The sequence below is a fragment of the Aricia agestis genome, chromosome Z, assembly GCF_905147365.1.
Source record: "Aricia agestis chromosome Z, ilAriAges1.1, whole genome shotgun sequence".
NCBI lineage: Eukaryota > Metazoa > Arthropoda > Insecta > Lepidoptera > Lycaenidae > Aricia > Aricia agestis.
This window is the reverse complement of record NC_056428.1, coordinates 22,669,143-22,775,891: the sequence shown is the minus strand read 5'-3', so window position 1 is coordinate 22,775,891 and position 106,749 is coordinate 22,669,143. Positions and strand designations below refer to the sequence as shown.

At 36.2% G+C, this 106,749-nt stretch overlaps 1 protein-coding gene across 1 annotated transcript; it reads left to right on the top strand.

The window, feature by feature from the left end:
* The first annotated feature begins 3,757 nt into the window (after positions 1 to 3,757).
* Positions 3,758 to 85,122, top strand: LOC121738406 (SCY1-like protein 2). The gene is made up of 16 exons (XM_042130432.1): positions 3,758 to 3,787; positions 4,262 to 4,486; positions 15,357 to 15,524; positions 32,738 to 32,862; positions 47,781 to 47,872; positions 49,201 to 49,346; positions 52,869 to 52,999; positions 53,232 to 53,355; positions 54,607 to 54,752; positions 55,318 to 55,471; positions 60,654 to 60,903; positions 62,206 to 62,342; positions 79,589 to 79,853; positions 82,326 to 82,585; positions 82,693 to 82,761; positions 84,544 to 85,122. The coding sequence occupies exons 1-16, from the start codon at positions 3,758 to 3,760 to the stop codon at positions 84,838 to 84,840; spliced, it is 2,619 nt and encodes an 872-aa protein (XP_041986366.1). The 3' UTR covers positions 84,841 to 85,122.
* Positions 85,123 to 106,749: the final 21,627 nt, after the last annotated feature.

Below are 106,749 nucleotides of genomic sequence, written 5' to 3'. Positions count from 1 at the left end.
CATAAACCTATAATGCTAGTATATATTAAGTCTATGGACTCGACATTTTGTAATTTCATCATACCGAGATTGCATCGAAGCCATGTCCAAACTGTTATATGAAAAGCTGTATTTAAATGAGAAATGTATCAAAAATAAGTTGTTAATCACGAATTCGACCTTGACATTACCAAGGGTTTCATACAAAACACCATAAAGGTACCGAAATTATGAAACGAAATTTCTAGAACTTGAATCCATATAAATACTAAATTTGTATAAAAAAAAACAACAAAGCAATGGCTTTGTAATTTTTATACAAAACTTGTATTCAACATTTCCTTTTCAAATTATTCGTGTAGGTTGAACCGTAGCCTAAACATTGTTGAGTGTAATTTGTCAAAAACATGTTTTATTTTTATTAACCGACTTCTTTTATTACTAGCAGTTGCCCGCGACTTCGTCCGCGCCAACGTAATGTAATATCTAATAACAAAGATGGATAATGTTCCCCTTTTCACGGTAAAAACCCTATTACAGAGAGATCCAGGTTGAATCACAATAACCACGCTTGCTAGACAATTGACATATTTACCACTTTGAAAGAGTCTCTCTCGCAAACTTTTCAGGTTATAAAAAAAATGATATTAGAAACATCAATACGATTTTTGAAGACCTATTCATAGATTAGATGAAAAAAGATGTTTGTTCCAGTTGTACCTAAAATTTTTAATCATTTTTCCATTTTTGTATCAAAATCTTAATGCGGTTCACATACTAAGTACATCTACTTGCCAAGTTTGAATAGTATGGCTCTTATAGTTTCGGAGACAGAGAAGTGGCTGTGACATACGGATATAATTTGATTGTCTCGATTCGGTTCGCTGTGACATGACCCTTAAACTATAATGTTATGAGAAATCAAACATCTACATTAGCGGTCCCCCGACACACCTTCACAACAATAATTATGGACTAAAATATAACTTTACACTTAGGAATTATTTAAACATAAAGTCAGGAAATATTATTTCATTACTTTTTAAAGCTTTTTGGCCGTTTTTTTTTATTTATTTATTTTATTTTATTTTATTTCATGCTTTTTAAACTTGTGTTGGTTATAGTGCAGAATTATTTCTATCAACATGATCATATCCCAATAAATACCATCTATGAATGTCTTCTTGGATGAGGCCGTCAAACAAGAAACATGAAACCATTGCTCTAAGTTGGTGAGGAGTTGGGTATCCTATTGATTACCAGGTGATGCTGCAGCACCAGGTCAACTTTCCATTAATAATGTGTATATATTCATAAATGTCACGAACTAGAATGCAAAAAAATATAAAGCCCACCAAACGACTGTAAGTTGCTAATCAAGGCCCTTCACGAACCAGATGAACCGCGATGTTCCAGCACGGAGCAGGCTGATGATGATGAACTATAGCTAAGAACACTCTCGATCATAACAGCTTTCAAACAAAAAAACTAGATCAAAACTGACCACTCGTTTGGACGCTACGATGCCAAGGACAGACACACACACAGACAGACAGACACGTCAAACTTATAACACCCCTCTTTTTTGTCGGGGGTTAAAAAATAAAAACTGATGAGATATTATAATATTATTCTTTTGTAATATAATATTAATACAATAACAATAACCATCAACATGTTGTGTGTCATATAATACATTGAGGAGAACATCAAAGATATTGTATAATATAATAGTATAATATAATAGTACTGATACATAAGCTTGTACGTAATATGAGTATTATAATACACAGAGGAATTATAGTACAAAGCTGAACCAGTAAGCTTTAGTGACGTTGAGGAATACAATCTTCGCCCAGTAAAGCCTATCTAGTAAATACTCTAGAAGTCTAGACTTGTAGGCATGAAATTTTTATGTTAGGTATTGGCTATTAATAGTCCTATAAACGTGAAGAGGTAGGGGCTTGTCTAACTTAAAAAGGACGCGCCCCTCCCTCATATTCACAGTACACAATTTTTCATTTATATCAACTAGTGAAGTGGTGATGCGCGTCATTTCAAATTAGACAAGCTGTAAAAGAAGTACAGTCAAAGAGACACATTTTTGGATTCATAATATTGCTAAAGATAACATAGCAATTGCTATGTGTAGCAATATAATATGTAAAAAAACTATTAAGTTTTTAACCAAGGCTGATTTTAGGAGTCTCGCTGACCGCTCGCTGACCGTCGGCGCCGATACCGAAATGTATGAAATATCAGCGCAGACCGCTACGCGTTATACGCTCGTACAATTTCATTCATCTCGGGCCATCAGCGCCGACGGTACGCGCCCAGTCTCTAAAATATGACGTGTGACTCTAAAATCAGCCTAGCGGTTGATTCAGACCGCAACGCGACGAGGCGAGGCGAGGCGCGGCGCGGCATAAATTTGTATGGATTTGACAGATTACAATTGCATGAGACGTCTTGCGAATCTGTCAAATCCATTAAGAAATGCATCTACGCGTCGCGTTGCGGTCTGAATTGACCCTAAGATACCAATTTATGAACTGTATACAATCCATAGAAACTTTTCTATTTCAGACGCGTATTAGGTAGGTACGAGTAAAAGCCTGTTATTAAAGTAATCTTATTGACTCGATAACTGTCTATATCAGCCATTCTAAAAGTGGGGCTCCGCGAAGGCCTTGTAGGGGCTCCGCAAGCGAAATCTAAATTGTTTTTAGGGTTCCGTACCCAAAGGTTAAAAACGGGACCCTATTACTGAGACTTCGATGTCTGTCCGTCTGTCCGTCTGTCTGTCTCCAGGCTGTAACTCAAGAACCGCTATATCTAGACTTGTGAATTTTTTACAGATTGTGTATTTATGTTGCCGGTATAACATAATATACTAAAAACAAAATAAAATATTTTTTTAATACAAACTAGGCCTTTACATCCGTTGTGGATGATCTATACAGTATTTTTCAGAGCGAAGTAACCACTCCTCAAATACTGTAGTGCCTGGGACAAGATTTTTAAATGTCCGTATGGTTGCCCAAGCGCATACGGCATTCTCGCATCATAGTCGGCCTAGTCCAGAGGAAAGGACTAGTCAATACGTCTGGGACCAACTACGTGCGGGTTTCCTCACGATGTTTTCCTTCACCGTACGAGCGTCCGTATTATGTACTTGAGATCACAAAATATCTCATTGGTACACGCCTCCACCCGGGTTCGAACCTGCACCCTCTAGGAGTGCGAACGGAAGGTCTACCCATTAGGCCACGGACGCTCTTTAATTTAATACAACAAACGTGATATTTTTGGCCTTTTTTTGCTCGTCATCAATAAGGGTAGGGTAGCAACTTGAAATACTCACAATGTTTTTAATTATATTTGTGCTTTTATAATTAATAATAAAATTAAAACTGTTTAAGGGCTCCATACAAAAAACACATTTTTTTGCCAACTTTCTCTCAATAACGGTACGGAACCCTTCGTGCGCGAGTCTAGGGTTCCTCCACCAAAAAGAACCGCTGGTCTGCAAACACCGGAGTTGATTGAAAGAAAAATGGCATTATACTTTAATCGTTGTATTTACCTTCGTTTTGGATTTATTATAACCAAGATTTCTAACGTTATTAAAGGCGAGAATATTTGTACCCACCGGTACAAATAATAAGAATAAATACTACTCGTAGTATTTTTATAGAATCTCCCAAGTACCCAACTTACTGAACATGTAATTTAGCGACAAACGTCTATTGGAGCTCATGAAAGATGCATACGCGTCATGATTTTCACCTCAAACAAACTTGCCTCGGTTTGATACAGAATAACATTGGCCAGGAAATTTGAAATTTGGCTGAGGTAGACTTTTTGTTCTTTCAGAAATATTATAAGATACTAGGCGTTCAGTGCAGCTTTATACTTGTGAATAAGGAATTTCCAGAGAACCGTGCATTTAAAAAAAAAATTGCAAGAAAAGGCTCTACCCTTCCCCGTGGTCTATAATTGTGCAAAATCATATTTAAGTCGGTCCAGTATGCAGTAGTTTTTACGATTAGCATATTTTAAAATATGGAAAATATCGCCCTATAGGATATTCGCATATATTTAAACACAAAATAATATAAAATGATATATTATTTTGTATATATTATAATATGATATAATTTATGATATCAGAGCATGTTAGAGTCATAAGTATAATTTATACTAAAGCCAACTCATCTTACAATAATTAAATTTTCAATTTTTTTTTCTAGTGCCTAATAAAAACCTTTTTCTTTCGCAGGAGTGTTCGGTATTCGTATTCGACAAACGAATCGCGGAAAAGCTTTACAAGCCGAAGAGGAAGGAGAGTATGCTGGATAGGATCCGGGCCAGCATCAGACAGATGGATAAGATGCGGCATCCTAGGATGCTGCAGGTCATCCATGGGCTGGAGGAAGGTCATCACACCCTGGCCTTCGCGTCTGAGGCGGTTATGGCGAGCCTGCATAACATCTTAGCGTGGCATGTAAGTATAATAATATAATATAATAGTACTATTCTCAAATCGCGGAATTCTGTATGTAGAGGTCATTGACTCCCTGTCAAAAAACTTGTCATATTTCGTCGTTTTCTATTACAAACCGCGATTGACAATGAAGTGACAGATGTTTTTCGTGTATTAAACACGATGTGATCTGGATATTTTGAATTATATCACTTCAAACTCATGAATAATTGGAGATTATCATACGAAGAGTTACCTAATAAGACGTTTTCCGATGAAACTATTAGCAGAAACCAGCCATATATTTATTACTCTATGCTATTAGAATGGTCTGTTTCCTTACAAGAATTCAATTTTATTTTTAAGTTAATAGAATGCAGTGCGAGTATTTTTCACATAGCTCCTAGACTAGAAAGATCAATGCGACAGTTACCTGGCACGCCGCCGTCGTCACGCCCAAACCGCTAAACAGATTTTACTGTTTGGTATGGAGAGGCTTACTAGTAAAAACAACAAAAGTTTTCAGTAAAATCCACAGCCATTTAGATAAAATAAATGTTTTCTGAGGAAACAAGGTGTAAAGATAAGAATAATAAAACGCTGCAAAGTATTAGGCGCTAAGCAAAAACAACAGTAGATAACTTTACACGCAACTTTTAGTGGTCTCATGACAGGTTTAATAAAGTGTGTATCTCTGTTACCTCTCACGCTGAAACCGCTGAACCGATTTTGCTGAAATTCGTACTGAAGATAATTTGAGTCCTGGGAAGTGACATTATTATTAGGATATTTTTAGTCCGGATAAATAATGTACAGATTCCGCGCGATAAAATAATTTTCGCGCAGCGGAGTTGCAAGCGTCATCTAGCAAAGTATATTTTAATGACATGTATTTAAATCAATATCTGTATATTCCCTTTTCTCGATCAAAATATTTGAAAGTTTCACCAAAAATACTAACTTGCACACAAATTATGCACCCTAAATATTGCGAATTTAAAGTTATTTGCGAAACTGTTTTACTGAACTAATAACTATTATTAAAATAGTATATCTAACAATTCCTTAGTTCAACAAACATACTACAACTTTTTAAAGGAAAACCATCACTTAAATTACTTTAAGGAACATCATTTATTCTAAATAAAACCCAATTTAATCTGCTATGTTCATATAATTAAGAACACATAAAAATCATCAAGTGCTAACTTAACATGGACTAAACTTTGGCACAGTGAGTGGTAACTCAGTTTATAAACAATAATAATAAACAATCGGCAAAGAGCGAGTCGGAATTCGCGCACAAAGGGTTCCTTACCGATATATTGCAAAATTATTAAGCCTCCGGCTTAGGAATTGCACTCTAGGGGTTGACAAGCTACTAAAGAAAAAAAAGGAAAAAACAACTGGCTTCAATTATGAGTCGACGACGACTACTTCTGGCTAAGGCGGTAGCTACGCTCCCGCCTTAGCCATCTAACCTAACCCAATCAAGTCGTATTGGGCCAAAATTGTAATTAATTATTTAAGAATCATTAATAAATTTATTAACCCATACAATTACAATGAATTTTGAAAATTTTTCTTAATTTTTAACCCCCGACAAAAAAGAGGGGTCTTATAAGTTTGACGTGTCTGTCTGTCTGTCTGTTTGTCTGTATGTGTATCTGTCCGTGGCATCGTAGCAACCAAACGGGTGGACCGATTTTGATCTAGTTTTTTTTTTGTTTGAAAGCTGACATGATCGAGAGTGTTCTTAGCTATAATTCATCATCATCAGCCTGCTCAGTCCTGGACAATCAGGGTTTATCTGGCTCATGAAAGGCCGTTAGCAACTTGTAGTCGTTTGATGGGTTTTATATTTCATTCTAGTTCGTGATATTTGTGAATATACAATATACGTATACACATAATAATGGAAAGTTGACCTAGTGCTGCAGCATCACCTGGTAATCAATAGGATATCCAACTCCTCGCCAACTAAGAGCAGAGGTTTCGTGTTTGGGCTCATTTTAATTGTGACAACAAGTAAGAAGTAGATAAAGTATAAACGGTAAATATTTTCATGCTGCTGCTGCAGCATCACCTGGATTCTATAGGAACCGAGCTTCGTATGAACCCAAAGTGGAGGTTTCATGTTTGAGCTCATTTTAACGGTCTCATCGAAAAGGACATTGATAGATGGTAATCATGAGAATATGATTCTGTAGATAGGAATTATTCTGCACTATAACCAACACAAGTTTAAAAAGTATGAAATAAAATTAAATTAAGAAATTTAAAAAACCCCCGCCAAAACAACTTTAAAAAGTAATGAAATAATATTTACTGCCTTTAAGTTCAAATAATTCCTAACTTGTGTAAAGTAATATTTTAGTCCATAATTGTTGTCAAGGTGTGTCGGGGGACCGCTAATGTAGATGTTTAATTTCACTTAACAAGTTTAAGGATCAATTCACAGCGATCTGAATCGAGATAGGTAATCAGCGACTTGGCGGTTGTAGGTTGTAGTTTACTTGGCGGTCCCCCGACACACAGTGATAACAATTATGGACTAAAATATAACTTTACACAAGTTAGGAATTATTTGAACTTAAAGGCAGTAAATATTATTTCATTACTTTTTAAAGTTGTTTTGGCGGGGGTTTCTTAAATTTCTTAATTATCAAGAAACCTTGAATTATATAGTTTTAGAATGATAAAATCTTTCACCATATCTCATAATAATTACCAAAAATCTTTGTCGCTAACACAGAAATAGATCAAGATATATCTGTGGTCGCTAAAGAGTAAAGAGCGAGCGCAAAGGAGTGGGTGCGGCGTTAGATGAGGAGGCCCCAACATGTTTTTCAGTAAAACAGAGAAACAAAAAGAAAATAAAATTAGAGTAAAAATATTTTAGTTGCACGATTTGTCAATTTGTAGACTTATTTTGATAATAGAAATTGATTTTATTGTGGTGCACCTTTCGATATCGTTTTTAGAAATTCCGTTGTAAGATTGTCCAATTTAGAGTGCAAGTTAGTATTTTTGATAAACAATTTAAATTTTAGTTTTACAAATAATATATCCAATGTACGAACCATATTTTTGGTGTGAATTCGGTTATAAAGGTCGTCTCGTTCTGTATGATGTTTAAGTTTTTTTTGAAGGACATGTTCAGTTAATCAATTGTTTTTTTTTTTGATCAGCATTAGTTTTTCTGGTATGCATTCAGTTAATTAGCGGAGTTAAGGTAGTGTGCTGAAAAATTATTCTGATGTGCATTTAATAATATCCCTATTTTAATCTTTTATATACTTACTTATAAAATTCTCGTTTCACAATGTTGGATAGCGTACTCCTCCGAAACGGCTTTACTGATTTATACCAAATTTTATATGTATATTCAGTAGGTCTGAGAATCGCTACTGGCTACTTTTTATATTGATAAGTGCATTTGTTGAATAAATAATAGTAAATTGTTACAACTCGAGACTGACGGCGACCATTGTTTGTGCGACGGGATATCGATGGATGTTGCCATGGTGACATACTTATTTAGTGACTTCAATAAAATATGGGCGAAATACTTTATATGGCAAAATAACGTTTGCCGGGACAGCTAGTATTAGTATAAAGGAGTATGGGTACATTTGGGCTATCGGCGGCCACTGATGGAATTAGTGTCAAATGAAAGAACTGATATTTAGGAACAACTTTTTCTTTGGACGTATTAATGTTTAATTTAGTTTAGAACATAATTAATGCGAAATAATGTGATCGCATAGAACAATATTGCTTAATAATTATTTATGATTTATGTTTACCTAAATGCTAATGCATCATTCTAAACTTCCAAACCAATCAATACAATGAAACCAATTTGTGCTGCTGCGCACACTTAATGTAGTCTGAAGTCTGATATCTCGCTTGGGTTAGGTTAGGTTTAGGTTAGGTTAGGTTAAAAAAAAAAAGGTTTAGGTTAGGTTAGGTTAGGTTTAGGTTTGGTTAGGTTACCAGCAGCGGAATTAAGTGCTATTTTTGAACAGGAGTAAGTACTAATAACGATGGTGCTGTTTATAAAAACCTTCCACATTACCTTCCCTTTTGCTCTACACATAAGCTAATATAAGTATTTAATAATGCATAATATCATCTTGAAAAATAAAAATGTGTTTTATCCACTTTACTTTTATATTTATATTTTGGCGATTTTTACTTGTATATTTCACTTTACTTTTATATTTTGGCGATGAGATTTCTACACTGTAATTGTAGGACTTCTAAGTATAAAATATATATGTTAGAATTGTTGGAGCCCACGCTCCATACAAATTTGCCCATACTCCTTTAATGCAAATAAATCAACTTTTCGTCTTTATAATGAGTATAGCTATAGTTAGCACTTTATAGGCTGTGGCACATGAATCAATAATTTTTCATATGCCATTGAACATATAATTCTATTTTGTTTAAAAGTTTCATCTAAGTATTTGAATATAATATTGTTTCAAGTAATTTTCAAATATTGATTTTTAATAGCATGTAATAATAAAACTCCCACATCGGTTTTAGTGACGGTGGCGAGGCCAGTTATGCAGGAGTACTTTTAAAATGCCCAAGTATGTGAGCAGTACACAAGAACACTCTCTATTCCCTTACTCTTAAGGGGGCGACTAACCCTAAAGTGTCGATTTTATAATTCATTTTCATACTTGAAAATAAGCCCCGAATTGTTTCATTTTCTAAAATTAGATTCAACATTATATTTCCGAGAATTCGATCTGAGCAAAAACACGATATCTAAAACTTTCTCGATAGAAAAAAATGCATCTAATTTTCACGAATTTTTCATTTATTGCTATAACCGTGCATCGAACTAAGTTAATATTTTAACACATTGTATAAAATTCTATCATTGAGAGATCGACCTAGCGGATTTTCAAAATGTTGTATACTTATCGAGTTATTGAGAAAAACCTAATTTGGCGATGAATCTGCGTCGTTCTCTTTCACCTGGCATATAAAAGACGGGCATGAATGTGAAGAGAGAAGGATGATGTTTGATTTTTGGGGTTAGTCGCCCTCTTAAAACCCAGTGGGACGGAAGACCGATACAACTGGCGAGAGATCAGGCGCAGGACCGAATTTTTACATGCCATGCCATGCAGGTGATCAGCCTGCAATGTCCTAACTAATGGAATAACATATTGTTTCCAATGCTGGAATCGAACCCACGACCTTGGACCACGGAGGCGTTTCTAAAATATAGCATGTAGATTCAAGTAGATGTGCCATCAAAAACCAATATAATTACAAGGCTCGACTAAACATATTTTAGGAAAATAATACGTTGTTGAAAATTCACCACCCCACCCCTGTGCCTTACAAGCTACTGTGCCCTACGCCATTGGCCAACACGTTTTCTTAATCGCATCTTTATAGAATCGCCGATCATGAATTGACTTATCGATAAAATAAAGTCGACGTTCGACTCATGTCATGTCAACTCCATACATTTGATCGGTGATTCCATAAAGAGCGATACAGAAAACGTGTTGGCTAGGGGCTCTGATTAGTATAAAGGTATATCCAGCCGCCGCAAGGCGCGGCTTACTCGAGCGAACGCGACCGGGTAAAGCGATACATGAATTTATAATACACTGGATCTGGGTGTAATTGAAGACATAAGTGGAAGAATTGGGTAACTAACAATTCCAAAACTGTCGCTTTATGCATAAATTATTTTATTTTATTTATTTATTTACTTAAACGAAACAAATTTACATTACACAATAACATGGATAACAAATATAGGTTAATTACAATAAAATAACAATAAGTCACCGGTAGCTACAAAAGTGTAAAACTGCAGCGCTACCAATGCCTCTTACAGTTGTAACAAAAACAGTATCTTAAAATTAATATAATGTATTATATAACAAGGCTAGGATAATTACGGCTTAAAAAATAATTTATAATAAATATGATTGTCGTATTATTGAGATGATAATATGTATGTGTTTAGGGGTTGGGGGATTGTGGCCTAAGATGGCGTTGAAAATTTTAAATGGACGCTTTGGGACCGGGAAAATGATTAGAAATCCAGAAAATGTGGATTCTTTGTATGGCTAGTTTAGTTATATTAGCTAGATGATAAAGTAGGTAAGTTACAGAGTTTGTTCAAATTATTAGGAGGAAAAAATGAGTAAATGCTTTTGTTGTAAAATTTTTGTTACCCACTTCGTCCACTCGTGTCTTCAATATTGTAGGCTTATAATTATATACAGGGTGTGTTTAATATATTAAGGTACAGTTACACATGTCACCAGCATGAAAGCATGCCACTATGGAGCAGTTGCTATTTACTATCCAGAAGCACGTCTGTCGAAACGTCGTCGACAATAAAAATTCAAATAAAATACAACTTTATAACCTAGGCTGTACGTTTGTTCTCTACGCCACTACAGGGCAGTGGGGGCATAGATAGACCAATTTCGGTAGAAAATAAAACCTATAGCCTAGGTCATAAAGTAGCATTTTCTTTGATTTTTTGTCGGTGATGTCCGGGTGACGGCGGCAGTGTATTAACTGCCTTATAATGAGCATGCTCATTGCTCATTTCGATTTTGCTCAAACATTGACAGTTGAGTGATTTTAGGGCATACTACTTGATACGCGGTTTTTAGCGTCTATGAACAGATTTGCATATTAAAATGCTGGTATCGATACGTGTATAAATTAACAAAAAATATTCTTTTGAAACAAAAAGAAACCGAACTCCGATCTGGGAACAATAATAATATTTATTCTTAAATGAACATTAAAATATTAAAGAATTTTTTTTCTATACTAGAAGTCCCGCGCGGCTTCGCCCGCGTAAATTAGAAATTTTACGGAAACCGTACATTTTCCCATAAAAAATAGCTGTAAGTATACTTCCTTCACGTGGTCTACTCTAATTGCCATAAAAATTGCTCCAGTAGTTCGTGAGAAAAACCCTTTCTAATATTTCCCCCGTTTTTCCTACATTGTCCTGAGTTTCTTCGGTCGTATTAGTCTTAGCTTAATAATATATAGCTATAGCCTTAATATATGAGCTATCTAACACTGAAATAAGTTTTAAAATCGGACCTGTAGTTCCTGAGATTAGCGCGTTCAAGCAAACATACTCTTCAGGTTTATAATATTAAAGTATAGATTTTTTTGTTAGTTAAATTATCACTTGTCAAACTCGAGTCTCGATCTAAAAGACTATGAAAAGTACCAATAACAGGGTCATAATAGGCTCATAATCATGGGATGACGCATGGTATAATATGGTAGTTATGATGATGATGATGAATGTAATTTGCATAGTAGCATATGCTTTCCATTCTGAAAACATCGCCGAAACTCCCAAACTTGTATCTAAAAAGAATCAGGAGATCTCTCAGCACCTTCCGAACCACGGTATACCAGATATATATCGGTGCAAAATCTTACTTGTTGGTAGCATATGCTTAGAATACTTCTCACGAAACGGAAGTCACCACATGTTTCCCTATAAATTTTGAGGAGTTCCCTCAATTACTTATGGATCCTTAATACCAAATTGGGATGATACCCTATATGCAAAAGAAAAATTTTGAAAATCGGTCAACAAACGGCGGAGTAATCGTTGAACATAAAAAAACGAACATAACACCTCCTCCAATTTGAAAGTCGGTTAAAATTGTAGCCTATGTATTCTGATGTATAAGCTGTATTATTGTAAAGTTTCATTAAAATCCGTTCAGTAGTTTTTGCGTGAAAGAGTAACAAACATCCATACATCCAAACAAACTTTCGCCTTTATAATATTAGTAGGATTAATGGGCACTATTATAAAAAAAAAATTAGTATTCGCCTAAAGCTCTACTATTTCTGTACACAATCTTCAAAATTGTGAAGTCTTTACCAACTACCAGCTAACATAATCGCGAAAATATGACATGCTATAATATGAAAATTGAAATGCTTGGGACAGGTACCTTAAAAATTACTTAATAATAATGAAGAGTTTGTTCATAACAGAAATAGTTGAGGTTTAGGCGAATTCAGAAAAAGGCAATATTAAAGAGTTAGGGTACAAATTATTTAATACGTTTTAGTTTATTTAAGATTAATCATATTACTATTGAGTATGATTTATATTAATTCTGAACCTACCGGCCAATAATATAATATGTAACAAGTCTTCAGTAAGAATCATGTCTGATTATTATTTGATCCCCTTTGCTGACATGTTAGTATGTTAATAAATAGTTTAATCAAGTTAGATCAAGCTGCGGACGGCTAGCTTACTTCGGCTTAGCCGGTTGTAAATAAAGATAGGAGCGGTTATTAAGTAAACACCGTTATAGTAGTACACGTACAGCTAGTAAGCTGACCCGGCAAACGTTGTTTTGCCTTTAAATTATTTCTAGTGTCAATATAAAAAGTAGATAAAAATGTACTGTATACAATTATATTACAATAAAATCGAAAACTCCTCTAAAAAGTTGAGCATTTTAGAGGAGTTTGCGCACAAAAACTGTGACACGAGAATTTTATATGAGTACATAGAATTTAGATAGATTAGAAGAAAGACTAGATGGCATCCGCGACTCCATTTCGTAGAAATTCGTTTATAGCGTGAGATTGTTCATTTTTCTAATGTATCCTAAGTCCTTTCCCGGGGCCTTAAATATTTTCGTATGAGAAAATGATTTTGGTATTACGTATGTATGAGAATTCCGATGGCTCCCGCCCCTTTAAGGCTCTGAAACTGCTGGGCCAAGTTGTGTCGGAGCTTTAAAGATATTTTATAATAAAGGCCTATTTTCATTAAAGCCATAGACATAGAATAGAATTTTGGTAAAGAAACAGGCTACTTTTTGTAACTCGTAGATAGCAATAAAGACCGGACACCATACGTAATAGCGGCGCTTGAATCACTATCGGGGTCATCTATGACAGGCGTAGGTACTCTAATTCAGATTGGTCCAAACCACATCACACATTTAATCCCTCTTGTACTGTAACTGAAACTGTAATGCAAAGTATAGTCCGTGCAATTCATGAAGTGTTCATTCAGTGAGCATTTTTCCCTTTAACCGTGATGCTTTTTCTTAATTGGTATATTTATTGTAGTGTGAGCGTCATCATAGGTAATTAGTGTGTACCGATAACACTCAAATATTGTCGAAAGCTTGCACACATACCAGTACTATAAACGATTAGGAGGAGTAGTGGGGCGCGTCTTCGTGAATTGCGCGGACTATAATACTGATATACGGTTTTGCTCGATCGAGCAATAACGTCGAGCAAAACCCGCGGCTCGGGCTTTCGTCCACACATTCAGCATTGCTCGATAGTTTTATTTTAAATCAATATATTTAATTCCATCGAGCCGGCTCGATGCGAGCCTTCGAGCTGTGAGTTTTGCGATCCACACAGTAATTATTACTCGATTTGGAGTAAAACTATCGAGTAAAACCGTATGTTAGTACTTAGCATTAGACGACGTTTTTAGTTTTTACTACAGACGAGGCACAAAATTGTTATGTTTCATATAACAGCTGCCTTTGCAAAACATGAAGTATCAAATACGTTTTATTTAATTCTAAATCGGGATGATTAGCGTGAACTTCCATTAGACAAACAGGCAGACTAGCTGTTGCCCGCGACTTCGCCCGCGCCAAAGTAAAATATATATCCTCCTTCTTTTTGGACGTCGGTTAAAAAGTTGCCTAATTTACTCCTTACTGCATCAGTTATCTACCAAAAAAGTCCCTTCAAAATAGCTCCAGCCGTTTCAGAGATTAGTCGGAACAAACAGACAGATAAACAGACAAAATTTGTAAAAAAAATGTTATTTTGGTGTATGTAGCGTATTACTATTATATGTTAGTAGGTATATATGTATAATAGATAAACGCATAGATTTCACTTTTTCTCTACTCTATTTTATTATTAAAAATAATCGTAATGCTTGAGATGCGTAATGCTTAAATGCGTGAGATCCGAAGAATTTTGGATCTCACGTATTATCAAGTAGTTAGTTTAAATCACTCATAGCAAGATGTACACAAATCACAAGAAGAAGTACCTATACACACTACACAGCCAGAAGAACTAAAAACCCTTTTATATTCCCACTTCCTAACAAAGATTAGACTATAAAAACTTTTCGGTTTTTTACCTACGCGTGTTTCGATTGGTCCAAACTTTTACGTCGGGAATAAATTCCGATTTTATTTTCCAGTAACAATATGTGGTGCGATGAAAGGGCGTTTGTTTTATCTGCTAGGTCCCGAAGTAGATAAAACATAGGGCTATACAATATTATATACAAAAGCCTATATATTTTTTATGTCTCAATTATCTAGTTCTAATCACACATTTTCATAATATAGAATGTGTAGTAATGTAGTCGATCCGGAAAAGGAAGGGAGGTCCAATGGCTGATACTAATCATTTGGAAATTGGATCCTTTGTTATACTCGTATATCCTAATAAGTACCTATCCTAGATTCGATGGAATTCTCCATATTTTTATTTGAAATGGATAAGCGCACATATAAATGGCTCTTCACAAAATCATTGTCAATCGAATAGTTTTTTATTCGGATCATATAAAGACATCAAGAGTTATTTAGGGCCTTATTATTTTGAATATAGTGTTTTAGATTAAACAGTTCACCCACGGTAGATATAATGTAAGGACGTACATTATTGCACGATACACCTCAGTATACCTTTCCATAGAAATCGTCAGAAGACCACACACAACAGCTATAATATTATGTAAGCTATAATATATACTCTTTAATCCCGGGATGTAATGTACATTAATATAGGATTGTCTTCTCCCACCTACAATAGTAACACCGTTCCATCTTCACAGGAATCATCACCGATACCAACTGGGGGGCTCATGCCGGTTCTGCCCCACCCGATCTCCATCACGCCGCCCACCGCGCCCATGATCAACCACAATCCGCCCGCCCAGCGCCCGCCCTTCGCCAAGGACTACAGCTTCATAGACTTGGAACTCCGATTCGGGATACTGCAGGTGAGAATCACAAGACTCAAATTATCTTTAAAGCAAATTTCATCCAAAAAATCGGCCAAGTGCGAGTCGGACTCGCGCACGAAGGGTTCCGTACTGTTATAGGGCAAACATAGACCAAAAATTGTGTTTATGTATGGGAGGCCCCTTAATTTTTTATTTTATTTTAATGAGGAGGAAGAGCGGTATAAAAATCTCGCACGGGGACATAATATTTTCTACATTGTCCACTGTTTCTTTTGGAGAAAAAAAAAATATTATGTGCCATTTATGCGAAAATTATGAGTCAACGCAGGTAACAATTGGCTATCCAAAATATCATTATAATAATCGAAGTGAAATTAAGTGAACTGACGCATATTATCCAACCTAATACTAATACGATCGAACCTAATAGACTGTCTACGAGTTAATCTGTATACTAGTTTCTATTAGCCGCGTAAATTCACACTAATATCATTGTAATTCGATCATTAGTGCGTAATTAACTTGGCTTTGTTGTATCCAACAGAGATAGATTTTAGTAATTTAGGATCTGGTCATACGCAGAGGTACAGTGCTTTTCCGGCGCTCCCCCTACGGAGATGCCGTATTTAATTGTTTTTAGAGCCTTATGTAACTCTTAATTTAAAAGCTACAAAATTATAATAAAAATACAGCAACAATCTTCAGTATATGAGCATTCCTTTCCCCGTAATAAATTTCCATTTTTGTTTTTTATACTCATGATATCAGCTTTCAAAGTAATACCAATTTATTAAAATTGAAGCATACATTCAGTATCTCCCTATATTTACAAATTACTTTTATTTGAAACACACGCCAATAGATCGACAATTTCATCAACTACATATTCTTCGTTTGATTTTTTAGGTCAATTTTGAACTAAGATAATTAAAAAAATAGGATTTTGGTGCGATCTCGGCAACGCGCCAAATGTATGGTCAAGGTCGTTTGCTCGGACGATGCGTCAGCGCAACTTGTGCAACAGCGCACCAGAGCAACGTGTGTAACCAACAGCCTGGAGACAGACAGACAGACAACGAAGTCTTACTAATAGGGTACGGAACCCTAAAAATGCACTTGCAAGGTTAATCCGTATGCATAGTATTGGTCAGTGTAAATAATGACGAGCGTGTATCGAGCTCCGTGTACCGTGTGATTTAAATTATTGTTTGGTCTTACACAAACAAATGATGCTCTCGAACAAATATTTCAAGATCCTTCTATAGACATTGTTTAGTCGTTTTAACGGTGCAAATGTTTACCGACAATTTATAAGAAGCTGTTTATATATTCCAATATCGAAATGTTTCATGAGACCCATACTTCCATACTAATACTATAAACGCCAAAGTGCCTGTCGGTTACCTCTTCACGCCCAAACCGCTGAATCGATTCATCTGTTTGATATGACGATACTTTGAGTCCCGAGAAAAAACATACTAATTTACATCCCGAAAAATGTACAGTTCCTGAGCGATGAGCGAACCATGGCGCAATGAAGTTGCAGGCGTCATGTAGTATCTCATATTTTATATTCTCAAACTTTATACTACGACCCCAGGAAGTGAAGCAACGTAAGCAAAAGGGGTCCTTTTCGTGCAAAATTAATTGTTTTTTTTAGCCGTTCAATGTTTTTTACAAGTTAAAGTTCTTGTTATCTGTATTATTACAAAGTATTTATACAACGAGAAAAGAAATTGCACAGATTTATTTTGCTATTCCGACATACAGACGACTAGCTATTTCTGAGAAACTGAGCTCTAAAATTCATAAATTTATTCCAACGCTGAAATGAAATTTGTTGTCTTCTTAATTGAGTCATAGGACAATGCATGTCTTCATTGATGCGGCTGCGAAGTCTGGTACCATAATACATAAATTGTGTAGATCCTCTGCAAGATATGTGAAATCAAACGACAAACATCTACATTAGCGGTCTCCCGACACAACAATAATTATGGAGTATGGACTAAAATATTACTTTACACTTAGGAATTATTTAAACGTTAGTAATTATAAATGCGAAAGTATGACTGTCTGTTTGTTATTGAGATATTTTGAATACTGAGAAAGGACATAAGACAGTTTTTATTCCGGAAAATGTACGGTTCCCGCGCGATTAACGAATTTTGGCGCAAAGGAGTTGTGGGCGTTATCTACTTATATATATTTAAAAAAAATGAAGGCGCGATCACGCCGCTATTGAAATAAATCGTTACAAACAACCGCGCGGATGCATATTAATCGCGCCTAAAAAATATATCGCTCATTTATATATTAAACTAGCTGTTGCCCGCGACTTCGTCCGCAACCCTGCGCAGCACACCCCCCCTTCCAAGTAGGGGGCTCGGGGATGAAGCCCCCCGCATAATAATCAAATGACACTCGAAAACTGTGTGTTAATAATTTCGTTATGGTATTCACTTTTAATTAATAACTCAGTATGTTCTTAGGAAAGGAGAATTTAAACGCAACACTAACGCCGCGACACCGTTTTGTTTTAAACAACATTTCTTGGAGGGGGAAGGGGGGGGGGGGGGCGCAATACTAGAGATCGACCAAATTGGGATAGTACTCTATACAGTATACATCAAAAGAAAAAAATAGAAAATCGGTTCACAAACGGGGGACTAATCGTTGAACTTAATTATTATTTTTAACAAAAATTTAAAACCGAATAACTCTTACTCTATATTTTTATTATTATTATAGTAATCAAATGACACTGTGAAAGATGTGTCTTTAGTTTAGGTTAGAATAATTTCGTTATGGTATTCACTTTTAATTTATGACTTAGTATGTTCTTAGGAAAGGAGAATTAAAAACGCAACACTAACGACGCGACACCGTTTTGTTTTAAGCAACATTTCTTGGAGGGGGAAGGGGGGGGGGCGCAATACTAGAGATCGGCCAAATTAGGATAGTACTCTATACAGTATACTTAAAAGAAAAAAATAGAAAATCGGTTCACAAACGGGGGACTAATCGTTGAACTTAATTATTATTTTGAACAAAAAATTAAAGCCGAATAACTCTTACTCTATAATAGTGCCTTTTTCAGAATTCGTCTAAATCTCAACTATTTCTGTACATACTACAGTCTTCATTACTTTGAAGTCGGTACCAGTCCCAAAAGCTTCAGATATTCTGACATTGACTGAACTCACGAGAAAATTAGCTGGTACCGACTTCAAATAATGAAGACTGTAGTATGTACAGAAATAGTTGAGATTTAGACGAATTCTAAAAAAGGCACTATTATAGAGTAAGTGTTATTTAATATTTTTTAGTTCATATTATTATTGTTTTTGCCTTGGAAGTCGGTTCACACCTTCGTATGAACTTTCTCTTATTCGTAACATATGTTTAAGTTACTAGAAACAACATTTTAACCTCTGTGAGTCTTTTGATAAATTTCAAGGATTTCCCTCGATTCCTTATAGATCCCATCATCAGCTCACCACTTTCCTAATTATTATACAAAATCAAGATTATACCCTATACAACAACATAAGAATTTTGAAAATCGGTCCACAAACAGCGAAATAATCATCAAAAACATCTGCTTCCATGCAAAATATCACGAAAAGCATCAATAATTGGGTCATAATGTGATGACCCATGGCATAATTATGATTTTGATGATGATAATCAGATAAATTTATGTGTTGGCTTATGCTTTCAGTTGTTTAAACAACGCCGAAATCTCCGAACCTGTATCTATAAAGATTTAAAAGTTCTGTTGGGTACCTTCGGATCCAGGGTATAACCTGGTGCGAAATCTTACTTTTTGGTAGCATTTACCTCAAATGCTTCAGAAAAATTGAAATCATTATATGTTTCCATACAAATTTCAAGGAGTCCCCTCGATTCCTCCAGGATCCCATCATCAGATCACCACTTTTGTGAATATGGTACCAAATTCGAGTTAATACTTATACAACACAAAAATAATTTTGAAAATCGGATCACAAACGGCTGAATTATCGTTGAACATACAAAAAAAAGATACATACAGCCGAACGTATAACCTTCTCCTTTTTGGAAGTCGGTAAAATTTCTTAATCGAATATAACATCTCCTTCATTTTTGAAGTCGGTTCAAAATGTAGCTTAAGTATTAATCCAGGATTTCAGCTAACTCCTTGCAAAATTTTGTCGAAATTAGTTCACAAACGGCGGAGTAATCGTTGAACATAAAAAAATTAAAAAACCAACATTACACCTCCATTTTGGAAGTCGGTTAAAAATGTAGCCTATGTGTTAATCCAGGATCTCAGCTAACTCCTTGTAAAATTTTGTCGAAATCGCTCTAGCCGTTTAAGCGAGAAGAAGTAACAAACATACAAACTCACAAACTTTTGCATTTATAATAATTATTAATAAATAAAATATTAGTAGAATGAGTGTTCTCGTTATATTTAACTTACTCTCAAGACCTCTCAGGCGCTCAAGTGTACATTGTCTATAATAATATAAGCTTTCAATAATTACAAAGATCCCAAGCCGATTCACTTCTTTTGTTTTATTGTTTAATCTTCTATATAGTAATTACCAGCAGTTAACTGATTTTATCTTTGAATAAGAATTCTCTTCCATAATAATTATAATTTTTTTATACTTGATTTAATGCTAAAGGTGGCTTACCGATTTTTGCCGACCGCCATCGACAAAAATTCAAACAAAATACCACTTTACTGTAAATTCCAAAGTGTGTACACACTTTAGAATTTACAGTAAAGTGGTATTCTTATTCAAAGATAAAATCAATTAAGTGCTGGTAATTACCTACTATACAGAAGATTCGTCTGTCTGTTACCTCTTCACGCCCAAACGGCTGAACCAGTTATGCTGAAATTTGCTATGGAGATACTTTGAGTACCCGGGAAAGGACATATTGTGATACTTTTATCCCGGAAAATGTATGGTTACTGCGCGATAATCGAATTTTGGCGCAACGGAGTTGCGGGCGTCATCTAGTCTTCAATAAGATCGGATTCGAAGGTAGATGGCTCCATAAAAAATACAACAGTGGTAACTAATTTCGAATTTATCTTCCATGTTCAGAAATCTGAATGCATGGAATCAGTATATTGTAGAAAATACATTTACAGGCGCACACGTTCGCTTTTTTTCGAACGGAACGTTAGCGCTATTCTCACGAAAACGAATTCGGGAATCGAATGTAGAAAACGTGTGTATACGGCCAGACCACATCAACGCGTCGCGTTGCGGTCTAACGGCCATTCCCAATATTTGATCTATCTCTGGTTTTGCCTTACTAGAGATAGGAATAGCTCACATTAGACATTAGAGACATATATTTTATGTCAATTGTGAGTTATTCCTATCTCTAGTAGGGCAAAACTAGAGATTATATATTGGGATCAAATATTGGGAACGGCCGTTAATTAAGAGGATACACCAGGGGCGAGAGAAATTGAAAATAGGTATTTGAAAATGTATTGCTGTCTCACGAATCTCGAGTCTCCCACCGCAGAGCGCGATAGAGACAACACGACAAAAGTTCTAATAAAAGAACAGAAAATCTTCGATTCGTTGTCCGCTGATTCCTTCTCCAAAACTTAACCGATTTAAGTACTTTTTTCATTAAGAATTAAAGGAAGGCTTGATCTGTGTTCCTATGTTTTATTTTTTTTTTGTATATTTTAGACAGTTTTGTTTTCTGGGTGTTTGAACCCAGAGGAAAATCTGGCCATTTTTTGGGTTTTTGGACGTTCCTTTCTTTTTTGATAATAAAATTATGAAAAAAGGAAAACATAGGGACATGCTAACAGTGGCCATAGATATTCAGGAAAAAAATCATAACTCTACCGGCATTATCCAGGGAGGAAACAGGGGACAACGTTTGTATGGAAAAACGGTGGTGTGGAATCCTCTTAACTCTAAGGCTTAGTTCACACGGCACAATCCTGCACGTTTTTTTGCAGTATACCTCTTAACGAATAAATAGTGGCGCATACAATGTATATTAAAGAACCATTCACACGTCGATTGTACTGCAAGAAATCGTGTAGCAACAAATCCACTACTAGCCATCGTCAAACGAATACAAAAAAAATCGGCCAAGCGCGAGTTGGACTCGCCCATGAAGCGTTCCGCAGCAGCAATAAGGTCTATTTTATACAATTTAACGGTTTTTGATTTAATTTTTATACGTCAGTTGATTTAATGAAAGTTAAATTAGCACCTCTATCGTGGGTATCGCAGATACAATAGGTTAACGCTTAACCAATTTTCGTTGGTAGTTTTTATATACAACTAGCTGTCCCGGCAAACGTTTCTTTGTTAAATAAAGTATTTCGCCCATATTATTTTATTGAAGTGACGAAATAAGTATGTCACCATGGCAACGTCCATCGCTATCCCGTCGCACAAACAATGGTCGCCGTCAGTCTCGAGTTGTAATAATTTACTAGTATTTATTCAACAAATGCGCTTATCAATATAAAAAGTATCCAGTAGCCGATTCTCAGACCCACTGAATATGTTGGTTAAAATCAGTAAAGCCGTTTCGGAGGAGCACGCGGCCTAACATTGTGACAACGAGAGTGAGAATTTTATATATAACATGTTTGTTAGTTTTTATATACAATGTAGTAGTGTTTTTATATGCAATGTACATCATATATTTTTTAGACTTATCATGATCAACTAGAAACTTAGAGGTAACTTATAATGCAGGGGGCATTATAAGTTACCTCTAAGTTTCTAGTTACACACTTTACCACATTTTACCACTTTAGAAGAGTCTCTCTTGCAAACTATTCAGGTTAAATAAAAATGATATTAGAAATCTCAATATGATTTTGAAGACCTATCTATAGATAACCTACAGGCATAGGTTAGATGATTTTTTTTTGTTTCAGTTGTACCTATGGGGACCCCTAAAATTCTAATAATGTTTCTATTTTTGTATCAAAAGCTTTATGTGGTTTACAGACTACATCTACTTACCAATTTTCAATAGTATAGCTCTTATAGTTTCGGAGAAAAGTGGCTGTGACATACGGGCGGACAGAAGTACAGACATGACTACTATAAGGTTTCCGTTTTTTGCCATTTGGCTACGGAACCCTAAAAATATGCAGGACAATGCCGTGTGAACCTGGTCTTAGGCTACAAATATAGATAATAATTAATAATTGACATTTTATTAAGTATTTGAAATAGCCTTTAAATAATATCAGCCAGATATAGAATTCGCTTATTACCCTAACCATTACATTGTGCCATTACCCTAACCATTTTTGTGTAATCTGAGACAATTTACCAATGCATTTTTGTAAGCATAATAATAATAATAATAGCTCCCACACCGGTTTCGGTGACGGTGGCCGGTTTCATCGAAACCAGGCCAGCTACGCAGGAGTAATTTTATAGTGCCCAAGTGTGTGCGCAGTACACAAGAGCACTCTCTATTCCTTTACTCTCATAACCCAGTGGGACGGAAGACCGACACGACCGGCGAGAGATCAGGCGCAGGGCCGGCTTTTTACATGCCCATCCGACGCATGGATCGTCTTACTTGTCAGACAATCAGGTGATCAGCCTGCATTGTCCTAACCAAACTTGGAAATAACATGTTTCCAACGCGGGAATCGAACCCACAACCTCCTAGTCAAGAGCCGCGCTCTGTACGACTAGACCACGGAGGCGTTACGTTACGTTTATAAGCATACAATACAGGTAAATCTTCAAAGATTATGTAGAATGAATATTCTTGCACTATGTCAGTAACTGCAGAGACTAGACATAGTAACTGTTTTGTTGCTTTGTTATAAATACATGTTTTATGTAGGAATGTTTTTGTTATACAAGGTGCAAAACAGACAACACTTTACGGTTTGAATTGAATGTGAAATGAATCATTGATAATAATCAACTGCGCTGAAAGATTATTTTTTTAATCATTCTACGGCAAACATGACGTTGCGCGTCCGGACTCTTGTCATAAAAACATAATATTATACTCACAAAAAGTAGCTCATTAAGCTTAGGCTGAATTTATATGCGTCCGCACTAACGAGCGGCTAGGCCGCTACACGGCGAGATCACAGCTAGCAATCATAGTATGTAATGATTTATTTTATAGCGACGCGGTCACGCTATCATTTACATACAATAATTGCTTGTGATATCGCGGTGTAACGACCGCGCGTCTGGGCGGACGCGTATAAATCAAGTCTCATCGGCGTACACTTCAAGCTGAAATAACCTAATTACGTTTGGACCACTGACCGAAATAGTGTTAGGATAGCAGTGAAATCTGTTATAATGTAATTCCAAGCGGCCCGAAACGAAGATTGTCCCTGGACCCTTCACACGACCTGTGTAAATGGTCCAGACAGCTCGGACAAGACACTGGACATAAATAAACCTACCTTAATTAAGACGCTGATAACTGTGAATGACCTTGAGGATTCGCATTTCTCGCATCACTGTTGATTTTCATGCGAGAGAGAGGATAGATGTAAAATGTTCACTGCGTGGATACATTTTTCGTTTGTTAGAGGAAAAAATAAATATTATGGCAAATCTAGATGTCGGAACCGAAAATTAAATCTTACAAGCTTTATGTATTGGATTTTTGTAAAAGATATCAAAATTTAATAAACAATTTTTTAAAGCAAAGCACAAACAAAACAGTTCTAACTAAAATAAAGATTTTACTTTTTAGTTACAACTGTTTAAAGTTCCTGGAAGATGTGACTTTGGTATTTTTTTTTTCATCTAGTTTCATTTTATTATCTCAAGCCTCAAGCCCCAAGCGGTCACCGGCGACCGCGGTAACAATTAAATTTTGTGTCTGGTTTTCCCACGATCGAGGTATTAAAATAAAGAAGCTTTACCAAATATAATCAAAAATCAGATATGTTTTTGTGCCAGTCAATGAAATACGTATACGTCTAGACTCTAGAATACTGCACAAAGATAATTGGCAGCTGTCTTCGCCTTAAGTTTCCACACTAACATTTCTCTATTTGAATTTTGATGAAAGTTTTGTAACTCAGTCACATTATCTATTACTTCTTATATTTCACCTGTCATTGGAAGTCATCTCACCAATAAGTAACCATTGTTTGCCTTTTATTTTAATGTACCTACTAGATGATTTCCTTTGGATGAATCGTAATAAAACAATAAATACACGCGAAGACGTTTTAATGATGATTAATCTTCAATTTAATGAAGAGTTTGACAGAATATACCTAATGACATGGGGCTTATGTCAAAATCTTCATTTAATTAGGTAAATAGTAATGTTCAAGTGCGGCACTTGAAGATTTAAAACAGTTGTTAAGATTAATTTCTTGATATTCATTCATATTTAATTGATAGACAGATGGCGGAGCAACGTAATTTGATCGAGGTATGTCAAACTTAGCCGATAGATCACGATTCACGAGTAACATTTATTTGTCATTTTTGAAGTGGAAACTTCTTTAGCGGCGTTTAGCACTTTTGTGGGATGGGTAAAAACCACGTAAAAACTGTGAAACTCGCGTCAGATTCTCGTGCTGATCGAAAAACCGTAAGACGTTTGGAGAGTAGTGTTGTTACATCGAAATCGATTAATCGAACAATCGATTGTTTTTTTTCGATTGTCGATAAACACGTCACCTGATGGAAAGCAACTACCGTCGCCCATGGACACTCGCAATATCAGAAGAGCTGCAGGTGCGTTGCCGGCCTTTTAAGAGGGAATACGCTCTCTTCTTGAAGTTTTGCAGGTCGTATTGGTCCGGAAATACTGCTGGTGACAGTTCGTTCCAGAATTTTACATTGCGCGGCAGAATGTTACGTGAGAAACGCACGGTGGAAGACTGCGATTGCATTTAAATATAGTTTAAAAATAATATCGTTATTTCTCTTAAATATAAAATTCTCGTGTCACAAATCACAATGTTAGTTACCGTACTCCTCCGAAACGACTTACTAATTTCTACTAAATTTTCTATGCATATTCAGTAGGTCTGAGAATCGGCTACTGGCTACTTTTTATTGATTAGTGCATTTGTTGAATAAATAATAGTAAATTATTACAACTCGAGACTGACGGCGTTGCCAATTGCCATGGCACAATAGACATAACTACCAGTAGTTCGACTGCAAAGAGACGGACAGGTTTCCATATCTGTCAAATTCGTCGGGAACGGAATGTGCCTCGCGCTGGCTGATATAATTTATTTTTAAATATTTAAAATAAAGATTTCAAAATTGGATTCTGACAATTTTAATCACATGTGCCAAAACACAAACAACAATACGACCAAAGAGGAACACGTCCAGCGAATATATAGTTTTAAATTCGTAGGTAACAAGTTAACAGCCCTAGCGACGATTTTCGTCATAATAAGTCAAATTTAAAAATTTCAAAATCAGTACTAAGTCGGCATACTCTATAATTCTGTCTACTCTGACAATGGTGCCATACTTATTAAGTCACTTCAATAAAACGATATTGACGAAATACTTTATATGGCAAAACAATGTTTGCCAGGACAGCTAGTAATATTATAAAATAATGTGTTTCATAACACGTTTTAAAGAGACGCAAAACCGTTTCCAACAATATTTATAAATTAAAATAAATGTGAATATTTGTTAAATAACGTCAAAGTGAAGTAAACTAGGTCACTTATTGTCCGGGTAAGTTCCCAGAAAGCTGAATATCATTAATCCGTTTCAGGATTTATTTATTAACTACGTATTTTCCTAGATTTTGTACCGGTCATTTAGCCAAAAGCTTTTCGTTACGCATCGCTTTGTTTAAGAATCGCCGATCAAAATGTTTGGAATTGACATAAGCGTTCGTTAATATGACGTTGACGTTCGACTCGTCTAATGTCAATGCGATACATTTTAATCTGCGATTCCATAAAGAAGCGATAAAGAAAAGATTTTGGCTCATCCCCCCGGGAAATTCGTTTTTGTTCCCCATAGAACTCGTTCTCCTCTATGCCTAATCTTTGATTTAATACTTTTATATAGAATCTAGTACTAGATGACGCCCTCAACTTCGATGCGTTCCGTTCTGTACCGTTCCGTTCGTTTAAATCGCGCGGCAACCATACTTCTTTCCGGGATAAAAAGTATCCTATGTCCGGGCCTCACAGTGGAAGTGGGGCGTGAAGAGGTAACAGATATAAAGATTTATAAACAGTTATAATATTATTATAATTACAAATATTACAAATGTAATATTTATGTAAGTATGTATGTGTCCCTTATAGAGAGTTTACTGTAAAAGTAGCAGCGCTAAAAGAGCAAAAATTTTTTGTGGCGCGGTACCATGAATTTGCCCATTCGAAAGTTTAAAAAAGTTACTTTTTCAGCGCTGCTATTATGAAAGTGCACTCTAGTATACACTATACAGGGGACTCTTATTACATAACCTCACACTACACCGGAATGTCAGTAGCGAGGCGAGCACTTTCAGTGTCATATGATTTTAAACTTTATCTTATTATTGTAATACACAGTATCGCTTGAAAAATCTACGACCGCCCGTGGCCGCTCTGGCCGCTGGCGGCCGCGATTATTTTAAATTATTAATTTTACAATAATGAAGATAAAGTTTAAAATCATGACACCGAAAATCCTCGCCTCGCCGCTGCCATTCCGGTGTAGCGCGGCCCTTAGTTTTGTTACACCCTGTATATAGCGCAACGCAACCAAACAAACAATAGACTAGGGACTCTCCATAAAGCTATCTACATTTTGTTGGTAGCTTTATTATATTATAGACCTCAAAGAAGTCCTCATCCAGCCGAAAATTCCTATTTTTCAACCCTATCGCTCAATTATTTTTAATTAGTGTCGTTAAAATTCACCGAGCTAAAAGGTTTCTGCAAAACATCGTTCTTTATGACCATGCCTTTCGCTTAATTAGGGTCACGGAGGCTCGCAACATAATATTGTCAAAACTACAATATTACCCCAGCTTTAACGCCTCCGTGGTCCAGTGGTTTAGAGCGTGGCTCTTGACTCGGAGGTCGTGGGTTCGATTCCCGCGTTTGAACCGTGTTATTTCCAAGTTTGGTTAGGACAATTCAGGCTGATCACATGATAGTCTAACAAGTAAGATGATCCATGCGATGAGCATGTAGGTAAGGTATGCCCTGCGCCTGATCTCTCGCCAGTCGTGTCGGTCGTCCTACTGGATTATGAGAGTATCCCTATTCCTTTGAAAAGGGAGTACTCTTGTGTATTGCGCTCACGCTTGGGCACTATAAAATTATTCCTGCATAACTGACCTGGAGGCCTACTACGAAACCGTTTTGAGACTCAAACAACCAAACGAAAATGATGCGTCCTGCTCTAAGTTCTAACAACTTCAATTAACGTTTATTAGAGTAGGACGCAGCATTCTCGTTCGATTGTTTGTGTCTCAAAACGGTTTCGTGGTACGGCCACTGATTTCAATGAAGCCGGCCACCGTCACCGAAACCGGTGTGGGAGTTATTATTATTACCCTAGTTTATGTCACTTTTAAAATATTCAGATGTACTCCAAGACAAAGTTCACTTTTATTTGTCAACGCGAGCGTAGCTAAAACTCTCCCATCCATCTAAAGTAATACTCATTTTAGTGTCCCGAGAATAATGTTGTAGTACCTGGATGACCGAGCTTTGCTCGGTACCGTATAGCAAATACTCATTGACTTCGTGTTACTTAATAACGCCATCTGCTGGTCGTTAAAACAATTAGTTGCTGACAAAATACTATTATTATTCGCCAATAGATGTCAGGAAGAGTCACATTTTTCAGTCTAATGATTATCGATAAAACACGAATAAAAAGACATTTTCTGAAAATGATTCCTAGCTAGATCGATTTATCGCCCCCGAAACCCCCTATATACTAAATTTCATATATACAAGAATTGCTCGTTTAAAGATATAAGATATTTTACCCCCTTAATCTCAATGTGTTTTTAGCAACCGATGCTTGATGGCACTATATTGTGGCTCATCGGTCACCAGCGACAGAATAGACAGAGTGCCAGCGACATAAAACATTTTCTTGTCAAAAAAACAACTTTTCAAAACGATTTTTCGCTGTGAAAATATTTACACATGTACATCAATTACTTACAGTAAAGAGTCTGGGAAAGTTCGACTTTCAAAGCAGATTAGATACGCAAAAACCGACCAAGTGTGAATTAGACGCGCTCTTAGTGGATTCCGTATAAAAACACGATGTGCGGAAAATATTTATATTAAGTAGAGCTCTATATTTAAAGGTGTAACAAAACTAAGTGAAAATACTTTAGGGTGTGTACGTGTTCCTTGTAGGGGTTTGTAGGGTTGGTAGGGGATTGGGCTTGCGGTAAACTTACTCGGCGAAACACAGCGCAAGCGATGTTTTCTGTGACCCCGTGGTATTTCTCCAGTCGAGCTAGACTATTCGTGCCGAAGCATGGCTCTCCTACGACCCACGGTAAAATATATTTCGACGTTGGTACGGAATCCCAAAAAGCTTCGTAGATAAACTTCTATAACATTCACTTTTGTACCGTATTAAGTATATTCAACGTAGTTTTAAAAGTTTCTGAACTTTTCAGATGGTTATTATAGAATGTGATATTCGTTGCCTGCGCTAACTTTTAACAACATGATATACGAAACGATTATAATATTATGTTTAATATTTATTAACTTCTCACTTTATACTTTGAATTTCTTTCCTTCAATATCGAATGATATTTTATAAGACTTACTCTAGAATATAATAATACTTTGTTATTGTAACTAAACGTTACTCGCAACTTCGTTGCGCAGTTTGTTTGTCGCGCGGGTAACGGGTCACGTTAATCGTTACAATGTAAACTGACCCTTAGAGTCAATTCAGCCCGCAACGTGACGCGTAGATGCATTTCTAAATTTGTATGGATTTGACAGTTTTTCATGGCGTCTCACGCGATTGAAGTCTGTCAAATCCATACAAATTTAGAAAAGCATCCATGCGTCGCGTTGCTGTCTGAATCAACCCTTAGGTATGGAGGGGAGGAGAACTATCTTATATGGGGGATATTTGAAAAAGTGTCCAGCTGCAGGTACGCAGTAAATAACAGTTGAAAAATCCTCCAACAGTGGCGCTAGCTGCAGCAAAGGGTATGGAATGAATGTCGCCGTTGGTGACAAAATATAAATTGAAGTATATTAAAATATAACCTAAAATAGCTGAAATAAAAGCTGCTAAATGATTTAAAATTTACCCTGATGCTACTGTAGCGCCACCCTAATTTAAGGCATTTCAGCGTTACGACACTTTTTACATACAGAGATAGTTCTCCTCCATCTACACTCCATACCCTTAGGGTTGATTCAGACCGCAACGCGACGAGGCGAGGCGAGGCGCGGCACGGCATAAATATTTTGTATGGATTTGACAGTTTTCGATTGCGCGAGACGTCTTGCGAATCTGTCAAATCCATATAAATTATATTATACGCGCCGCGTTGCGGTCTGAATCAACCTTTAGAAATGCATCTACAGCTCGCCCCGCGCAGTTCGGCGGCTACGCCGCGAGTTACGAAGTACGCATAATCGAGCTTGAGTACAATATTTTTAGATACAACTAAAAATTCTTTCCATACCGTAAAAATACTAATAGAATTTTCTGTAAAATACATCAAAAAATTCAAAGGCACAAAGTGATCCACTTGTTCATGCAAATGTGAAATAGAACGGAAGTAGATAAGAGTTATGTTTGTTTGATCCCCAATATGAAATGCCCCAGGTATAAATACTTTTTATTGCTTAAAACAGACAATAACGGTTATTGTCGAAATAAAAACTTGATTTCATCGCTTCTCTGTTTAAATTAACGTTAACAAAGGTTCCATGTAATCGTTTTGTTTTTCAGCACAAAGTCGATACTATTTATATAATAATTATTATATATCTAGTTTATTCTGATTGTTACATCGTCTTATTCTTTCTTCTATAGTCTTGTTAGGTGGTTCTTGAAATTTTACGAAACCACTTTTTAGGGTTCCGTAGCCAAATGGCAAAAAACGGACCCCTTCATGTCTGTCTGTCTGTCTATCTGTCTGTTCGTCCGTATGTCACAGCCACTTTTCTCCGAAACTAAGAGCTATACTATTGAAACTTGATAAGTAGGTGTAGTCTGTGAACCGCATTAAGATTTTGATACACAAAAATGGAAAAATTATTAAAAATTTTAGGGGTCCCCATATGTACAACTGAAATAAAAAAAAAAATTCATCTAAGCTATGCGTGTGGCATATCTATGGATAGGTCTTCAAAAATCATATTGAAGTTTCAAACATAATTTTTTTCTAACCTGAATAGTTTGCGAGAGAGACTCTTTCAAAGTGGTAAAATTTGTCCCCCCCCCCCCCCTCTAACTTCTAAAGTATATATAAAAAAAAATTATAATATACATTACTATAAAAACTCTAACGAAAATTGGTTTGAACGAGATCTAGCTGGTAGTTTTTTTATACGTCATAAATGGTAAACTTTAAATTAACTTTCATTAAATCAACTGAAACATAAAAAATAATCAAAAACCTTTTAATTTCATAAAAAATAAACCTTATTGTTGCTGCGGACCCTTCATGGGCGAGTCCAACTCGCACTTGGCCGGTTTTTTTTTTGTCAGGGAGCCCTAGAACAAAAGATAAGAATAACCTTGTCCTACAAATAAAACAATCCATATTTTAGGACCATCAAATCAAAGTATGAAACAGAGATACTGTTAGTTACCACTTTCGAGATTTTTCGAAAGTAAAAATGTTTTTCGTCTTATCAAAATGCAGCTACTCACAAAAAATTAGGTTGTTAGGTGTTAGTAATCTCAAAAAAAATTGTTCTAGGGCTACCTGACTATTACTCCTCTCCAAAGTTATAAATCATCCCGACTACGGCTAGTCGAGGTCTACCGTAAGCAGACTATTATGACTAGCGTTTTTATTTCTTGTAAAATGTGTAATTCAGCACATTTGCAAAGATGATCACAGTTTTAATTTCAAAAACGGATGTATGAACATATTGATCTATTTTTGATGTACCGACCAACGAATCCACCGTTGACGGGTAGTCAATGCAATACCCTGATATAATTCCACTCTATGACCTTGGTCTTAGGCTATGGGTTTCATTTTGCTCTACGCCACAACAAAGCAGCGGCAGCATCAGTAGCTAGACTAATATTGGTAGAAAATAAAACCTAAAACCTAGGTCATAAAGTGGCATTGAACGCCTCCGTGGTCAAGTGGTATAGAGCGCGGCTCTTGACTCGGACGTCGTAGGTTCGATTCCCGCGTTGGAAACATGTTGCTGATCACCTGATTGTCTGTCTAGTAGGATGATCCATGCGTAGGATGGGCATGTAAAAAGTTGGTCCTGCGCCAGTCCTGTCGGTCTTCCGTCCCACTGGGTTATGAGAGTAAAGGAATAGAGAGTGCTCTTGTGTACTGCGCACACACTTGGGTACTATAAAATTACTCCTGCATAGCTGGCCTGATTTCAATGAAATCGGCCACCTTCACCGAAACCGGTGTGGGAGCTATTATTATTAAAGTGGCATTTAATTTGAATTGTTGTCGACCACGTCCCAGTGACGGTGGAAAAACGCCCTCAGATTTCAGAAAGCCAATCTCATCTGGCAATGATGTTGATAATCTTCAATCATTCATACCTGAGAAGCTAGCATTGTTCAAAGACAGTGTGTCACATTGTCTATCGGCATTGTTCTAAAAATAAAGTACTAAAACATTCACGTCAAAGATTTGTTCACTCGCGAACAAACATATTATTTTATAAACACTTTTCGACTTGTTTTTGTTGCTTCAATGACTTTGCACAACGTTTTTCGTGTTCGGCGAAGTGATAACTTTAAATAGGTATTTGAGGTTTTCAATTAATTTAAACATAATTCTGTATAATAATATAATTATATTAATAATTTTGTATTATTTTTTTAAATATATTGTTTTAAATACAGCCACGTCCGAGCGGGCAACTTTAGAGTGCCTTCACATTAAGTCGCCAGCTGTAGTGCGACAACAGCGCTGTTGCCGCATTACTCGCGACTTAATTTAATGAAGGCAGCCTAACAGGGGGTTTGTGCCAAGTCTGTATATATGTGACCATTGCAGACGGGCAAATCCATGGCCAGTATATTATTGATATATATATATATTGTCTTCCACAGATAATCGAGGCTCTCCACTTCCTGCACTACACCGCCCGCCAGGTCCACCGTAACGTGTGCCCGGAGACCATCATCGTCACTAAGCGCGGCACCTGGAAACTTTTCGGCCTGGAGTTTGTAGGCGAGTTGTAGTGCTTATACGCTTAGACCCAGTTTCATCAAGCAATGTTAAATAAATAATGGCTTGTTAAATCAGTTAATGGCCTGTTAGAGCTATCGAGCGTTCCACTAGGCGGGACCTATTTGGAAAATTAAATCTATTTAATTTTCCAAGGTCCGTTAAGTAATGCCTTGTTAGGATTTAACAAACAGAGGTTGGTGAAAGTGGGTCTTAGACCTTAATAACAGACTGTTAAAATACTTATGTCCCACAGTAAAAATTTAACAGCGGATTAGTAAATGCAATGTTAAGTGAACAATGAGTGAACAACTATCAATTCGTTCATTCTTGTTATAAGGCGACGAAATTGCAATGTACAAGATTAATACGACATGTTTGCTGCAATGTGTCACTTTCTTCCATAGTAGTATAATAGTAGATAATGCGACAAAATTAAAATATTTCTTCTTCTTCTTAATTTACCAGGTTAATAATTATTATCTGTCAAAGCTGAAAACATGAATCATAATACAAACTTTTATTTACATATTTCGGTTTGGTAATTTTGATACAAGTCAGTATATTTGCAATGTCAAGGAAAATCCGAAGGCTGAATTTTTGGCAAAGTGAAAATAAATAATTATTTATAACTATGAAAATAATTAATAATAAGGACGTAGCGGAAACATGGCGGAAAGACTGAAAAGTCAAAACAGATTCTTTTATTGATATTGCATATTATTTTCTTTGAAAATTGTTATTTTGACTCATATAACAGCCTGTTAAATATTTAACGGACCTCCATAGCAGGAATTAAATTTAACGCCGTGTTAGGTGATTTAACATGACATTAGGGCATGGTGGAACGCTCGATAGCTCTAACAGGCCATTAACTAATTTAACAAGCCATTATTTATTTAACACTAGCTGTCCCGGTGAACTTCGTGTCACTTTAAAACCTTCCCTGGACATCTACGAATATTTTAAGACTAAAATTAGCCCAATCCGTTCAGCTATTTTCGAGTTTTAGCGTTACTAACACAATTGAAAATCCATTTTATATATAAAAGTGTTGTTTTTAGACTTTTTCAGGAAATTAATTTTTTTTTTTAGAATTTTTCTCTACGTAAGAACCATCCTCGTACTTCAAGGAATATTTAAAAAAAAGAATTAGCGAAATCGGTCCAACCGTTCTCGAGTTTTGCGCTTAGCAACACATTCAGCGACTCATTTTTATATTATAGATTGCTTGATGAAACTGGGTCTTAATCTGTTAAACTAACCTGAGAGGAGATTTCTAAGGCATCCATTACACGCTCATGCAAGCGACAGTCAATTCCGTCAATCATGAGTTATGTTTCACCGATGGTGACTGATGGACTGACGAATGGTATTAAACGGTCACTCAATTCTTTTCAGTTTTATATCAGTCAAAGTCAAAAATTTTAAAGGTTTATATCTAATTTGATATATACAGGGTGTTAGAAAAATAAGTGATAATACTTTAGGGTGCGTACGTGTTCCTTGTAGAGAGTTCACTGTGAAAGTAGCAGCGCTGAAAGACCAAAATTTGTTTTCACTTTTGTATGGGGAAACTTGTGACGCTCGGACCCTTGCCCATACAAAAATGAAAAAAAAAACGTCTTTCAGATCTGCTACTTTCACAGTATTCAGTTTTATCCAGTCGCTTGAGGGTCCCGGTACATTTATTGTCAATAAATCAGTTATTTTAAAGGTCAATGTATATGTCGCAGCCGACTGGTTTAAATAGCCGTTCAATCAAACAGCTAGCCTTTTGACTGAACAACGCCATTCAATCACACGGCTATACGTCGCTTAGCTGACTTGTTGACTACAACGTTCAACACTACAGCTAGACGACGCTTAGCGAATTGGTCTGTTTTTGTGTGTTGCTCTGTGTTGTGGTCTAAGTTCTAACCTAACCTAACCCACTTTTGGACTTTTTGGATTGTGTTTGCTTTTGTTTTGACGAGGGGCTATGCCCCCCGAACCCCCCTTTCGGGGGAGGCTGCGTCCATCCATTTCATAATCCCGTAATTTCTCCTTGAATATTTGTTGAAATTTTAATTCACTCGTATGTGCCTCGACAATTTTTGTCTCTTTAATAACACTTGTAACTTTTATTAACTACTTTCTTTCCGAAAAACAACCACCAACACCAACAAACACCTGCTAGTTGACGCCATATCTATACATCTATACATATAAATAAAATTGGAGTGTCTGTTTGTAATATTAAAATAACCGTTTTTTACTACATGCATATGAATATTTAGACGGTACTTACACCAAAATAACAATTTTTAGAATTTTTGTCTGTCTGTATGTGTGTCTGTTTGTTCCGGCTAATCTCCGAAATGGCTGGACCGATTTTGACGGCACTTTTATTGGCAGATAGCTGATGTAATAAGGAGTAACTTAGGCTACTTTTTAACCGACTTCCAAAAAGGAGGAGGACATACTTTTACTTTTTTATTTTTTATCTATGTATTTTACATTTTGTTGACGCGGACGAAGTCGCGGGTAACAGCTAGTTGTAAATAAAACGCACCTAGCGCCGCAGCGGTGCGCGCTGAACTACTTCAATTAGACGGCGGCTTTTGAATCAGCTGTAGTATTGAACGTTTTGAGCGACTAAAATATTCAATAGAAAAGCTAGACGTGTGATTGAATGGCGTTGTTCAGTCAAAGGGCTAGCTGTTTGATTGAACGGCCATTTAAACCAGTCGGCTGCGACATACGCCTTTATAATAAAATCCTAGAAAACGTTCAAAATCTTTCCATAATAAATTAAAAAAAAGGTAGTCAAAAAGTCCTACCATACCTACAAGCGAAATTATACTGGTTGTTTGCATTTATCTCCGTAAACATTGATTTTACAATGAATATTATAAAGACTCAATCTTATGTAGAAAATTAATTTTTTCTCGTAAAAAAATAAATAATAAAGGTGAAAATATTAATATGTCTAAAAAGATTTGACCTTCTAAGCGTTACGTTAGTAACATAGAATATCATTGTTCTAAGCAATATGGCGGCTAACGCACCAGTCGATTTGGTCGAGTTTTAAAATTTAAGCTATCCCTGACCCCCTCTAAACATTGGTGCAAAACTGACTTAAATTAATTTCAGATTCCCACACAAGGCTGAACTAACCCTATTTGGCTACAGCTAACCGTGCTTACAAGTTACCATACGAATATAAATCTGATATCAGAAAATTAATAAAAGATTAATCTGAGACCGGTAATTAAATTCATACATTTAATTATACTCTCCAATATATTTAATCTAATATTTGAGATACTTAATAATATTCTAACCCTCGGTTGGTCGCGCTTCTAAAATAACGCCGTATGGTCATTGGTTACCTGGGGTCTTTGAAAGCCCGAAAATTAAATGACATAAAAACTGCATAAAATTATATATTTGTTCACCGTTTTATGTATATTATTATTATTTAATTCAATAATAATCAGATTCAATCAAAAATTTGATTATATTTTGAAGATTATTAACCTAAACTCACAATGTAAAAATACAAGTCAAAAAATTTCAGCTGAAGACCGTAAGATTGGAAAACAGAAAAAAAAAACAAAATTATTTTTAAATTGTAGTAAAACATGTAGATAACTAAAATAACAGCTGTTAAATTTCCCATAACTTAGCCTGCAATTTAAAAAGCTAAGTTCAAATAACATATAAACTATTGAATGTCAAACATTGACAATTTTTTAGCATCAAAACCTAATATATTTTTTATATTTTCCTGTTCTAACACTTAAGACGTATGGTAAATAATTTATACCGATAATTACTTTCCATTACCAAAAAATAATAAGTAATCATCATTTCGGTCTAGGTAGAAAAATATGCATTTTTGGAAAAGTGCGTATAAATGCTTCTTCTAAGTCACTTCTAAGTGACATAAAGCAATAAGAACCAACACGCAATGATTTTTATTGATTTATTAATAAAATATAATGAAAATCACAAAAGAAAGCCATTTCGATGTGAAAACTGTATGGAAATATCAAATCAAATATAGTGACGTGGTTGGTCACCTGGGGTCTTTAAAGACCCAAGCGTGAATAAACGCATCTGTAACTCACAACACATGCACGAGAGTTCAGACGAGTGGCGATTTTATTGAAATATAATTCCTTTTAAGAAGTTACCTAAAGAGAGGAGTTGCTACGATTAATTTAAATATTTAAAGCTTCTGTACTGAAAATCGTTTATTCGATAACTAAGATTAGCAAATTTACATTTACAGCACATTTACATCACAAGAGGCCAGTGGGAACATAAACGTCGCTGGTATGACCGTATAGTGAAGCACGGAGGATCGCGTGATCAGAGAAGCGCGAATTTCACAGCGCGCCGCTTGCTTATCTAAATCGCACCGGCCAGCGGACCCCGCGTGGTCGGCGCCGGATCGGTCCGCGGTGTTCGAGGCGCGGGAGTGGAGGTGTTATAGGCATGGCGAACATAGATCCTAGTGACGCAATAGGGATGTACCAGATTATTTTAAAACCCCGCGTTATAAAAATAGTTTTTTAAGTTTTCGCAAACTCCGGGCTTTTAAAGACCCCGCGTGACCAACCGAGGGTTAAAGATGATTAGTTTTTCTATTGTATAAAAATCGAACGCTGTATTTTTAAATACGATAAGAATCTTCATTACAATCATTACAAATCATAATTTCATATATTTCGAATGAAAAGTTTTTATACTTTAGTGACGGGGAAACCTAAATTAATACTATCGATAACTTGAATAAAAAACATAATTTAATATTCGCAAATAATTTTTAGATAGGTATCTATTTTTTCTAATAGATGAGTCTATTTCTATATTAATAATAATTTAGTAAATTAATATTTCTAACAGCGCATAGTTCCAGGCAATACTGCCTATCATGTGTATAGATTGTTTGACAAGGGAGGCATTTATCTCTTGTTAACTACGAGTGTTTGTTGACAGTGGATTACCTTTAGATCGATTGAATGCAAGCCATTTGTAGTCGGCCTTTTGGGTATATTCTACAAACTTTACCTATTACCGGTCCAAAGCAAATACCTAAGAGAATATTATGCAAGGGTAAAAAAATCTGACATCTTGCACACTTCATATCAAAATTGAAAGAAACGTTTCAAAACGTCGAAGTTTTTTTTTTGTTTACTGTTAATGCTGCAGTGTAGCGTGAAAATATTGCAATAATATATAATATCCTATTCAAACTTATACTGAAATATAAAGTCCTACTTATACGGAAAGATGCAGCGGACTGACGTCTGACACCCGGCCGACTTGACCGGACTCGTTTTGTACATTCCCGTTCGATTGGTCTCCGTCTGACCTTACTTTTTTTTTTAAACTCTACGTCAGACATGAATTATTAAATATAATTTATTACCTATGCTATTAATACCATAACTATTATTAGTGTAACGGAATTCATATTGATTTTAACTATTCCACTTAGCACGTGTAGGTTCTTTTCTGCATGTAGTTACATTATCATAGAGTTAATATAAATAATTGTAAAAAAAATTGATAGAGCGAGATTCGAGATTAATAAAATTACTTACTACCAATATTCAAATATCAATAATTATTAGTAAAAATTTCGATTTAGAAACGAAATATCGATAAATGAACGGTCACATCCCTAAATTCAAAAGCGACGCCAGTTTTGCGGTGCGCCCGTAACTTTACACACGCTTTGGCGGAAAACGTTATTGTTACGTCTCCCGACACCGATATGTTTATCTTGTTTGTGTGTGTTTATTTATATTTAGTTTTGTTTATTTAATTGAATTAGTTACAAACTGTCGCTGCTGCTTCATGAAATTCAACGTTATTTTATATCGTTACTAGCCTTCGCCGCCCCGGCTTCGCATCGGGTATGAAATATATAATAGCCACTGAAAAAATTATTCAAATCCATTCAGCACTTTTGACTTGTATTCATTATTACTACCCGTGGCCCGCATTGGTCGGTACTGCCGCAAAAGCTTCTATACTTCCCGCAATTTTTAAATCTGTAATATCTTCGAAAATATTCATTTAAATCATAATATTATGCTGTTCAGGCCTTATAGATCTACATTAAATCAGCAATGTATTTAAGTCATTTAATTGGATAAGGATTAATGCTATATTTATTAAAATTGCTTCGAAAATTAGCCATTATTTGTCGTAAAAAGAAAATGACAAAAAATGTTATTGTGTGATATTCATAAGAGATAAACAATAAACATATACCATCGCGGAGTTTTCTGTAGACCTTTTCGATGTGTACAATACTTGGTACATTATTTTGAGAAATCTCATAGGCCTGCGTTTGCTGCTCTGCGTAACGCTGCGGAGGACGCGGTTGAATTTTGCGATCCCGCTCCTCCGCGTATAGCGTTGATGAGGGCATGAGGTCGGTAAACCTCTGCGGAGGGAGTCCGACATACCCATGTCCCCTTCCCCCGAGGGGGCGGGGGATACGTAATGCATTTCCCCCCCTTAAAAAAAAGAAAGGCCTGCGTTTGCAATGTATTACAATTATTTTATGTATACAACTTGGTAACCGTTAGGATAATGGAAATATTGGTTACTATAAAATATTTAGCTACATTTATCAGCTTCCTAACGAACTATAAATCATTACAATAAAGCTACAAACAACGGAACTGCAGCCGTTTGAATGAGCCCCGGTAGCGCTGAACCTATAGCGGTAGCTAAGCCGCTAGGCTGGTTTTCTATAGAATGATAATAGAATAAAAAGCAGGAATTATAGTAATAAAAATATAAAAAAGTAAGCTGGTACTTATTGATGTATTGTAATAAACTCTAAACTTACTGATAAAATTATTAAAAAATATTTAAACAACAACTTTAACATTTTTTTATCTAATTACGGCCTGTTTCACCATTTTGTTTACATACCAATAATTCGTATGGCGGAGATGAGATGAACAGGTGTGTTTTTTTAATCGATATCTCGATAATTACGGTGATCGATACGTGAAAGATGTAAAGGACCTTAATTGTATACCGTACAAAGAGCAACAAAAAGTATTGAATAAAAATTTCCTTATCTCGACGGGGAACCGAGTTATGATGAAAAAACATTTTAAGACAAACCTGTAAAACAAAATTTGTTAAGCCGGATTGTAATGATTACTATGGAAGCAGAATGCTTAAAACATTAATACCTTCATTTGTAGAAGAGCTGCCAGAAGACCTGCAAAAGTTGTATCGGGACAAGTGTAAATATAATATAGACGACAACTTAAAAACATCTATTGAGTAAATTTAACTAATAATGCGACCACATCTTGTCCAGATAAACTCTTTGTAGTTTTTGCGGCAAGATTTCTTGTATTTTGTAATATTATTGTATAGAGTATTGAATAAAATAAATAAATAAATAAAATAAATAACTGAATTTAACCCTTTTTTAAGATGGCGGAAAACCCACAAGGTTATTTTGGTCGACAATTTGAACTTAAGCTTTTCTAGCCATCTCCCACGTAATATCCAAAATTAGGCTTTCTCGGTTCATTTGCATTTCTAACCCAATTTTTCCGACGTAATGACTGGAGTACAGTATTTCTCCACTATTTAATTAACGTTTTTTCGATTTATCGCCTCTGAAACCCCCTATATACTAAATCTCATGAAAATCGTTGGAGCTGATTCCGAGATTCCAATCTCTATACAGTGTGTAACAAAAATAAGTGATAATACTTTAGGGTGTGTACGTGTTCCTTGTAGAGATTTCACTGTGAAAGTAGCAGCTCTGAAAGACGAAAATTTTTTTCACTTTTGTGTGGGCAAGGGCCCGAGTGTCACGAGTTTCCCCATACAAAAGTGAAAAAAATTTTTGGTCTTTCAGCTCCGCTACTGTCACATTGAACTCTCTACAAGGAACACGTACACACCCTAAAGTATTATCACTTATTTTTGTTACACCCTGTATATATAAAACTCAAAGGTGACTGACGGATTGACATAGTAATCTATCAACGCACAGCCCAAACCACTGGACCGATCGGGCTGAAATTTGGCATGCAGGTAGATGTTATGACGTAGGCATCCGCTAAGGATTTTGATAAATTCCAACTCCAAGGGGTTACAATAGGGGATGAAAGTTTGTATATAATAAGCGTCCGTGGCCTAATGGGTAGACCTTCCGTTCGCACTCCTAGAGGGTGTAGGTTCGAACCCGGGTGGAGGCGTGTACCAATGAGACATTTTCTGATCTCAAGTACATAATACGGACGCTCGTACGGTGAAGGAAAACATCGTGAGGAAACCCGCACGTAGTTGGTCCCAGACGTATTGACTAGTTCTTTCCTCTGGACTAGGCCGACTAAGATGCGAGAATGCCGTATGCGCTTGGGCAACCATACGGACATTTAAAAATCTTCCGTCCCAGGCACTACAGTATTTGAGGAGTGGTTACTTCGCTCTGAAAAATACTGTATAGATCATCCACAACGGATGTAAAGGCCTAGTTTTTTTTTTGCTCGTTTAAAGATATAAGATTAAAGATATAAGATATGTATAGAATAGTTACGACACAAAATCATCATAGTCGGTTTAGCTATGAAAGGTTCTTGTCATCAAATAATTCATCTGCTCGTTTCCATTGTCCTCATAGTCGTTGTAACTTTGTAAAACCAATTTTATGGTAATTAGGTACCCACAATTTATATTAAATAGGTACCTAATATAAATTGTCAGTAACGATTAATTTATACGTCTTAAGGACCCCTTAAGGACGTAATATGTTGTGTTGATTTGGTGTACAATGACCCTTAGATAATACTCAGACAGTCGACGCAAAATTAAAAACATTTTTAATAATAGTACAAAGACGATTTTACAAAAGTAAAAATTGTGAAATACGCGAAATGAAACAACCCCGAATTTAATAAACATTGGAAATTAATGACAAACATGCCCGAGGCTAGATGTACAAAAGATACAAAAATTAAAACGCTTAAATATGTATATTAAAGAATAAATTTCTGCATGCTTAAGCCCCAATTTCACCAACGTCTGTTAATGTTAACAGCTTGTAAAAATGTCATGTCTTCTCTTTCATTCATAAGAAAAATTAAAGAGGTGACGTGATACTAATTCGAGCGTTACGAGTAACTTTAACAGTCGTTGGTGAAAATATTGGGGCTTAAGGTCAGGGCACAAATAGGTCAGAAACGGACGAAACGCAAATGTGCGAATCTCTGCGTGAGTCGTGACAAAATTTTATTTCATTGCAATCACCTTTCAAAACGTACATCTAATTTTGTTTGTTTGTTTGAACGAGTTAATCTCAGGAACTACTGGTCCCATTTGAAAAATTGTTGCAGTGTTAGATAGCCCATTTATCGAGGAAGGATAAAGGCTACATTTTATCAGGCTAAGACTAATAGGAGCGAAGAAATAGAGGAAAATGTGGAAAAATGGGGGAAATAATTTGAAAGGGTTTGTCTCACGATTCACGAACTACTGGAGCAATTTTCCTGTTGTTTGGCACAAATAAGAAGTAGACCACGTGAAGGATCATAGGCTATTTTTTGTGGACTGATTATTTGTCTGTGAAATATCTAGCCCAGACAGGCTGATATTTTATTTTTGTGATCGGGTCCCGTTTTTAACCTTTGAGTAAGGGAATAAAAAGGAGAAAATTATCCATCTACGTGTAATTATCGCATTACTGTCTCTTCTGCCTCATAAGACAATCCATACTAATATTATATTTAAAGCGAAAGTGTGTACCTCTTCACACCCAAACCACTTTTGCTCAAATTTGGAGATACTTTGAGTCAAAAGAAATAAGTCCCAATAAATTTGGAGATATACTTTTAAGTCCCGAGAAAGGACAAAGAATTCTTTTATTCCGGAAAAATTGACGGTTACCGCGCGGTAAATGAATTTGGCTCAACGGAGGCCGTCTAGTAGTATAATAAATAGAATTAATATGTTTTCATAACGTCTTTATGAGACCCATTCCTAACGTTCAGACGTGACTTTATGTTGATGCAAGATATAGTACTCTATAGCTTTTTTCCACGGCTTCGTACATTTTACTGTGATATTGTGTGTCCCGACACCAGTGTCCGATCCTTTAATTTTATGGATATGTGTAATTTTTCGGGTTCCGTACCCAAAGGGTAAAAACGGGAGCCTATTACTGACTTCGCTGTCTGTCCGTCTGTCTTGCCGTCTGTCTGTCTGTCTGCAGGCTGTATCTCGAGAACCGCTAAAGCGTGCGACAATGTACTATCATAATAAAAGCATTGACAACCCGTTCTTTTTAAGCACTCGGGATAAAATTAAAATAGCAAGATTGTTTGAACCTTTAGAAAACTCTTTGCAAAGCCTAATCTCCGAATGGCAGACGCGATGGGACTGTTCCACCAAAGGGCGACATCTTTATTATTTTGTCCCTAATATTCGTGAACGACTATCTAAACATTGGATGGATATTGATCACTGCGTTTCTCAATTCCTGACCGGTCATGGAAATTTTAAGGCCAAACTCTACGGATTTAATCTAGTAGCATCACCCATGTGCGAGTTCTCGACCGAAGGCAACATGTTTGAACAAACAGCTCATTATGTTCTCTGGGAGTGCAGTCTCTGGCAGGACGAAAGAACTACAATGCTAAACAACCTACTCTGTACATCTGGTGTCGCATACTACGGTAATCTCGTGGACAGCGCTAGGAACTTCCGTGCCTTCAAGCGTTGTCACAATTACTACTGGCAACAGTCTAACACAAAAAATTTATTTAGTTCTAGCGTAGTAGTCACTATTATTATTAACATTTATTCCCGTGGTGCTTCCCCCTTCCAGTTCTTTGACTTTCGGTCACTGCAATTGAAACTCCTCCTATTTTCTTCTGATTAATTTCGTTGCGGGTCCCAAGACAGCTTTAGCAAGTCCCTCGGGCTCCCTGAGATCATATCAAAGGGTTTTCGTGGTTGGATACCGCTGTCGATCCTGGCGACATAGGAGATACAGTGGTGGGAATGTGTGGTGGGCCAAAGCCCGTTTAAAAAAAAACCGCTAAAGCTAGACTTCTGAAAATTTCACAGATTGTGTATTTCTGTTGCCGCTATAACAACAAATACTAAAAGTAAAATAATTTTTGCTTTAGAATGGTACGGAACCCTTAAAGATCGGCCAAGTGTGAGACCAACTCACACTTGGCCGATTATTTATCGACGAATTGACTCTTATTTTTTCTCTCTCTCTCGGTTGTAGAATGGTATTATAATATTTGATTTTTGTCTCGGGCTTTTATACTAATTTGACCAATACTTCTCATGTAAACATCAGTACATGGATGACCGAGCTTTGCTCGGTATAGCAAACACTCATTGACTTCGTGTTACTTAACAACGCCATCTGCTGGAATAGCTTTAGCTGTTGTTGTGTTGTTAAAGCAATTAGTTGCTCACAAAATAGTATTATTATTTGAGAATAGATGTCAGGAAGAGTCATATTTTCAGTTTATCGATTATCGATAAAACACGAATAAAAAGACATTTTCTGAAAATGATTCCTAGCTAGATCGATTTATCGCCCCCGAAACCCCCTATATGCATTTTTTGTTAAATCTAGCGTGTTATACTGTTCTTTTTTATGTTTTAAGATAGAAGAGGTTAATTCCTAAATAAATTCCTCAATTTCTTAGCTCTCAGTCAGATAGTTTAGAAGTTAGATTGATGCAGCTAACACATTACATGTTACACCGCTAAGTGTGTACCCAACTTATTGCGTTATTCGCCACACGCTACGAACTCGCTCGCAACTCGCCAGTTTAATAGGGTCCTAGCACACGGGGACTTTTTTCGTTCGCGAAAGGCGCGATGGCATCGCTACTAATACTGTAGCGTTTTCTGTGCGGGCGGATTCGGCGATATCACTAGGACATTAACTTACGTGCATGGTGTGACCCAGGGAGGCGAGTCGAGCTGCTGTCGTGCGAGTATGCAGGCACAGTTTTTTTTTTTTTTTTTATGAAATAAGGGGGCAAACGAGCAAACGGGTCACCTGATGGAAAGCAACTTCCGTCGCCCATGGACACTCGCAGCATCAGAAGAGCTGCAAGTGCGTTGCCGGCCTTTTAAGAGGGCATAGGGTAATAGGGTAGGGTAGGGAAGGGAATAGGGCAGTGGTTAGGGAATTGGGCCTCCGGTAAACTCACTCACTCGGCGAAACACAGCGCAAGCGCTGTTTCACGCCGGTTTTCTGTGAGAACGTGGTATTTATCCGGTCGAGCCGGCCCATTCGTGCCGAAGCATGGCTCTCCCACGTAAAAAAGCACAGTAGCTTTCTACTATCACTTTAGCTGCTCGTACTGTGTAAACTATCCTTTAGAGTTGTCCAATGTCACTATCGGTCGCTAGAACGTTGCCCTAGCATGCGCGAGAATTCAGCCCTGTAGCTAAATAGAAACCAAAAATAAATAATTTAAAGTTATTTCTTTGATAATAAATTAAAAGTTGTTTCAATAAACTTCTCAAACAGGATAATTTAATTAAAAAGAAACTTATATATTTTTATAGCAATATTTAAAAAATACTTGAGGTCGCCTAATGGTCGAAATTCGACCTCAAATAAAAAATAATCGGCCGAGTGCGAGTCGGATTGCGCACGAAGGGTTCCGTACTATTAAGGTACGCGCACAGTTTGTCGGTGCGTGCCGGGGCGGATCGGGGCTCAGCGCAAAATGCGCTATAGCACACTATTGCAAGGCCGGATCGCATCGCATTGACGGATTTTAACGCTCACTGTGCTGGGGCGTGCCGGGGCGTGCTGGAGCGTGCCGGGCCGGGCCGGGGTGGGTCGGCGCGCAATGCATGGACGGATTTCGAGCCGAGGCTTGTCGGGCCGCATCGCATCACATCCACGCGCCGCTTGCTATAGCACACTGTTGCCGGGGCGCAGCGGGTCTTGTCGGGCCGTGTCGCATTGACGGAAATCTGCCAAGCAAAAATCCGCGCCGATGCGCCCCGGCACAGTGATACGCGCATCCGCTTCCATGCAAATTGTATGGAGACGGATTTTTGCGATGCGCCCCGGCACGCTGAGCCCCGGCACGGCCCGTTTCAGTGTGCTCACTCCTTTATGTGAGCCCCCCTTAATTTATATTTTATTTTAAAATTATTACTTATTAAATATTAAAGTACACATATAATTAAGGACTTTGAGAAAAAGTCAAGTACGGTAGGTACTTGATTTTTAGGTGTTGTCATTATTGATATAGAGCGAAAAAGGCCAAAAAAATAACGTTTAATACTTTAGGGTGAGTATGTGTTCCATATAGAGAGTTCACTGTAAAAGTAGCAGCGCTGAAAGACCAAATTTTTTTTTCAATTTGTTTGGGAAACTCGTGACGTTCGGGCGCTTGCCCATACAAAAGTGAAAAAAATTTGGTCTTTCAGCGCTTTTACTTTCACAGTGAACTCTCTACAAGGAACACATACACACCCTAATGTATTATCACTTATTTTTGTTACACCCTGTATAGATTCTTTAAATTGTACGGAGATAATCCCAAATGAATGAATCTTTTGAATAATGAATCTACAAACTCATGAAAATCGGACCAGACAGACGCACACTTTTGCTTTTCAATGTTTCTCATAATAATGTTAATTATAATGTGCTTTATTAAATTAATTAATTGTGTTCAATCACTTCGTTGTTAACATCGATGGCAGATTTATATTAATCACAAGCAGTTTACAACTGTTTAACTTTTCATTATATTTTGTTGTTGTATTTTCATGCTGCTGTGAATTTTAATGCCACGTAGACTAAAATATTCTGCAATAAAGTGTATAACACAGTAATATTCGGTGTTCATTCACATATTCGAATTGTTCTGTAACTTTATCAAAATAATGTAACAATTCTGTATTTTAACTTTTTATCGCTATTCGGTAGGTCCGCTATGGATTGATATAATATTTTATATTATATGCACTACTTTTACGTAACAGATAAATACTTGACGAAATGGTTGGTGGCTCCCACGCAGCTTTAATGGAAAATGAAAGTTTCATTTTCCATTAAAGCTGGACAGCCGGTCTAACTTATAATTCTTATAAATTAACCCTACATAGCAGCTGTGACGGAGTGCCCAAGTGGGTGCGCAGGAGACTAGAGTTCTCTCTCCTCCTTTAGGGTTGCAACCCTGTAGAAGCTGATAATCCCATACGACCAGCAACTAGCAAGAAATCATAATAATAATAATAACGTTTATTCAACAATATGACACCACATTACACTCCAATAATAAATTACACGTTACAATACAAAGAAAGGAAATTAAAACATCACATAATTATAAAAAAAAAGAGAAAAAAAAGGAAGGAATAATTAATGAGACACACCAAGAGACACACCGACCACACACCAGGTCAGTGATAAGACAGTAGGTACCTATGCATAACATATAAGGACGTAAGACTATGGGGACATCCCCATAGTGCATAAGGGTCAGCCGTACGAGTAGAGTATTGTTATGTCCACCGTCGAAAAGGATACCACTCAGGCTTATTGCCTTGGTGGGCACCACAGTGCATGGAATTCAGCCCACGACCGCCTAATTGACGGCTCTAAATCACTACGAGAGGCGTTATCGACGGGATAAATGCGGGGGCTTAGCCAAATCGTTTTCGATATACTTAGCTTATTTTTAGAATATAGCCGATCAAAATGTATTGACATGACATGAGTCGCATGTCGAGCGAACGCTTATGTCAATTCCATACATTTTCTTCTTCAATCCATTTTCAAGATCAGGGATTCTATAAAGAAGCGATAAAGAAAAGGTGTTGGCTAGCTATAATAAAACCTCTTAATGTAACTTCTTAACACACTTTATTGTCCACAGAGAGCGTACACGGGCTGGATCCAACGGAGATGATCCCTGTGCCACCATGGTCGGTCAAAGTCGCCAGGATCTGCCAACCAAATCTCGACTACTTAGGTAAGAATTCGTACTATCAGAGAAGTTGATTCATAGGCAGAATAGCGTAATTTGATCAAGCTATGGTCCCAGCCGACTGAATTCGTAAAATTAAGCCCGACAGCACATTTTCCGAAATTTCTGATCAGAAAAATTCCGACGCCCGCCGGAACGCACTCTGTTCATACATTTTGTTGTAGACCCCGCACACTATCAGAATTTCTAACATGTCAAAATGTATGAGCGGGTCGGGGCGTCCGAATTTTTCTGATCAGAAATTCGGGTCATTACCCGAATTTCTGATCAGAAAAATTCGGACGGCCGGGCTAAATTGACATTCCCCAGCCAAATGACGTAGGTTATCAGCTTAAACAGTTTTTCATTAGCTATGTCCACACTATGCGCTTTCGTTTTCAATGTTCGTCATCTTCTTTCATTCAACTTTGGTTTTGATGCATTCAATAATTGAATGCGTCAACGAACGAAATGCTAACATTGTCATTTAAGTTTTTTCGAGACGGTCAGAGGGCATGCGTCGCGGTCATGACTCACGTACGCTGTTGACTGCGCTTTGACGCATGCCCTTGACAAACAGAAAAAGGCACAGTGTGGACGAAGCTATTGGCACACAACGGTTAAGCGTAAACCATGACATAACACGATTTCATCAAACAACTAAATGGGAAGATACTTTAAATGGAAGACAAAGAGACATTAGAATGTATGTCTTTAATCCAATCTAACATCTCATTATATTATTCTTGTGAACATATTTTATCCATTTTCCTCTCTTTTTCTTTAATATCATCTCCTGTGTAAATAAAAAGATAAATATCTTTGGTGCAACACTTTTACAACACAATAAATTAAATTCAAATTCAAATATTTATTTGCCAGAAAATGGTACAAAAAGATGTTTAAAAATATGATGAGATAAGCCACGTATGGCGTGCAAATTTTTAAATATAGGTCATAAGTTATAACAAAATCACAATGGAAATAGATGAAAACAAATTAAATACATTAAATTTTACATACTCTACTTATACATTGATTACATTTTAGTCAAGTCTTTATCATTAATGAATTCATTTACTGAGTAATAACATTTTAAATACTAATTATTAAATAACGCAGTTTCAAACTCAGAAAAACTATGTTAATAATTTAAAGATGGATCTGCTGGAAGACTGCAAGACGAAACTAAATATAAATCTAAGTAATAGTCTTTTCATTAAATAGATTTACTTAGCAATTATATCAGTTCAACAGAACTAATCTTCTAGTAACTCGAGTTAATTTCCTGTTCAACTTTTAACTAATTTACTTGGTTAACTGTCTGTTTGTAGCGCCGGAAGTTCAGACTAGCGGGCACTGTAACATTCTGTCTGACATGTTCTCTTTGGGAATGGTGATCTGCGCTGTTTTCAACCTCGGAAGGTCGCTGTTGAAGGCAAATAACATGCCCACGCTGTATCTGAAGCAGATTGAATTCGTAAGTATCCTTTTGCAGTAAATAATAAATATCCTTTAATTCGTAAACGGTATAATAACCCTATTACCCCTACCCTACAAATATATTAAAGCGTATATCTGCATTTATTATATAGGACACACACAATCGCAGTTTATATAGTTTCAAGAGATATATACAAGTTATCAGAACCACTGCGATAGAAACCTTAACCATTATTTATGCGTGAGATAAGTTTATCCGGGGTGTAACTCGCTATCTCACGAATCTCACGCGCGACCTCGGAGATTAAGTATACACTCATTACAATTGGAATTACACTTGAAAAGACTTCAGACTCGAAATCAGCGGGCAGCGGAGCGGGAGCGGCGGCGGCGCGTTCCAATGTAAGGATTTATGTGGATAAGCGGTCTAGTGCGTCGCGCGCTGCTAGCCGAGCGACGCGCATCCGTTTCCGAGGCTTGTCCATATAAATCTGATTTCGAGACTGAAGCCTTTAGAGATGTTGTACTTATAGATATAAAACTCGGTCCCCCAAAGCGTACCTTATATTGATTGTAATAGAGCCGATAATGACACTCGAAACCTAGTCGAATATATAAAAATAAGTCGGGTTTTCCTTCCTAACGCTATGACTCCAGAGAGCACTAACTGATTTCCACGGTTTTGCATTCGTTGCAAAGCTCTCGAGCTCCGTGAGGTTCATAGAAAAAAAAATCAGAAAAACGTCAAGAGAAAAGTAGAAAAACAGGGAAAACAGGCAAAACAACGTTTACCGGGACAGCTAGTTTATAATAAGAAGATCCACAATGTGTAGGTATCTTTTTATTTAAAAAAACTACGTAAAATAGCTTGTGATCTCGCGGTATGGCGGCAAAACCGCTTATTAGCGCGGACGCATATAAATTTATTATAAGTTTATGTTATAAATTTATTATATTTTGTCTTTGTCTGTCAAGACACTATAACAGAAAAGTGTTTGCTATAATTTTTTAATATAGTGTCTCGACAACTATAAATAACATTTGTAAGTGTATACAAAGTGATTTTTTTATAATAAAGAGATAGTCACACATGTTAATCACGCAACTATTACGTCATAATATCCTAGGTACAAGACGCTTAACTTCATAAATTTCGTTACAATCATTCTAGTGGTTGTGGTGGTTCAGGCTGGTTTTATACGCGTCCGCGCGGTTCGGCGGTAGTACAAGTAGATATTATGTAAATGACAGCGCGACCGTGCCGCTATTTAAATAAATCGATTAGATACATAATATACTTGCTTGAGATCTCGCGGTATAGCAGCCAAACCGTGCGATCGCACCGCCGTATATAAATCCAGCTTCAGCCTCACATCGCTATTAATTAAAAAAATCGTCAAAATTTTATTTTATTTCTTCATTGAAGGATAGAATGTTACATCATGTACCTAAACATTTCTTAATTTAAGAGTAAAATATGTAAACATATTATAACATTTGTGTTTTTATACATCGCATTTAATTAATACAGACATCTTCATTTACAGAGCATCGTTTTAGAACGTAGGCCCTTAAGCTTGTTACGAACTCTTAATACCATTACCAAAGAACCACAAACTCTCATTTAAATGTTGATTATTAAGCGATATATATTATAATATACATCGGTGATGTTTGTTGGAACTGGAAACATGCTGCCAACTTGAGGAATTTGTCCCTAAATTTAGGGAAAATACTTATTCTCTGGTGGTTTCATAGGGAAAAAGTCTTATGTTATAGGTATTCACCCTTATTAATAAACGCTGTATCAGCTTTGAATAGTTATACAGTCTTTTTTCTTCTTCAACCCAATTAAAAATGTCACTTGTGTGACAGGAACAAAACACTGTATAACTATTCAAAGCTTATACAACGTTTATTAGTAAGGGGGATTATATTTTATATGTTATAATATATTACTCTCAAAACGCTATATTGATAATAAGTCGTTGTAAAAACCCAACCTTTCGTAAAGTAAATTTTAATATAAGTGAAAAAATATTATAACATTGATGATAAAAGGCGAGAGAAAATTAACTATGCTCATATATTTTACCATAATTAAAACATAATAGGTCGTTGACGCAGTTATTTTTTAATAATAAATATCATAGTAAAACCATAATAAGTATCGCAAAAATAATTAATTAAAGATTTTCATTACAGTTCACGCGTTTGGTTTTGGGGTTTGTTTGGCTTAAGTTTAGGGAGAAATATTTCGAGAGTTGGTAACACTGAGAGCAGTGAATTCGGTTGAGTTGTTAAACAGAGCTAAACAGAATTGAAAAGATGAAAGAGAGATTTCGTTAATAAATACGCTTTCTTAAAGTTATCAACAAATTGTTCTCAGAATTTCGTAAGATTCAATCATTTCTTAATCTTCATTGAAACGGATGAGAACCGAAAAAACCGAAACGGAGAAAAACCGTAAACCAATCAATGCGCTGAAAATTTTTCATTCAAGGCTATTACTCCACAATCCACATACTTTTTAGGGTAACCGTACCCAAAGGGTATAAACGGGACCCTATTACTAAGACTTCGTTGTCTGTCCGTCTGTCTATCTCCAGGCTGTATCTCAAGAACCGATATAGCTATAAATCTGACATTTCAACAGATTGTGTATATCTGTTGCTGCTACAACAACAAATACTGAAAACAAAATAAAATTAATATTTAATCCCATAAAAAATCCCAGACAAGAAACGTGATTTTTTCGGCCTTTTTCGCTCTATATCAATAATGGCAAGAGGTTGGCACTGGAATTTTTCACACATTCTTTTGTTATGTGTGTACTTTAATATTTAATAATAATAATAAAATTAAATAATCCCATACAAAAAAATAGCCTATTTTGCTCTGTATCGGTACGGAACCCTTCGAGCGCGAGTCCGACTCACACTTGGCCGATTTTTTATTAAGTGGTTCCGCATAATTAACTTAAGCCCTGTATTCCCAGAAATGGACGATTTTCAAGATTTAAAAGTGACAGGAGACATAAAAATATACGTAATTTAAATTCTGAAAAAATATAAAATATTTGTGTTAGTTAAGGATCTAACGCAGTGGAATTTATATTCCATTACACAATATCATGAACTTCACTCGATAGAAAAAATCCCAAAGTTACCTCTTCTTTTAACGAAATTGCCATACTATGTCCAAATTATTTGGAATTTTCAGATAATTTTTGTACTGAATTAAAGAATAATATATCTAGGGCGTTTCGTTTCTTTGACTCGATTTAATTGATGTATAAAATAACGACGATCAAAAAACTATAAAATTGCAGGCGCAAAGTGTGGGATTGAATGCGTACCAGCCGATCCTAAAATTCCAAATAATTTGGACAAAGTATGGCAATTTTGTTAGAACTTTGGGACTAATAAGTGCTTGATAGGCTATCTAGTATCTACAACTTATCTGACAGATACTCCATACTCTATATGTCTGTAAGTTCAATTATCCGGCAATTATCAGGAAGTGGTGAAACAGGCCCTTAATATTTTGTAACTTCCAGCTGGACCAGCAAGTGAATGCTCTGCTGCCTCGCGTACCAGAGCCGCTACAGGAGGCAGTGCAGCGTCTGCTGTCCCGGGACCCACACCCAAGACCCACCACCCAACTACTGCCACTCATCAAATACTTCAAGTAAGCTAAGTCAAAACACCGAATAATTTAAGTAGGCTTAATGAAAACACCGAATACTTCAAATAAGCTATAAAGTCAAAACAACGAGCACTTCCAGTAAGCTAAGTCAAAACAACAAATACTTCAAGTAATTTTATGCTCAAGAGTATTCTTGAATGTATTTTATGCTTAACTGTATTCTGATTAATCACATTAATAATTTCTTATAAATTTTACGAATGCACTTCACCAGGTGTCAGAGTGAGCCAGCTATCCAGGCGATGCAATTCCTCGATGTCATAACCATGAAGGATCCATCGCAAAAAAGTAACTTCTACCGTGGTTCTCTTATTGAAGCTCTCCCCTACATCCCGAAGGTATGGTATGATTCTGAGAAAGGTATAATCCAAATGTATGCCGAAAAGAAATACTCGTAAGCCGATTACGAAAGACATAAAGGAAAATCAACAATGCAACTACGAGAATTTGGCATCACGTATACAAATACTTTCTTTGTGTCACAAGGATGTTTTGGCACGGTCGAAATAAAAATAACGCTGCATTCTTCGTCACTTAGAGGCCTTGGTGCCATTTTGCGAGTTTGCGAACAAAGTCGGAAATAGCTCCAGAGTAATTTTGAGTGACAGCTGTTTCATCCACACCCTCTATCAATGTAATGTGCTTAAAGATCCTTGTACGACTGTATACATGATGATTTAGACGAATTTCTGGGAATTAACAAAGCATGCTCTAAAATATATTTTTAAAATTTCGTGCCTGCGCGAGATTTTCGTAAGACCTGAGCGAGCTGTTGCAATTTAAATAGGGGGCTTAGTCAACACGTTTTCTTTGTCTTTTCTTTAAGAACCGCCGATAAAACGTATGGAATTGGCATAAAGCCCGTCACAGACATAGCTATAATAAATATTAATATACCGTACTATAATATATATTATAGTAGCTACCAGAAATATATGTTATAGCTAAGTGTGCGGTCACGCGAAAATTTGTATTTAGAACATATATAGTAATATGCCTGGCTATAAAAATATTAATATATATTATAGCTACGTCTGTGACGGGCTTTAGCTTTCGATAATATTAAACTCGACATTCGACTCACGTCATGACTTAGCTCCCAGATGGGCGCGAAAAACTGAATTAAAAATTACGAACTGCATGTTTTGCGAAAGTATAGCGCACTGCGAAATTTAATTTTGTGTATTTTGGAGAAGGAATGCTGTATTATAATTATTTGATGTTAAAAATAATTTGTTGTACAACCCGATAAATATTTCCGTATACCAGATATGTTTGTCTACGGCGCGGCCATATAATGTTATTATGTCTACAGATCGGGTTGAACAATTGAATTGAAATATTATCTATTATTATTCTAGCTTGGGAAAATAGGGAATGTAATTCATATGCTACAGTGTTGTGTAATAATTACGTGCATATTTTATCAACCTCACTCAATATCGCCAATTTATACCTGCATAATAAGAATTACATTTTCCAATAATTATGTATGTTTTAAGCCGAACAGTTTTACTGTCATCAAAGAATAAGAATTACTTGGCACGATCTAGAACAACGCATGTGTTATGCATAATGACACCTTTCAGAAACTCCGCTGGCAGCACATTTGGCCAGCTTTGCAGCTCGAGGTGAGGATATCTGAGGTCCTAGCAGCTGTTCTGCAGCCAATCATTTGGATGACCAATGACTCCACTGAAGAGGAGTTCGCACAGTATGTGCTGCCGACACTCAAGTGAGTCATTCTATTACATTTGCTGTGTGTATACAGGGTGTAACGAAACAGAGGTATAATAATTTTAGGGTGTGTATTTGTCACTTTTAGAGCTCACTGTAAAAGTATCAGCGCTGAAACATTTGCTTTTATTATGGAAGAGTATTTCCATACAAAATATCCTTCAGCGCTGCTACTTTCATAGTAAACTGGAAGGGTTCATATGAGAGTATAATTATATTTACTTACACTGTGTTATATATTATTAATTATATTCGTTACGCACTGTATACGCTATCGCTGCGCCGCATTTCTTCTGCATACACCTCATACTTTCAATAACGTACTTTTCATCAGAACTTAATTTAATGACACAAAAATTTGGTTGTTTCTATAATATATTCAATATTCATACTAATTACCTAATAAAAATTCTAAAAAATCTAAATCATTTTTTCCAACATGTAGGCGGTCCAAACCTTCCTATCTTCCCATTTATTTTCCCCAAACGTTATCTTTAATTTTCTCCTCTCGCTTACAAAACGAAGAGCTATACTATTTTCAAATTTAGAAAAATTAACTTCAGACACCTCATAAATGCGCCGAAGAGTGTGCAAGCCACGGTAACCCTGCTGGAGAACCTGCACATCATCATCAAAAAGTGCACCAAGGAAGTTATCCATAACGAGATCCTGCCGCTACTCTTCAATGCCATGGACAGCAATGCTCACCAGATACAGGTATAAAATATTAAGATATTTAAAAACCCTCCATTCTATTTAGTATAAAACCCAACTTATAAAAAGCCAAATTTTTTCAGCGAGCAGGCTGATGATAATGAACTTCTGAGAACACTTTCGGTCATGTCAGTTTTCAAACAGAAACTATATGAAAATGTTAAATTAAGAACAAAACAATCAAATCACTGGAAGTTGCTCTCAACTTTTCATGAATGTAGAGTTCATATTTAAAAAAAACTAGATCAAGATTCATCCAACTGTTAATGTGCTACGATGCCACAGGCAGACACACAGGCAAACACGTCAAACTTATAACACCCCGCTTTATTCGTCAGGGGTTCAAAATAATATGGTTTTTAGCGGACCCTGCTTAGAATTTTGCCTTTGATCACAGCGTATGTTGTTAATGTTAGTAAGGCTATAATAACACCAGTAGGCTTTGCCATAGACTAGTGATTTCTTTCTACGGAAGAATAGACAAAGTGACAGTTAGACAGAGGAAATCCGCCATTTTATCACTCAAATCTGACAGTATGCAGTCTATTCTTTTACGTTTCTAATGTTGTCATGCTAAGCCTGCAGCTTTCGAATCAGCGGGACTCGAATCCGCAATCCCTCGGCTTGAGCAACCATACGCTCAAGTTAAGCCTAAGAGATCATCAATGGATCTTATTTGGTGGTAATAATTCTAAACGTATTATGGTTGAAATTACATTTCTGTTTCTCACTTCAAAACTTTCATAACTACATCTAGAGTTGGAAGCGGTATGGAAGTTCGCGGAAATTGTTTTGTGTTTTGACTACTATTGTAGGGCCAAAGCTCTGTTTGTATAGAACTCATATAATTAAACATGAGTACGGTTGAAGCCAGCTGGCCGATTCTGTATCGTACATTTGTGAGTAACGGAAAGTCTCAATTTTGTATGCAAGTGAATACAAAAAAGAGACTTTACGTTACTCACTCCTCCGTTTCGTTACTAACTCAGTGATTAACTCACAAATGTACGATACAGAATCGGCCAGCAGTAAGTAACCTTTTATAACTTAAGAATACATAATTACTCATTTTTCCCTTATTTAAAATTGAATAAACCTTTTAATTTACCTACTTTATCATCTAGCTAACATAATATCTAGCTTTACATAGAATCCTCTATTTTTTATTTCGAATAATTTTCTCGGTTCTTAATATAAGCCTCCTCCTTAAAATACTAAAGAACGTCAGTTTTCAAATTGTTAGTTGTTCTTCGTCTATTCATTTAGCTTCAATTATTATTCTCATTCTTGCCAGTTAGACTAGGTTGATAAACAGTGAATTTGTGCGAAATCAGTCATGAACCTGAGTGGATTCCACTTGGACGCTTTATGATCACAGCACACATATCAACTCGGAAAGGGATCGGCGCCGTATCGCCTCGAGCCGTTCAATATTGTTTGTATGAAACTACTACTAACGCACACTAAGCGGAACCGTAACGTAATCGCCTCGCCTCGGAACAGGCTCCGAACCGGGATGCGACGCGTGGTCAAGTAGCAGTCCCCCCGCTTACGGCTCGTCATCGCCGTGCTTACGTATCTCCGTACTCAAGCTAACGTTTATTCGTCCACCCTTGCCCCTTTCCCCTTTCCCGAGCCGCAAGCGAGGCGTCGCCTAGCCGTAGCCGAGTTGATGTGCAGGAGTGCAGGCGCTACTGATACGCTTTGGTTACGTGCATACGTTAGGTTGACGCCTGGTTGACGGCGGGGCGAAAGGCCATACGGGGACGATCCCTTTCCGAGTTGATATTATGTGTGCTACCTTTACTACTTACACTACTTATTTTTTCGTGCGCCTAGTTAAAAATTTTTTTTTTTTTTATTTGTCTATTGATGCAACAGAGTTAACATAAAGATGTTAACTTTGTTGCGTCAAAGGTATTTTTTGGCTAAGATGCCTGAATTACTTCAAATTAAAATAATAATAAAAATAAACGTATTTTGCACGGTAATTACATAGGATAATTTTTGTGGAGGAACCCACAAAAATTATTTTATGTCATTCTTTTCCTACCGATCTTTCAAAGTATGTCTAATCTCCTATATATATCTACCGTATATTTTTATCTAAATTAATGCAGTCGGTTATAAAATTGCATCAATAGGCAACAGACAGACCGACACATTCAGACAGACACGTGACTTTTATATGGAAAATTATTGCGAATTGTGTATTAAGCTTATGATGAGTAAAGATTAAATATATAACTTAAAGGTCTAATTAGACCCACTTAAGCCAAAACTTTGAGTTAAATAAATAACCTGAGGCTTACTAACTCAGTGTTAACGATTTTAATTTATAACTCATACTACATATTGCACCAGAAGAACTTATCCCAGAGTCAACTAACCCGGGCTTATATCATGTTCATTCATTCTTTTTACACTCAGTCAAATATGAAAGAGCGAATGCTGAATAATTTAAGTGTACTGCTCTCTCTCGCTCTACAGTACTTTAAATAAGGCTATCTTCTTATGTCAGATTTGAAATGACACGTGGTTCTTTGTCGCATTGTGCGTGCGTGTTGTGATATTTTGTGCAAATAAATTAGGCAGAAGATGATAAAAATTGAGAAGAAACACTTGTGTCCAATGTTTATCTAGTCTACCTATTTATAAAGGAGTTCACTAAAGACGCACTAATCCAATGATATTATCTCCGCTGCCAGCGCCGGCTCCCAAAAATATCAGTAATGGGAACCAGCGGTAAGTTTACTGCCGGCAGCCGAGATTTGAACACCGGCTGCCGGCGCTGGCACTCAAAGTGGGAACCGGTGAAAATGTGTAAAATGCTGGGTTCCAGTGCCGGTAAACAAATTTTAAAAAGAAATATAACCTCAACTAATATTCGACTTTTTAACCATAAAGTTAATATACCTAGTTGAATAGAGCAACAATCTCGAGCTGTCAAACGAAACCGAAATTAGTTTCATCTTACACAAGCATGATTGAACATGATTTCTATGAGATTAAAATATTGTCAAGTTGCGGCACGTGCTGACTGGACGTCAAAAAAAGAGTGCTGCTGTCACGTATCACACGTCTCTTTTTACCACGCAGTGTTACTGATAGTGACATCTCTTTTGCTCAGGCCTTTGTTTCTCTATTCCACTAGGTATAACTTTATGTTTTTAACCGACTTCCAAGGGTGGAGGTTATATAATGTTCGACTGTAGATATTTTAGTTTTTCGTGAAGCGTTTTGATGAAATGCTACTACATGATTGAGAGTTTCAGCGTTGTTTAAATAAAAAAAGGTACTGTTATGCTACTATGCTGATCACATTAATCATCATCATCATCACTACCATCAAAATATGCATCCTAACATTATGAATTTGTTATTGGTACATTGCAAAGTCCTTTAGTTCAATACTGATGTAACTGACGCCTTATATCATTATAATATTTCTCTATGATATCATTATTCTGTCATTTGACATGCCATGTTTGCCGAATAGGCGCCGGCAGCCTATTCAGCAAACATCGCGTGACTTCGGCAAACTTCGGAAAACGGCGCCGGCAGCCATTTCGGCAACCGGCGCCGGCAGCGGAGGCACTCCCTATAATTAAACTTTGGTAGGGACTTACTTTTTATTCTCATTTGTATATTGCAATTTATTTAAAATTTTATTTAATAAAAATAGAACTGAAGAGATGGAAATCTTTGTCTCTTTGTCAGTAAAAAGATCGGTCCGTTCTGCTGAATCCTTCTATTATACGAGTCCGAACTAATGTATTCAATAATTTCTTCATCATCATCAGATAACAACCACTCTTTTATCATGGTTGAATACAAAATAAAACCGGTACCTATTACTGAACATAACAAACTACATAAGTCATAACCTAAAAATCTCAGTTTTGACATTACTAATCCAGAGTTAGTTGATACCCTCCTTTCGGTGGGTTAAAAAATTAACACGAGGTTAAATCCTAACTCTTGGTGGTGCAAGATATGATGACAATTTAACTCCGAAGTATAATTTAACTTCAGAGTTAAGCGTGTTAGCCCAGTCTGGCGCAAGTGGGCCTAAATGTTTAACTGAGTAAATTAGAATATTACTAAAGAGTTGAGCTATTTTTTTTAAGTTTAGACTGGATCTATATTATGCCTTCGAGCAAACGCAAGATTTGGCAGCTACAATGCGAGATGACAAGCAGCGCGCCGCTCTTTTAAGCGCTTACACGGGCAATTAATTGCCGGCGACACGAATGGAGCGATCTGGAGCAATTTAGTGGAGCAACATGGGGCAATTTTAATAAATTGCGGCGATATGAATTGACGAATATCCGATGGGCTCGTGTATGACAGTATTGCCTAGTAACTAGTTGCTGATTGTTGCTGCTTGTTGCCGAAAATTGCTTGCTGTAGTCGTGACGTCGGAGTTGACGAGAGTAAAGCAATTTTAGTTGCCCGTATAAGCGTCCCTTTACATACACTTGCTTGTGATCTCGCGGTGTCGCGGCCATACCGCGAGTTCGCTTCGCCGCATACAAATCCGGCCTTTTCCCGATGACGAAGATAGCTCTACGAACTGCGTATCGGGGAAACGCGCCTATCGCGAACCTGTTTTGACGTACACATGACGCAATTCCTTACTAAATATAGCCTATCCATAAATAAATTTGTATAAACAGACCTTGTATAAATAAATCTACTTAAATTCAGCAGCCTCTTTTGTATACATTTTGCTTTAGATTTGCTATATTGGCACGACTGTGACTGTGTTTTTGTTTGAAGGCTAGGCAATAATTATATGATCGAGTGTTCTCAACAATAATAATTTTAGTTCATCAGGGCTATCAATGCTTAAAAAATTGGGTTAATGTATTTCATGAAAAATTGTTAGCGACTTCCTGTTATTTGATTGTTTCAGTATTTAGTATACCGATTCCTGACATTAGTGCTTGTTCAGACACAGAGCGAACCGCGCGGTTTGGATCCGTGCATCTTACCGCTCGCAGCTTATTGCAAAGGCGTTGTATTATAACGTTTACATTTAACCACTCGGTTTCTACACGATAAGCGTGTGGTTCCCGCTGTGTCTAAGCACTTATTAAAGTTTTGAATCAGATATTTTTTTAAACTTCCGTATCGACCATTAATTTATACTTCGATTTTTAACCTTCGATCATTATTTCAGACCGCGTCACTGATTGCCATACAAAATATATCTGACTATATACCTGATAAGGAGTTGTACATGATTGTGATGGGCAAGGTGAAAGTCGTGGTTGACAAGAACCAGAGTGATGTCAAGGTCATCAGCTTGACCCTGGGTTTCTTCGAGAAGATTCTTCAGCGTCTGGAGAAGTGCCACATACTGAGCGAAGTGATCCCCACGTTACTAATCATGAAACTAAGCGATCCGGACGTGGTTAATCGCGTTGTGCGTAAGTATTCGGGACAAGATGAAGTTAAGAAGAAAATAGTGGATGGTCCATGCCTAGCTTACCCACGGTTAAAAAAAAGATTGGCAATGACTACTATCTATTTTCTTTACGCTTAATTATTTTGTTATTATGATCTATCATATACAATTTAATATTTTAAAACACTGTGATTCTTTAAAATTAATAGTTTATCTTACGTAACAATTATTGCAATTCAAGTGGAAGCAAACTTTTTAATTCTTGAATAACTTTCATTAGAGATCAGACAGCTTGAATCGCAATATTAAGCTATTCAAATTTAGCTATATCCGATGCTATAAGCGATTGAACTAATTGGTACAAGTTTAGCTTCCAATAATATAATAAACCTATTGATATTCTAAGCTCTGCGAATTGTATAGTGTTGATTTGCTACGCAGATGCTTCGCGAAGATTGCTAGCGATTTATACAGGGTGACTTTATACAGGTGACTTTTTGTTGGTCATATTAATTTAAGTTTCAGCCTATAGTATTTTGTACTCATAGGTACTCATTTTTATTATTGTAACATTGAAAATGGACAGTACGAATTCTAAAATCCGGCGTCCACCTAATAAATTTGTATGACAACTCTTAGCAAATTCTAGAAGATTTTCGTCTCCTCTTTGCTCAAGATCTGACTAATCCACTAAAGACACTCTGTATGATCTTTATATACTTCTTGAACTGTGCGTAGGACTAAAGCTAAATACAAGGTGTGATACAATAAAGTTATAATACTGTAGGGTGTGGATGTGTCCCTGGTATAGAGTTCACTACGAAAGCAGTAGCTCTGAAAGAATAGTTTACAAACTCTGGCAAAGTAACTTTTTGTATTGTATCATGTATGGGTTTTATAGTGTTGGTGCATTCCTCATAGAAATATAAAAGTCAAAAGTATATTTTTCAACGCTGCTGCTTTCACATTAAACTCTATATATGTCGTAGGATGATTTGATAAATCCGTGTTTTCGCGAAATCCCTAGAATTTTCGCGAAAATTCTAGGGATTTCGCGAAAACACGGATTTATCAAATCATCCTACGACATATATAATATATGGACTCGTTAAGCGTGTGTGTATCATCCCACAAATAATACGTTTAGAATTATGAATGTCATGTACTTAGGATAATTTAGAACAAGACTGCATTCATAACTCAATAAAAAAACTTTTACAAATGCTTAACAGCGACCATATAAGGGGCACATTCACCCTAAAGTATTATTGATTAGTTTTGTTGCTCTCCTGTATACGTTGTGTAACACTCGTGGTCATTGCAGAGCTGTATAAGGTGATGCTTTTGGAGAGGAAGTTCAATTTGACCACAAACGTGATGGCCACCAAGATGATACCGTCGCTCGCGCCGCAGACTGTCAACCCCATGTTGACAGTTGACCAGTTCTCTAGTCTCATGGAGGTAAGTGTTTTCACCTTTTTTTATTAGGCCAGTTTTTTCGCCGGGTTAGTCATCAAACCAACTAGTGCCTACAAAAGGATAGGCTCTGGTATCATCAATAATCGTCACATACTATTGCTTGTGATCTCGCGGTGTAGCAGCCAAACCGCCCTTTAGCGCGGACTCATAATATAAGTCCAGCTTATACTTTCGCTTCTCCGTATTGTTACAAGGTTTCGTAGACCCTCTACGCTACGAGCGTAGAGGGTCTACGCATATTTGTTTCTTGTAAATTATTAAGTACTAGCTGTCCCGGCAAACGTTGTTTTGCCGATATTATTTTATTGAAGTGACTAATATATAAGAGACCTGACTCTCTTAGGCATTTTCAAATATTTAAGAAAATGTTAATAGCGTGTAATATTCTAACTCTGAAAAGAACTAATAGATCTAAACTCCCCTCTCGCACGCGACTCCCGCCTTGATGACGCCCACTTCGCAACGGGCCGTGCAGTAGAAATCGTAATACATATTTTAATTTCGCCATAACTTCAAAACCAAACGTCCAATTTTAGTCATTCAAAGACCAAACATTATCTACATAAACTGTACGTAGTGATTATATAATTTATTTTGATAAGGATTAATAGCATGAGTAAAATAAACGCGTTTAAATGTAGTCCAAAAAAATTCAAGATTTTTTAAATAAAAAAAATGTTGTTGTGCCTCACTCGACATAGATTGGTATAGTGTGTCGCGGACTTTTTAGTAGATATTTATGAAATCGGTCCAGTAGTTTTTGAGCCTATTCATTACAATTATACAAACAAAGTTTACCTCTTTATAATATTATTATTATTGGTTATTTTGATTTTCTCGGTTCTTACCGGCTAACTGGTATATGTACGGGCCGAAGCCAAGTATATACCAGGTATGGTTACGGTTTTATATGCTACTCGAAATATGTAAGTAAGTAGTAGTAGAAGTATATTATTATTATTATTATTAAGTACTAGACGTTCCGTGCGGGTTCGCTCGCGTAAGTAAGTTATTTTACAGACAAATTAGTCCACAAAAAATAGCCTATGATTCTTCACGTGGTCTACTTCTTATCTGTGCTAAATAACAGAAAAATTGCTCCAGTAGTTCGTGAGATACGCCCTTTCAAAGAATTTCCCCCGTTTTTTCCTCATTTTCCACTATTTCTTCCCTCCTATTAATCTTGGCGTGATAAAATATAACCTATAGCCTTTGTCGATAAATGGGCTATCTAACTCTGAAATAATTTTTCAAATCGGGCCAGTAGCTCCCGAGATTAGCGCGTTCAAATAAGCCCTTTCAAATAATTTCCTCCCGTTTTTTCCACATTTTTCTCTATTTCTTCGCTCGTATTAATCGTAGCGTGATAAAATATAGCGTATATCCTTGATCGATAAATTGGCTATATAACACTGAAATAATTTTTCAAATCGGACCAGTAGTTCCTGAGATTAGCGCGTTCAAACAAACAAACAAACAAATTCTGCAGAATTATAATATTATAATATAATAATATATAATATAAGTATAGATTATTGTTGTTAATTACTTTAATTTTATTTTGATACTAGCTTTTGCCCGCGGCATCGCTCGCGTTAAGAAGTATTAATATAATATACAGTCTTTCATTCTCTATTTTATCCCCTTGGGGATAGAATTGATCAAAATTCTTTCTTAGAGAATGCCTACGTCATAACATCTACCTGCTTTCCAAATTTCAGCCCGATCCGTCCAGAGATTTGGGCTGTGCGTGGATAGATCACTATGTCAATCAGTCCTTTCAGTTATTATATATATTTAGATTATTAATTATTATTGTTGATGAGATAACTTTTAGGGCTCCGAACCGAACCTATTTTTTTCTCATTTTGACTTGATTCTTGTTTTTTGCTAATATACGCAAAAACTGCTGACGAATTTTTGAAATTCGTAATACTGTAGTTACTAGTAAACCACATCGAAAAACATAGTCTATTTTTATAGCGGAAAATTCCGACTGCCAGGTAACAGACTAACGAATGTATGTTGTACAAACAATGTGTATATCACGCTTAACATGACCCTGGAAGATTTGTTTCCAGTCTTCGTAGAGGAGAAATAACTTTAGTTTTTTAGATAAAAGTTCCTGCTTCAAAGTAAATAAGGTCGTAGACTCCACGAAAACAAAAATTATTTTTAGCAACCTATTGTTTAGCGAGCTCGGATCTATAACGGTCATTCTCAGGAGAGCAAAATTTAAGTGTCCCGGGCTTGTTTACTCTGTAATATTATCTTATTCAAGTATGCAATATTTTTAAATGGTAGATAGCATCCGTAACTAGCTACAAACTTAAACACAGGCTTCTAATTTAAGTAATCCAGACTAAATTAATTTAAGTCGTGTTCAAAAATCATGTTTTTCTCATTACCGTGACGTGTCCCCACGCCAACTTGATTTCGAAACTTGCTTGTAATTTTTATAACATACATATTTACCATGGATCTATTCATCGTTTTAAATGCTTATAAACATTGGTTATCGCATTGGAAAATATCGACTCAAGAGGCCCAGCCTATAAATAGTTATCATGAAATAATCGCTTGTCCTATCAAAAGTTCTAATTACCGTAACGCATGCTGTTTTCGGGTGCCCACCCAAAAATAACAGGATTTGGCACATTACAAGTGCACGGGTCACTTCTCCTTAGTGTGTTCCACGGCACATCAGCGGTCCCACGACGTTAATGTTAGTGTGCCGCCGATGAAGCACGAGAGTATCTACTTATCGTAGCTTTGGTAACGAACTTTTCTAATTACCGTAATCTTATTTTGCTACTTGATTTTTAAATAAGATTGTATGTTGATCATGTCAATCTAGAAAGTAATTTGACCTACGTACTTTGCCCTAAGCAAGTTTTTGCAAACTGTGTCGGTTTTTAAAAATTTTCAAGAAAATCTAACTTTTTCTAATTACCGTATACAATTAACCATATATTCTTAATTACCGTTGTATGAAAAACTGATACGTACTTTTTTATCAATTGAAGTTTTCTCGCGGTTTTCATAGATTATTATTATCATGAATGAGTCTTTAATAATACTAGCTTTTGCCCGCGTTTGCCGCGTTAAAAAGTATTATTATATACAATCTTTCATCCCCTATTTTATCCCCTTAGAGGTAGAATTTATCAAAACCCTTTCTTATGCTTGCTATGCTTATGTCATAGTAGCATTATGCATGGAAAGTATTAGCTCGATCGGTTTAAAATTATGTTGTAAAGTGGTCTGAGGTTCTCTCTAGCAAGTATAAATTATTAAGGTGTGGAGTTCGACAAGGTGGATTAACATCTCCTGGTCTGTTCAACCTTTACGTAAATAAGCTGATCGAAGAGCTGAGCAGCACTTATGTCGGTTGTTCCATTGGCGGAGTACGGCTGAATTACATTAGTTATGCTGATGACATGGTGTTGCTCAGTCCCTCACTCAGTGGCCTCAGAAAACTGCTAGGCAAGTGTCAAGCATATGCCGAGGCCCAAGGACTCAGGTATAACTCTAAGAAAAGTGAACTTCTTGTTTTTCAACCCCGTGAACACAAAGTTAGCACCATACCACCCGTGTTTCTAAGTGAAGTTCCACTTGCTAAAGTCAATAAATTCAAATACCTGGGTCATTGGATAACTGATACGCTTGCTGACGAAGTAGACATTGAGAGGGAGCGAAGGGCGTTGGCCGTACGTGGGAACATGACGTTAGCTCGTAGATTTGCAAGATGCTCTACAGAGGTGAAAGTGACCTTTTACACATGCAATCTATGGGCGAGCTACACCCAGCGTGCAATAAATGCTCTTCGTGTTCAGTACAATAATATCTTTAGAATGCTGTTAGGACTACCAAGGTACTGTAGTGCCTCAGGTATGTTTGCCGAAATGCGCACTGATGGCTGTAACGCCATACTAAGGAAACGAAGGGCGTCATTGATGCAGCGTGTCAGAAGTAGTCATAACAACATTTTAAGGGTATTAACTGACAGTTTTGATGGTTTGATAAGGCATTGGATAGAGGTGCATGTTAGATAGAGATTAAGTTTCATTAATAGTTTCAATGCCTTACCATTCATAATAAATAATTTTATACTATAAGAATAATTGAAATGTTATGTACTAACATAATTTAAATTTTAATTGTACTTTCTACTAACACTATGGATTTCCTGTGATTCGAAATAAATGGTTATTATTATTATTATTTAAATTATGTACTAACATAATTTAAATTTTAATTGTACTTTCTACTAACACTATGGATTTCCTGTGATTCGAAATAAATGGTTATTATTATTATTATTATTTAAATTTACAAAGTTTCATAGCCCTTTGGGGGTAGAATTAATAAAAAACTTTCTTAGCCGATACGTCATATCATCTACCTGCATGCCAAATTTTAGCCCAATCCGTCCAGTGGTTTGGGCTGTGCGTTGATACATCACTATGTCAGTTAGTCCCTTTGTGATATATATAATATTTAGATATCTATATGCTGAGTATTCATAAAATTATATACAATTTTTTTTTGGATGCGAATGACCAGAGAAGAAATTGAAGAAAAGAAGGCAAATTTTTTCTCGACGTTTTCAAGGAACAATCCATGGAAACGTCGAGTAAAAATTTGAAATTACCCAGTTTTATATCAGAGATCAAGGGAAAAATTGAAAGAAAGGTATGCTTAATAAAAGAAAATATTGCTTATCAGCGAAATTCCAACATAATGGCGGAAGAAAACTTAAAAAAGAAATGAGTTAAACTTTAGAGCTTATTACATAAGACAAAAAGAAAAGAAAAAATGGAAAAAATCGAGAAATAAGTGTTCATAAATAGAGATGAACTTGTAAAAACGAGAAAACAAAAATAAGTAAATTTCGAGCTGCAAAGCTGTGAGCTACATTTGAGTTGCTGTTCTGTCCAAAGAGATTTAGAATATAATTATTTTTAGGTTCATAGTACCTGGATCTTAATAAATATCTACCGATTAAAACAATATTTGTTGTTATTTTCTCATTTTTCAGATTTTATTTGAAACTGTCTATTTCTTACTATTGGCAGGATATGGTTGTATAGGACATCGTTAATTCTACCCCTTTTGTGACAATTATACATGTGCAACTTATTAATCAGTGTTTTTCTATGATGTTTTAGATAAAACCGTTACATAAAATTTTACATTTGTCTAATTACCGTGTCCATAAAATTTTTAAGTCTTATTATCTAAAACACTATAATTAACTGTACCACGCCAAATTTATTATTGTATTCGCATCTTTCATTGCTTTCATATTTTAATGAGTTTAAGTCAAATTAGCAAAGAAAAAAAATGGAAACGGTAATTAGGCAAATAATGCCAAACCTGAGAATGGCCGATAAATATTTTATAAAATATTACACATTTTGGCAATGTAGACTCATCGCACAGTGAAAAATTTGGGTCCGTATCGGATCAAAAATCTGTAACTTCAAGGTTTTTCATCGTATTGTATTGAGATTTGGCACATATTATATACAGTGATATATAAAGATTTAAAAAATAATCAATTTTTGTATTTTTTTTCAATGTATACATATTTATTTTAGGTAAGAAAAGAGAAAAAAAGTAATATGAGTAGTTATATTATGTTTATTTATTTTATAAATAAGTACTAATATGAGTAAAATTAAGAAAACTTAAACAATTACTTATCACACAAGCATAATAAAATACATAAAATTATAAAATCGTATAGTACCTATCTATACCTCACACCAAACTAATTGATCTCAGATTAGACAAATCTTATAATATTCTTGGTTTTATATAACTAGGTTTTAGTTACTTATAATGTTGTATCTAATTGTTATTATCCTCACTATTCCTAACTAAAATTACTTCCGGTGTAAATGTAGGACAGGGTTGCCAGATTGGGGTTTTTTTTCGCAATTCTGGGGAAAACTTTGACTCTAGGTGAAAATTTGGGGAAACAGTATTTTTGGGGAAATGTTTGGGGTAAATAAATACACTATGGGGATTTTTTGGGGTTAGCACTTCTAAAAAAACACAACAAACAATTAATGAAACGAACGTCCTTTTCATTCGATTAACATCCTGGCAAATATGCAAGAATTCAGAGCCATTAAAAAAATGTCTAGCTAGTCTATGACTGATTCTGTCTTGTCTGTGACTGTCTGTCTCTGGCTGGGTTTGTTGTTTGTTTTAGTTTGTTTGGTCGAGTGAGTAAAAGGTCTGACAGACGTACGAACTTAAATCACGCGGGTTTAAAGTTCGTGAACTTACTCGGCTCGCGTCGTCAGTGAGTGGTGACCCGTGACACACGAGAATCGCTTACACTGGATTACCATGCCCCCAGGATCGCGGCTCGCGGCTCTTTGCTGACACACAGGTGATTAAGATCGTCGAGCCATAAGTCCACGTACTTACTCGCACGTCTGTCACCCCCTTAAAAAAAATGTCTCTTAACTCTCTTTGGTCGAGCGAGCGACCCTATGTAATTGTGTATCTGTTTAACTGTCGAGTGATCGAAACTACTAAATCGAATAAAAGTAGTTTCAATTTTATGTTCGGTTTTTTTTTCTGTAACAAAGCGATTGGGGTTTTTTTTTGAAAACGTATCATTTTGGGGAAATATAAAAATCAGTTTGGGGGAAATCGTAAAATTGCATCTGGCAACCCTGATGTAGGATAACCTTCAGGTACTACCTTCAAAAGACTTTGTGCCTCTTCATCAAGATCCTTCACATTTCTCACATAAGGGTTTATTAAACTTGAAAGGTATAGATCTAAAGTATATAGAAGTGTTTTAAATACGTCTTCATTTGTAGCTATACGGGAACATTTTCTGGCATGGTGCAGGCGCATATTTCTGTAGTGTTTATTGCGCGACTCTTCTGCATCTTCCGACAGTTGCCCAATAGGAGGAACAGAAAAATGTTTGATCACGTATTCTCCGTGTATAAGTAATTTGTGCACGGCGGATGGCATGTAGTACCAATCATAGTTACTAACATAAATTCGCGCAGTTTCTAAGGCATAAACTCCAAATTTTTCGGGATCGATCATCATTCCAGAAGATAGAGCTTGTAAAATAATATACAAGCGTTTAATCAATGTTTCATCAACACCTGTTATGTTCGCCGAGCAAGTGTAATTGTAAAAGAACCTTCGTGCTGTATTTCCATCACTTGAGTTTCCACTTATCTTCTTCGTTCACCAGAAGTTGATGGTAGTGAATGTGCTTCAGACTCCGGAAACTGTACTGAATATCCTGACTCCAGTCAGCTTGTATTATTCCGAATAAATTTGTCCTTTTTCCGTGATGCTTGAGCCCAGCTCTTATTGAAAGAAGGCAGAATATCTCTTTGAATGTCACCAATTACAAAACACGAGTTGTTTTCAGAAACATTTAATGTTTGCTGTAGAACTATGGACAATGATTCCAAGATTCTGCCACGCTCGATATAGGGAATGATGAAATCGCCCTTAGTACAGTTGAAAGTTGACATTTTAATGGAAATAACCATGAAATACCTAACCAATTTAAATAAGTGTCACGCAATATGAAATACACGCTGAAGTGTGCAATTTGAAGAAATTTGCTTCCCCGGTTATACTGGTTTTTTAGATATGAAATACGTACTAATATCAATGTTATGCATATTTACATATCACTCACGCAGGACGAGTGCAGAATAGAATATAATAAGCTATTGCTCTCAAAATATTGTGATTATTATTGATTTTGCACACTATGTCAACAGTAACCGCAAAAGATACCGAATTATCTACTCCGACACATTTTTCCCCATAACTTCCAAAACCGCAAACTTCCGCAGATGATTTTTTTAATTTTTCATTTATGAATAGTTAGGCTATCAAATAACACATAAAATTGCGCGTGGGGAGCCATGGGTAATTGTGAAAACTTTCGACGAAGAAAAAAGAAAAGTGAAAAATAGGGTATGTAAATTTTTAGGTACTTACTCAAAAATAAAAATCACAGCAAAAAAAGTTAATAGCTCATTATTAAGAACATAAAATATCCTTTTTAAAAATGTATAAAACTGCATGCATGTGCTAAATACTTTTTTCACAATATTCATTTCAATTATGTGTATGCAAACATTTGAATGAGCCATCCGCTACTTCAACTTACTTCTACCTATGAAAAAAATATTTATGCAGTTTTAGTACAAAAAAGTGTCTGATTAGGATTATTTGGTTATTAGAGCATCGAATACAATAAATATTTCATTCAAATTGTGATATTTTTAAAAAACATTTATGATATGCTCTAGTTCTACCATTTTCCATAGTGCATCGGAGATGTAATTATCGACTTGATAAATATTTTCTCGGGACCGGGAGGTATCGTCGGAACTCCTTTTAAATAATAATAATTAATAAAAACGGTTTACAAAACGCTCTTATAAGTTAAATAACATTGACGATGAATCTACGAACTTACTTACTTGAATCTTTTGTCCAAGAAATTATAGTTATTTCTTCTCTACGAAGACAGGAAACAAAACTTAAGGCCTATGCTAACCCGTCTGGCCATCAAGTAACAAAACTACAGGTAGGTACTCCCATTATATCGTTATTACAACATTAATTTTACTCGTAAAGAGAGGTCCAATTCTCATATACTTTTGCTTCGCAACTTTCACTCGCAAGCACATTCTGGTTCACAAGTTCCTGGATTAGGGACCCGATTCTCAAGCCTGGGATCTCCTTTCGATCGCAGGCTAGCTGATGTAATAAGGAGTAACTTACGCTACTTTTTAACCGACTTCAAAAAAGGAGGAGAACATATTTTTACTTTTTTATTTTTTCACCTATGTATTTTAAATTTTGTTGACGCGGACGAAGTCGCGGGTAACAGCTAGTAAATACATAAATACATAAATACATACATACATATAAATAAAATTGGAGTGTCTGTTTGTAATATTGAAAGAACCGTTTTTTACTACAGGCATATGAATCTATATACGATACATACACCAAAACAACAATTTTTACAATTGTTGTCTGTATGTCTGTCTGTTTGTTCCGGATAATCTCTGAAACGGCTGGAGCTATTTTGCTGGGACTTCTTTTGGTAGATAGCTGATGTAGTAAGGTGTAACTTAGGCTACTTTTTAACTGAATTCCAAAAAGGAGGAGGTTATATTTTACTTTTTTCATATTTGTCAGCGGATTATTCATCTTTGTTATTATACTATGCTAACGCGGACGAAGTCGCGGACAATAGCTAGTACTTCAAATAAAATACCACTTTATGACCTAACCTATAGGTTTCATTTTATTCTACGCCACTATAAATCAGCGGCCGCGGCAGTAGCTAAACTAATGTCGGTAGAAAATGAAACCTATGGCATAATCAAATCTGTATATATAAAATTCAAAGGTGACTGACTGACATGGTGATCTATCAACGCACAGCCCAAACCACTGGACGGATCGAGCTGAAATTTGGCATGCAGGTAGATGTTCTGACGTAGGCATCCGCTAAGAAAGGATTTTGATAAATTCCAACCCCAAGGGGTTACAATAGGGGGTGAAAGTTTGTATACAATAATTGTGGGCAAAAGCTCGTATGTCATAAAGTGGCACTTAATTTGTATTTTTGTCGGTCGCGGTTGCTAGCGGCAAGGATCAAAAAGCCACCTTAGCGCGTGAGCCTGCAAACGAAACGACGTTCGAGCCTTGAGAATCGTGCCCTTGAATCGGAAATTCAAAAACGGATTAATACCAGTCGTCCACAAATAATCCTCTTTAAATAATTAAACTCTTGAATACTTCAAAATGATATGTAATTATAACTGAACTTCATTGGTAATCAGATTTACGATTGAATAAACACCAAAATATTATAACTAATAATTAATAATATAATAAGCTTCAACATGTAATTAATTTTAATTCTAAAGTGATGGAATCGTGATACTGATATATTTTGTAATTGCTGCATTGGAAAAGGACATAGAATATTATGATCAAATTGATTCATAATCACATTTCCAAAAAGCCAGCTTCATTTTTTCGCGATAAAAAGTATCCTATGTCTTTTCCTGGTACCTACCCAAAGTATTTGAATACCTATTTCAGCAAAATCGGCTCGGCGGTTCGGGCGTGAAGACGTCACAGACAGGCAGATGGACAGACTCACTTTCGCATTTATAATATTAGTATAGATCCACACAATGTACGTAGCAAAGACAAGTTAAAGCAGAGATTATGTCTTGGCACTCTTGTTTAATCACATGAGATTTAAACTTCCGCATTGATGGTCGTTAATGGAACCAATAGTTTGTAGAGAGCTTAAAACGTTTATCCTTAGTATAATATCATAAATGCGAAAGAGTGTCTGTCTGTCTGTTACTGTGTCCCGAGAAAGGACACAGGATATTTTTTATCCTGGAAAATGTATGGTTCCCGTGCAATAAATAAGTAGCTATACATATTATATTTCATTCAATAGCTCCTCTGGCCTGTAACTTTTATCCTTTATCGCATACCATTAGACGATCAGACTGCCCGTTGGTCAATTTCTATACATAAGGCTGATATACCTTCTATCAAAGTCTAACATAAACCTAAAACATTGTATTGTATAATGTATATCTAAAAATTGTACTCGTATTATATACCTACAAAGTTAAATAAAAGAGCTCAGGTTAAGCATTATGAAATAAAATGACTTTCAAACACCTTGCAATTATTTAAGATTCGCGTAGAATTACATTGAAAATCCATTGTTTAGAGTGTTCGATGGCTCTTAATCCTCAATCTATTTATCGTTAAGAGCGTTTACGCCGTTCACGCTCAATTTGGCTTAAAACTGTACTTTTCAAACTTGAAAAAATCATTAACCACTTATCTTTATAAAAATGTTGATTTTTATAGGAAATTTCACTGTCTATATAGTAAGTAGAGAAAAAAATACGATTTATAGAGTATTTGTACATAAAATCTCGATACCTTAACAGAGATTTTCTTTAAGTTTTAGGTTGGGTTACACCAGAGGCGTGGTTATAGTTAAAGTTAAATATGGCGTCCAAACACCCCACATTCTCATACGATATGTGTCAATTTTTCCGGTTATAGTTAAGGTTAAAGTCAAAGTTAGTTGGTGCAACCCAGTCCTAGTATCAGTTTCGAAGCTTAAAATTTACGAAACCAGCGATAGATCTAATTAGAAAAAAAATAATAACCTATTGACCAGATCCTTAAACAAATAGTTAGTTGAAAAAATATTTCATTTAGGTATTAAAATATAAGTAACTAGCTGTCTCGACAAACGTTGTTTTGCCATATAAATAATTTTAGGTATGAAAAATAGATGTTGGCCGATTCTCAGACCTACTCAATATGCTCACAAAATTTCATGAGAATCGGTCAAGCCGTTTCGGAGAAGTAAGGGAACGAACATTGTGACACGAGAATTTAATATATAAGATTTAAATTCAAAGAATGAGAAATATCAAGGTATTAAAACTTTTTTAACATATTTATTTAACTTAATTAAGTATAATAATAGCTTCATATCATAGAACACTTTAATTTAAAAAATAATTTTCAAATATCCACAAATCTTTAGTTTTTTTTTTCTACAAATATTTTAAAACTATAGTGCGCGCGGAACTAGCTGTTGGCCGCGCCTTATATTATTATGTGAGCGGTGGGACGGAGATACGGGGAAGCTTGATTTTGACAGTTCTGGCTAGTTTAGACAAAACGCACAAGAGATTCCAATAGCAAGATGAGTCCGCCGATGAAAAGATAATCTAAAGAAATAATATTAAAAGTGCATACGTTTTTTAAAAAACGGGAAGCCGATGTCAATAGTTTAGAATATAAAACTGATCAATTGTCTTTAATTTATTATTTTCAATACTTCAATAATTATTGTTCAAGATTCAACAATAATTATTAATGATTATTAATTGATTCAAGAGAATCTCATGTGCGGTGCGAGCAGCAAGCAACCCGCCCCCTCACCCCTGTCCCTACCAGGCGGGGCCAACTAGTTCCGCGCGAACTATAGATACCATAAATCGCTGTGCGCAAAGCAAATAGTCCGCCGCGAGGCTTGTATGGAAACTTGACATTATGCATAAACGCTCGTAATGGACACTACTCGTATATCATAAGCATCAACATCATCTAGAGTTGGCTTAGCACGTATTAAATAAATACTATATCACGTCCGCAACATTGCTTCGCCAAAATTCGTTTATCGCGGAAGAACCGTACATTTTTCCAACATAAAAAGTATCATCGCCCGCAACTCTGCTGGCGACTTAGGATATTTTTAGGTCATCTAGGATAGTATTATATTTTTATTTTTTTACTTCGGTATCAACATCTAATATAATCTAAGTAAACAGAGCCTGTAGCCAAGACGTTTTCTTTACTTATTGACATTCTAAAACGAATCGAACGTCAACTTCATATTAACGAACGCATAAGTCAATTCCATATACATTTTGATCGACTATTCTATAAAAAGCGATAATGAAAAGGTCTTGACTAAAAGGCCACAGGCGTGTAAACAACCGAAAATAATTCACAGCATAAACTAAAATCATTGTTATCAATAACAATGATTTTAGTTTATGCTATCAATTTGATTGAAATGTTTTCAGGCCAGTAGGCCAACATGAGATTTGGTTTGAGCTCAGACAAATTATCTGCTGTTATTATAATAATTTTAATACAATAATTCCTGCTATTATTATAATTATAACACAATGGAACTACAAATGTGCTAATTTTATAAAAGATTAAACAGGGTTGGTACTACGAATAGATTTTCAAGTGTAATATTTAAAGGCGCAAAAGGGTCAATTCAGACCGCAACGCGACGCGTAGATGCATTTCTAAAATATGGATTTGACAGATTCGCAAGACGTCCCACGCAATTGAAATCTGTCAAATCCATACAAATTTATGCCGCGCCGCGCCTCGCCTCGCCGCGCCTCGCCTCGTCGCGTTGCGGTCTGAATTGACCCTAAGTGGATGAAGTGACTAACAATAATTTCAAAAACGTTATGCGCGGCAACCGTGTGTATGTTTCTGGGATAAAAAGTACTTATCCTTTGGCCCCGGGACAAAGTGTCATATTATATTCGGTTCAGCGATTTACGCATGAAGAGGTAGCAGACAGACAGACACACTTTCGTATTTATAATATTAGTACCTATGGATATGGATTCGTCGGTATGAAACATCAACTTGCAAAATACTCATGAAAGTATAAAAGTTTACATTAAAATGAAATAGTAAACAAACGAATTTCGTTGTAAAATACCGAGCTTTTTAGGGTTCCGTAGCCAAATGGCAAAAACGGAACCCTTATAGATTCGTCATGTCTGTCTGTCTGTCCGTCCGTATGTCACAGCCACTTTTCTCCGAAACTATAAGAGCTATACTATTGAAACTTGGTAAGTAGATGTATCCTGTGAACCGCATTAAGATTTTGACACAAAAATGGAAAAAAATATTAAAAATTGTAAGAGTCCCCGTAGGTACAACTGAAACAAAAAAAAAATTTTTCATCTAACCTATGCGTGTGGGGTATCTATGAATAGGTCTTCATAAATCATATTGAGGTTTCTAAAATCATTTTTTTCTAACCTGAATACTTTGCGAGAGAGACTCTTCCAAAGTGGTAAAAGGTGTGTCCCTCCTCCTCTAACTTCTAAAGTAGGGGCATGATAATTCTAAAAAAATATATGATGTACATTACTATAAAAACTACCAACGAAAATTGGTTTGAACCTGGATCTAGCAAGTAGTATTTTTTATACGTCATAAATGGTAAACCTTAATTTAACTTTCATTAAATCAACTGAAATATTAAAATAAATCAAAAATCTTTTGATTTCATAGAAACAAACCTTATTGCTGCTGCGGAACCCTTCATGGGCGGGTCCAACTCGCACTTGGCCGCTTTTTTAAATAGACGCGGATTAAAATGCACAACCGAGTATTTTCATATTGCCAACATTTTTATTTAAATTACCTATCACGTTTGTTTAGTATTTAGTTGAACTAGAGGTTGCCCAATGGTCGAAATTCGACCTTAGTTTCAACGACATTAGGACTACTGCATATATTTTGTAAAAAGTCAATAACTTAATCATATTTTTTTCAACTCTTGTCTCTGGGACTCAACTGTTAACTGATCTGAGACTGGCCGTGTAAGCATTGTCTAATAGTATCTCAGATTCAATAAAAAAACTATAATCCATTTTCAATTTGTCACCTTGTCAACAGACTTCAACCATAAATAAAAGAGTATAATTCGTATGTATAGGCTTGTCACTCAAAAACCTGTCATTTTTCCTAGTGTGTGTGTTGTAGTGTGTAATAAAACATTACGTTTTATTTGTTAAAAAAGTGTATGATAAAAGCATAATTTCAAAATAATATTAGCTCTATGCACTCCTTCACCATATTATAAACTATAACTGTGCAAAATTTCATTCACCTACCGCGTTTCCCCATTTTTCGTCAAAAGGGATACAAAGTTTTTGGCTCACGTATTAATATATAGATGAGGTTATGTTGAACCTGCATGAAATAGCGTAGTTCAAAGAACGTTAAATTAAGACAATAATAAAGACGTTAGTCGACGAAGCAGTTAAGTAACAGTTAAAAAATTGCCGTTTTATTCCATAAATGGAAGCTTAAGGGTCGAGAAAATCATTTGAAATCAAATAATCGGCCAAGTGCGAGTCGGACTCGCGCACGAAGGGTTCCTTACTATTATAGAGCAGCAAGCCCCCTAAATTTTTTACTTTATTTTAAATTTAATATCATATTATTAGTTTCATCACTTTCTGATAAAGTGCCTGATAGGCTATTCACAACAGACTCTCCATACTTGATCTGTCAAGTTAATTGGTGGATAGCCTTATCAGGAAGCAGTGAAACAGGCCCTAAATATTAAATTACAAATATAACTAAGGACTTTGGGAAAAATTCAAGTACCTACTTGTTGCCATTATTGATATAGAGCAAAAAAGGTCGAAAAAATCACGTTCGTTGTATGGGAATCCCCCTTAAATATTAATTTTATTTTGTTTTTATAGCGGTAGTTTTTGTTGTTATAGCGGCAACAGATATACATAATCTGTGAAAATTTCAACCCTCTAGCTATTACCGTTCTTGAGTTAGAGCCTGGAGACAGACGGACAGACATCGAAGTCTCAGTAATAGGGTCCCGTTTTTACCCTTTGAGTACGGAACCCTAAAATCTGCGGATTTTATGTATAGCCAGATGAAGAAGTAGTAAGTTACATGGTTTGTTCAAATTATAAGGGAAAAAACTACGAATAATAAAAACTATTATGATGTGCTATTAAGAAATGGTTGTTTAGAACTAGTCTTTTCAAGTTTATCCAAACGTGTTTATTTTGTCGTACGTAAATCTTTTACGAATAAACCTTTTTTGGGTGTTGACCGGCCTTTCTGTTGAATGGACGTACCATCAATATTTACCCTTAGGCTCAATTTACACCGCCGCGGAATAGAACGGAAGCGACATTTTGCAGCGAAACTTTACATAGCACAATTAACTTAAAACATCAACAGTATAAAACACAAATTAAATATGAGCCAAAAAAATTGGAAGCGCGTTTTTTTCTCGAGAATTCTCCGGTGCCGATTTCCTCGTATGAGGCGAAATTGACGCTTCCATTCCGTTCCATTCCGCGGAGCCTTACACCTATATATTGGAATGGCTACGCAGCACCTATTTGGACTAAAATGTGAAGTTTATATTGGTACGAGTATGTGAGAACGTATAGAATTATTAAATTATCTTACCTGCGATCTTATAAGTTTATGAAAAACAATATATTATATCTTATAAGTTTTACACGTGGGAGAGACATGCTTCGGCACGAATGGGCCGGCTCTACCGGAGAAATACCACGTTCTCACAGAAAACCGGCGTGAAACAGCGCTTGCGCAGGGTTTCGCCGAGTGAGTGAGTTTACCGGAGGCCCAATTCCCTTCCTTATCCTCCCCTATTCCCTTCCCTTCTCATCCCTACCCTCCCCTATTCCCCCTCAAAAGGCCGGCAACGCACCTGCAGATCTTCTGATGCTGCGAGTGTCCATGGGCGACGGAAGTTGCTTTCCATCACCCGTTTGCTCGTTTGCTTCTTTCATTAAAAAAATGCTCTCGCTTTGGCAATATAAGGGGCATATTTAGCTCAAAGCCTGAATCGTGCTATCGAAGTTTTCTGAATTTATACACAATATTTATACCCCATCTAAAACTGACTGAGCTTACACTGACTTAACTACTAACGGCCGTTCCCAATATTTGATCTATCTCTGGCTTTGCCCTACTAGAGATAGGAATAGCTCACATTAGACATTAGAGACATATATTTTTTGTCAATTCAATGTTAGCTGCGATCGGTCGTATGTCAAACCAGAGATAGATTGAATATTGGGAACGGCCGTTAGTCCATTATCGCTTTTATTGTTATAAACATTTTTCTAATTCTACAAATTCAAATGTTACTTTTTATTAAAACACTATTCAGAATGGTAATTATGCACAATCTGGTCATGGCAATGAAAATTATGTTAATTAGCAACACGCATAGTATTATTGTATTATTGTGATTAAATCTTCATATTCTGAAAATGAATATGCAACACCTGAATCATCGAAATACTTTGAAGGCTGAGAGCTATTACACCTGTGCAATACCTGTAATGTGTAGTTATTAATTATTCTGTACACGACTGCTATTAATGTTATTCGTATTTATAAAAATAATAATAGTAAATCCTTTCGTTGCACAAAGAACAAGAAAAACACAATGTGATACCTAGAACAAAAGAAATAACGACCAAGAAAAAAAATTAATATGAGCAAAATGGCGTCCTTATCACATACAGGGTGTAACAAAACAAAGTGACATTAATTAAAGGTTCGCATGTGTTTCTTATAATATATCGACATCATCTTTGTAAGTAGCTGCACTGAAAGAGTCTTTTGATTTCTATGTTTCTAGGAGCCATGATCTTTCCCATAAGACGACAAAAATCTCTTTTAGAGGTACTTTTAAAGTGAATTCAATATAAGGGACACTTGCACACCCCAAAGTATTATCACATAGTTTCGTTACACCCTGTATAATTAAGAGATACTTAAAAATACTCACCTTGCTGCAGATCCTCTACGATATGCTCGAGAATATAGACAAGGTGCAACGGCCTAACCTGAAGCCGGACAACCACGCGAGCCCCGAGCGAAGGGCCCTGCGTCATCAGATCAGCACCGACAACATGAACAATGCTCCACCGTTCAACATCCCCAACCTGCGCGTGGAACAGCGAAAAACGTCCAGTGCTGAGGACATGGCTCGCAAGAACTCGATAGCTGGGTCCGCACCAAAACCACCGACCTCAAACACTGGCAGCGTCGGAGGATTCAAAAGTGAGTGTTTTAATAGTATAGAGCAGGGGTCACCAGATGGCGGACCGCGGTCCGCATCCGGACCGCCGACCCATTGTGTGCGGACAAAGCACGTTCGCAGATGATCTTCGTCAATATCTATAGCTTGCACCAATATTTCACTCCAAACTTCAAAGAGATACCTAATTAGCTACACACCGCAAGACATCATGTGACCGCAAAGATCACATCATGTCTTAAAACTGACCCTGAGCGAAACTAATTGTTGACCCCTTTTTTTTGGTCGGGAAATGCCATTATGCATCCCCGGCAGTGCTGGGGAGGACAACCGGGGTATGTAGGACTCGTTGCGACCGATGGATGGTAGTGGCCCCGCAGCTCTACCCACTAAAATCCGACCGTGTTCCTTTCTACGCTGCTACTGACAGGTCCACGGGAAATGTGGGGCCACCGCAGTTTTATCAGCGGGCGTCTGCCTTGGTCGTTGGCACACACGTCTGTGTGGGGGCGTTTAGTTGCCCCCCAGGCCGAACAGAGACCTTACTAGGATCTAAGGCTTGTCTAGGCCATTCCTCTGCGTTTACGTCGCGAAGCACTGGAACACATAGCACAACGCGACCTGCTCGGGGGCTCTGTGCAATGGACATCGGCGTCCCCACACCGATGCCCCGAGCTCCCAGGCTATGGCGGACCGTTTCGGTCGTCATGGTTGACCCTACGTCGCCTTGGCCGGCTGCGTCTTCGGGGATCGAGCGCCTCCCGCTCGCGTATGCGCCCGGCCTCCTCTTTGGCGGCCATTACTTGCTCAGCAAAGTCTTCGACCGCCCTTAAGAGCTCACCTGACTCTAAAAATCAAACATCGTCCTTCTCTCTTCACACTCACGCCCGTCTTTCATATGCCAGGTGAAAAAGGACGGCGCGGAATCATCGCCGAGTTAGTTTTACTTGAATAAAAGACGAACTATAATGATTATGAAAAAAGTGTTTTGAGCAAATTTAGGTTTTATCGATACCTTTTTAGATATTAAAAAATATTAAAGAAAAGACAGCAAACTTCGAAGATCCAAACAAAAATGTGTCTAAAACAAGGTTTTTTGTAAAAAAAGAAACTATCTAGCATTTTTTGAGTAATCGTGTTTCTATCTTAAGCATTTAATCTTTATGAACTGAAGTTACTTGTGTCAAAAAATCAGTTTTCTAGACCTTACAGATTTTGAGCTCTAGGTTAAAGTATGTAGTCAAGTTAGGGTCATATGGGCTCTTCATCCTTAATTGGTGCCCAGCATCGAGCGAATCAATGCTGGGAGTATATCTATAAGTTAGTATATCTTATAAGTTTTATACGTGATAGAGCCATGCTTCGGCACGAATAGGCCGGCTCGACCGGAGAAATACCACGTTCTCACAGAAAACCGGCGTGAAACAACGCTTGCGCTGTGTTTCGCCGAGCGAGTGAGTTTACCGGAGGCCCAATTCCCTCCCCTATCCTCCCCTATTCCCTTCCCTTCCCATCCCTACCCTCCCCTATTCCCTTCCCTTCCCATCCCTACCCTCCCCTATTCCCTGTTAAAAGGCCGGCAACGCACCTGCAGCTCTTCTGATGCTGCGAGTGTCCATGGGCGACGCAAGTTGCTTTCCATCAGGTGACCCGTTTGCTCGTTTGCCCCCTTATTTCATAAAAATAAAAATAAAAATGAAGTTGTCTTTAAATCTTTTTTCTTATGAATTTTAAGGTAGGTCAATGCTTGATACGAGTTTAATATTTTTACCTGTATCAAAAGGTATCCTAAAAAAAAATCACGGACCACTAAGGTGCTACAACTAGTTGTAAACCTGCTCTACTATATGATGGTTATACTGTACTATTTCTATACGAATTTCAGTTTGATCCATGGATTTATCTTACATCCGTCCTTGATAACCCATCTGGATCCGTGTTTTGATTTCCTGTTTTATAAGCGCTACGGTTCTGTCAAAAATATTCCGTATTATTTCTACTGCGTACTGTTCGCTTTATAGACGCAAGTTACTTTGTTACTTGTGCAAGTCCGTGGTAACGGAGACACATTTTTCGGGGATAAAAATCTTTGGTTGTAATTATAATTATTATGTTTTAAGGCCTAGTAGTCCCTAAAATGAGCAGGTCGATGTCTGTCAGAACGGTAAAGATATAAGTAAAAGATACAAATAAAGTATTATTATAACGGGATCACCCAATATAATCACACTCGTGTCAACATGATATTGAAAACAGGCGTTAAAATTATGTGATCCTTATGACTCCTCTCACATTAGCTAGGTACTAATTAATCAGATTACCGTGTACTCGAAGGCGTGTTAATATTAATACTGCTTCAAACGTTTATATACAAGTTTACACTATTCAGTTATTACTAGTATTACGCCTTCTCATCTTTTATCTGTTAAAGTTTAGATATTATCTTATTGTATGATTATGGGATACTGTCAATATAATTTTAATTTTATTTACAGGTACAGGCATCGGACAGTGGTTCTTTGGATCCAACAATTCGACCAATAACGACAATAACTTCTTGCGCGTGGCCAGCGCTTTCCCGAATCGTCGTCTCTCTGACAACACCCTGATGACTCCCAAGATCCGCATCGCCCCCTCCTGCGCCTCATCGCCCGGGGGAACCCCCGGAGGCAGCTCGGGGCTCCCCACGCGCAGACACTCTAGCATCGGGCCCCAGGAGCGCCGGGGCTCCGCAGTCAACCTCTCCCCGCCGACCGTAAGTTGCTCACACGTCAGCGAATCTGAGCAATACTCACACAAGCACTACCCGATTAGGGCATTCTAGGATAAATAGCCAATGTAGTCACGATGTTATTTTGGCAGGCCTACCAATACAGGGGCAGAGGTGGATCAGGCTCGAGCCTGTCCGTGCCATCGACCTCGCACTGCGGCGTAAGTGACGCCCTAGAGCAGTTCCCAACACTTCTGAATGTGAACGGCTTGTCGATGTTATCTTCGCCGTTGTCCTCTCAAGCCGACCGAGAGTACCATTCATTGCCATCGTCCATTGCACGAAACTGGTTTGGGTCGTCAGCTCCAGGGTTCATTACACTTCCTTTCCTGCGGCGATCAGCGAAGGGATGCATGCGATCTCGTGCATGCATGAGCCCGACTCGACGACTGGCCGTCCGCTAACCTTCTGTCCTTGCCATGTGATTACCTACTACCTGATGTCATCGTTCTGATTCATACACGACACAACACGAAACTCTGTCCTGTACTCTTCTGTGTCTTTCGAATAAATGTTCTCTCTAATTATCTGTATCTGAGACGCATATAGATTATATGTTTTGGTGTACGATGTTCTGTACGTCGGCGCTCTCTTGGTGTACTGGCTCTCGGCCGAATGGTTATCGCTCTCTTATTTATTGTTGCTATTTGTTCTTCTACGCAGCTTGCACGGAGCATGATCGTGAGTATGATCCTGTCTAACGTGTCTTCGCGAAATTATTTTATTTTTTCTTACATATTTTATCTTTTTACAACGTTTACACCTTTTTCAATTATATATTGTTTATATATTCTGAGTGCTTATAATATCTTCCCAAAATAATTTCACAGTCAAAGAATTATATTTTAAATAGAAGTCTTTGTTCACAGTATTGGCGCCGCCCGATTATTTTACCGACCGACAAACATTCAAATAAAATGTCACTTTATGACATAGGCTATAGCTTTCATTTTCTAGAATCTAGACATTTGTGATTGGTCTAGCAACCCATGCCACCACTGCTTTTTAGTGGCGTAGAGTAAAATGAAACCTATAGCGTATGTCGTAAAGTAACATTTTATTTGAATTTTTGTAGGTCGGTAAAATAAACGCGCGACAATAAGTCGTAGTGCGCGCCAGCTCTAACTTCATTGTACATTTGCATTAGCGACATTAAAATATATTTTATATTTTTGTTGTGCTCTAGTTTAAGCAGTTTTCATAATTATAGAGCTTAGACTGTCACTTATAAACATGCTAAACAATAAACAACACTAAACACATATTTTAGACTGGCTCGGGCGGTTGTCTCATGACATTCACTAAAAGCAATATACCTAACTCCTTGATATTATTAATTGTGAAAATGTTTTGTGGCTGCGTATTTCTTCAAGTAGAAAGGCTATGTGCTTATGTACTGCTTAAAAGACGCATGCAGTATTTACTGTGTACTAATTTTAAAAAAAGTTGTTTATAATAGCAAACAAATGTTCTACGAACGTAAGTACTAAGCTAAGTTGCGTTTCGCGTATATCCGTTTTTCTTGTATTGATAATATTTTTAAAGTTTTTATTAAAAATATGCTGAAATTCAATGTAAATAATTGTTTTGGTCTAAAAAATATTTCTTATAATTTTACACGTCACACTAATATTGGCATTTACTTCAGAAGTGAAACTTTGACGCACTTAATTTTTGAATTATTTAAAATATGATACTGCTCATAATGTTATTGAAAAATATTTTGCAATTATTCTATTCGCATGTTTGTGACAGGTCGTCGGTAGCAATTTTAATAAACTGTCAAAAAATAAAGTTAATTCATTTGATTCTGTTACCTCATACCTAGCTTGAGAAGTTTCACTTCGCATTTTGTTCACGATCACAATTTTAAATTCTACCTTACAACTTGGCATGGATTCGAGTGTACAATTAACGTGGTATCTAACTGGAGTGTCGTTTAGGGTGGGTCGATGCCGAACACGTCGTCGAGTGTCCCATTTCTGCTCACGTCATCGATGCAGTCGATCCGCTCGCGCCGCCCGTCCGCCTGCCTCAGCGGTTCCCAGGGCTCCGGGATCCTGCAGCAGCTCAGCAGCGGCATGGTAAGGCATCTGCCCGTCCGCTCCCATAGCAACGTCCCTAACGCGCAGCCATGGGGCTCCATCCAGGGCGCCACCGCCGCCGGGTACAGCGCACTCCGGCACACCGCTATGGCGGTGCGCAAGTGCCCCTCGCTTAACATCACACTCACTCGTTAAGCCGCTCAATGTTGTCAGTAGACACGACCTTAGCTCGCTTCGTTTCGTTCGTCTGCTCTTAAGACTGATACAGCTTACGAGAGATTTATTCACGTTTCAATATGGAAGGAATGGATATTGAGCTTTAATCGATGGACATATCACTTCAGGTGTCCATATGTAAAAATTAGGGAGGTGGGATTTTTTTAATTGTAACATGAAACAAGATGTACAGCAAAATGTTGTAAACGGTGCTGTGATATATATTATATATTATTATATTTATTAGTATCGTTATACTTACTGCTTTGTTTTGTTAATTATTAGAATTTGATTCGGATGCATCATTGCTCTGAAAATTTAAGCTTCTGAATCGGGCACTCGCAGCGTTAGAGAAAAATTCGTTTTGAACGATCGAGCATAACGTGCGCCGGATTTGGAGGTTTACTTTTAATATGAGCAATCGTAGCCTAACTTATTATTTAGCCTTCGCTCACATATGACAAGATTGTCTTGATTTCCCGTAGCTCGTTAACGCCTACCTCATTTTGCCACAATTATTTTTGTAATTTACACTTTGTAATTTTTGAACTTTCATCTTTTTAATATTTTTTAATTTTTTCGTCTTGTTATGTGTGATCCAAGGGTTCAGCTTAAATTTGCTGCATCTCAGATGTATTATGTGCCAAAACGTTAGCGAGGTTAAGAATAATGTGCGCCACTTAAAGGTTTCGAATGTTGGATCACAGGAAACATCTTCTTATGAGGAAAATATTGACAATATTTTGGTTGTAATAATAACAAAATTACCAAAGGTTCCTTCAAGATTAAATTATTATTAACATTAATGAGTATTAACGGTACATTAGACGAACAGCTGAGCTGAAACCGCTTAAGTAAAACATAACAAAACTTTTGAATTCCGATTTAAAAAAGTATAATTTTATTAGTTACAATTTAATCACAATAACGTTGACGAATTCGCCTTTTTAGTAGCTTAGAGGTATTGCTTTATTGGCTTGGTTGCGACTAGATAGAAGTAGAGTAGATACCGTGGTTACAGGATTGCCAGCCGTTTTATTTATCCTTTTTACCTTACATCTATTCTTCTTACATTTTTACCTTACATCGAACTTCCCCGATCTCTTTCCATTCTTGAGAATGATTTTTCTGGCAATACTGTATGCGATTTTGGGTTTTTGTAGTGGTAGTTTGAGCGGTCGGGCGGGAAAAAGATAGAGAGACAATGTAATGGGTTACGTAAGTTTCCTCACCGAGCTCGATTTGGGGGACCGTAGTTTAGTATATGATTTTAATGAGACTTTATTGTGGTTTCCAGCATCAGCTGTTTTCCGGGCGTACGTAAAGGGTTAGACCTGCTAGTATAGGGAGCGGCCGGAGTCGCATCGCTTGGCCTCGCCGCCCAACGCATCGATCACCCTACCCCGCACCCTAACATCACCTTACATTCCTCATACACGCTTCACATTCGGCCATACAAACAAAATTTTGCAAACTCATAAAGTTGATTTCGACTCGACTACCTGCATGCTGCTTTGGCGACTCGATGCAGTAGCATGGAAAAATGGGGTTCAAATACGATACTGGCACAGACTAGCGCATGAGTCATGATCGAAATGCATGGTTACAAAGTTTACTTTATGTACCGACTACCGAATAAAATGAGGACTCGTAAGAAAGTCCACAAGCCCATTTTTCTGCAAAAGAAAAATTACAAATTACGAAAATTCTACATATTAAAAGTGTTCATATTGCAATAATTTAGTATAGTTTAATATATTCAAAACAAAGAAATAATAACAAACATTTGAAATATTCATTCACATATTAACATTAATTAGTAATACATCAAGAAGCACAATTCAAAGCACCATCAGTAATCTTGAAGGAATCCTTACTATGAAAAGTCCGGTTTCCCAACCATTGGTCAACCGGTGATTAACGTCAGTAATTGTAATTGGTGAAAATCTTTTTTAGTCGTGAGATGATTCGGGTTAGTTTTAGGGGTAATTTCGATGTTGGCGCTGGTCGCCTTATCTGCGGTGCTCAATGCTCTCCATATTCCCCTAAAATATACCCCACAATCCAACATAAATGTGTTCCGACTAAAATATGTGCAAACACACTAGCCATTTTATCAAACCAACGCACAAATATAATTTTCCTATGTTATGACGCATATATTTGTTAATATAAGTAAAAGTATTTTATTATAATTATAATTAGTGTACATTAAAAATGTAAAAAGTTATGCGTATTGATTTTATTATATAATTTATGTGGTGGTGGTTTTTAAAAAACGCCGCAACTAGTGAAATTAATTTATTATTACTATGATATTATAATAATCGAGTTATAGTATAAACATGATTGTTAATTATTTTACGTTTGCCAAGATGAAAAATTATAACATGAGACAAAGAGTACATAGTACAATGTATAATCAAATATGAGAGTTTATTAAAAGTGACGAAATTTCGGAAAATTCCAATAACGTCAAAAAATATTCAAAATCAAGCAATCGCGAAAAAGATATTATCTATCAATTAAAAGAAAATTTTATAATCCTTTCGAGGATTCGACTAGGTGCAGAAATAGTGATTTGTACGATGTACGGTGGCGTAGTATAAGAGATTAAGGTACTCGGGAAAGTGAGAAATATAAGTAAAGTTAGTTCGAGACGTAAGACTATCTTAAATCTATTAAAATATATTAATTAAATATTTTACTATATTGATGTTGTAATCCTTTCGAATCGATCTTTGCCTTTTAAATTCAAATTAAAGACAAAGAATTTTAACTCTTTTAATGATGGTATGATGTTTCTAAATTATAATAAACAGCGCGCCCGAACAACCACTTCATTCGTGGAGGCATAGTTGGCAAGTCTATTTAAATATTATAATTTCTGTATAGTATCTACGTAAATTATTCGTATTACATAATATGCGACCTAGCGATACCTTCATGAATCGAAAAGGTATTCAGGAGCGCTGAATCGTTGCAAAGATATAAAGATTTAACATTTGTTTAATAATTATAAGGAAGTGATTTAGAGGAGTGCAGACGGATGTTAACAGAATTCTGAAAATTGAATAAATCAATTGTACGATTAATCCCGGCATTCTAGTCGAACGCAGCTGTTGCCCTCTCTTCGTCCCAATTGTTACGAATTATTTCGGTCGGCGGATGTTTTCCTTTGACGGTTGTGGTGTTTGCTCAGTGTTAGTTGATCGTGATAAATTCTATATGTGCCCTATACTATCCCTTTTAGATAAATGTTATTCTATATCTCTAGTATATACTAGTGTTAAGATTTTAAAAATTTTACGCTATCTTGTGATCTTTTCTACGAGGAATCTCGATTCGAGAGCTATCTTTGGATATATATAAAATTCGACAATACTTTTTTAATCTTTCACGCTCACCACGTGAGCCTCTTTATATAATTATATTGTATCATATACATGCGGTTAATATTTGAGCTTATATTTTCGAAACTCTCTTGGACTGATATTTCTATACTATTTATAATCTCCGTTTGATTCGACTGAACTTCTTCGTATTAACATATCAATACATCCTCAGAGGGACGAATGCGAAAATAATTTTTTAATTTTGATGATACTCAGGTTTTTATTAAAGTAAACAGAGCCAAAATTAGATTTTATAATTCATAATATATTAGGATTACAACAATTTTTTACCAAATTAGATCTCATAAATTATCTTATCACAACATAAGCTCTGAACTCTAAAGATTTGCCAAAATACAAAAGATCACAGCACATTTAACGTAGTTAATATGAATTGTAATCATTCACTATTAAGGCAGACATGAACAACTTTTAAACGATGATTAGACGGTTCTTTAACCATCGATTAAATTATGGTAGTCACAGGCCTAAGTTGTATAACTAGACATTATTAGTAACTACATATTGTCCATACTTCGACCCCAATTCCTATGTCTGTCTGTCGATGCGTATCTTTGCACTATCATACCGACTCTGTCTTTTCATAACTTTACTTAATTAAATTAAATACGTGTTAAGATAATGATAAAATATATATTTGATGTGCTTTAAAAATATATAGTTATGGAGGACTGCTTTAAAATATTATGAGGGTTCGTAATTTAATTTAGATTAAACTTAGGTTATACTTAGGTTATAATTAGTAGCCATATTATACTTCTGGGCAGGGCTATATTTTGTTTCCATTTATTACGTTCGAATTGGCCTATATTCCTTTTTGATTAAGTTATGAACACAGATAAAGTTGCAATCATTTTATGTAGTGACTAAAATAATTAAAATATTTTGCAAATATTAACAAAAAAATATAAAGGGCCGTTTGGCAGTAAAACAGAATTGTATATTATTTTTATCGTAGGAATTAGGAAATATTTGCTTTTTAATAGATAAGTTATTAAATATTATAATAGGTTAAATTTTTAAAGTGGTCCACCGAAAGTTTGAGAAACCTTTAACTAACATACCTATAGCGATTCTTCCAGTTAGGATCAGGTCACACCGAGACGCGAAGAGGCGCAGCATTTGAAGTTAAAAATTGAACTTTATTCACTGTTCAAAACAAATTTCATGCGACGCTGCGCAGCGTTACGCAGTATATTGAATTGAGCTCTGGAAATACGTGAATACGGTTCAATTTGGAATCTTTTGGCATGCGTCACGTCGCGTATTTCGGTGTAAAACTCTGTTGGTAGGTATCTGAGTTTCATAGCGACTCGATCAATATTCTGTAGTAACAAATGGTTGTTTCGATGTAAACAGTAGTTGGGTGTTGTAATCACCAGATGGCGTCGGTAAGACCGGCTGTAGCACATAAAGTATATGAATGTTTTCATCTAAATAGTATATTTTTTGTTGTCACTTGCAACTCATTATGTATACGTGATACGCGTAGGAAAATAAATAAATAAAATATCTCATGTGTTGTTTTATTTGTGTCTATCCCACTGGACTTACAACGATCTATTAAACGGTTTTTTCTCCACGGTAAGGAACACTAAGTTCTCACTTAGTGTTCCTTAAATGAATATGAAGAAATATAATATTATATGTACAAGTACAAACAAAACTGTCAAACCGATTATGTTAGGTACAGATTGGACCACAGAAAAAAAAACATAATTTAAGGAAATCACCAATTTATGGACAACACGTTATCTTTTATCGCTTCTATATAGAATCGCCGATCAAAATTTATGGAATTGGCGTAACATGGATGATGAGTCGAATGTCGACTTCATATTCAAACGCTTTAAGGCCCTGTATTCCCAAAAACGGACGATTTTCAAGATTTAAAAGTGACAGTAGACACAAAAATATAGTAATTTAAATTCTGAAAAAAATATATGTGTTAGTTAAGGATCTAACACAGTGGAATTTATATTCCATTACACAATATCATGAACTTCACTCGATAGAAAAAAATCCCAAACTTAGCTCTTCTTTTAACGTATTTTCCATACTATGTCCAAATTATTTGGAATTTTCAGATAATTTTTTCACTGAATTAAAGACAAAGAATATATCTAGGGCGATTCGTTTTTTTGACTCGATTTAATTGATGTATAAAAAAACGACGATCAAAAAACTATAAAATAGCAGGCGCAAAGGTTCGGCTGGTACGCTTTCAGTCTCACACTTTGGATGGAAATTTCGTTAAAAGAAGAAGTAAGTTTGGGATTTTTTCTATCGAGTGAAGTTCATGATATTTTTTTGAAGTTCATTTTAAATGAATGGGTTAAATGAAGGTTTTGACTCAAAACCTTTATTTAACCCATTCATGACCACCGTGCTAATTTGGGAACACTTTGTTTTTAATTGTTTATGAAAAAAAAATTACATTAGGTGAAAAAATCTTACATAACAATAAACTTGAAAGTGTTGTCGTTACGCACAAAATTAAATAGTTTCCTTAAATATTATACATTTATAGCAATATTTGGCTAAAATATGCTTTCGAATGACACATCGAGGTAGTTATCTGTTAGTAATTATTATATTTTACACGTTAAGTATATCATCGTAAATAGACATTATTCTTCAAATACAATAAATAATGTATCCTATAAGCACATAACAAGTTTTTTTCAAATCGTTTTTTACTATTTTATAGCAACTGAAACATTGCTGTACCAATTTTGGTACACTGGCTACATGTATATTAACAAAAAATATTTTTTTACATTATTATGATGAATCACTAACGACTTTATAGTGTCACTAACAGCTACCGTGGGATTGATTAAGCGCTGAATACGATTATCTAAGGTAGTGATGATGCCTTGGAGTAGAAATTGACCATAATTTCACTGGAATCCTGTGTATTTATTGACAAAGTGGTTTTGATGATAGATACATTTCATCAACCTTGCTAAATTTTCAGGAGAAACTGAAGTTCATAACGTTGGTACTTTTTCGGATTCTGAGGATAGCGGTCATGCATGATGAGCCTGCAGCCGGCAGCGAGTTGAGCTTGTCTTAGATCTAATAAGATTCAAACTACCGCTAATATAATAGCAGTACATACGATTGGCCTAATTGATTAGTGCTAAGTGTTACTTCTTGACGAAGTGTACTTCTTATACTCAGACATTCAGCATCGCATAGCCTATCACTAAACTAAAAATAGCAAACTTTTATAACAACTACTACAAGAAACCACAGGGATGATGTGGTCAAAATGGACTAATCAATATTGTTGTATAGAATTGGCATTCATTGTTGAAGTGTTAGCACATAATATATAATCACACACATGATTGACATGAGCTTGTCCAATGCGTGTCTTTTACATGTTCAGCATAAAGAAGGTGCAATTGACAAGTTATTATTTCATCAAGGCAGAGCTAGATTTTACCTCCTATAATGATCTCGTCAACGTCCTACTCGCCCACTAGCATCCAAAATCGAAAAACTTCGTGTCAAAAGTACTTTCAAACCGTGAATATTAGGTTGTCCGTCATAATAAAAATCTAAGAGCTTATAAAAAAACGAAAAAATAATTTGCATTGAGTAGGAATGCTTCTCATAAACCCACCTACGCCGACCCCATAAGTGGCCAGTGTGCCAATTTGGGTACACCCCTATAATTTTAATAAAATATATATTTTTAATTTTTTTTTTTATCATTTTTTTAATTATTTATATTTCTTACTATTATAATATTAAGAAGTTTCTAAATTTTTTCTTGCCGTTTTGGTTTGGCTACAAGTGGGTTAATTACAATGAGTAATTAATTGAAGGTTATTATTCATCTCTGAGTGTGGCAGTAAGTGTTTTAAGAATTTCTACTTTGACTTTAAGTAACTTAAAGTGACTTAACAAATTTTTGTGCGAAATAACGAAAATTTCAATTTTTGAATGTTGACTATTAAACAATACTTTTAAATTATTATTCAGAACAACGAAGTATGTCAACGAGTACAAAGGTAGGTATATAATAAATAACACTTTAAGTCTGCAAAAAAATTAAAAGTCCGGGAGCAAAAAGCTTACCATGCAATTTTAATTGATTTTCGAGTCTTGAGTCCAAATCTGATTGCCGATTTTCGCTCTCACGTCTAGTTTTTCGGATATTTACGTGGGTCACACTGAAAGTGTTTAGAACTAGCTAGTTATAAACATTACTAATGAAAACTTTTTTTAAATTACAATTTTAGAACTCTTTGGTAACATAATCTGGTGTATTACATTTATTTGTCATTTGTTTTAGTGAATTGGGGGCAAATCTAAAACTCTTGTTACACGTGAAAATGAACTTAACGCGAGAAAATTTCAGTTAATGATTTTTTATGACATTCGTTGTGGGCTTACTCAATAACAAAGCTTTGATAGGCTGCTATTACCATTTCATAATGAAGCCCCATCTTGTGTCACTATTTACAATTGGTTTAACGAGTTTAAACGTGGACGTAGCAATCTCACTGATGATCCGCGTGAGGGACGTCTTTTAACAGCGACTGCTGAAGTTAACATTAGTGTTGTGCGACGCATGATAGAGAGAGATAAAAGAGTGACCTACCAGCAGATACGGGCAAGCCTAGGCATTGCTATGAGTCAAGTTCAACAAATATTACATGAGCATTTAGGCGTCAGGAAGCTTTGTACCAGATGCATTCCCCATACTTCAATCGACGACCAGAAACGCCTTCGCATGGACTGGTGTCGCCAAATGTTAGATAAGTTCAACGGCGGTGACTCAAATGCTGTATTTGACAACCTCACAGGTGATGAAAGCTGGATATATTACTTCTAACCCGAAACCAAAAGACAATCAGCTCAAGGGGTGTTTCCTTTCGAGGTTTGGCCAACTAAGGTAAAGAAAGCAAGAAGTCAAGGCAAAAAGATGATTGCCTCAGTATTTGGTCGGAAATGTAATTTTGCGACAGTTGTGCTAGAAAATGAAAGGACAGTTACTGCAGAATGGTATGTCAATCGCTGTGTGCCTGTCATCTTGGAAATATTTCGACAGCAGCGCCCTCGAAGCAGGACACTCCTTCCCCACAACAACGCTTCAGCGCACTCCGCGAGACGGACTGTTGAATATTTGACTATGGCACGTGTTGAGATATTGAGTCATACGCCATATAGTCCTGGCCTGGCGCCCTGCGGCTTTAATTTATTCCCAAGAAATAAAGATAAAATTCGAGGTACTCGCTTTACGAGCCCTGAAGATGCGATGAAAGCGTACGAAAATGCCACAGAAGAGACCCCTAAGGAAGACTGGGCCCACTGCTTTTTTCGGTGATTCCATCGAATGTGACGATGTGTAGAGAGGAACGGAGATTACTTCTAAAAACAATTAAAGTATTTTTTCATTTTCTAAACATTTTCAGTGTTACCTTGCATACACCTGTTAATTTTCTAACCGAAAACAATCAAAGTAAGTGTAGTATATATACTATACAGTATGTAACAAAAATAAGTGATAATACTTTTGGGTGTGTACGTGTACCTTGTAGACAATTCACTGTGAAAGTAGCAGCGCTGAAAGACGAATTTTTTTTTTCACTTTACAAAAGTGAGAAAAAAATTCGTCTTTCAGCGCCACCACATCACACACCACAAACATATTTAGTTGTGTTCTATGAACAGAACAGCAGTATTTGTGAACGCTGATAAATGTATTCACATGTATTAAAGTTCACAAATAATTATACCTACAAGCATAAGCAATCAATTTTAGTGCAGACAAAATTGCTATTGCGTCGAAATTAGACGTGCTCGGTGAATTAACTACTTACATATTTGGATTTTTCTGATCCACATGTATTACGACCACATCTAAACTACCTTGCTATTTTTTTGCCGACCAGTGTAATTAAAAGAAAATCTAAGTTATAAAAACAAAAGAAACTGAAATAATAAAGATGCTGCTAATTAAGGTGCTGAAGTAGCAAAAAACAAGGTACTGTACGAATAAATTATGAAACTTAAATTGGAATGTAATACTATAAATGCAAAAGTATGTCTATCTAGCTGTCTGTCCGTCTGTCTGTTACCTACCTCTTCACGCCATAAGCGCAAAACCGATTTTGCTGGTTATGGACATACTTCGAATACCGGGAAAGGATATAGGACACTTTATATCCTGAAAAAATGTACGGTCCCCGCGCGATAAACGAGTTTTGGCGCAATAGTGTTGCGGCCCTTTTATGGATTATCAAACAAACACTCTGCCTACAATTTTGCATATTTTCTACTTTATCCATATCTATACTAATACTACAAATGCGAAAGTGTGTCTGTCTGTCTGTTACCTCTTCACGCCCAAACTGCTGAACTAATTTTGCTGAAATTTTGTATGGAGATACTTTGAGTCCCGGGAATGGACATAGGATACTTTTTATCCCGCAAAGATGTGCAATTTCCGCGCTAGTTGTTTACATTCTGACGATATTTTATAATCATTCCTGATAAGTCTATCCACCAATTAACTTGACAGATCAAGTATGGAGATTCTGTCAAAAAAGTTGTGAATAGCCTATTAGGCACTTTATCAGAAAGTGGTGAAACAGGCCCTTAATCTCGCTATTTATATTTCAATCTAAAAGAATTTACAATTCTACGGTTACATGTAGGTATAGCGGAATTCCATAAAAATTACACCAAATGTTTAAGTGTGTATCATTTTCCCTTAAGCATTAATAACGAGCGTTTGCCCTTTTTGTTGCCTCAGGCAGTGTCCCTTAAGGGATTAACAATTAATTACTTATCTATCATTAGGTATACTCCCAATTTTGACATGGTCCACTTTCGTTCATCCTTTCGTAAACTAGTGTTCCCTTTCAGTTTGGGCATTTGTTTTAAAATTTGGAAAATTAGTTTTAGCAGTTTTAGAATATTCGATTAAGGGTATGTTTAAAATTTTCCCAACAAATGTGTACTCCACCGTCCACGCGCGAACTTAGGCATGATGTGGGTACTTCATATTAGTGTAGCTTCATAAACGACCTACTACTACTATTGGCCGCAACTTTGGCTCAACTTCCTCGTACATAGGGCACTGTCTAAGCGGAGCACTTTTTTCCTACAACATGATGTGTATTGCTGTATTTGACACCTCAACATGTTCATAGCAGAAATTTGTACTTAAAAAATCGGCCAAGTGCGACTCAGAGCAAAAGTAGGCTAAAAATTGTGTTTTTCTATGGGAGCCCCCCTCAAATTTTTAATTTCTTTTAATATTATTATTAACTATTAAAGTATACATATTATTATAACTAAAGAATGTCTGAAAAATTCAAGTGCCTACCATACAAATTTAGAAATGCATCTACGCGTCGCGTTGTCGTCTGAATTGACCCTAATAAGTATGGTTTTATCTTTTGCTAAATGCCTATCCAGCATTCCAGTTAAATTGCTCAGTGATGAATGGAATGCTGAGTTAGCCAATACCCAAAATTCCTGGCCCTAATTTACCTGCAATAAATTAATGAGCTGTTACTGTCGTCTGACGACACAATGAGTGATAAGGGTAAGGCCAAAAAACTACTAGCTGACCGAATACAACCCTTAATGCTGTAGTATTAAAGTACATTTCACGTTGTAGTTTAGTAATTCTGTTTGAATAATCAGCATTTGTATTTTTTTTAATATACAGTGTGTTAGTGTAAACACAGCTATCCTTGAAACCATCAAATGAGCCCGTCAAAATGAACAACTTTTTCTATGAGAACAATGCTGGGAACTCAAAAAAAATACCGTCTTCATACCCATACATACGGATGCCTGGATCAGCAATTTGTATGGGTATGAAGACGAATTTTTTTTAGTTCCCAGCATTGTCCTCATAGAAAAAGTTGTTCATTTTGACGGGCTCATTTGATGGTTTCAAGGATAACGGTGTCTACACTAACATCTTGTATACGTCTTGAAGAAACGATTATCATTTATTACTTCCTATCTTATCGATCGTGGAAAAACGAGACACAATAGAATTTCTATTGTGTCTCGGTCACCGGTGACCATATGGGGCTTGATGAATTAATATAGATTCAGCAATAAAGCTTCCTACAGTTTTATTTGACGGTAGCCTGTTATACTGATCAGGCTAGCTACCCAAGAGTTATACTTTTACTATGCCCAAGTATCACTTATAGTATCACTCAGAATGATACTTGGGCACTAAACACGTTTATACAGATGGTGTATTTCTGTTTACGCTGTAATAAAAAAATACTTAAAACAAAATAAAACTTAAATTTAGGGGGGCACACATACAACAAACATGATTTTTGGACTTTATCTTATATATTTAAACGAGCAATTCTTGTATATATATATATATATATATATATATTTGGGATCTCGGAATCGGCTCCAACGATTTTCATGAAATTTAGTATATAGGGGGTTTCGGGGGCGATAAATCGATCTAGCTAGGAATATTTTTTAGAAAATGTCATTTAATTCGTGTTTTATCGAATACCGAGCAAAGCTAGGTCAAATAGCTAGTAATATATCAATATGACAACTGTTAAACACATAGATCACAAAATCCTTAATTATGTTTTGTACTTTAAGTTTAATAATATTTTTAGCAATATTTCGCGGAATAAACCTCAACCTTTAAGTAAATTAGTGAGTAAACGCTCACTCATTTACTTAAAGGTTGAGGTTTATTTCGCGGAATAGTGCTAAAAATAAAATCAAACTAAATTTTAAGCTATGGATTTCCGCAAAATAACGCCTGATTCTATTAACTGTTTTGTACTTTATTAATTTATTGTAAAATTAAATTAAAACAAGATTCGAGAGGGGCTTTCATACAACAAACAGAATTTTTTCACTCTAAATCATTACGGGACCGTTCGTTCGCGATTCCGACTCGCACTTGGCAAATGTTTAGATTATAAATTAAAACACCGCGGGGCAGAGCAGGATGCAAAATGTCAAAAAACCAATCATTGTATTCAATTCAAATGTAAAGTTGAATCGCCAAAGCTCCGTAGCAACTAGTACGCTTCCGTAGCATTGCTACGAACACGTACGCTCGTAGGCGGATTTTATGCTAAGTACTCACAATACCGTTTTGCTCGATAGTTTTACTCCAAATCGAGTAATAATTATATAATTACGGTGTGGACGCAGTGGGCCGCAAAACTCACAGCTCGAAGGCTCGCATCGAGCCGGCTCGATGGAATTAAATAAATCGATTTAGAGTAAAACTATCTAGCAATGCTGAATGTGTGGACGAAAGCCCGAGCCACGGGTTTTTCTCGACGTTAGAGCGCCTTCACGTTACGTCGCAAGCAGTGCAGCAGCCGCGCTGCTTCTGCACTGCTTGCGACGTAATGAGAAGGCAGCCTTATTGCTGGATCGAGCAAAACCGAGTACTTAGCATAAGGGTTGATTCAGACCGCAACGCGACGCGTAGATGCATTTCCCAATATTTGATCTATCTCTGGTTTTGCCCTACTAGAGATAGGAATAGCTCACATTAGACAATAGAGACATATATTTTATGTCAATTGTGAGCTATTCCTATCTCTAGTAGGGCAAAACCAGAGATAGATCAAATATTGGGAACGGCCGTAAATGAGTATGGATTTGACAGATTCGCAAGAAGTCTGACGCAATTGAAATCTGTCAAATCCGTACAAATTTAGAAATGCATCTACGCGTCGCGTTGCGGTCTGAATCAACCCTTAGAGTCACGCTAAATGTGCGCGAATCGTCGGCGTTGATGGCCCGAGATGTATGAAATTGTAGGACGCGTATAGCGCTGATATTTCATACATATCGGTATCGGCGCCGACGGTCAGCGAGCGGTCAGCGAGACTCTAAAGCCCGTAGATTGGCTGTACAAAATTTTGTAAAGCTATTTCGGACACAGGGGGAACCGCGCTGTTTAGGCTGGCTTCGTTTTCCAAATGTAGTATTACGATTTTGAATGAGGGTGTTTGAAATTCTATTTGGCAGATGCCGATTTGTAGCCTTATGGTCTATCTTGTCAAACTACTGTCATATGTCACGATATAGGTGTCATGTGTCACGATAATACAGGGATCGGAATATAAAGTTAATATACCTACTAGGTATATTAACTTTATGGATCGGAACTGGTTTAGCCAAAGGTTAATTTCGTTCGATAAACCGATATACTTAATTTATCTTTTTAGTTTGGCTGAAAGAAAATGCCAGAAGGCATCTTCCGACCGAGTTAGGTGGAATGCTCATACATTTCAGCTGTCTGTGTATACGAGTATATACCGACGCGCTTAGAAAACTTCGATAGCGCGATGCAGTATGCGCGGAATCGATTAGAAAGGGGCAATACAGCTGTTTCTCTGTACGAAAGCGTATTTTTTAATCTGTGATGTGAGTGAAATATATCGCAATATACCCCGCATTTTTCCTCCTACAAAGTTTTTTGGTTGATTGGTACTTAAGTTATTTCCAGCCCGAGACCCGAGTCTGAAATAAATAAACCAGGTAATACTTAAATAAAATATTCATAGAAATTATGAGGTTCTTTTTACGGTGTACTTAGCAAATATAAATAGGTCAAACAATATTTTATTGTTTTTAGGGTTCCGTACCCAAAGGGTAAAAACGGGACCCTATTACTAAGACTTCGATATCTGTCCGTCTGTCTGTATATACAGACAGACGGACATAATATGTGTCTCCAGGCTCTAACTCAAGATCTTGTTAAGTAGTTGATCTGGTCACTTTTCATGAACCTAAAGTTGTAGATAAAAACGCCAATACTGTATAGAAAATCTTAAAAATAACGTTTAAGAGGATACACCAGGGGCTAGAGAAATGAAAAAAAAGTACGTGTTATATCTATAGCTCTGTCTCCCTTACCTCAAGCCTATACCGCAGAACGCGATAGAGACAACTGCAGAAAATCAACGATTCGTTGTCCCCTGATTCCTTCTCCAAAACTTAACCGATTTTAGTACTTTTTTCATTAAAGATTAAAGAAAGGCTTGAGCTGTGTTCCTATGTTTTATTTTTTTGTATAATCTAGCCAAATCTGTTTTCTAGATGTTTGAACACAGCGGAATATCTGGCCATTTTTTGTGTTTTGAACGTTCATATCTTATTTAATAATTTAATTATGAAAAAAAGAAAACATAGAAACATTGTATTTGTGGCCGTAGATATTCAGGAAAAAAATTATAACTCTACTAGCATTATCCAGGGAGGAAACAGGGGACAATGTTTGTATGGAAAAAAGGGCGGTGTGGACTCCTCTTGAAACCGACTTCCAAGGTAAAGACTTTAAAGACAATAGCAATTTTCTTAAATGAAATTTATAATTAATTAATAATTCATATTCTGTACTCAGTATTTCTGTTCTCAATCTTCATAATTTGAAGTCGGTACCAGTCATATAAGTTGCAGTTATATTTTGTCATAGAACTGGCGATTAGGTTAGCTGGTAGTTGGTACCAACTTCAAAATAATGAAGACTGAGAACAGAAATACTGAGTACAGAATATTAATCTAGATCCACAAAAAAAGCGGTAGTTTGCAGACAAAAATGGTAAAAAATGTTGTTTTGGTGTATTTACCCTATATACATTCATATGCATCTAGTAAAAAACGGTTCTTTCAATATTACAATCAGACACTCCAATTTTATTTATATGTATAGATGTATAGATTTAATAATTTACAATACAATTTAAATAAATGAAATAATTAAGCTTGCCTCCCATACAAAATACACAATTTTTAGCCTATTTTTGCTCTATTTTGGTCCCTTCGTGCGCGAGTTCAACTCGCAATTGGCCGATTTTTTCAATTAAAATTTAAATGATATTAAATTATAAATGTTTCTTAATAATCAAAGATTATTTACCGACATATCCAGCCTTATAACTTTTGCAGGGGGAAAATTATACGCGCACCATCGCCATCTATCGTTAAGTAAAAGATTTAAAATTTTAATCTTCTAATTGCTTTCCAAAAAATAGCAACAGTATCTATAGTTTTATTATTCGTAGAACAGTGCCCTGAAATCGATTTAACGGTCATGATTATTTCTATAATTTTATTCTCACTGATTAATTAGTGATTAATCGAATTATTTTGTATAATAATTTACATTATATTTTAAAGTGGCGCCATCTAGTATCAAATACTTACTTAAAGTAATAAAGAAACTAGTTCAAGACTATGAGACAAGGATCAAAATAATTATTTATGAATCCAAATTCAAAGATTCAAAGGCCATGGTCTATAATAATTATTATCTATATTATAATGGACAAAAATTATAGGTGACTAGATGACACGGCTTTCGTGGTTGATCGTAATAATTACTTAATAATATAAATGAAACACTTTTTTATGGAAATGATATCATGTAAACCGTTGTTGTTACGTGCATTAGGCGTAACACTGTATGTGATTTTAGTTTTATTTTAAGATAATGTAGGTACATGATGTGGCAGTACTTTACTAAAAGTAAAAAAAGACTCGGTGAACGTCGTAGCTATCACTTTCCTCTCAATAATATAAACATTCCCTGGACTTACACGAATAATTATTTCGAGACTAAAATTAGCCAAATCGGCAAAAAAATAACATACTTTTAGTTTCTTAAAACCACAATAATATCTAACATTTTTTTATCGCTTGATAAAACTCGAGTCTTGATCTAAAAGGCTATGAAAAGTACTAGGGTCATAGTTATTGACGATGCACGGTATAATGGTTAGTAGTGATGATGATGATGATTAATGATCATCATCAACATCAGCGATTTAGTATGGATGTTACGCTCGTTTCAAAGACCGAAAACGCTCATTGAGCGGAAACATAGCTCACAACGCGTTGTGGTCACAGTCTAACAGGCACGACGTTAAATTCGCATTCTGGCTCTAACCAAAACGACCACGACGCGTTCTGGCAATCACAAAAAGTCAAAAGACCAAAAAGTCAAAAGACCAAAAAGCGAAATTCATGTCGTGACTGATATTATACTATTCGTTTATCTTGATTGAATCATTCTTCTATAATTAGTAGGTATGGAAGTAATCAAATTTCTAAGATTACGACGCGTAGTACAAAATATTTTTTCTTTTACTGGGTGGGTTGCAACTTGCACCAGATGCGTGGTTAAAGTTAAAGTTATGGTTATAGTTAAGGTCAAATTTAGCTTTAACTTTAACCTTAACTTTGACCGGAGAAATTGACAGATGACAGCTGGTACAACAATCGACGTGAGTACCTAGCATAACATGGATATATACTTGGAGAGATCGGAAAGAACATACATATTAGGATAGCTTTTACTTTTTGCTGTCCAAAAATGTAAGGTTCCTGCGCGATAAACTAAAATCGCGAAGTCGCGGGCTTCAACTTGTCTAGGTAATAAATTTATCAGATAGCATATTATAATGAAAACTCAACTGAAATCGTTACTTTATTTCAATCAAATACATCAATATAATAGGTATTTAAAATTATGCTAGAATTATTTTAACATCCAAGCTAAATTAGGCTGATCCATTAGGTATTTTCATAACATCCTCGAAAAACGAGTGCGGTTTGCGATCAGCCTTGCACTTTCACAGTCCACCATACAAAAACAAAATCCCTCGAGTCCACTCCAATATTCATTGTAAAGTATTTATTTATAATGGATTAAAAGGATTATTATTTTATTAAGGGCAGGTTATCCCAAATTCACGTTAAAGAAAGCGTCATTAAAAAAAACTGAAAAATAAATATAAACATGCTTACTTTTTTGGTTAGAAACACAATACTAAGGGGTTAGTGCGAGTTTTATTCGATCATACGCATCGAGCACGTTAATGCGAATTTATATGGAATCAAAGCAGCGCCATCTACTGGCTAACGTGGATACTGCTTTGATCCCATATAAATTCGCGTAAACGTGCTCGATGCGTATAATCGAATAAAACTCGCACTAACCCCTCAGATAAATGTACTCGATAAAAACAATCAGAAACAACGTCGATTTGAAAAACATTTTGAGTTTCTAGGACTTACAGGGACTCAATCAAAAAATAATTTTGACAGTTCGATGACTATTTTTCGTTTATTAGTATATTAGTAATAATATTTTTCGATTTAATATCAACGAGAAATACGGCTTGCGCTCACCACGCCTGACGCCATGTCGCATCAGTGTCCATAGAAACTTGCACGGCAGGATAACCTGCCCTAAGTATTTTTTATAAGCTTCTCTGCTTCTCATTTTTCTATGATTTTTTCAGTGCCAACGCCAATGCATCCTTTTGGATACCTATATGGACTCCACGTTAAGCACGTTTCCGTATCCGTTTGGATATCGTGGACTGTGAAAGTGTTATAATAATATGTGTCGCAGTCATCTGGTTCAATCTGCGATTCGCTTGAATGACTAGCGCATTCATTGAATGACACCATTCAATTGAATGACTCGGCCGAATGTCGATTGAACGATCGTCACTTAACGTCCAACTAGTTAGCGATTTGCTACGAATAATAAAAACTAAGGAAAAGTAACTCCGTCAAAAAACATGCTCCACAATACTTGTCAAGAAAGTGTACCTTAGGTACACATTTTCAATACATTTGCAATATTTAGGTGACCTTGAGCGGTACTAGGCTAACGCTACATGACAGATTAAAAGGAACCTTTAAAACGGTAATAGTATGGGAGTTACGATTCCTTAGTTTTTATTATTCGTAGACGATTTGTAACATGGGCTATGTTTGAAGATAGAGGACATGAAATCAGTCACGTAATTGAACGTTTTTGTTTTTTTTCCCACTGCGGCGCTTGTAGTCACTAAAACAAATATGGCGTCAAACAGCTCGCACAGCTGATAGCACTGTGTTGATATTTTGTCCATTAAATTAATTTAAAGTGCTATAAAATATAAATTTGTAATAAATTATATTATAACAGCGTGGATTTACATAGGTAAATCCACGTAATAGCAAAGACTTCTATTTAAACTGAGTAATAGTACTCAGTTTAAATAGAAGTCTTTGCTATTACTAAACAGTCAACGGCTACTTAAAAAATTATATCATGCCATTTAACGACTTCACTATATTATGACTTTTAGTCAAGATGTTAAACGTCACAGTCACCGTCTTGACGAGTTGTCCTTTAGTCATTGAATGGTGTCATTCAATGAATACGCTAGTCATTCAATCGAATCACAGATTAAACCAGATGACTGCGGCATAATATATTTTATACCCACTTACTAATAAAGATTTACGCAGACTATAACTACTCAAGGTCCGCTACCTTCGTCTCACATGTAAATTTTCTAATGTGTTAGACAAAGACAGGTATATATTAGTAAGGAGTAAGCGGGCCCCTAGACGAGCAATGTTATTGTGCAATATGCTATTTTGCGTAATATTATTGATCGTCTAGGGTTGATACTGAACATCGCGCGCCTTCATACTAATTGTCAAATCAACCGTTCAATAAAATAGAAGCGTGATATTGCAAAATACAATTGATCGTCTAGGGGCCGGCTAAGTTGAAAATATACTTCATATGCTAAGTACTGACATGCGGTTTTGCTCGATAGTTTTACTCCAAATCGAGTAATAATTACTGTGTGGACCGCAAAACTGACAGCTCGAAGGCTCGCATCGAGCCGCTCGAAGGCACGCAGCCGATTTGATGGAATGAAATATATCGATTTAGAATAAAACTATCGAGCAATGCTGAATGTGTGGACGAAAGCACGAACCGCGGGTTTTGCTCGACGTAATGGCTCGATCGAGCAAAACCGTATGTGACTACTTATCTATAAACATTGAGATATAAGTAGTTAGACGTACCTACAGTACTACGTACTAGAGCTGCTATTGTGCAAACAAAAAGCATGTCGCACTTGAGGAATGAGCGGAGAGGGAGGCGGGGCGGTGATTGCTATAGATCAGTACCGCAGAAGTGACTCAATTTTGAGCCTACACTCGAATGAATGCAGAATCTATTTGATGAAGTGGATAAAACAAATATAAAAATTACTATTTAATAAAATTTATAATTAAGTATGGATCCACAGTCCACTATAGCAATTACATTATTTAAATAATGTAAGCATTTTAAATATTAGCAAAATACAAACTCGTCTACGTGAGTACTTCATTTATCGTCGTCTTATCATAGATCTGTATTCTGCCTACATTCCACTCTGAATCTACTACTCTATGACAGTACAAAATGGGGCGCGTCTTCGCCTAGTAATTGAATGATCGTATTTTAATTCAAAATCTAATATATAAAATTCTCGTGTCACAATGTTCCTCCGAAACGGCTTTACTGATTTGAACCAAATTTTATATGCATATTCAGTAGCTCTGAGAATCGGCTACTGGGTACTTTTTATATTGATAAGTGCATTTTTTAATAAATAATAGACCATTGTTTGTGCGACGGGATAGCGATGGACGTTGCCATGGTGACATACTTATTTAGTCGCTTCAATAAAATAATACGGGCGAAATACTTTATACGGCAAAGAAACATTTGCCGGGACAGATAGTATTTAAATAAGAATGCTAATACTCATGAAATGTTATTCCGTTACTAGTAGAATATTTTTTGCAGTATCTTAACCCACAACCAGGCATTTATGTGACTTTTTTGTTTTTATTTTTGATTGTTGTACGGTACGTCTGTCGCGCAGAAGAGCTCGCGGGCGACTAAGTGCGCTGCGACGCGCACACCGCAGTTGAATGGGAAAAAGCAGTGTCAACTCTAGTAGTACTTATATCTCATTGTTCATACATTAATAAATATAATGAATCCTACTAATATTATAATTATAATTATATTACAACATTTGTTTTTATATCGTAATAAAATATTCATCAAAAAACAATTCAATTAAGTACTATTTCATTTTTCTCGTTTTCATAAAGTTTGTTTTTATACCGTAACAACTTGATTACGGTAAAAAACGAGAGAAATTAAAAAGGTTTTCGGTAAAAAAAAAAACAAAACTTATAAATCAAAAGAAATCAGGATTATTTATTTTGTAATTTGTAAATAAAATATAAGACAACAAATCCAAAAATAATATATAAAACCTGACCAAAATATTCACAAATTAATTCAAGATGCTATTTAGCCTAGACCGATGACTCTTAAGTATTACCTACATTCTACATATTCAATTTAAAGGTGAGACCGCACTAGGCGTGAGACGAGCGACACTTCAAAAAGTATCGTGTCACGTATTGGGGTGTTTTATACAATTAAATACAAAGAATATTCAGTAAATAATATTAATAATAAATATTTAACTGGCAACACAAACACAATTTTATCAGCTTTGTAGATTTAATGCATTTACAATTAAAATTCATGTAAACAATAAAAATGGCAGTGACGTGTCGCGTCGCTCGTGCGGTCTTGCCTTTAGGCTGGATTTATATACGTCCGCACGAACGCACGGTTTAGCCGCTACGCCGCGAGATCACAAGCAAATGTATACAAGGTGTAACAAAACTAAGTGATAATACTTTAGGGATTCTAAGTGTCCCTTATATTGAGTTCACTGTGAAAGTACCAACGCCGAAAGAGCCATTTTTTGTGATTTCTGTGGGCTAGCGCCCGAGCGTAAAGGATTTACCCATACGAAAGTTTAAAAAAAGTTACTCTTGCAGCGCTCCTACTTTTACATTGAACTCAATACAGGGAACAACACACCCTAAAGTATTATAACTTGGTTTTTTTTCACCTTGTACAACGATTTATTTAAATGGCGGCGCTGTCACGCTGAATATTACATACATTTGCTAGTCAACTCGCGGTGTAGCCGCCAAACCGAGCGATCTGGCGGACGTATAATATAAAATCCAGCCCTAGGCTGTTTACACACCACCGCCGCGAACAGCAATAACGCGGCTGACAGATCTACCGTCTCACACATCAAACGACAAAACGCTATTTGCATCTCGCTCTATCGTTTCGCAGTTAGCAATGACAGTGTGCAAGCAGCGTAGGAAATTACAGGAATTTAAGTTAAAATCTTATAAGTTATAGTGCCTCGCAGTAATTAACCTTACTAATAAAAATATTTACACAACATGTAGAATGTTTTCTTCTTATAATACGTCATAAATATGCTTGACAGACAAAACATTGTATAGGTAACTGAAGACATGAGTGTTGAGTGGATGAATCGGATTTTTACAACTTAGGGTCAATTCAGACCGCAACGCGACGCGTAGATCCATTTGTATGGGTTTGACAGACTTCAATTGCGTGAGACGTCATGCAAATCTGTAAATTCAGTACAAATTTAGAAATACATCTACGCGTCGCGTTGCGGTCTGAATTGACCTATAAGACAATTACAGATTTTTTGCTCTTATAATTTGAACCAACCTTGTAACTTAACTGAAGTCATCATCTAGCTCTAAGCTC

Bases quoted from the DNA above. Each gene is read 5' to 3' on its own strand.
- LOC121738406 (XM_042130432.1), top strand. From the start codon at position 3,758: ATGATTTTCACCTCAAACAAACTTGCCTCG. The intron at 15,525-32,737 runs GTGAGAATCACA...TGTCTTCCACAG, and splicing joins TCCGATTCGGGATACTGCAG to ATAATCGAGGCTCTCCACTT. The intron at 54,753-55,317 runs GTGAGTCATTCT...AATTAACTTCAG, and splicing joins TATGTGCTGCCGACACTCAA to ACACCTCATAAATGCGCCGA.